Genomic DNA, 139,403 nt, shown 5'->3' with positions numbered 1-139,403 from the left:
TTGCTGTCGAATTTGCTTCTATCTGGAAAGGGTTGGGTGCTGAAGTTGACTTGTTTTATAGAAAAGAACTTCCTCCAAGGTATGTAGTTTAAGCTCTTGTCAGCATGTACAGTGCAAATATTTCTAGCCCCTAACCCAAATTGTAGATAATCCAGATTCATAAGAACTTCCATGTAGTTTGTGCAGTTGAAGATTTTGTGCCACACTACCATGTGCCTCTGAAGTTGCTACCATCATTTTTTTTATTATTTTGCACCACTAGCTTTCTTGCAGTGCTCAGTTAATTTTGGTTGGCATCATCATGTTACGCTTGCACATGAAAAATAATCTGCAGCAATTTATTTGTGTGGTTTGCACTTTGCTCTACATGAAATTTGGTGTCCTTACCTTGTCTTTGATTATTATAAGTTTATGACACGTCTGCATAAAACAGAATTGTTGTCATTGCTATTTCTTCTAAAATTCCTATTTATTTCAAGTTGTGAAATTCTCATAACAATAGTATGGACAGAAAGGTGAATTTACAAAGCTAGGATGAAAATGTATAGTAGCTTATTTGTATACAAAGCTTTAGTAGCTTATTTGTATATAAAATGCTTGGATGAAAATGTATAGTAGCTTTAGTACCTTATTTGTATACAAAGCTTTAGTAGCTTTAGCTTATTTGTATAAATTGTATAGTAGCTTATTTGTATACAAAATGCTTGGATGAAAATGTGCATGCATGCATGCTTGTATGCTTATAAAATGTTCATGCTCATGCATGTATGCTTATAAAATGTATGCTTCTTTGCGAATGTGCATGCATGTATGCTTATATGCTTATAAAATGTTCATGCTCATGTAGGTGACCTCGACCTCGACCTCAACCTCGACCTCGTCTACTTCGTCTACGGTGTAGCTTGGTGAGCATCTCCCTCTATCTCGCCTTCACCTTTTGCTCTGTCCCGGCCATCGAGCCGATCACACTTGTAGTTCAAATGTCAAAGTGGCGTAACCCTTTGCGTCTCCCGTCCGAAAGGGTTACGTATATAGATATGCAAGTCTTTGCATATCTATAAGCGTAACTCTTTCGGATTGTCCACGTTTTTTGGACAGCCCGAGGGTGTGTAGATTGGGTTCGTCGGTGGATGTACAGTGGCTGCCGTAGTCGGACAAACCGGGATGATGATTGGATGAAAAACACGGCAGATTACTTGGAGGTTGCATTTGCTACAGGAGAAGAGCGTGCTTGGTGCCCTTGCAGTCGTTGCAATAACAAGACACGACACACAAAGGATGAGATGGGCAATCACTTGGTGTTGTACGGGTACATGCCAAACTATACCCGATGGGGCTACCATGGTGAGCAAGAGGATAGAGGAAGAGAGGAGGTCGTGCGAAGGCGCACGGACGACTATGATACGGGCGGGTTCCAGGACATGCTAGATGACTTGGAGGAAGCATGCGTTCCAACGAAGGAAGAACCGGAGGCAACCTCTAAGGCCTATCTTGATATGCTGGCGAAGGCAAGCACAGATCTGCATGCTCACACAAAAGTCAATAAGCTGGATGCCGTTGCTAGAATAATGACTGTGAAGACCCAATTCAACTTGAGCAGAGAATGGTTTGATGTGATGATGGCAGTTATCGGTAGTCTCCTCCCGGATGGCCACCTTTTGCCTAAAAGCATGTACGAGGCGAACAAAATGCTAAGTGTACTTAAGTTGCCGGCTCACTGCCTACATTCATGTAAAAATGGATGCATGTTGTTTGACAGAGAATACGCGGATGCCAAGCATTGTCCCAAGTGCAATTTCTCTAGGTATGTCGACGTAGACCACGGGAAGGGTCTGGTGCAGTCAAAAATACCCCATAAAGTTCTTAGGATGCTTCCATTCTCAGAAAGAATTGGCCAGATGATGCTATTCGATGTGCCTGGCAAAGCTGTGACGCATCACAAACTGGGGAAGAAATACAAATACGACAAGAATCATAGGCCAATGTTGACACATCGTCGGATGGCGAAGCATGGAAGGATTTTGATCGGAAGTATCCGGAGAAACCGCGGAGCCTCGGAATGTTCGAGTTGCCATCGCAACTGATGGGTTCAATCCATTTGGCATGACGAGTGCCCCATACAGCTGCTGGCCAGTGTTTGTAATTCCGCTCAATCTTCCTCGCGAAATGATAATGCAACGGAAGTACATGTTCTTGGTGTTGATAATTCCAGGACCTGAATATCCAGGGAAGAACATTAATGTGTATATGCGGCCCTTGATGGAGGAGTTGAAAAGAGGTTGGGAGGAAGGGATCATGGTGTACGACAAAGCTACCAAGACAAACTTTAGGATGCATATCTGGTTACAGTTCTCCATTCATGACCACCCGGGGGGATCTATACTCTCCGGCAAAGGCTTGCAGGGAAAGTTCATGTGCCCACACTGCGGGACTGATCTGGAGTTCTATCGGCTCGCTCATGGTCGCAAGTATTGTTGCTTCGATCTGCACAGGCGATTCCTCCCGCCTAACCATCCGTTCAGACAAGACAAGAAGAACTTCAGGAAAGGTGTGGTCGTCGAAGAGGGGCCACCCCGTTATCGCACCGGTTCTGAGCTTCTTGCTGAGCTGGATGCTCTTGTGCCCGACCCGACACAACCTGACAAGTTCCTGGGGTATGGTGATACACACAACTGGACTCACAAGTCATGCTTCTGGGAGCTCCCCTACTTCAAAGACATTATTCTTCCACATTGTATTGATGTGATGCACACCGAAAAGAATGTCGCCGAAGCCCTTTTCAACACAATTCTCAACATTATTGACAAGACGAAAGATAATCTGAAGGCTAGAAAAGACCAAGAAAAACTTTGCAATAGACCACAACTAAGCATTAAAAAGGTGCCAGGCAGGTCAGACATCAGGCCAAAGGCCCCGTTCGCTCTCGACAGAGACCAAAAGATGGAAGTAATCCTGTGGTTCATAGAGTTGAAGTTTCCTGATGGGTATGCAGCTAATCTAAAGAGTGGAGTTAATCTTGGCACCATGCGAATCAACGGCCTCAAGAGTCATGACTATCACATATGGCTTGAGCATTTGCTGCTGGTGATGGTTCGAGGCTATGTGTCGGAGGATATTTGGCGGGTGTTGGCAGAGTTGAGCAATTTCTTCCGCCGGCTTTGTGCTAAAGAACTATCCCCCACCTTGCTAGAAGAAATGGAAAAACAAGCCCCCATGTTGCTATGCAAGCCAGAGAGGATCTTTCCGCCGGGCATGTTCGTGACAATGCAACATCTAATTATCCACCTCCCATACGAGGCACGGATGTGGGACCTTGTGCAGCATCGTTGGATATATGCCGTCGAGAGACTTATGAAGACCCTTCGAGCTAAATTAAAAAACAAAGCTAAAGTTGAAGCATGCATATGGGAGGCAAGCCGTCTCGAGGAAGTGTCAAACGCAATGATGAGTTACTATAGCTTCGATATTGCCATGCTGCATAATCCAGTCTCGTGCTACAATCTTGGCAACCCTGAAGATGAGTCCAAGCTGAGCCTATTCAGAGGGCAACTTGGAACTTCTAAAGCCGAGAAAACAGTCACCCTGTCCTACCAAGAGTGGTGATCCCTTACGTTATATATCTTGAACAACCTCGACGAAGTCCAGCTGTACATCAAGTAAGTGCCCAGTAAATAATTCCTCTTTGCAATTGATCACAAGTTTGTCTCTAACTCATCTTATTCTCATTGTCTCAGCACATTCACTCAACTCAACTGGAAGCGAACAAGAAAACCCGATCCTCTAGAACATGATGCCCTTCTTAGAGATGATCCAAATGGCCCCGGATCCGGTTTCATTGAGTGGTTCCAAAATCAAGTACTTTCTTTCTTAGCTCCTAGTTGTTTCAACACCTAGAGGCCTTGCGTGCGACTAATACATGATGCTTTTCTGCTTAAACCTGTAGGCTAACAAAGATGCGTCTATGAGCTCCCAATTGAGACAAATTGCCAATGGTTTTGATTCAAGGTCGGTTCATTCAAATCCTACGACGTCAATGGATATTGATTCCATACAACAAGGTACGAGCTCAGTCGGCCCAATCGAACCTTAACAAATTCTGGGGTGTTCGTAGAATGCGGTGGAGATGACTTCTACGGAAGGGTTGAGGAGATATACAAACTACAATACCGCGGCCCCAAACCTCCAAAGGTCGTTGTATTCAAATGCCGTTGGATCGATCCAAAACATGTTAACAAGGATGACACAATTGGCCTAGTCGAAGTAAAACGAGACAGTGTCTTTGAATGCGAGGATGTATATATTGTGGCTCAACAAGCCACACAAGTTTATTTCCTCCCGTACCCGTACACTAAAGTGGCTTGCCTTCAAGGTTTGGATGTCTTGTACCACGTGCAGCCACATGGTAAACTACCAGAACCAAACGACCAAGATTATCTGCCGCAACGAGAGCCTGGCGACGAGTTTTTCCAAAAAGCTGGCGGGGACACAAGTGATTTCGTGGTACGGTATACCGATTCTCTGGGCACGGAAGTAGACAATGACGGTGACGGTGATGGTGACGACGACGATGATGAACAGGCCAATGTTGATAGTGATGTTGAGAGTGATCTTGATGCGGCTCTTCTAGTTGATCCCGATGACGAAGACTACAATCCACATGCCCATACTTAGTTGTTTCTTTTGTTTACATCAAGTTGTAATCCGTCCTACTTAATTAGTTAGTTCGTTGAATCCCAACTTTACTGTATTGTACATCAAGTTGTTTCATTTGTTTACATTTAGTTGGTGTTTCTTCTATTTACATCAAGATGTTGTTTCATTTGTTTACATCTACTTGTTTAATCCGTCCTACTTAATTAGTTAGTTCGTTGAATCTCGATTTTACTTGTATTGTACATCTAGTTGTTTCATTTGTTTACATCAAGTTGTTGTTTCATTTATTTACATCTACTTCTATAATCCGTACTACTTGTTCACTTTTTCTCATGGCAGGTGATTGAACCATGGTGGGCGGGCGTAGTACCTCTCAGAGGCGTGTCGAAGAGCTATACCCTCCGCCTAAAGTGAAGGCAAAAACCCCGAAGAAGACCGTTGCACGTAAAGCAAAGGGCAAAGCCAGGAGGGAGCCCTCTCCCTCGCCGCCGCCACTCGATCCACTGTACGATCCTAAGGATGACAGGGAGGAGGAGATTCAGGAGGAGGTGAGGGAGATGGAGATGGAGGCGGGGGACTTTGGTGAGGACGAGCTGCAGGATCACTCTGTTGGTACTTCCGCGGGAGCCTCGGCGGGGGCTGCCTCCAGCTCTGGTACAGACAAAGTGTACCTGCGTGGTCCTACTCGTCTCCCCACCAAGCGGCCCTCTTGTGAAGCTGAGAAGCCGGTCATTCGTCCAACAGCCAAGATGTACCTTTCTTGATCCTAGAATTCAGTTTACATCAAATTGTTGTTTCGTTTATTAACTGCAATTGACTTGTCTTATCCTTGTGCAGGGGCTGGGTGGTTGTTGCACCCGGGTGTTTTACGATGCAACCCAAGGCTGTGCTTTCGGTCCTCCTCAAGGACCACTTCCCTGGCATGGTTCTTCTTGAAGGAAAGGAGGAGCCAGAGGTAGCCCGGACATGGGCACACTACGTGGCCCAACCAAACTTCCAAGATAGAGAGAATGTGGTGTATGCGAACAAAGCCGAGCGGGTGAAGGGCGAATTTTGGGTAAGTCGCCTTCGCACAATGCATACATTAGTCAAAACAATTGTAATGCAAAATTTATAACTCATGAATGGATTCGTTTTGTCTAATTGCAGCGGTTCTTCAAGCTGGCGGAAGGCATTGATGATGCAACAATTGCACGGCACTTCGAGGCAAGTGTGAAGAAGGCATTGTCTGAGATGTTCTATCACGCGCGTGTCTACGCCGTGAGGAAGTACTATGCTGAAGTGAAGAAAGAGAAATTGGACAAGGCACAATGTATCGTGACGCATCTCGAGCACGAACAGTACATGCAGGTAAAGTTAAATAAAGTGCATTTCCTTGCTTAATAAGGGCTAACGCTTAACTTCTTCGTGTTTGGGCTTGTACTTGTTCATTTAGTTCCTCCGCACTGGTGCTTCTCGCACTTAAATGCCTGGAAGGCGCTGGTGGACTCGGGGTGCAGCCCGGAGTACGGGGAGACTCACGGGCTCCTTAGGGAGAGGAGGTTAGCGAACCCAAGCGGAATGCACCATCAAGGGAGCGTGAACCTGCAGGGCTACATCAACAACTATGTATGTGTTTTTCTCCCAAAAAGATCTTCATGTGCGAGCCTCACCCCTAACTATCTTGTTGTTGCTTGTTGTTTCAGGCGAAGGCTCATCGGGATAAAGTACGCCTCACCAGCTTCACGGCCGTTGACTGTGCCCTCAAGGGAAAGGCGAGCACCGTGTCGGAGTACAGTGCAAACGCCCCACCCGAAGCCTATGCCACCCCGGCTGACCATGCCAAGGTCACAGGCTACGCGGAAGTGTTTGAGGAGGTGCATGGCCCCGGGGCTGATCCTAGCCAACACGACCTGGACGTGGAAGTGGTCGTGAGGGCGGGAGGAGGCATGAAGCACGGTAGGCTATGCTTTGGGAAAAGAACCATTGATCCGAGCACCATTCCCAGCCTACCTCACCTGAAGGCTACTTCCACGAGCTCGAGTGCTAGTATACGCAGTCGTCCAGGTGCACGGCAGTTCTCACAACAGGTTAGTTGTTCTTCATTCACCAGCTCGTGTCTTTTCGCATTTCATTGTAACGACAATGAACTTGTAATGGCATTGCAAGAGGTGGAGAGTATGGTGGTGGCTCAGGTGCAGGCTCAGATGGAGGCTCAAAGGCAGGCTCAGGAGGCTCATATGGCTCAGGTCCAGGCTCAGATGCAGGCTCAGATGCAGGCCGCACTGAGGGCTCAGTACGACCACCTTAGGGTATGTTTACTGCACATAATAGCCAAGAAAGCGTGGTATTAGTTCCGTAAATGCAACTCTTTGTCTTTTCAATATGCAGCCGTACCTCGTCGCCACCTCTCAAGAGCCGCCTACATCATCACCGCCGTTCGACTTGGCGTTTGTCAATCTCCAGATTGAGCATGCTCCACAGCTTTCTCCACAGACTCCGGTGAATTTACTCGAAACATTTCAATCTCCATTCATGACTTTTCTTGCTTTCGTTGAGGGTTGGGGTCAATGACTAATCATCTATGCAACAGCAGCAATCTGGCCGTGGCTCGAACGACCCTTCTTCACACGCAAGCCTTGCTGGAGCCAACCCTCCTGACCAGTCACCTGCTCCTAGGCACTAACTCGGATAAGTTGCCACAAACTTGTCACATCTCGAGGTCCGTTGTTTTGAAAACTTACTTTCTTGTCTCCACACGTAGAACTGCGTAACCTAACATCACATAGTGACATAGATCCCCTTTTAGAACCAAGAGGGCTCACTTGGTTCTAAAATGGTGCCTTGGTGGCATTTTTGGGCATTTGGCTCATTTATGCCACCAGGGCACCAATTTGGAGCCAAATGAGCCATCTTGGCTCCAAAATGGTCCCTTGGTGGCACATTTGGGCATTTGGCTCAATTTTGCCACCAGGGCCCAATTTTGGAGCCAATATGGCTCATTTGACTTCAAAATTGTGCCTTGGTGGCATTTTGGAGCCAAATGGCCCAAAAATGGCACCAAGACACCATTTTGGAGCCAAATGAGTCATATTGGCTCCAACAGGGTGACTTGGTGCCACTTTTTGGCCATATTGGCTCCAAAATGCCACCAGGGCACCATGTTGGAGCCAATATTGCTCGTTTGGCTCCAAAATGATTCCATTGGTGCCATTTTTGGCCATTTGGCTCCAAAATGCCACCAAGGCACCATTTTGGAGCCAAATGAGCCATGGTGGCATAATGGAGCGAAATGGCTCGTTTTGTAGCCAAAATGGTGCCTTGGTGGCATTTTTGTGCCATTTGGCACATTTATGCGACCAAGGCACCATCTTGGAGCCAAATAAACCATATTCGCTCCAAAATGGTGCCATCGTGCCATTCTAGAGCATTTAGGGGTCATTTGGCTCCAAAATTGTGCCTTGGTGGCATTTTTGGAGTCAAATGAGCCATATTTGCTCAAAAATGGTTCCATTGCACCATTTTTGAGCCAAATGGCTAAGTTTCGTTTCAAATACTACAATTGTCACTTCAATTCCTTTCTTTATATCTAATTATGTTATTCTAACTCCATTTCATAGGTTTCTAATATATATGTTGCTACCATGCATGTGATGAACACTTGTAATACTTCTGTTGTGAGATATGTGATGTTTTCGGACTTTCATGAGATGTTTATATATATGCTTGTGGTGTGAATGCGTCGATGATTTTTTGTGGATGTATTGTTGTGATGTGGATGAATATATATCTGCATATATATATATCTGTGTGCGCGCGCGCCGTGAAAATATTTCAAATTGCTGTGATAAAAAAAACAAAAAAAAATACACTATGCCGGCAGCCAAAGGCCTGGCCGCCGGCAAAAGCTGAGCACGGGCACGCACCAGATCGTGCCACGTGCCCACCCTTTGCCGGCGGCTTTTTCTCTTGCCGCCGGCAAGAGAAAAAGCCGCCCGCAAAGGCCCGACAGGTGGACCCAGCCGTGGCACGCGTGGCCGGCTCGCGGCGTACCACGTGCCGACCCTTTGCCGGCGGCTTTTTCCCTGGCCGCCGGCAAAGCCCCGACAGGTGGGCCCAGCCGTTAACGGCACCGCATGCCGTGATCTCCTTTTCTTTGCGGGAGGCCGTCGTTTCGGCCACCGGCAAAGATTTTGCCGACGGGCCCGTGAAAAATCCGCCGGCAAAGATTTCTTTGTGGGTGATCCTCCGTGCGACGGCCTTTGCCGGCGTCTCCGAAAAAAGGCCGCCGGCAAAGCCTTTGCCGGAGACAAATGTGTCTTTGTCGGCGGCCCCTGACCCCCGGCAAAGGCACTTTCTCCCGCAGTGGTTACACAAATTGAGGAACACTCAAGAGTTGCGGAATCGTTCTAGATTGGAGGTGCGTGCTTGTGCTCTCGAATACGTAGCTTGTTTCTGATCTCCACTTTTGCACAGTAGTGGAATGTCAGGTGCTTTTCATGTTCAAGCTTTGTGATGTTGCTGTCAAATGCCAATGTGAGGATTCTTCAGGCGTACAGTGCAGTAGTGCGGTACGCCCCTCAGAGCCAGCTAGGCTTGCAGGCTTGAGTTGTAGTTCCGCTCATAATACTCGATCAACTTGGAGTTAACGCCAATATGAGGATTCTTCTGCTACAGATACTCTTACTACGGCAAGCCAAAATCTGCTGGTCAACTGCAATGTGCTACTCCCTACTCTTCTCCATGCACTACCTGCTAAATCCACGCCTCCGACTAATTAAATCACATGCTAATTAGACCAGTTCATACTCCTTTGCGTAACCAAAACGCATCTGTTTTGTTTGTTCTGTGACTATTCTTTGGCAGTTACTATGTAGCTAGTTTGGTCTACTAACAATCTAAGCCAGATCAGCCGTCGTTGGTTGACTACGGTAGCTAGCTAGCTAGACTGCTACTAGAGTAGTATATTCAGCGGTTCAGCCAAGGAAATCACGTGTATCCCGCGTCATTTGACTTGCCTACTATTGATAAACTTTTACAGACCGTAATACATCGCGCAGATCACTTGATTCTCGTCTACTTCAGCTGTTTCTAAATATAAGATTATAGTTTTGCCTTAAGTCAAACTTCTTCAAATTTGATCAAAGTTATAGAAAAATCTACTACCATCTAAAACTGTACATTAGTTTTATTAACTTATTTGATATTGTAAATATTAGTATTTTTTATAAATTTGATTAAACTTTAAAGAAATTTGAGTTGGAGCAAAAATATGGCGTCTTATATTTAGGCGGAAGCATTATTAACCAGTGTAGAACTTGCAGTTGGGAAATTTCATGACAGAATTTGGATCATCATTTCTAGTGTTTTTTCACATTGTAACGACCCATTACAAGCAAAAATTAGTACAGATTAAGAGAGGTCCTATTTAGAATCCACCGCACCGAGTTTCCTAGTTTCTTTTGTATCCAGTAAATTGCAGATAAATCCTACTGGATGAATGTTTTTTACTACGCTCCCGAGTGGGGCCAAAGTGATACTTGGGGATCCACCTCGTGGCCCATCTACCATCCATTACGCAAGAAAGAATCACACAATCGTCGGTCCAGTAATTAGTTATAGAACATATTGTCTATTGATCCAGTAGTATATTGCTTTTTAAAGATAAGTCTTTGACCAGTAATATTACTCTACAGGACATGGGGTATGTAATTTAAAATCATAACCTTAACTGAGTACTTCTAAATACGAGTCAAATGACATTAATTTTCTGCCGTGTAAATTACGTGTTGGTAGTGTAATATGGTAAAACTCTTGACTTGTTGAATAAAAATGTCTTATATCTTGTAATGCGACGATTGGTAGCTAGCTTGACCGATTTGCACAATCATGAGTTGCATTGTGCATCGGGCCGACATGGTCTTTCGTTTTACCGGCTTAATTTCAATTCCATGACGATTATGATTTTAGCCTTAATTTTTTATGTGTTCCCTAATTTAAGTTGTTATTGGTTCTTTTGATTTAACTTCATAAAAATAAGAATTATTCTAAAAACAGGACATATGTAAGTTAATAAAAACTAAAAGATTATAACTTCTAAAATTTTAAATTCATAAAAATACTAAACTTTAAAATAACAATTACTCTCAGTATATGACATATGTAAGTTAATAAACAAGTAGTGAACATTCATGAAAAATCAACAAGTGTGTCATATGAGGTTAACAATTGAAAGTGACATGTTTAGCCCTAATTCCACTATATATGCCTATATGTCTTGACACTAATTTATTATACCGATTTTATATTTTCATGTGCAGCCACATGCATACCTCTAGTAGTATACACATGCAAATGCTTTCGTATGTCTAAAAGCCTAAATAACAATATTACCTATTTTCACCGGTGTTTATAAAATAATATTTGTGAGCTTCAGATCTTAAACTTTGTACTCCCTATGATCCTAAATTCTTGACTCAAATTTGCCCAAATATGAATATATCTATTTTTAAAAAGCGTCTAGATACATGTAATATTTCGACAACAATTTAGGATCGGAGGGAGTAGTTTTTAAAAATAGTTATGATTCCTTTTACTATTGTGAGAGAATTATCTTTAACTTACATTAAAAAATAACTTTGTAACTCTAACTTTAATTGGTTTGTCAGAAAATTCCCACCTCATTCCTTATTTTGTTTTTTCATTTTTTCTGAAGCTACCACGTGTGCGGAACAGACACCTATTAACACTGCTTTGGAATGTTTTGAGATACTACTAAATATGTATCATTCTGATAGTTAAGAGTCGAACTAATAATTCTGAAATACATTGATCAAATCTAGACTCAGGGCAATAGTTGAGTATTTATGTACAATATTCATTTAATTTGTACTTCCTCCGTCCGAAAATAAATGTCATAATTTCTTTACAAAATACGAGAATCTACACAATCTACAAAATAATTGTCCCGAAATTGTGACTATTTTATGACGGTGATAGTACTATTGTAGTCTTTATGAATTTTACCTATAGGCTCCTTAAGCTCCTGGGACGAAATGTGGTCAGTCACTTATTTTCAAATTTTCATCGATCCACACATGCTCAAAGGAGAACGGTGAGCACAAAGATTACACAGTACACAGGATGAACTTGGTTGCCGTCATCCCGGTCCAAATAAAAAAACTTGGTCGCCACCGTTCATCCGCCCAGCCGATCGTAAAGGAGACGGATGAGGGTGCTGGTTGGGCGCCGCTCCTCTCGCCACCGCCGGCAGCAACTTTTCGCCGGAGAGCACCCTGAGGCACTAGTTTCACCCCGTTGTTCGCACCCCAAGTCGGTCACTAGCCCATCCACCACGTACGACTGGTATCGTCAGCTCATGGCACGACTCGACATTTTTAGAGCATGTCTAGCAGAGCCTCCAAACAGGACCCCTATCCTGCTTGGGGGCTTGAGGCCAAAAAACTTGGTCCAACAGGGACCCTAAACAAGCCCCAAAATTTTGGGAGTCCCCCAAATTAGCCCCAGAGCCCCCATCCTCACGGAGCAAGTAGGAGCCTCCCCATCCTCCTCCCGCGCCCTCCCGCCTAGGTCGATTCCAGCCGCCGCCTGCCTCGCCGCCGGCCCTGTCGCCTCCTCGCACACCCCCCTCCCCTCGTGCAGCCACGGGGACGAATCGACCGCCCCGCAACTCCCCATCCCGGCGCCGCCCCTTCCTCCACCCTGTCCCTCCGCCGCCGCCGCTCATCTCCTCCCAGCCGCCGCCTGCCTCGCCGCCCGCCATGTCACATCTCCCTCCTCCTCCCACACCCCCTTCCGCCCCTCGTGCAGCCACGGCGGCAAATCGAGCCGCCTAGCTCCTCCCCATCCCGCCGCCCGGGTCCAGCACCCCACGGCCGTGTGCTCCCTTCTCTACTCACTGCCACTATAAGTCTTTGTTTTTTTGTCCAATTTGATGTGAGACGGAATTTGTATGATGTGTGTGTGGGAAAGTGAAGTGGCTGGAAGATTAATTTGATATGAATTGATCTGAATCGAAGTTGTATGATGTAGATGGGTGTATTTTTGTGAAATTGAGATAGATGGAAGATGAACTTGGTTGTTGGTTTATTTTTCAGAAAAATGGTGTTGTTCGATGATGATGATGATCTTGAGCGAGAAGAAGAGGAGGATTCTGATCACTACATGATTGTTGCTGCCCTCCTTTCGGACATTGCGGACATGGAGGAGAATGAGAGGACGAAGAAGGAGAAGCGTCGAGAATCAGTTCCAGGACACATAGTTGTTCCAAGGGACATCTATGGTACCAATTTGCGGATCATTGCCCAGTACTTTGCAGATCCTCCGATATACAATGCAAAATTCTTTAGGAGGAGATATAGGATGTTGAGGGAGTTGTTCTTGCGCATAGTGGCAGAAGTGGAAGCTCATGATGACTATTTCAGGCAGAAAAGAAATGCTTGCGGCGTTCCTGGTGCCACCGCTTTGCAGAAGGTAGTTGGTTCATTTCGCATGCTTGCCTATGGTGTTCCTGTTGACTCTGTAGATGAGATAGTAAGCCTTGCTCAAAGCACAATGATAGATATTTTCAAGAAATTTGTGAGGGCTGTGGTTGAGATATATGGGGATCAGTATTTGAGGGCACCAAATGTTGAAGACACCAAAAGGCTCATTGCTATGAATAGCGCAAGAGGGTTCCATGGCATGCTTGGTTCCATTGATTGTATGCATTGGAGATGGAAGAACTGCCCAACAGCATGGAAAGGGCAGTACACAGGGCATGTGGATGGTCCGACGATGATTCTTGAAGCTGTTGCCTCTCAATATTTGTGGATATGGCATTCTTTTTTCGGGCTTCCAGGTTCTTTGAATGGCATAAATGTGTTGCAGAGATCACCATTGTTTCAGAAGCTCACTTCAGGGACAGCTCCAGAGTTGGAGTACGTGGTGAATGGGAACAAGTACACCATGGGATACTACCTTGCTGATGGTATCTACCCATCTTGGTCAACATTTGTGAAGACCATCAGCAATCCAGAAGGGAACAAGAAGAAGCATTTTTCAACTATGCAAGAAGCGGTGAGGAAGGATGTTGAAAGAGCATTTGGTGTGCTACAAGCTCGGTTTGCAATGGTGAGAGGGCCAGCAAGATGGTGGGACAAGGAGACTATTTGGTACATCATGACAGCTTGTGTGATCCTACACAACATGATCATTGATGATGAGCGCGGTGAGGACGTGGACTTCGAATATGATCAAGATGATACCGAAGTGTTGACAAAGGCGGACTACGAGCGTCGTGATCCACTTCTGCTACGGAAGTTCTTGGCGATACACAGACGTATTCAGAGTAGGCATACTCATGATCAGCTAAGAGATGATCTTGTTGAGCACTTGTGGGCGCGACATGATGCTCAGTAGTTTGTTTATTTGCTTGTTGCCATTATGGAACTATTTGATATGAACTTGTTTAATTATTTGTGTTGTTGTGTACATTTAAATTGTTCGTAAAAATTGAATGTCGATTTGAATGTGGTTAAACCATATGTGTAGGAAATATTTAATTGCACAAACTATATGCATTGGAAATATGAACTACATGATCTATGTGTTGACATAATATAAAGAAAGTGATTTGGGGGCTGTGATATAGGGGCTCCTATTGAGCAAACACCAGTTTTTGGGCCTCTACTTATGGGGGCTGGCCCCTATTTGCAAATTTAGGGGCCCTGTTTAGGGGCTATTGCTGGGACATGGCCACTCCCAATGCATCGTCCCTTAAGGTGCGTCTCTTAGCTCACAATAAATGCTAAAAAACAACATCACCAATGCAATGTCTCTTAGGTGTTGTCTCTTGTGAGTATGCAATTAATTAGATTTGGGATTAGTACTTGCACTTCAACATTGTGACCTGTTTATGGCATATACCAACATATAAAATATTACATACAGATAAATCATGCTATTAATTCCTCCAATTTGTGGCATGAACCGGCGTAGGCATGGGAACAGTTTAGAACCACGGTACATTTTAACTCATTTCTGAAACCACTTCAGTATAATAGCCAGTTTTCTAACAGTGGGATAGTATTACAGTAGCAGCACATAAAAAATGTAGAATCTTTTGACTTCAGTGTTGCTTGCAACTGTTTTTGCAGTCTGAGAGCATGAACTGCTTCATTGTCATCAAGCCGCAAGGGGATCCAATGACAAAGAGCTCTTGCAGCTCACCAAAACATTAATGGCCTGCAAGTAAGCTTGTCCAACAAAATACATAAGCTTGTCCAACAAAACATTCAGGGGTTTGTGGATTCTGTAAGAAACTTAGCAAATCATCAGGAGGATGGGTATACATTGGCCTGAAATATATAACAAAGTAGCGAGGCAACTAAAAAATTATGATTCAAATGAGGTAAATTAAGACTATCTGCACTTTGCACAAACAGAATTGATGGCAATGTTCTGAATTCTGGCACATAAACAATCCCTAGAGAGCAATATACAAAGGAAATCACCTCAAAAGTATACTGTACACTCACTTATAAATATATTGTTTTCTTAATTCTGAAAGTGTACTGCCATCAGTTTATTCAAGTAAGGTACATTAAGCCAACAGTAAACTTATAAGCAATTTGATTGTGTAAGAAATTCACTGGATTAGAAACTTGTAAACTGAAATTATAAACTGAACGCAAAATTGAATTCACTTTTGGGTTCAGTTTGGGCAACAAACAAAGAGAACAAATATCAATTGAAAGATTGCATTATTTTTGTTATGTAGCTGCTTCCTCTAGACCACACAAACAATACAAAAACATAATATATTTACTATGATCCCCCCTAATTAGAGGCTCGCATGGTTTTGGTCAGTCACTTATTTTCAAATTTTCATCGATACAGACACGCTCAAAGGAGAACAGTGAGCACAAAGATTACACTGTACACAGCATGAACTCGGTTGCCGTCGTCCCGGTCAAAAAAAAAAAACTTGGTCGCCGCCGTTCATCCGCCCAGCAGATCCGTAAAGGAGAAGGATGCGGGTGCTGGTTGGGCGCCGCTCCTCTCGCCACCGCCGGCAGCAACTTTTCGCCGGAGAGCACCCTAAGGCACTAGTTTCACCCCGTTGTTTGCGCCCCAGGTCGGTCGCTAGCCCATCCACTGCGTACGACTGGTATCATCAGCTCATGGCACAACCCGACGGTTTTAGCCAATCCAACGCCTCGCATCGTTTTGGGAAGGAGGGGCCTCTACGTTTCTCATCTCCACCTCAGCGATGCCCCGCCCAGGCCGCCGCTTCTCCACCACCACCACCATCTCCTCCTCCAGCTCCGCATACCTACAGCAGCCGGCTCCACAGTTTCACCCCCTGCACGGCCAGACAATGCTTCCCTCCATCCTTTCAAAATCAAGAAACGAGCCGTTACTATCCCGAGATTGCCACCGTCTCCGTCGCCTTCTCTGCTCTTCCCTCCGCACAGCTACAGCTCTCCGACCCGCCGCCACTGTCGTTGCATCATCATCACCTCCAAGTTCCAACTCCCACCTGTCTTCTTCCCCTAATTCCTACCACCACTACACCACTGTCCTCCAATCCTGCGTCGCGTCGCGTTCCCTGGGCACTGGCAGGCAGCTTGTGAAATCATAGGTGATGTGTAACATTGGCAAGTGTTTTAGATAAAACATTGATGTGGATATTTTGGATAATATGGATATTTATGTGATGACATGTATCATGTTTTGGACTTAGTGATTTGCTATTGGTGTGTTGATCCATTAGTTTTTTATGTGAAAAACATGACGTGAGTTGTGTGGAACTTATTCTAAGTCAAATCATGGACTTGTTTGACCTGCCTGCCGAGGAGTGCAACCGGTGCTTGGCGTCGCATATGGCCTGGCTCACCGGATGCTGCGCAGACATGGATGGCGTCCGCCTCAACGGTCCGAGCTGCTACCTGCGCTACGAGTTCATGGGCTTCGTCCCCAGCATGTCGCCGTCAATGGTGCGGCTCCTACCTCCAGCTCCGGCGTCTGTGCCAGGGATTACTCCCCCGGAGCGGAAGAAGAAGGCTAGGATTTACATACTAGCTGACACCCTGAGTGCATTGGCGCTGCTGTGCGTCATTCTTCTCATTGCATTCCTTTGCTGCAAGAATGAGCGCCATGGCTCACTTCCTCCCATGCCCTGGAAGAACTGGAAGTGGAAGAGAGACACGCCAACGATCGAATCCTTCCTGCGGCGGCAACATCCGAGGAGGTACAGCTACTCGCAAGTGAAACGGATGACAAAATCTTTGGCGCACAAGCTCGGCCAAGGCGGCAACGGAGTGGTCTACAAAGGCACCCTCCCAGAGCCAGACAGCCGCAAGATCGCTGTGAAGATGCTCAAGGACGCCAAGGACATCGACGGCGAGGACTTCATGAACGAGGTCGCCAGCATCAGCAGAACCTCCCATGTCAACGTCGTCACGCTGCTGGGGTTCTGCTTGCAGGGGAGATCAAAACGGGGCCTCATCTACGAGTTCATGCCCAATGGCTCGCTGGAAAGACACACTTTTGGGCAAGCCATGGACCATTCACTCCGCTGGGAGATGCTGTTTGACATCGCCCTCGGCATCGCGCGAGGTCTGGAGTACCTGCACCAGGGCTGCAATGCGCACATTGTGCATTTCGATATCAAGCCTCACAACATCCTCCTGGACCAGGACCTCCGGCCTAAGATCTCCGATTTTGGACTAGCCAAGCTGTGCCCCCAGAAAGAGAGCTCTATCAATGTGTCCATCACCGGAGCCCGGGGCACGATTGGGTACATCGCGCCTGAGGTATTTGTCAGGGGAGTAGGAGCAGTCAACAGCAAGCCAGACGTCTACAGCTATGGCATGATGCTTCTTGCGATGTCTGGTGCAAGGAGAAGCATCGACGAAGTTGCTGGTTCAGAGACAAGTAGCAGCAGCAAGTATTTCCCCAGTGTTTATATCAAGACTTGGATCAGTTCTGCGCAAGTGCTTGTGAGATCGATCGTGAGGCCACCGGTCTGGTAAGGAAGATGGTGTTGGTCGGGCTTTGGTGCGTGCAAGTCTCTGCTCCGGATCAACCTTCCATGACCAGAGTGGTGGAGATGCTGGAAAAGAGCACCGCAGAGCTTCAGCTGCCACCACAGTCAGGCTAATGAATTCTTTGAAACTGAAGATGGTGTTGTGTCCTTCCTCTGAATTCACACCTTAGATTCTGAATTGCATGTAAGAGTGCCTTTGATGTATACGGAGTATTTCTCTACTTATTCTTTGTATATGTAGACTAGATCAGGATGGTGGGCGTTGCCGCACCCGTCAATTTCGACAATAGAATTGTTGGAAGGATACAAATATTTGGAGACACGAAGGATAAAAGTTAAACTTGGATGGAGTAAAGAAAACTAGTAATGTATGTATGCCAAGTTATACGAGTAGTTTTGTCTAACTGGAATTAATAGTTTAATGCTAAAGCATGCACACAATTGCATCAAGCCAAAATTGAAAGCCAACAATTCCTTGATGCTACTGCAGCTAGAAGACATTCATGATCCAACGGTCCCGAATGTTGGAGGGGTGAGAAGGCTGCAAGGGGCTCAGTTTACTGTCCTACATAAGAGCAAATAAATCATCCGAATTATGTTATTGCCAGCTGCATGACCAAAATTCCCATGCTTATTTATGTCAAAGAGAGCAATGAGGGTTTAATCATTATAAGATTTTTCCTGTCTGAATAATAAGCACAAGAAGAAGCCACCAAAGAGAGGTGAAACAGAGCATTCCTAGAAAGGAAAAAATGAAGCATGAATTAATGAGAGAAGAATGGAGGAACCAAGCTTCCCCTTCCCGGATGAAAAGAGATTGAATGAGAAGTGAACCATTTTCCCGATAGATCGAGTTTGAAGTATCCGGTATCGCAGGTTGGAATTTAAGCTTTCCCTACTGAAATATGATGGATATCATAAGATAAGATCACCGAGACTGGTATCTCCATGGCGAAATATGTTCAGACCTAGAGTGACTTTGTGTCAATAGTATAGAAAGTAGATGCTCTCAGTTTAGTTCAATACTTATAGAAAGCAGCAAGAACTGATGAAATGAAATTACATCAAGGAAATAAGTTACAGTAACCTTAACAGAGTCCATAGAAAGAATCTTGTTGTGGACTTGCTTTGACCCCGAGTGACCATTGATCAGTAGTATAGAAAAAAAGTTCCTCAGTTCAATTCAATCAACAAGACTCGTGAAAATTCCATCTAGGAAATAAGTTACAGTAAGCTTACCAGAATTTCGCAGAATCCTGTTGTTGCCTTGCTCTTCCCACCTTCCCGCTGGCACTTCTGGTCCAAAAATCAGCAAATGGAGGCACCTTGATACTATCCTTAATTTGTAAAATTGTAGTGTTATAGACAAATAGCAACATGAACAAAAGCAATAAAATCACTATTTTTCATCCAGTTCACATAGGCCCACGAAATAACTAATGGTCATAAATTGACAAAATATCAATCACCATCATGGATCTAACAAACTTAGTCTAGCTCTAGTTCCTAAACCAACAAATCCTCTTTGCATCTACCTTTGTAGAGTCTTAACTCTAACCCAATAGTTTATATTGAATTACAAATCTTACTTGTTCCTCGGGGCCTTTTGAAGAGCGCAAAATAGATGTAGCTTGATAATATGCATGAAAGCAATGTAGACCAGCAACTGCTTGCCCGATTACTGGCAAGGTACAAACTCTGTTTCTTTCCTATAACCCTGAAACTACCAATCATCAGAACACAATCACTTCTAAAATGAGAAAAGAAATGAGTTGAAAGAGAATAGCCTGTCAATTTTGATATAATAAGAGTAATTTGAGGTGAATCTTCCTATTTGGCAATGTTATTTACCTGTCTAACATGAGGGTCAATATGCCAAAGAAGATAGCCACAGCATTATCAGGCACCTGCAAACAGTAGTAAAACAACATTAGCACATTAGGTAGTAATTGTAATTATCATTAACTTGATTAAAAAGGACTTTCCGTCATGGGTAGGCATGTCAAAGGTTAGCGAGTAACTCAGTTGTTAATATATGATTAAATACAATGTGCTTCCTCCGATCCATAATAGGTGTCTCAGATTTAGTACAAAGTTAGTACAAAGTTGTACTAAATCTGAGATACTTATAAATGGATCTAAGGGAGTACTTTCATATAACCTGACCGAAATAATATGAATCGATGTGACACGAGAGCCAAGGCTTCGACCTGCAATCGAAAGCGGGTCCTTTAATTTTAGATAGAAGAAATGTTTGAAGAAATGTTTTTCTATCTAAAATAAAAGAATTTTGCTGACAAATGTTTTCCTCATTCTTCTGATCCCATCTGGCTCTTCATGTGTCCAATCTTGAATATAGCCAGGAAAAGGTAAAATATCCATTCCATATCGCGAATGAAAGAACAAAGAAGGGGCCATTTTTGCAGAGCATACCAATCGCTCACCCAGTCAACCCTTCGATTTGGGATGTAAATTTCAGTAAAGAATAAAACTCCCGAGTATTTAGTGGCAGAACTCATTATTTGGAAGCCTAGCATAAGTTCCAGTCAGATGGAGAACCATGAACTTCCAAATAAAAGGAATTATCTCGAAAAGTGAATTTAACAGTTGATGTTTTCAGAGGTAATTAACAAAAACACATATCTCCTATTGTCCTTTATAACACAAATGGGCCGAGTGGTCTTCTGATAGAGCTTGTAATAAAGTGAGCCAACCAATTGGATGTGGGTAGCTGCCAATGATAAGTGCCAAGAATGGTAAATTGGTAACCCCCAAAGAAACAACAACAAGAAAAGAAACACAACAATGCATCTGAAAGTCAGTACCACTGTAAATGCAACATTAGCTATTGAAATGGTTGTTCTTGCACGAAGTTCATGGAATATCTTATCGAGCAAATAGGTAAAGAGCTCACATGCATGTGAACAAGCACCTTCATGTACACATTCTGCACAAGTAATCATATTATGCAGGCTGTGTCCATATAGTTTCAATAAGTAGTACAGCACATACATACACAAATTTCAAAAATTTGGTTGAGAAAAATTTCTGCAGACTAAGGGTGAAACATGATTGCAGTTATAGCAGTATATAGAAACTGGAGAAAGGAGAAAAAAATTCTGCTAGAAATGATCCACATCGGAGAGAGAGAGGCTCTTCATGATTCCATGTTTGGGCCCCTAACTGAGAGAGCATTGAAGATAGAAGATCCAAGGTAAAGGTGAGGAATCTATCCATACCAGCCCTGGATGAACTCGGTGCACAGGTCATCGACACAGGTCTTGAGGCTGAGGCGCTGAGCTTCTTGCGGCCGAATATGCGGAAGATGATGACCTTGCCGGGTCGCCGCCGCCCAATCCCTACATCCAACGCCTTGTTCTCACCAGAGCCTGAGCCAGTGCAGAGAGTGGAGGCGGGGCGGGTGCAGCGAGCGAGGCGGAGCCATGGTGTGGCAACGAAAACATCGGCGAGGGGGGTTGCAAGCGGGAGGGACGAGAGACACGTCCATGGAGAAACGGAAGCGGCGGCTCTGCGGACTGCGGAGCGAGGAGCGGACGCGAGAACAATTGTCCAGGTTGGTTCACACGGCCCACTCGGCCCGATTAACCAGAAGCCTTCCATTTTTCTCTGGGAGCAGCTGCTCTATAGAACAGAGGCCCATGAATGGACGGCCGGATTTCGCCTAGGCGCCTGATCGGACGGCCGAAAAGCCTGATGGCGTGAGAGGCCTCACAGGGTGCCCAGTTTTACTGTCTAAATATCTAACTACGGCTATGCTATTATCCGCACACAAGTCGCAACAGTGACTTCCCAATTCCCATGTATGTTTGTAAGCTCGTTTTCATGAAATAGATGTCGCTGTATACATGTAAAATGAGTTCAGCGTAGTTACCAGGACATGTAGTTGTGGTTATTAACGCATAATAATGTAAATGTCTTAATTCTCATATTTAATCTTATGCATTCCGGCCACAAGATTGAATATGAGAGTTAAGCAACTCATCGCCATGTACTCAAAGCACAGCGGAGCAGTGTTAACCATGCCCGATCGATGTCTAACAACCTGATAACTTGTTACTCCCCTCCGAGATCAATATTACTTGTCGCAAATTTTTCCAAATATGGATGTATCTACGACTAAAATGTGTCTAGATACATGTAATATTTCGTCAATTAGTTAGGATCGGAGGGAGTAGTAATATTGTGATTATTTAATACGATACCATATACTTCCTCTGTCCCATATTAAGTGACTTTGTATTACATGTATCTAAACGTTTTTTAGGCATAGATACATCCGTATTTAGGCAAAAAAAGTTGACGAAATGACACAGCGTGCCATTCATATATCAAAGAGAGTCGAGAAGAACTCAACCCGGCGGATAACAATTACAAACAAAACAACAAAAAGAAGAGCAAGCTATAAGGCGGGCGCTAGAATCAGGAGACATCATCGCTACCAGAAACCAGGGCACCTAAACCAGAAGGTCTGGTGGTCATATATTTAGACAATTTGAGTCACTTAATATGGATGGAGGGAGTACTATAGTAACTAACCAGTCTAGTCGGTGATGAGTTTATTGGTCTGGTGGTCGTATAGAGGGCGTATCGTAGGTCACGTGTAACAGCTCTGTGTCTCCTCGAAAAAAAGTTATACTCCCTCCGTCCAACAAAGTGACTAAATTTGAATGCATCTATACACTAAGTGGTATCTAGATACATTCAAATTTTGACAAACTTGAGACATCTTTTGTTGGACGGGGGGAGTATGTCTCGCGTTGTGCTATTAAAGAGAATGTCAGAGGCAGAAGAATTAGATTGGACCTACCGATCTTCGTCTTATGTGATGTGAATAGGTGGGGAGGGATCTCTCTGCATCCTTCATACCTAGGCAATTTTTTCTTCATATTGTCTTTGTGTAGGATAAGTCGAGCGCTAGAATACAGGAGATGAGTGCCAATTAAATTTCCAAAAGCTATAATAGACATCGATAAAAGGAGAAGGAAAAAGAAAATGAATGCTGAGTTTATGTTGAATATGTGTGTAGGTTACAATTGGACGTGTCGGAGTTGAACACTTGTAATTCGGACATAATATATAAAGTCACTGCGGGTAAGCAAATAGACTACAATTGATAGGCATAGACACATAACGGCGGTCCACCGTGAGGCACGGCCAAGAGACGTCGCAATCCTCGATAGGTTTGTCGCTATGCTTGAATTATGTCGATTTAGTACGACAGGAAGGAGCACCCAAGCAGAGGCTAGCGGAGATGTATGCGTCGACTGAACTCCATTATAAAACATCGTCTCACCGTTTCTACTTTCTGCAATGTTCTCGGAGTATCATATGCCTAATTTCATAACAAGTAGAGAAAAGTTCATGGCGTGGATCACGAGGAGATGATCTAGAGGCGAGGGCGACGACATGCATCTACAACTAGTCAATCCGCACTTCCGCAGGACATGATGTTCTGCAAGGGCGGATCAGATTCAAGGTGGAGCATCACTACTACAAAACAGTGCATATGTGACGAGTCATCAGTGACGGGCTTTTCGTGCCCGTCACAGATGACCATCATCAGTCACGGGTCTACCACACCCGTCATTGATGATGTCATCAGTGACGGTCGCGTGCTAGCCCGTCATTGATGACCACTCATCTGTCACGGTCTTGGGAGGCCCGTCACTAATGGTTCAATGTGAAAAATATCAAAATTCACAAAAACACACATCAGTGGCGGTCCTTTAATCTAGGCCCGCTACTAATGACTCATGAAGACCTTTAAAGATTGAAATAATCATAACTAATTCATAAAAAATCAGAAAAATGTGATTCTTTTTGCTGAAGTTTTAATTTTTTTCTTACTTAACACGATGGAACAATAATATCATATGTTAGTATTTGAAAAATGAACTATATAGTGCAAACTTGTTATTTTTCACACTTGAAGTTTATGGTTTTATGCAAAATGATAGAAGTTTTGTCCATTTCTATGCCATAGTTCATGATAATGTATCCAATTTTTGCATAAATATGTATCTTGTCATGAAAAATAATATTTCCAAAGAGTTCTACAAATTTTTGGTTATAAAAAATGATTTTCAATTTTCAAATGCAAAAATGGGGTATTTTAAACCAATGAACAAAGTGACGGCCATTTCTCTTTCATAGTTGATGATGATGTTTTTAATTTTCCACAAAAGTGCATATTACATGCCAAACAATATTGACAAAGATTTTTTTAATTAAAGAATATATACGACACATATATATTATACTGAGAATGAAAATACAACAATTTATAAGCATTAGTGGCGGGCATTTTGTAAGACCCGCTACTAGTGGGTTTGGCCCAGTCCAACTTAGTCTAGGGTTTGGGGGCACGTATAAAACTCCGCACTGGCCCCTCTCCACCCAACGGACGCCGCCACCCACCAACTCCCACTCTCTCATTGTCCTCCTCCCTCCCAAATCTTTTCATTCTTCTCCTCCCTCACAATCAAAGTACTCCCTCTTCTCCCTCCCAAATCTCCTCCCGAACTGCCTCTCACTGGACCCGGCCCCGGCCCGGCCCGGAACGCTGCCGGCGGCGCCTCCTGCTCGGCCGCGCCGCCTGCTCGACCCGCCGCCGGCCGCGCCCCTCACGGTTCCGGATAGGGAGCCGCCGGATCCGGACCGGGAGCGCGGGTCCATGCCGCCGCCGCCATGGAGCCTCTAGGCCTCTCCCCCTCCCTCTTATTTTCTCTCTTTTGCAGCGTGGGTCGCCGTGGAGAGGAGCAGCCATGGAGACGAGGAGGTCGACGCCGACGGCCAGTGGGTGCCGCCATGGGATGTGTCCCCCCGGATCCTGGTAAGCCTGTTCCTCTCTATGTTCTTTCGAGCTCTCTCTTCTCTTGGTTCTCTCTCACGATTCTTTCTCCCTCTCTCTCTCTCCCCCTACTGCCGCCGCCGAGGACACGAAGCCCGCGGGTTCCCGTTGCCGCCGTGGACTTGTGGAGATAGCTGCCAACGCCTTCCAGTGATTTGTTGTGATTTGTGGATTTAGATTGTACTGTGATTTGTTGATTTAGACTATACGCATCCGGATTTGTTGTTTCATTGGATTAATTTGTTTGATTTGTAGAAGATGCGGGCCTGTGGCCTGTTTTCTTTATTTGGGCAAAACTACTATCACTGTCGGTTCCTCACCTGCTGCCCGCCACTGATGTGGTACGCCGACGCATCGCTGACAAGAAGCCAAGTTAGTGGACTGATAACCCATTCCGTAAAAGTGCATGGTGACGATACATCGGGAAGGTAGACTTTTGTCGGAGTGGAGGCAGATAGGCCGAAGCAGAGCGGAACGAGGCCGGAGTGGACGACTCAGGTGCGGGGGTGCCCCCCCGGAAATGGTACGAGTTGTTCACGGCACGGAGTATCATTGACAAGCAACGGCAGCGATCGCTGGTGTGATGACGTTGAAGCGGTCAACAATTTCATTTTTGCAAAGACGAGCTTCAGCTGTTCCTTAGTTTTTTCACAATTGCTATGGACGCATGCAAGATGCAAAAGATGGAGCTAGTGTCGACTTCAAAGATCCTTGAGTTAACTTTTAATTTTGTTATGTGTGTTTGATCAAATGTACTTCAGTTAATTAAACAAATAATGCCAGGCCGTTTACTTAATCCTTCGTTTTAGCGGCAGTGAAAACTTGTTTTTTGCTTAGTCGTCTTCTTGTCCCCTTTGGTTTTTCCTACGAAAATCAAAATAATCCATCAAATTCAAGTTTCTAGAGCTTTGTGCAAAACCTGCCGCCGGCCCCTCTACTGCAAGAAAAAGGAAAATAATATGAACAGGAGAACACCGTAGCATCACGATTTTTCTGAGAGTGTTTCTAGAAAACTGTGTTGTATTCAGGGATGGGCATATTAACCGAGCACCGATGTATCAAAACCGGAAAATTCAGTCTTAACCGGTTAGCAATATTTAAAAAAGGAATTTATCTCGGTTAGGCCCTGTTTGGTATTGGAGTTTTTGAGATGTTTTTAGGTATAGACCCCTCAAATTGAAAAACATTACAAATCTCAAATGGTTGTTTGGTAGGAAGAGTTTGGAGAGGATTATTCCTAACTTCACCAACAAACACTCTATTTTTTTAACCAAATTAAAACACTTCTCAAACTAGTGTTTTTTAGAAAAACCGAGTGCTTTTAGATTTTTTTCGAGGGACTAACCGAGTATTTTTAGTTTTTTTCGGCGGGACTAACCTAGTATTTTTATATTTATTTTTGAGAGGACCTAGTTTTTTTGGCCCAGTTTTCTTTGCTACGTCCAAAAGTACCCCTCCCCTGAGTCCAACTACCAGGCACGTCGATCTCGATAGTCTGATACGTCTTCTCCCGTAGACAGATCGCCACTATGCCTGGCTATCGGGCCGGCCCCGGCCCCAGATAAACGGCCTGTTGATCCCGATAGTTTGATTCTTGGGCATTTAGGACATCGGCGTATGTGGGATCTTTGTAGTTTAGGCCGTAATCTGTGAGTGGGAACTCATAAGAATTGGGGTTGTTTGGATCATATGGTGGATTTGGCGTAATGCGTATGAAGCCAAACATGTTTGAGAGGGGAGGAGTGGTTTGAGTGTGAAAATTCTGCAAATGAAATGCCCTATTTATAGGTAAAATTCGGCCAAAAGAAGGCCTAAATTTGAGAAAAAAAGCACAAATGGGCCTCCAAAGCCCCCATAAGCCCGGGAGTCGACCGTTCACCCCGCACAACCAACCAGCGAACAGCACGTGCCCCCCGCCCCCCCCCCCCTATCCCAACCGTTGTTTCCCTGTTCCCGCACGCTCTCACCGAGCAACCTTAAGCTCTGATACCACGTGATAGCCTCGAGGGTGTCCCGATCTTTCGATGAGATACCTAATTATCGATTTGGTAGGAGGTGACGTTGACGATCCGACTACAACCTAGGAGGCAGCGCCTTAGCAATCGATACACCAACTCCAAAAGGTTATTGATCTCGCGGGGGCACGATCAACCTGACCACGAAGGTCTTTGTTCCTGCAAGCAATCGAAGAACAAGCAAGAACAAGATGAAAAGCAATCTGAAATTGCGAATAGGAGATATGAAGGTTCACGAATCTGAATACTCAATATAGTTGGAGTCTTGATGACGGTAAAACAGGTGGTCTAACCGACACACGCGATTACACGAAAGTAGCAAAGGCTAAACTTTATCTAATAAAACCCAAGGCTCCATAGGGAGGCTCATGGGGTATAAATAGGAGGGGAACTAGGTGGTTTTCAGCCAGGCCCTTGTGGGACTCCGAAACGGCCTAGGAATCCTCCTAAAACACAACGAAAACATCTAAAAATTGGCTGGACCCTATTGCATGGCCTTAGGCCCAATAAAACAAGATTATAACACTCATCTTTGGCCCATAGATACCCTTTGGAGGGGGAATCCTCCACTTGGCCGAAATTCCATTGATGAAGAGGATGCGGCCTTCTTCTCATCTCTTTATGGCGGTTTCAATGTTCTGAATTCAACACTTGAGCTAACTCCCGCCACCTTGCTGCCACCTCCATGGTTTGCTGTCCAACGCTGATCCTTGAGGTCCAAGCTAGGTCCTTCATTCCTAAAACACATAAAAGAACCCATCTTAGGCAGCAGCATATTCTCATTAATATTAAATGAAGTACCGAGGAACGAAAGTACCTGATAATTTAGTTGTCGTGCACGAGCCCTAGTAATTGGTCCATGTATCTCCGGTACTTGAGGTGTAGGTGCTGTAGGGGCTGTGGTTGTATCATTAGTTGGGATGTCCTCATCATATATATAGCAGGAGCATTAGGGAAACTCAGATCTGTAACGGTCACACCGGAAGTTCCGGTTGGAGGCCGGAAGTTCCGCATATTCTTGAATATCCGGAAGTTCCGCAGCAAGTTCCGCAATTTCCTGAAAAGTAACAGAGAGCATCTAGAGGTTCGGCCGGAAGTTGGGCCGGAAGTTCCGGTGCCTGGAATGGCCGGAAGTTCCGCCGAACTTCCGGCACCTAGGAATTTGGAACAGAAACCAACAAACTCCACCTTGGGACAAACTCTTTATAACAAATTCCTCCTTGTAGCATGAACAGCAACAACTCCTGAAACAACAAAGAAAACACTTTCGGCGCCAACAGCCACTAGGGGCTAAACAGTTATACCAACTAAACTTGAGCATAGCTCAAACTTAGCAATAGGAACAGGCTTTGTCATCATATCAGCAGGATTATCATGAATGTTGATCTTGCATACCTTTAATTTACCTTGTGCAACAATGTCGCGAACAAAATGGTACTTGACATCAATGTACTTGGTTCTCTCATGGAGCATCTGATCCTTAGTAAGGTAAATAGCACTTTGACTGCCACAAAAAAGATTAATGCAAGAAACCTCTTGACAAAGCTCAGCATATAAACCGTTCAACCAAACAGATTTTTTGCAAGCTTCAGCAATAGCCATATTTTCTGCTTCGGTTGTAGATTGAGCAACAACTGGTTGCAGTGTTGCCTTCCAACTCACCGCACATCCACCTACCGTGAACACATAACCTGTGAGGGATCTCCTCTTATCCAAGTCGGCAGTAAAATCTGAATCCACATAGCCAGCGAGTACCTCATCAGTCTTGCCAAACTTCAAGCAAGCATTGGATGTGCCACGGAAGTACCTGAAAATACACTGAACAGCTTTCCAATGTTCTTTACTGGGATTAGCCATGTAACGACTGACCAAACTCATAGCATATGATAAATCAGGACGTGAACAAACCATGGCATACATTAAGGAACCAACATCACTAGAATAGGGAACTCGTGACATATACTCAATATCTTCATCAGAAGTAGGACATTGCAACGCTGACAACTTGAAATGGGAAGCAATAGGAGTAGTAACACACTTTGCATCATGCATATTAAAACGGTGAAGTACTTTCTCAATGTAACCTTGCTGACTAAGAAATAGCAACCTAGATTTCTGTCCCTTTTAATTTCCATACCTAGTATTTTCTTAGCAGCACCAAGATTCTTCATCTAAAATTCACTACTTAGTTGTGCCTTCAAAGTAGTGATTACTTTCTTGCTCTAGGTAGCAATTAACATATCATCAACATATAACAGCAAGTATATAGATGATCCATCAACAAATTTAATGTAGACACAACTGTCATACTGAGATCTACTAAAGCCACGTGAGATCATAAATGAATCAAACCTTTTATACCACTGTCTAGGAGATTGCTTCAAACCATAAAGGGACTTCTTCAACTTACACACAAACTCCTCTTTACCAGGAACTATGAACCCTTGAGGTTGGTCCATGTATATTTCCTTCTCAAGCTCTCCATGCAAAAATGCACTCTTCACGTCTAACTGTTCAAGCTCAAGATCATGCATAGCAATAATACCAAAGAAAGTACGGATGGAACTATGCTTTACCACTGGAGAGAACACATCATTGTAATCAATACCTGATATTTGACTGAAACATTTTGCCACCAACCTTGCCTTAAACCTCATAGGCTCATTAGGAGACAAACCCTCCTTTCTCTTGAAGATCCATTTGCAGCGAACGGCCTTCTTTTGTTTAGGCAAGGGTACAACATCCCATGTGCCATTCTTCTCAAGAGATTGCATCTCCTCTTGCATGGCAGACAACCATTTCACACGGTCGTCGGAAATAACAGTTTTATTATATGTGTCCGGTTCACTATCATGCTCCACCTGTTCTGCACAAGTCAAAGCATAATAAACAAGATCACACTCTTCAATTAAACGTGGGTGAGGACCTTTATTCCTCTTTGGACGGTCAGCTGCAATAGACCGTGTGGGTTGCTGCAAAACAGGTGGTGATGGTGGAACAATATCATCATTATTGTTATCATTGTTCCCATCATCATTACCATGATCAACCTGAGCATTATCGTTGTCAACAATTTCATCAACGTGCTCCACCTTCACTTTAAGTCTCTCCTCTTCAATGCGAGAGGCATCAGTGGACAAACTATCATGATACATAACTTTTTCATTAAAGACAACATTCCTGCTCAGCAAAATCTTTTTAGCTTCAGGATTCCACAACCTGAAAGCTTTAACTCTAGAACCATAGCCAAGAAAAAGGCACTTAACAGCTCTAGGCTCTAGCTTTCCATTATCAACGTGAGCATAAGCGGTGCAACCGAAAACTCTCAACTGTGAATAATCAGCAGGTTTACCAGACCATACCTCAATGAGAGTTTTCTTATCAAGTGGAATAGAAGGTGACCTGTTTATGAGGTAGCATGCGGTGGAAGCTGCCTCAGCCCAAAAACGCCTGCCCAAACCTGCATTGGACAACATGCAATGGGCCCTCGATATGATGGTTCTGTTCATGCGCTCAGCCACACCATTTTGCTGTGGAGTACGGGCAACCGTGTAGTGCCTAACCATACTATCATTGCTGCAAATCTTCTGAAACTCATCAGAAATAAATTCACCACCATTATAGTACGCAAATTTTTTTACTTTCCTTTCAGTTTGCTTTTCTACCATAGCTTTCCACTTCCTAAAAGCACCAAAAACATCAAACTTGTGTTTCAGAAAATAAGGCCAAACTTTTCTTGAGTAATCATCAATAATGGTAAGCATCTAATTAGCACCACCAATAGAAGTCTTACGGGAGGGTCCCCAAACATCAGCATGCACATAATCTAATATGCCTTTGGTGGTATGAACAGAAGAAACGAATTTAACCCTTTTGTGCTTACCATAAACACAGTGCTCACAGAACTCAAGCTTACTCAAGTTGTAGCCATCAATGAGCTCTCTCATGACCAACTCTGCCATCCCATGTTCACTCATATGCCCAAGACGCATATGCCACAGATTCGTTTTTGCACAATCATTAGAATCATTAGGTGTAATGGCAGCAGCAAAACCAGGCAAAGTGCTACCTCTAAGAACATATAATTTGGCAGAATTCATATCACCTATCATGTGAATAAGAGAACCTCTAGATATCTTCAAGAGTCTACGCCCACCGGCGTACTTGTACCCGTCACAGTCCATGGTACTAAGTGAGATCAAATTTCTTGCCATGCTTGGTATGTGCTTCACCTCTTTCAACGTGCGTGTCATGCCATCATGGGTCTTGATCTGAACGGACCCAACACCAACAATATGACAAGGATTGTCATTGCCCACACGCACAAAATCTCCAGTCTGCACAGACTCATAAGAACTGAACCAATCCTTGTTACAAGAAATATGAAAGGAACATGCTGTATCAAGAATCCATTCGTCATCACGGGAAATACAAGCAGCAAGAACTGCGAGGCATTCACCCTCAGAGCTGTCGGTGGAAACGACAACGGCCTTACCAGTACCATCGGACTTATCTTTGGTTTGTAGGTACCGTTCCTTTTCTCCTTGTTCTGCAGTTTATAACTGTAACATCCCAAAAATTTCAAACCTTTTCATGTGCATTGCATCCTTGAGCATCATGCCACAATTGCATATTTGAATTCAAATTTGAATCTCAAAAGGCTTTAAAAGTTTTTATTTCATTTTAAACCCTAGGGTTTTCACCCATTTGAGCTTTGGATCTTCAAACCAATAGGGTTTATCTATAAAAGGGGTTTATTGCATAAATAAGCAATCCCATAATTTTTGAATAATTATTTGGAGTTGAAAAACTATTTTATTTTAATAGATATATAGCCCTAAAGGCATTATAGGGAAAATGTATTTTTATATATTTTATTTTGAGGGGAAATTAGTCCCAAAAGTTGAATCATGATAAAACATGATTTTACAAATTTTCTGGAATTTATTTGGATCAATTTGGAGTTCAAAATCAAAAGATATCAAAGAAAAATAAGAAAAAGGGAAAAAGAAAAGGCTAAAAGAAAAAAAAAGAAAGAAACCGGACCGGTCCGGCCGAATGGGCCGAACCGGCCCCGTCCCGACCGCGCTTCCCCGAGCCGGCCCAGCCGCATGCGTGCGCGGCCGCAGCCGCTGACAGGTGGGGCCCACTTGTCAGGCTTCGTCCCCGAAGGAAAGCGCCCACGCCGCCCGTCATGTCCGCGCCGGATTCCCGCCGCTGCCATCTCCGGAATCCCGTTGATCCCGGCCTTCCCGAAGCAACCCTAGCGCGTCCCTATTAAGCTCCGCCCCTCCGCTTTCTTTCCCCTCTGCTCGCCCCCTCTCTTACGCGCCCACGCCGCCGCGATTGCTCACCGAAACCCTAGCGCCGCCCGCCGCCATTTTCCTTCGTCGCCAGCGAACCAAGAGGTTCGAGCCCCCATCTTCTGCCCCCTCCTCTTCTACTTCTCCATGCGCTTCTTTTGACACGCACCGTCTTCGTTTTCGTGAACCGCAGCCCGTCGCCGTCGTCACCGGAGCTCCACCTCCGCCCGCCGTCGCCATTATCGTCCTAGGCGTGGCGTCAGACCACCCCAAGCCGCGCCGACCCCGCCCCCGACTCGGACCTCGTCTCGCCTCACCTCCCGCGCGCTTCCCCGGGCCGCCCGCATCGCCGGAACCACCCGTGCCGTCGCCTCCCGTGCCGCGCCGCTGTCTTCCCTGTCTCCGACGAGCGCCGCCGCCGCCAGGTAAACCCTAGCGCATCTCGGCCGTCCGTTTCATCCCCACGGTCGAGATTAGATCGAGATTATTTCATTTAAACGAACCGGTATCGTCCAATTAGGAAGCGCCACGTGTCCCTGTCAAAATGAAAATATATAAATGCCCGGTTTAATTAAATGGCACTTTTGCAGAAAATCCCCTGTAACTTCAAATGCTTATAACTTTTAAACCCTTTGGAAAAATTTGACAAACTTTACCTTTTTGGAAAGCTCTCAACCTGTAGAAACTTTTGGCACTGTCGAATTTTAAATTTGAATATTTGAATCACAGTCAATTTACAGAATAGGGTTTAATGCCATTTAATTCATAACTAATTATTTATAAATCCTTTTTAATTGAAACCAGTGCCCAAAAATTTGTTTTATTATCCTCTGTCCATTGGGATAGAGAAATAAATATTTTGAATTAAATTATTTGGCTGATGCCAATAAAACTATAATTTAGGGTTTTAATCAATTGTTTTTGCCTTTTGTTTAAAACCCTAATGCTTGTGTTTTAATTACCAATGCTTAGGATCAGTTGATCACCCGAATAAAATAAACCCAATCATGTCACATGTTTGCATTGCATCATAGCATACATTCTGTTGTCGTGATTTGAATTGTGTGTTTATGTGTGTGTATATTTGTTTGTATTTGAATAGTTTTCTCGGAGAGCGAACCTTGTGATTGTGACGAGTGTTTGAACTCCAACTGCTACCAAGGCAAGTTCACTTTGATCATATCCTATTTCTGTTTGTTTTTAAAACACTTATGCATTAGAGTTGTTTGTAGAATGCATTGATAGGACTATTACTCATACTTATGCTAGCTATGATTGACCTACTAGCTATAGGGTTACCTTTGCCATGAATCCTCCACCAATAGCCATCGTGATTAGTATTGCTTAGCCATGCTATGTTAGTAAACGTGGGAGGGAATCTCAATCACTGTGAAATGATGATGTGGAGTGATTTTGGAAACTTGGCAAAACAACCCTAATGAACCATCCTGGGTGGACTGCTTTGAGATTTTGAGATGTTATGCGACGTTAGGTCCATTTCTATGGGTCCCTCTGAGTCGAGTCTCCATGGATTCGGAGACGGATCATCCATGGACGTCTCTTCCATGGATTCGGGGAGCGCTTGCGTCGCAAATGTGGAATGCCACCTTGGGGTATCAGAGACTGGACTAGTTTCCTGTTTAGTAGCTTCCAGTGCAACCACAAGCTAAATGGGCTCTGGCTGGATGGAGTAAGAAATATGAACCCAGATCCGAGGGATTGTACTGAGGTAGTTGTGTAGGTGGGAGCGCGGGTCCCTCAGGTGGTCTGGGTGAATATGTTCTAAAAATTCTTGAAGTCGGTGCTGTTGCTACTCCACTCGGAGGACAGCAAGGGATTAACACGTCGATTTCTTGTGGGGAATGTGTACAACCTTTCGAGTGTGTCAAACTAAGTACTTAGCCGTGTCCCCAGTTACGGACAATCATGAGCAACTAGATTTGGGGGCTGTAAGGAAAGTCTCACTCATTCCAACTTCTTAAATAAAATGAATGGTTTGAACTTGGGTCTAGGAGCATTGATGTTTCTACTCAATGTCCATAGATTAATAGGAGCATCGGTGTTTCTACCCGTTGTCCATTAGTTAACATTATTGTAACATTTATTTGTACTAGGGTAAATTATGTTCTGCTTCCACGCAAACAGCCTGAACTCCACCTTGCTAAATACTGCATATACTTGTTAGGTCTGTTATAACCTTTTGGTGAACTTGCCAATACATTCAATTGTATTGACCACGTAGTGGCTGCAATTAATATTGCAGGTGAATCTGACGAAGAGTGAGGTTCGTTGATGTTCTTTGGGTCATGTGCTTACATTCCAACATGCTCTCTCCTCTGGGAGTAGTTGAGGCCCATTTGCTCTACCTTTCCGCTGCAAGTTTTTGAAACAATATTTTTTGTTATCTTGAAACTCTATTTGTTATGCTGACCCAAGGGGTTATGCAAATTTGTAAGTACAATTAAGTTCTGGATGATACGATGTAATAAAGTACATTTTGACCTTTGTATCTTGGTATTACATTTTGAAACTGTGTATGCTAGTGAGTCGATCCTGGGACTAGCACAAATAAACACAGAGATCGAACCCTGTAAGGGGGGGATCGTTTCAATAACAATCTTCAATGACATGATTATTTTTCTTACAATACCTGCAGAACTTATCTTTTCCATGGGATTTTGAACGAGCTTTTCCGTCCCAGCTCTTATCTCGGTTGCCGTAGTTCTTATTCCTCTGCTCGGTCCTGCCGCGAACCTACAGAGCTTCTGCCTTTGACAACGACCCATCGGTCTGCACCATAGACTTCATATTTTCTTTCTGTCTATGTGCTTCTAAAACCTCATAGCTTGTAAGTCAGAAACTATCTCTTGAAAAACAGTTATATGAGATATTACCGATCCATCTTCTTGCAGCTTATGGGTGAACAACTTCATCTTTACATGCATCTTACTGGTTAGATCTTTAGACATGCAGATCGATTCCAGTTTCGGCCACAGGGCGGATTTCTCCTCCAACACTTCCTGCAAAATATTATTGGACAGATGAAGTTGAATCAAAGACAGAGCCTTACGATCTTTGCGTTTCTCTTTGGCAGTCCACTCCTTTTCATCCTTCTTGCCGAAGGAATCAAGCGCTTCATCCAGATCTGAAGTTTGGACGAGAATCGTGTGCTGTAGTCCAGCTGCGGCAGATCGAACTTCAAGGTAGACATGTCGCAAACCCTAGGCGGAACCTGGGGCTCTGATACCACTTGTTATGAACGCGACAAGCAAGAATGAAGAACGAAGAAGAAATCACAGCACAAGGACACACGGATTTAACGTGGAAAACCCTCTCAAACAACGCGAGGGAAAAACCACGGGCGCCAGCCAGCGAAATTTCACTATATGGGGAGTGTTTACAACGCCAGGGAGATTTCATGAACTCAACTCATCCCAAAACGGCGGCATACAAGAGGTATATATAGTAGGAGCATTAGGGCAACTCAGATCCGTAACGGTCACACCGGAAGTTCCGGTTGGAGGTCGGAAGTTCCGCATATTCTTGAATATCCGGAAGTTCCGCAGCAAGTTCCGCACCCCGAAATGTAACAGAGAGCATCAAGAGGTTCGGCCGAAAGTTGGGCCGGAAGTTCCGGTGCCTGGAATGGCCGGAAGTTCCGCCGAACTTCCGGCCCCTAGGAATTTGGAACAGAAACCAACAAACTCCACCTTGAGACAAACTCCTTATAACAAATTCCTCCTTGTAGCATGAACAGCAAAAACTCCTGAAACAACAAAGAAAACACTTTCGGCGCCAACAGCCACTAGGGGCTAAACAGTTATACCAACTAAGCTTGAGCATAGCTCAAACTTAGCAATAGGAACAGGCTTTGTCATCATATCAGCAGGATTATCATGAGTGCTGATCTTGCATACCTTTAATTTACCTTGTGCAACAATGTCGCGAACAAAATGGTACTTGACATCAATGTACTTGGTTCTCTCATGGAGCATCTGATCCTTAGTAAGGTAAATAGCCCTTTGACCGTCACAAAACAGATTAATGCAAGAAACCTCTTGACAAAGCTCAGCATATAAACTATTCAACCAAACAGACTCTTTATTGGTACTTCACTACTACAGAAAGGTCTATCAGTAACGGTCGAAAAACAACATCAGTAACGGTCGGGGCCGCCGTTGCTAACTTCGTGTTACTGATGATATATACATCAGTAACTACTGATGTACCATCTGCAGTAACGGTCGCAGTGATGGACGACCGTTACTGATGTATACATACATCAGTGGCGGGCAGGCTGACACGACCGTTACTGATGTATATATCATCAATAACGGTCGCATTGCCACATCAGTGTCGGTCGAGCGACCGACACTGATACATTTTCGGTATTTAAATAAAAATTAAAACCACGGAAAATACACAGGAAATACACATAAGTGTATATACATCACAGCACAGATTGTATATACAACACAGCACATAAAAATACATATAAAGCCGCATCACATCATAGTAGATCACATCACATCATTTAAACCATACAAATGTATATAAAGCCGTATCATTTAAAGCATATAAAGAATACAAAAGTATCTCACTTCACGACATTGATTACAAAGTGTCAAAATTTCATAGAATCATAATTACAAAGTGTCAAAATTTCATAGAAGCAAATAAAGAATACAAATTGTCGCAGCAGTGGCACCCAGGGTACCACCGCTGCATGAGGGCCACCTCGTTTGCTCCCCGGAACGATCGCACCCCGGGCAGCTCCGCACAAACTGCCCGGCAAATCACCAGCCCGGCAGGGCTAGCCGGGCTGCGGGGGTTGCCTAGGAGGGCAGCAGGAGAAATCCCGCCTGGGCGCTTCCTGGGAAGTTTACTTGCTGGGAAGGGTGTTTCGGGGCGCAAGTGTCCGTTACCAGGGCAGGGGCGAGCGGGAGCAACGACGGCCCCACGTGGCCGCTCGGCGGGCACCCTGTGCGCAGGGTTCGCCAGGACAAGGAGTGAAGCACACGCTAGCATTAAATGCTCCGACCAAAAGGGGATTCCCCGTCCTTTCAGCCCACAGTGACTGGCCTGGGGTAAATCCTAGGCACCTAGGCCCCTAGTTTCAAGGCTACTCAATCTGCATGCAAGCCATCACACCGAGGAGGAGTTACCCTAGCTCTTTGCTCGCCATTTGTCACCCATGCACCGTGGCACCTGTGGTATCCCCTTCGGTATATAAGTAGGACCCCCGCCAATGGTCAAAGCGTTCGGTTCGTTCAGATCCACACTAACTCAGGCCAAAAATAGCAAGTAGCACTTAGCGAAAAGAAGAGAGCACCCGGGGACTCCCCCCGGCAACATGTAAACCTTTGTTCACCGGTTAATAGCAAACACAGAAGCAGGACGTAGGGTTTTACACCTCAGGGTGGCCCGAACCTGGGTAAACGATCTCACGTTCATTGTGCTCCAACGCTTGGCATTGGCCTCACCGGCAATCGCCGGAGCGATCCTCGTCGCCCGCTGCCGAACCTAAAAGGGGTGCCCACGCATCCCCGGTCTCAAGGCCTCGTGCTATGACATCTGGCACGCCAGGTAGGGGGGCACGCGAGGAGAGGTCGCTGGTGACCGCCAGCACCGTTGTCTACGGTAGCTTTGGCCTCGTCTCCCTCGACGACAGAGCCGTCGCTATGCCTCCTAAGCGGGCTGGTGACTCTCGGATCGACCTGCATGAGGCCCCAGCGGCACACACGCGATCGCACGACACGCCACCCGCGTTGCGGGCTCAGGAGAACCCTGAGCCCTCTCGGGCGCAGCAGTCGCAGCTGCCACCCCCAACTCCTTGGCCATCGGCAAACAACCGGCTGAGGGGGCCAGCGGCTCCCAGCGCCGGAGCCGGTCGCGCGAGTGGCCGCGATGCCACCCGCGCTGGCCAGCGAGTTGAATCGCGGGCCGTAGACGCGCAGCGGCAGCTGCGCCATGAGCACACCGCGTCGCGAGCGATGCCGACGGGTTCACACCCTACTCACCCGGGTGCGTCGGGGGATAGGGCGGAGGGCAGCCGGTCGGAGAATCGACTGCCCCCAGCCCAAACCCCGGCAGGGCATGCCGGCGCACGAAGCGAGGGCGCCCCGACTGGCTCAGGCCGCCGGCAGAACCCGGGACGCGGAGACGCGCCCCGCGCCTCGGGGCAGGGAGAAAACCCTCCCACGCAGGGAGGGCAAGGAGGCGGGGATCCCGAGGGGTCCTCGGATTCGTCACCAACCATCACTCGGGGTGACGCGCGCGGCGTCCTGAACGCCCGCCAATAGAAGGATCTCCACCAGCGCTGGGAGGAGGAGGAGGATGCCCCCATGGGCGCCGAGGACGGCTGCACCGCGTTCACCCGCGAGCTGCGCCGGGTGACATGGCCCTGCAAGTTCCGAGCGCCGGCGCTGGGGACGTACAACGGGACCATGAACCCGAAGGATTTCCTCCTGACCTACACGTTGGGGATGCACGCCATCGGTGCCGACGACAAGGTTAGGGATAACTGGTTCCCGATGGTCCTTAAGGGATCAGCGAGAACGTGGCTGCTCAACCTGCCTACCGGGTCCATAGCCACTTGGGCGGACCTGCGCGAGCAGTTCTCGAGTGCGTTCTAGGTTGACTACAAGCGCCCAGGAACCATGGCGGAGCTGCACACCGTGGTGCAGAAGCCGGGAGAGACGTTACGAGCTTCGTCAACCGCTTCTCCAGCCTCTCCTACTCCATCCCGGAGACGGAGGCTACCGCCATCGTCAACACCTTCGCCATCAACGTCCGTGACCCCAAGATGTGGGAGAAGTTGAGCACGCATCGGGTCCGGACGACGCAGGATCTCTACGCCCTGGCGCACAAGTGGGCCATGGCCGAGGAAGGGCGCTTGGCGCCCGAGCTTGCAGCCAAGGCTGCCACGAGCCCAGCTGAGGGCTCGCAGAAGAAGGGCTCCTGGAAACGCAACGGGAAGCAGGTCCTGGCCGCGGAGTCGAGGGCTACCGCGAGGCCTGCGAAAAAGGCCTCGCCCGGTGGCGGGTCGGGCGGCAAGCCGGGCGACGCACCCCGTTGCCCCATCCACGCCAACGCCACCCATGACAATTAGGATTGCCGCATCCTGCAGGGTATCAAGTAGAGGCCCGAGCAGCGCCACGAGGAACGCCGAGCGGCCGGCGCCTGCTTCAACTGCGGCGACATCGGGCACCTCTCCCGGGATTGCCCGAACGACCCCAGAGCGGGGCCGAAGCCTGCCCGTGGGGGCACCGGCAGGGAGGAAGCCCAGGGGGGATGCGGCCAGGCCCATGCCGACAGGGAGCGCCCTCCCCGGGGACGAGACAAGGCTTGCGTTGAGGAGCAGCGTAAGTCTGATTGCAGCGCGGGGGACGAGCCTGGCTTCCTGGAGCCCCGTGGCATCGCATGCATCCATGGGGGAGCTTACGCTCTCTCATCCCACTCCGCGGTGAAGCGCCTCATCCGAGAGGTGTGTGCGCTGTTGCCGGACGCGGAGGCGCAACAGCCGCTAAAGTGGTCGCATGTGCCGGTCACCTTCAGCGCCGATGATCACCCAACCCGGCAGCCGGGTTCAAGAGTTCTACCCTTTGTGGTCTCACCGATCATCAAAAATGTGACGGTGACCAAGGTGCTGGTGGACAACGGAGTGGGGCTAAACCTCCTGTCCGCCAGGTTAATGGAGAAACTTTAGCTGCCGCTGGAACAGCTGAAGCCCACTGACCCGTTCCGGGGAGTGAACCCCGGGATCGTGCGCCCCCCGGGGCCCATCACACTGCTGGTTACCTTCGGGTCCTGGGATGCGTTCAGGACCGAGCACCTGGTGTTCGGCGTGGCGCACACCCCGTTGCCCTACAATGGGATCCTTGGTCGGCCGGCGCTGATCAAGTTCATGGCGGTGACTCATGGCGCCTACGACGTGATGAAGATGCCGTCCACGTATGGAGTCCTCTTCATCAGGTGCGATCTCAAGGACGCAGCCTGGTGTGTTAGCGAGGTCGTCAAGGCCGCCGCCGCAGCCAATTCCGGTGACGAGGACGTCGTCGGAAGCGAAGGCTCGTTCCCAGGCGATCGCCCCGCAGCGAAGAAGGCCCGCGCTACCCCGCAAGAGCTTGCCGAGGGCGGCGCAGGCTCGAGCTCGTGCCCGGCAAGGGCCAGAAGCTCAAGGAGGGGGCCGCCAGGGTGAAGAAGCTGCCCCTCCAAGCTGGCAACGATGAGCACACCGTCACCATCGGTGCGAACCTCACTGCCGAATAGGAAAGCGCCCTCGTCACATTCCTCCGGGAGAACGCCGACGTGTTCGCTTGGGAACCGTCGGACCTTCCCGGAGTTCTTAGGGAGGTGATCGAGCATCGACTCGCGGTGCGTCCAGACGCCCGCCCCATCAAGCAGAAGATCCGCCGGCAAGCAGAGGAGCACAAAGATTTCATCAAGCAAGAAGTGGACAAGCTCAAAGCTGTGGGGGCTATCAGGAAAGTACTGTACCCCACTTGGTTAGCTAATCCTGTAGTAGTACCCAAGGGGAAGAATAAACTTCGCATGTGTGTGGATTTTACTGATCTTAACCGTGCGTGTCCTAAAGATCATTTCCCTGTACCTCGCATTGACCAAATAGTAGATTCCACTGCCGGTTGCGATTTGCTATGTTTTTTGGATGCTTTTGCCGGCTACCATCAAATTAAGATGGCAGTCGAAGACGAGGAGAAAACAGCGTGCATCACCCTAGTTGGCTGCTACTGTTACACGGGCTGAAGAACGCGGGTTCAACATTCCAGCATGCATTGCGTGAGTGTTTGGGACCCCAGCTAGGCCGAAACGTAGAGGCCTACATGGACGACATCGTCATCAAGTCAAAGCATGGGGACTCGCTGGTTGATGACCTACAGGAGACGTTTGATAACCTCCGAAGGATCAAGCTCAAGTTGAACCCTGAGAAATGCACCTTTGGTGTGGACTCGGGTCAGCTTCTGGGTTTCTTGGTTTCGCACAGGGGGATTCAAGCCAATCCAAAGAACATAGAGGCTATCGAGAAAATGGAGGCTCCCTACAAGTTGAAGGACGTCCAGCGCCTCAACGGCTGCGTTGCCACGTTGGGGCGCTTCATCTCGAGGCTGGGCGAACGCGCCCTGCCCTTCTTCAAGGTGATGAAGAAGAAGGGCCCGATCGATTGAACCCCCAAGGCTGAGGTGGCGTTCTAGGATCTCAAGCAGTATCTGAAGTCGCTGCCCATCCTCGTCGCCCCCAAGCCGGGCGAGCCGCTGTTACTCTACCTAGTGGCGACTGACCAAGTGGTCAGCTCAGTGCTGGTTGCCAAGAGGGAAGAAGACCACCCGGTGGCTGAGGTTGCGGGGCAGGGGGCTGAGCGGCCCCCGGCAACCGCCTCGAACCCAGGGATCGCCGACGAACCAATGGCATCAACACCGCGCAAACGGCTCGTGCAGCACCCTGTATACTTTGTCAGCACGGTGCTGCGCGACGCCCGCACACGGTACCCGCAAGTGCAGAAGCTCTTGCTGGGGATTCTGCTTGCATCACGCAAGCTGCGCCATTCCTTACAGGCGCACCGCATCACGGTGGTGTCAGGGTTCTGCCTCGAGTGGGCCCTCACCAACCATGAAGCCACCGGGAGGGTGGCCGAGTGGAGTATGGAATTGTCAGAGTTCGATTTGCACTTCACCAACACTAGGAGCATCAAGAGTGCGGCAATGGCCGATTTCGTTGCGGAGTGGATTTCGACGGGCATAGAAGAAGAGGAGCCAGAGACCAGCCTGCCCGACAAGCTGGACGAGGGCCACTGGGTCATGTACTTTGACTGCCCGTTCAGCCTGCAGGGGGCTGGCGCCGGAGTCGTCATCGAGTCGCCCACTGGCGATCAGCTGAAGGTCGCCATCCAGCTTGACTTCCCCAACTCCACCAACAACACGGCTGAGTATGAAGGGTTGCTCGCTGGGTTGCGGGCGGCGACCGTCCTTGATATCAAGCGCCTGGTTGTTCGCGGGGACTCCCAACTCGTGATCAACCAGGTTAATAAGGACTATGACTGCCCGCAGATGGCAGCGTACGTGGATGAAGTCCGCAAGCTGGAACGCAAGTTCAAGGTTTTGCGATTTGAGCACGTCAAGCGCAAGGATAACTTCGCGGCTGACAAGCTGTCCAAGTTGGCAGCGGAGCGCCGGAAGGTCCTGGCGGGGGTGTTCTGGCACAGGCAGACCCTGCCTTCGGTCGACCCCAAGCCGGCTGCCGGGGAAGCCCCCCCGACAACCGAAGGAAACCTCGCGGCATCAGAGGTCCATGCCACTGGCATAGTGACATGCATGAGTAGGGAAACCACGCCTTGGGCAGTGGATATTGGCCGCTACCTGAAGGGAGGAGCCCTCCTGGAAGATAACGTTGCCGCGGAGCGTTTAGCCCGGCAAGCCAAGATGTACGCCCCAGTGGACGGGAACCTCTACCGGCGGCGTGCAAACGGGGAGAAGCTCCTCTGCGTGCCCCAAGATGAAGGGCGCGCGCTGCTGGAGGAGATACATCGAGGCGCATGCTCACACCATGTGGCCTCCTGGGCTCTGCCCGGCAAGGCGTTCCGGCACGGCTTCTACTAGCCTACGGCACTGGCTGACGTCGGGCAACTGGTCAGGACGTGTGAGGCGTGTCAATTCCACGCAAAGAAGAACAACCAGCCGGCACATGCCCTTCAAGTGATCCCATCTTCCTGGACGTTCGCGGTCTGGGGGCTGGACATCGTCGGCAAGTTGCTAAGGGCGGTTGGCGGCTACGAGTACTTGCTCGTGGCCATCGACAAGTTCTCCAAGTGGGTGGAAGTGGAGACAATGCGGAAGGTGACCGCTCAGGCCGCCATCAAGTTCTTCAAAGGCATCTTGTGCCGGTTTGGTGTGCCTAACGGCATCATCACCGACAACGACCCACAGTTCACGAGCGTCGTGTTCCAAGCCTACTGCGAGGACATGGGCACCAAGATCCACTTCGCTTCTGTTGCTCACCCGAGGAGCAACGGACAGGCGGAGCGAGCCAACGCCGAGGTGCTGCGGGGGCTCAGGACAAGAACCTTTGACAAGCTCAAAGGCCACGGGAAGCACTGGGTCGAAGAACTTTAGCCCGTGCTGTCGTCAATCAGGACCACACCTAGCCGGGCAACGGGTGAAACTCCTTTCGCCCTTGTCTACGGAGCAGAAGTGGTGCTGCCCCTCGAGCTCAAGCATGGATCCCCTTGGGTACGCGCGTACGGCAACCATAGCCAACACGAGCAGAGGGTTGACAATCTAAACTTCATCGAAGAACTTTGATGCCGGGCTGCTGTGCGAGTTGCATGCTACCAGCAGGGACTCCGTTGTTACCATGACAGGCGGGTCCATCCCCGGGAGCTCGAGATCGAAGACCTTGTCCTACGCGGGATACAAGCAACGAAGGCCGCGAACAAGCTAGCTCCGAAATGGGAGGGCCCCTTCCAGGTAGTACATGTGACCAGGCCGGGGCTGTCCGGCTGGAAACCGAAGAAGGCTCGCCGGTGCAAAACAGTTGGAACCTTGAGCACTTGCGCAAGTTCTACCTGTGAAGCGGCGGAGCCTGACCCACAGGTGATGCTCCGGTAGCATACCTCTCGAACTAGTGTAGCAGGGCAACCCCTGATTGTAAACCGCTAGTTTCTATGAATAAAGATAAGTACCTTCCTCTGAATTTCAAGCTGCCTCGATTATTGGCATGTTTTTTCTCCTTCTGTCTCCTGCTTTAGGTGCACAGAAGTATCTTTCCATCCTTGGTTGTGAGCAGGGGGCTGCCGGAGCCTCGAAAACGAAAAACCCGTTGCCGGATTACTCCGACACGGGGCCATGCCGTTGCCTGGCTCCCCGCAACGCGCATCACGCAGGAGCTGCGTCCTGGGATAGTAGGGTGCTTGCACCCAAGTTTGATACTGACCATTCTGTGCCCGGGGGCTGGGAGGCAGGAGGGTTACCTGTGTTTTATCCGTGTCACGAGTCTTTTTTCGTGTGTTTCGAAATTTTTTGCAGCATCTTGGGCTCGGTAAGAATCTGACATGCAGGGCAGGGACGGAGTTGTGCGCACTGTAATGCTCGTGGGTCGCTCACGGGTTGTGTCATGTAGTGGTGCCCGATTGGGCGTAGCAACCGCACTTTGAGGTTCTCACCGCACTCCGAGGTTCCTGCAGCAGGAGGGAGCCGCCACGGGTGCTGCGGCGACTTGGCGCGCACGATGGCAAGGCCCTTACCGCACTGCAAGGAGTGTGACCCCACGTGTGCCACGGTGACTAGGCGCGCATGGTGGCAAGATTCTTCACCGCGCCTATAAAAGGGCGCGGTGGCCATGGAGCGGCTCAGAGCGAAGTCAGGAAGGTGGCTGCAAAGGCGAGGGACGCCGCAGAGACGCGATGGGGGTGCATGCCATCAGCGCTCAGTGCCGATGGGTGCACGGCCATCGCGTCCTTGTCGCACCCCTCCACCAGGCAATCCCGAGGAGAGGGTTGCTACGGAGACGCGGTGGTGGCCCCGCCACAGCGTTCCTGCCGCACCCCTTCGGAGGGTGTCTCCAGGGCGAGGGTTGCGCAGAGACGCTGTGGTGGCACCGCCACCGGTGCTTGGCGCCGGCGGCGGCCCCGCCACAGTGTCCGTGCCGTCCACCTGCGCGGTCTGCAGCTCGAATCGCGGTAGCAGGTAGCGCACTACCTTGGCGATCTCGAGCAGCTTCAAGGTCTCCCTCCGGTGCTGCTCCACCAGCGTGGCATGGTTGCTGCATGCCAGCGCCACGGCGTGCTTGGAATTGCGGAGGAGGTCCGCCTGCGCGCGATCTCCTTGGCCTTGGCCACGTTGTCCTCGCCTGCCTTGACGAGCTCCTCTCGGGCGGCGGCCACCTCGAACTCGAGCTGGGCGCTCTTCTCCTTTGTGGAGTTGAGCTACTTCTCCCGCCGTACCGACGTCGCTGCCGCGTCCTCCGCAGCCTTAGCCTGCTCCTCAAGCTTGGTGCGCAGCCCCTGGAGTTGGGAGAGGTAGCTGCAGACCAGCTCGCTCTTCTCGTTGAGACGAGCCTAGGCCGTAGCATGCACCTCCTCGTGCTCTTTCCTGGCCTTCGCTTGCACCGCGGCGAGCGAGTATAGAGCTTGCCGGTGCTCGGCGCGCGTGGCCTCCAGCTGCCGGGGGAGCTCCGCTTCTGGGACGACCGGCGCCGCGGCTTCGTCCCTGGCCTGCCGGGCCAGGCGTGCCTCCTCCCGCAGCCGGGAGAGCTCCTGCCGCTCCCTCTCAACGGCCTGCCGCACCTCGCCAAGCTGGCCCTTCGCGAGCTCGTGGCGTTCCCTCACTTGATTGAAGGAGGTGACGAACGCCAGCTGTTGTTCCTTGATCGCGTCAAGGAACTAGTGCCCCTGGTCGTAGATGCTTGGGTCCCAGGTGATTGGGTCTGAAGTCGGCCCGGCGAGAATACTGAAGTCCGGGCCGAAGGCAGCAGCAGATGATGACGAGGCCCCCACCACCACTGTTTGGCCGGGAGGGGCGTCGTCTGCTTGCGGCAGAGCCTCCTGTTGCTCCCCTGCCGCAGCCTCCTCCACGCCCGCGCCCATGGGTTGCGGGGGTGGCAGAGTTGCCACTTCCCCGGCAGGAGGCGCCTCCTACTGGGCGATCGCGGGATCCGCGTCCCTGGCCTGCGCGGCCCGGGAAGCGCCGCCGAGCTTCCCCTCGGTAGTAACGGCGGGCGCCGCCACTGTCATGTCTGCCGTGGAGGAGCTGGGCGCAGGAGCCTCTCCTGGCTCCTCCCTTGTCTCCACGTCCTCGGCGTAAGAGCCGAGGTCAACCACCACGGCCCCCGCTCCTGTTGTGAGCACAGTCGGGACTGCGATAAAGAGTGAGGTTAGAATTCAGAAATAAGGTGGATTGCCAGCGGTGAGCTCAAGGGAGCTCTGAATGAGTACCTTGCGGGGCCGCCAAACTTGCGGGGAGAACCTCCTCCTCTCCCGTTCCGGCCCCTGTTGCCGGGCCGCCTGCCGCGGGCTGGACTTCGCCTGCGAGTCGTGAAGGCGGAGCGGTTGCAGCTCAGCAGGCGGGATTAGAATGTGCAATGGGATCAAGGAGGGGATCGGTACCTGTTGCCGGCTCCTCCTTTACTGGAGTTGGGTCAGTAGTGGGCGCAATGGCGGTGCCGCCGGCCCCCATGCCGGCCCAGATGCGTGTCTTCTTGCTCGGCGCGGCGGGTGGCGAGTCGGCTCTCCCCCTCTTCCCGGCTCCCGACGAGGTGCCGTCCTTCGGGGGGTTGAGCTTGAACTCGAAGCCCCGGAAGAGCCCCCGATTAGGCGGGGCTGTGGGCGCCCGAGGAGTTGCCGGGCTCCTGGTCACCGTTGAAGTCGCCGCGGCGTCGGCGGCCGCCGCGGGCGCCCTTGATCTTCGCATGATGAGGGGCGCGTCGTCTTCCTCCTCCTCCTCCTCCTCCGCGAGGAGGGCCGCTCGGACCCCGGCAACCTGGCCCGCCTCGTCGCCGGAGGACTCTAGGTCGGGCCAGCTGAGCTCCGATTCGACCCCACTCTCCACGAGCGCCCGCTTCCCACGGGTTGCGGGTGGAGGGGGACACAGGCGCCCGTTACAGGAGCGGGACCGAGCGGGCAGGACAGCGGCGCCACGTGGCCGCTCGGCGGACTCCCTGTGTGCAGGGTTCGTCAGGACGAAGAGTGAAGCACACGCGAGCATTTAATGCACCCACAGAAAGGGGATTCCCCGTCCAGTCAGCCTACAGTGACTGGCCGGGTGTAATTTTTAGGCGCTTAGGCCCCTAGTTGCAGGGCTACTCTTTGTGCATGTAAGCCAGCACACCGAGGGGGAGCTGGACTAGCTCCCTGGTCGCCATTTGTCACCCATGCACCGTGGCACCTGTGGTATCCCCTTCGGTATAAAAGGAGGACCCCCGCAACGGTCAAAGCGTTCGGTTCGTTCAGATCCACACTAACTCAGGCCAAAAATAGCAAGTAGCACTTAGCTAAAAGAAGAGAGCACCCGGGGACTCCCCCCGTCAACCTGTAAACTTTTGTTCACCGGTTAATAGCAAACACAGAAGCAGGACGTAGGGTTTTACACCTCAGGGTGGCCCGAACCTAGGTAAACGATCTCGCGTTCATTGTGCTCGAACACTTGGCATTGGCCTCGCCGGTGATCGCTGGAGCGATCCTCGTCGCCTGCTGCCGAACCTAAAAGGGGGTGCCCACGCATCCCCGGTGTCAAGGCCCCGTGCTATGACTCAAATGTATCTCATTTCAAGCTAGGTCCTAATGTTGTGGGTGAACCCTAGACACCACTTGTTCCACGCGTTCGTAGAAGTCCCCACTAGGCTTGATGAACTCATTTTTAATGAGATGGGCGAACTCCCTTTGAATGTTATACACAACCCCTTTAGGTCGGTGTCCCATTGTCATTCGGGACCGCCAATACTCTTCCATCGCCGCGACTGACCCCTTCTACTTAGGCTTGAACATGCTGGCATTCTCCATAAGGATGTGACAGCAGTAGTAGCCACAGAAGACACTGCCGGGCGGCTGTTGCTGCCAAGGGAACCTGTGGTTGTGGTGAGGCTCGTCTTTATAGCCTTTACCAGCTAGTTTTCCCTTGGTCGCCACTTTGAACACCCTTCTTCGAAGTAGTGAATCGGAGTAGTACACCACGGACCAAGGCAAACAAATGAGTAGTGTGACCCAATGGTCTCTGTTTTCAAAAGAAACAAACTTTAGTATCTAAGGGTGTATAAGAAAGACTGAATTAGAAAAAACAAACGGTTCCATATATAAAATTGAACTTACTCCAAATTAAGGAAGAAGAGGATAAAGTCGTGGTCCGCGTATTTCTCGAGACATGCCACCAAGTATTTAGATGCAAGGGTTCTTGAGGCATTCTTTTCTGGCTCAAGACCGATGTCACTGTAGTTGAACATCGCAGGGTCTAGAATGGCTACATTTTTTACCTCGATTCGCCGCAGTTCTCTTATTTGGTAGGCAGATCACAGCCTTAAGAGGTTGATATCAAGCTTTTGGCGGTTGAAGAGGTGGAACAGTTCGTTGAACTCCACACCAAAGGTGATAGGACGTTCCTGAATGTTCCCGGTTTCTTGGTCAAAGAAGCCATAGTCTCGTGGGATTCTAACATTGATCAGGACATGAGTTTATATGGATCAGGAGTGTCATAATTCACGCCGAAAACAAATAAATGCATGTGAACCCTTACCGTAAAATTTTTAACAGGCGGCTGCATTGGCTCAATGCCCGCCCACTCCTCGGGTGTCATGTGCTGATGTGCATATTCTCTAGCACGTTGGTCCTCCAGCATGTCATGCACTGGAGGCACCCTGCCTGCCGCCTTGAGAATTCGGTCCTGCTTGCGCCAGACCTTCTTCTTTCCCTCTTTCCCTGCACTCCCTAGCCTGTGGTTCAAGGGCTTCCTCGCGCGCAACGCCCGCATACGTTCACTCTTCGCAATGAAGGCAGGGTCAGACGATTCCTTCTTGAATTTTTCCCATTCGGCCTCATCAGTTACCGACGGCCATTTCTTCTTGATGATCTCGTAGGGTTTGTCCATCCACTTTCTAGCGGTGGTTTTCCAATTAGCAAGTCCATTGTGCACTGCTATGTTGACGGCCGCTAGGAATCGCTCGCGCCACTCGTCAGTGACTTGGAACCTCCTTGCAACATCCGCGATGCACGTGTTTCTAACGACTTCGGAGATGTCACTCCACTCGTTGGTGATCTTGCAGTACTTACGTGCAACGGCTCCACAGGTCGTTGCGAAGGCCTTCTGTGCCCTCTCAGGCGACTCCGGGCGGCCTCTCTTAGAGTGCCGGGTGACCACGTAACAAAACTCCTTCAAGTTGTGGCTCCCCCTCAGCGTCTTCTTCCTTGGCTTCTTAGCGGGAGTTTCAGAAGGCTACGGGTTACTCTCTTCCACCCATCGCTCGTTGTCGCGCTCTTCTGAACGAGAGCTACCTGAGCCAGAGCTGGCAATTTGCTCTCCCGATGAAGACTCTTCATCGACACGGTCTACCTCCTCCCGATCAAGAACTGGTTTATGGCTACTCTTGCCCATTTCATACCTATGCCATCAAAATCATCAAATATATATCGGCCGAAAATTTCGGCATGACCTATGCTAAAAAACTAGCAAATTTTCTCTACTAGGAGCTCGAAGCCTGCATAAAAACCCACCCGCATATGTACCCCCTCGGCACGATGGCCGGCCACTTCTCCAATGACCCGACACGATGGTCGGGCCCACAATTCATTACTCAATTCTCCAAAATAGCATATAAAACCGCTATATAAAAAACTACATGTATAGCATATAAAAAACTACATGCATAGCATATAAAACAACATGTATATAGCATATAAAACATCATGTATATAGCATATAAAAAACTACAATGCATACTCATGTGTGCTATATATTACAATGCATAAAACATCATGTAAAATGTGCTCACTACAATACTCTGTAACTCAATACTATATCAAATTCACAATGGTAAATAAAATGTATCCATGTTACAAATTAGCTATTACAATATGTGTGCCCATCTAACTCAATACTATATCAAATTCACAATGTATACATGCCCTGGTGTGTGGTGGGAAATGTACATCTAATTTGATATAAATTATCTACTACTACAAACTACAATGCTAATTGTAAATTAACAGCAACAAATCCTAAATCCTAACCCTAAATTAACAGCAACAAATCCTAACCCTAACCCTAAATTAACAGGAACAAATCCTAACCCTAAATCAAGCTAAATCAGAGGAGAGGGAGGGAGGCAGAGGAGAAGGAGGCAGAGGCGCGCACCTGTGGCTCGGGGAGGAGGGAGACGGCGCGGGCTCGGTGAGGAGGGAGACGGCGGCGTGGGGTGGCGGCGCTCCGGCGAGGACGACAGCGGGGTGGCGGCGCTCGGGCTCGGGGACGAGGACGACGAGGCCGTCAGTGGCGGGCTCCGGGCGAGGACGGGGAGGCGCGGGCTCGGGGCGGAGGAGGAAGACGGCGCGGAGGCGAGGACGAGGAGGCCGTCGGCGGGCTCGGGGCAGCGCGGGGTCGATGGCGGCGGCGGCGTAAAAATCCGGCAGCGCTTCGCTAGGGTTAGGGAAGCACCCACTGCCGGTCTCTCGGGTTAGGGGAGGACGCGCAGGTGAGAATGAGACTAAGTGTTTCGGCGTGTTCCCTTATATACCCTATGTACATCAGTAACGGGCGGGTAAGGAACGTGACCATTACTGATGTTCCTTCAATCATCATTAACGGGCGCCGAACAAAACGCCCGCAACTGATGTGCTCAAGTGAGCAATGCTCAACAGAACATCAGTAACGGTCGCCTTGTTACCCGACCGTTACTGATGTATGCATATACTCATCAGTTGAAGCGATCCTCCCCCTTACTAGGGTTCGATCTCTGTGTTTACCGTGCTAGTCCCTGGATCGACTCACTAGTACACACAGTTTCATGATGAAATATACAGAAACAAAGGTCTAAGTACTTTATTACATCGCATCATTCAGAATTTAAATAGTACTTACAACCTCGCATGACCTCTTGGGCCAGCATAAAACAAATACTATTTCATCATCATAAAACAATGTTTCAAAACTGCAGCGGAAAAGGGTAGAACAAAAGGGCCTCAACTACTCCAAGGTGAGAGCATGTTGGAATGTAAGCACATGACCCATGACAGAACGATGAACCTCACTCATCGTTGGATCCACCTGCATTGTTAATTGCAGCCACTATGTGGTCAATACATTTGAATGTATTGGCAAGTTTACCAGAGTTATAAAGGACCTACCCAGTACATGCACAAATTTGGCTAGGTGGAGTTTGGCTGTTTGCATAAAAGTAATCATAGTTCAATCCTATCATTTTTAATCAAGTAGTTTTTAATTCTATTGGACACGGGGTAGAAACACCCATGTTCCTATTAACCTAGGCATATTGAGTAGAAACATCAATGCTCCTATCCAGTTCAAACCATTCATTTTATTAAGAAATTGGAATGAGTGAGACCTTCTTTACAGCCCCAATATCTAGTTGCTCATAATTGTCCGTAACCGGGGACACGGCTAAGTACTTAGTTTGACACTCTCGAGAGGTGGTACACTTTACCCACAAGAAATCGACGTGTTAATCCCTTACTGTCCTCAGGATAGAGTAGCAACGGCATCGACTACAGGAATTTTCAGAACATAATCTCCCAGACCACCTGAGGGACGCGTCCCCACCTACACTGCTACATACCGATGTCACCTCGGATCCGGGTTCATATTTCTTACATCCATCCTGGCAGAGCCCATAATACCATGTGGTTGTACTGGAAGCTACTAAACAGGAAACTAGTCCAGTCTCTGGTTACCCCGGGTGGCATCCCACATTGTGACGCAGGCGCTCCCCGAATCGCACGGGGAGACAACCATGGACGCCCCCGAATCACACGGAGAGACGACTCAGCGGGCCTCATAGAAATGGACCTAACGTCATGACATCCGAATACTCAAAGCAGCCCACCCAGGACGGTTCATTGAATTACTTGTTTTGCCATACACTAGGAAAATCATATTGTAATTCAATAGTATCACATTGTAATAATACCGCCCTCGTATATTATCATAGCATAGCATTTTACTATCACGATGGCAATTGGTGGTAAGGTCATGACAAAGGGTATCCTATACTACTAGGACAGATCATCGCTAGCATAGATACGGTAATAATCCTAACAATGCAACTAATAAAATCTAGTGCATAATAAAATAATGGGATGATGGTCAAAGTGAACTTGCCTTAATAGTAGTTGGTATTCAAACACTCTTCGCAATCACACAGTTCGCTCTCCGAGAAAACTAAACAATACAAACAATGCATACATAAACACACCATACAGGCAAAAGAATATGTATGCCATGATGCAATGCAAAACATGTGACATGAGTTTGGTTATTTTATTTGGGTGATCTACAGATCCAAAGCCTTGAGAATTAAGCACATGCAATTAGGGTTTTTAAGCAAAAGCAAAGGCTAGGGTTTAAACCCTAAAATGAGGTTTTATTTGCATCTGCAAAGCAATTTAATTCAAAATATTTATTTATCTGTCCCATTGGACAGAGGACAATAAAACAAAATTTTGGTCACTGCTTCCATTCAAAAAGGACTTCCAGATAATTAATTAGTTATGATTTAAATGGCATAAAACCCTAATCTGTAATTTGAATGTGACACAAATATTCAAATTTTAAATTGGACCGAGCCAAAAGATTCTACATATCCTAAGGGTTCCAAAAAGGTGTGGATAAGTAAATTTGGCCAAACAGATTTAAAGTTATGATCATTTGAAAAGACAGGGGATTTTCTGCAAAAAGGCCACTTAATTATTCCGGGGGATTAAAAATTAGATTTTCATTTTATAAAATAGGTGCCACGTGGCGCGTTCTCATTGGTGCGTACCGGTTCGGTTATGTGAATTAAAATGTTCTAATCTACACCATTGATCAAAGATCGGACGGACGAGGGGAGGTCGGGCTCACCTAGGGTTCCGGCGAGCTTCTCCGGCAGCGGCACGGCACGGGCGGCGGCGGCGCGGGGTGCTCCGGCGACGCGGGCGGCTCGGGGAAGGCACGGGCGCGCGCGGTTCGTCGAGGCGAAGGCGGGGGCGCGGTCGGCGCGGGGTCGGGCTGTCGGGGGCCTCGACTAGATCGAAGACGAGCGGGCGGGGCGGGCGGCGGACGGCGGTGCGGCCTCGGGCGTTCATCGGCGGGGAGCTTCAGCGCACAAAAATGGAGAAGAACCGCGTCACGGCGTGCGCGAGAGGGAGAGGAGAAGAATGGGGCGAACGGCGACGAAGATGGCTCACCGAGCTCGTCGGCATGACGCGAAGACGGCGACGGCGCGGGTGGGGCTCCGGCGAGCGATTCCGGCGGCCTGGCGGCGTAATCGAGGGGGAGGCCAGAGGGGAAAAGAAGAGGGGGTCGCGGGGTTTAAATGAACGCGCTTGGGGCTACGAGATATGGACGGAGCGCGGAGTTTCCGGCGGTGACGGCGCGCGGCGGCGAAGAAGGAAGGCGGCGCGTGTCGCGGGCGCCTTCCAAATGAGGAAGAAGCCCCTGACAGGTGGGTCCCACCTGTCAGCGGGTGCGGGCGTGGCGAGGGCGACAGCCGGGTGGCGGCGCGCGCGAGGGGTTGGGCCGGTTCGGCCCAAAGTGGCCGGGCCGGTCCGTTTCTCCCTTTTTTTTTCTTTTAGCCTTTTCTTTTTCTGCTTTTCTCATTTCTTTGATATCTTTTGAGTTTGAACTCCAAATTGGTCCGAATAAAAACCATAAAATTTGTAAAATCATCTTCTACCATGATACCACTTTTGGAAGTAGTTTCTCTTCAAAATAAAATATATAAAAATACATTTGCTCTATAAATGCCTTTAGGGCCATATATCTATTTAAATAAAATACTTTTTCAACTCCAAATAATTATCCAAAAATTATGGGATAGCTTATATATGCATTAAACCCCGTTTATACATAAAACCTATTGGTTTGAAGATCCAAAGTTCAAATGGGTGTAAACCCTAAGGTTTAAATTGAAATAAAAACTTTTAAAGCCTTTTGAGATTCAAACATGCAATTGTGGCATGATGCTTATAGATGCAATGCATATGTAAAACTTTGAAATTTTTGGGATGTTACATCAGTAACGGGCGGGTAACCAGGCAACCGTTGATATGTTCCCATACTTGTTGAGATAGATGAAATCAAAAAGTTGAAGTTTGATGAATAAATTCATGCATTTTGTCTAGTTTTTTTTTGGAGTGACAAAGCCATGTACTAACATGCATACACAAAAGTACATCGATCACACATAATTTCACTTAGTACAAAGGTTGCATTAAGATTCAGTACGGGTACATTTTACAATGTGACTACTAGTGCTTCTCCTTCCTTCGGTAAGTTATAACTTGACTCCTCGCAGAACTGCTTCTGAGTTAGGGTTTTTGTGGTATTTTCTCGCTCTCGCTCCCATCACTTCTTCTTTTCCCTCTCCTTTTCCTCATTAATATCGTGCGTTCCACTTCTTCGTCATCTGCGGCGGTCGTCGGATCATGGAAACATTCGTAGTCTTCTTGTGAAGTTACTCCGTCCACTCCAACAATGCTTCTTTTCCCTCTTCTTACTACGACGCGGCCTTTATTTGCCGGGTCATCTATGTAGAATACCTGCTTGCATTGTTCAGCAAAGACCCATGGTTCCTCTCTTGCCGGGATTTTTCTCACGTCAACTTGTTCACGAGGGATCTCAGGAGGTAGCACCATCGTCGTGAACCTGTGACTTTCTTCTTTGTCAGCTTTAGTCCATCTTACACGGAACATTGGGATCTTTGTGATCGAGTACTCCAATTCCCAGATCTCCTCAATAACACCGAAGAACGCTTTGGTTTTGCTATTGTCGTCGGTCGCGGTCTCAGAAGTCATGACTACACCACTATTTTGATACGTGTTTTTACGGTCCTGAGACGCAGTTTAGAAGTTATAGAGACATGGTAAGCAGGTTCCCGTGACAAACATGCAACCGTCTCTTCTGATACATTGGTCGTCTCCCTGCCGTACCAATAATTCTTCAGCCACGCTGCGAATGTTTTATTGTGCTCCCAGTGGATCCAGACTTCTCCTCTTTTAGGATTTTCATTCGCAGTTGTTCCATGTGCATTTTCTGATAAGGCCGGCAGCAATCGACAGTTTGCAACACAACCCAATGTGCTCTTTCAAAGTCAGCTTCCCTTCCTCTTCCATAGACATTAAGGTATGTATGTCCAAGGCCACCTTCGCCATCGAGCTTGCCCTTGTGCCGTGATTCGGGAACACCTATTAAGTTCTGATCGGCCAACCAATCCGTGCAGAACTCGATGCACTCTTCTGCCCTAAAGCCTTCCACGATGCTACCTTCCAGACGCGATCTGTTACGAACGTAGCGCTTCAGAACCCCGTTGTATCGTTCAGGGCCATACATATTATGTAGGAACGAGGGCCCTAGGGACAAGATCTCATCGCATATGTGGATCATTAGATGGACCATGATATCAAAGAATGATGGAGGGAAGAACATCTCCAGCTCGCACAGAATCTGTATCATACTATCCTTCAGTATCTGGCATCGTCTAACGGTGATTGACTTCTGCGAGATGCTGCCAAAGAAGTCAAAAAGTTTCATGATTGTCTCCCTTACGTGCGGCTCCATGATACCTCTGATTGCGACTGGAAGTAACTGAGTGAGTATGACATGGTTGTCGTGAGACTTCATGCCAGATAGCCTGTGACTCTTCATGTCAACTACATGCTTGATGCTCGACGAGTAGTTCGATGGGACTTTAATGCCCTGCAGGCACTGGCACATCCTATGCAAATCGTCTTTGTACAGGTTGTAACATGCAAGACGACACCGCGTGGTCACCGTCACGAAACCATTCTTGTCGGCTGCCGACACTTGATCTTTGCCCCACAACTCTTTTCTGATAGACATGAGTTCCAGGTCCTTCCGTGCATTGGGTCCATCTTTCGTCTTCTCTGGAATGTTCATCAGCAACCCCAGCACGCTGTCGCATACATTTTTCTCCATGTGCATGACATCTATGGTGTGGCGGCATTCCAAATGTGCCCAGTACTCCAGGTCCCAGAATACGGACCTCCTTTTCCGCACGACGCCTTCAGGTTCCTTATATTTCTTCACAGCAATCTTTCCAGGGACAATTTCAAGATCGTTGACAATTTCGAGAATTTGCATACCAGACTTCTCCTTCGGCGCTGTCCCGTGCTCCGTCTTCCCATTGAACCTTTCCTTGTCATCCCTCCAAGGGTCTTTAGCATCCAACCACTTTCGGTGGCCCATGTAAACAATTTTGGATGAAGCAGGCAACTTCTCCGATGTCGTGTTTTCCCCGCACTTTGTACATGCCTTGTAGCCATGTGTCACCTGGCATGAAGTATTTCCATTCGCCGGGTAGTCATGCACGCAGGTCAGAAGCGCTGCTCTCATCGTGAAGTACTCCCTCCTGTTTGCGTCCCAAACCACTCTGTCAGGGTTCCAAAGCTGCTTCAGCTCATCCTTCACTAGCTGCAGATACACATTTAGGTCAGCTCCCGGCTGCTTTGGACCCTGTATGAGCATGCACATGTGGATGTACTTTCTCTTCATGATTAACCATGGAGGAAGGTTGTAGACAAACAAGATCACTGGCCATGTGCTGTGCTTGTTGTTCATGTTTCCGAAAGGATTTATCCCGTCAGTGCTAAGACCGAGCCCCAGGTTTCTAGGCTCTGCCCGAAATTAGGAAATGTCGTGTCCAAGTTCCTCCACTGAGTCCCATCGGCAGGGTGTCTTAGGACCCCAGCTTCTTCCACACGGTAGTGCCCGACAAGATCGAATGCAGCCTGCGCCGGATCGTGATAGACAAGATACCTCGCGTCCTTAACGTTCTACATCCAACGCTCAACTCAGCCACCTGCCGTAAGATAACAGACAGTCTTTGCCCCTGCCCTTCATCACTTCTTCCCCATCGTCTTTGCCAGCTCTGGCATTTTTCTTCTTGTATCTCGATGCACCGCATATGTGGCAGCTCTCATGGTTCTCGTACTCTCCAATGTATACCATGCAGTCGTTTGGACATGAATGATGTTTCACGCAATCTAATCCAAGCGGGCATGTAATCTTATTCGCCTCGTATGTGCTCTTTGGCAACTTATTTGGCTGTGGAAAAACCGAAGCAAGGTAACTCAACAAGTCCGTGAAGCCCTTGTGTTGCACCCGTGGCACCCGGGGTACCACCGTTGCATGATGCGTGGGCCACCTCACTTGCTCCCTGGAAGGATCGCACCCCGGGCAGCTCCGCACAAGCTGCCCGGCAAGTCACCAGCCCGGCAGGGCTAGGCGGGCTGCGGGGGTCGCCCTGGAGGGCAGCAAGGGAATTCCCGCCTGAACGCTCCCCGGGGGTGTTCCTGGGCGCAGGCGCCCGTTACAGGAGCGGGACTGAGCGGGCAGAACAGCGGCGCCACGTGGCCGCTCGGCGGACTCCCTGTGTGCAGGGTTCGTCAGGACGAAGAGTGAAGCACACGCAACCATTTAATGCACCGACAGAAAGGGGATTCCCCATCTAGTCAGTCTAAAGTGACTGGCCGGGTGTAATTTTTAGGCGCTTAGGCCCCTAGTTGCAGGGCTACTCTGTGCATGTAAGCCAGCACACCGAGGGGGAGCTAGACTAGCTCCCTGCTTGACATTTGTCACCCATTTAATGTGGCACCTGTGGTATCCCCTTCAGTATAAAAGGAGGACCCCCTCCCATGGTCAAAGGGTTCGGTTCGGGTTGGTTGGCTCGGATCCACACTAGCCCTAGCCGAGAATAGCAAATAGCACTTAGCTAAAGAGAGAGAGGGCACCCGGGGACTCCCACCCCGGCAACTTGTAAACCCCTTGTTCACCGGCTAATAACAAACTCAGAGGCAGGACGTAGGGTTTTACACCTCAGGGTGGCCCGAACCTGGGTAAAAAGTGTTCTCGTGTTCTTTGTGTTTTCACGCCTCGCATTGGCCTCGCCGGCGATCACCGGAGCGATCCCCGTCGCCCACTGCCGAACCAAAAAGGGGGGTGCCAGCGCATCCCCGGTGTCTGAGCCCCGTGCTACGACATCTGTCGTGCCAAGTAGGGGGTGCATGAGGAGAGCTTGCCGGTGACCGCCGACGCCGTCGACTACAACTGCATCGGCTCCATCTTCCCCGACAGTCGAACCAGCCATCATGCCCCCCAAGCGGGCCGGTGACTCGAGGATTTACCCGCGTGACGCCCCGGCGGCACGCACGCGGTCGCATGACGTGCAACGCATGTCGCAGGATCAGAGCGATCCTGAGCCTGCCCGGGTGCCGCAGCCGCAGTCGCAGCTGCCCCCACCACCCCCTCGGCGGTCGGCAGACAACCGGCTGAGGGGGCCGGCGGCTCCTAGCGCCGGAGCCAGTCGCGCGAGCAGCCACAATGCCACACGTGCCGGACAGCGAGCACTCTCGCGGGCCGACGACCCGCAGCCACAGCTGCACCAGGAACACGGCGCATCACGGGCGACGCCGACCGATTCACGCCCTACTGACCCGAGGGCGCCGGGGGACAAGGTGGAGGGCAGCCGCTCCGAGCATCGGCAGCCTCCCGCCCAGACCCCGACGGAGGCTATCATCGCCGCGCGTGTCATGATGCGCTACGAGCCGCCGCAGGGCACGCCGGCGCACGAGGCATGGAGTGCGGAGCTGGAGGAGCTCCTTGGGCTCGCTGCCCCGACGCCGCAAGGCGAGGGCGCCCCGGCTGGCTCAGGCTGCGGGCAGAACCCGAGGCACGGAGACGTACCCCGCGTGTCGGGGCACGGGGAAAACCCACCTCCGCAGGGAGGGCAAGGAGGCGGGGATCCTGAGGGGTCCTCAGATTCGTCACCAAGCATCACACAGGGTGACGCGCGCGGCGTCCTGAACACCTGCCAACAGGAGGATCTCCGCCAGCGCTTGGAGCGCCTGCGCCCGAAGGAGCAGGAGGATGCTCCCGTGGGTGCCGAGGATGGCTGCACCGCTTTCACTCGCGAGCTGCGCCGGGTGACATGGCCCCGCAAGTTCCGAGCGCCGGCGCTTGGGACGTACGACGGGACCGTGAACCCGAAGGATTTCCTCCTGACCTACACGTTGGGGATGCATGCCATCGGCGCCGATGACAAGGTCAGGGCTAACTGATTCCCGATGGTCCTCAAGGGATCAGCGAGAATGTGGCTGCTCAACCTACCTGCTGGGTCCAAAGCCACTTGGGCGGACCTTCGCGAGCAGTTCGTGAGCGTGTTCCAGGGCGGCTACAAGCACCCGGGAACCATGGCGGAGCTGCACACCGTGGTGCAGAAGCTGGGAGAGAAGCTGCGGAGCTTCGTCAACCGCTTCTCCAGCCTCTCCTACTCCATCCCGGAGGAGGAGGCTGCCGCCATCGTCAACAACTTCGCCATCAACGTCCGCGACCCCAAGATGTGGGAGAAGTTGAGCATGCATCGGATCCAGACGACGCAGGATCTCTACGCCCTGGCTCACAAGTGTGCCATGGCCGAGGAAGGGTGCTTGGCGCCCGAGATTGCAGCTAAGGGTGCCGCGAGCCCAGCTGAGGGCTCGTAGAAGAAGGGCTCCCGGAAGCGTAATGGGAAGCAAGTCCTCGCCATGGAGTCGGGGGCTACCGCGAGGCCTGCAAAAAAGGCCTCGCCCGGTGGCGGGTCTGGCGGCAAGCCCGGCGACGCGCCCCGTTGCCCCATCCACGCCAACGCCACCCAAGACGCGCAGGATTGCGGTATCCTGCAGGGTATCAAGCAGAGGCGCGAGCAGCGCCACGAGGAGCGTCGAGCGGTCGGCGCCTGCTTCAACTGCGGCGACATCGGACACCTCTCCCGGGATTGCCCGAATGACCCCAGAGCGGGGCCGAAGCCTGCTGGTGGGGGCGCCGGTAGGGAGGAAGCCCCGGGGGGACGCGGCCAGGACCGTGCCGGCAGGGAGCGCCCTCCCCGGGAACGAGACGAAGCTCGCGCTGAGGAGCAGCGTGAGTCCGATTGCAGTGCGGGCGACGAGGCCGGCTTCCAGGAGCCCCGCGGCGTCGCCTGCATCCATGGGGGAGCTTACACTCTCTCATCCCACGCCGCGGTGAAGTGCCTCACCCGGAAGGTGTGTGCGCTGCTGCCGGACGAGAAGGCGCAGCAGCCGCGGAAGTGGTCGCACGTGCCGATCACCTTCAGCGCCGATGATCACCCAGCCCGGCAGCTAGGTTCAGGGGTTCTACCTTTTGTGGTCTCACCGATCATCAACAACATGACGGTGGCCAAGGTGCTGGTGGACAATAGAGCGGGGCTGAACCTCCTATCCGCCAGGTTAATGGAGAAACTTTAGCTGCCGTTGGAGCAGCTGAAGCCCACTGACCCGTTCCGGAGAGTGAATCCCGGGATTGTGTGCCTCCTGGGGCGCATCACGCTACCGGTTACCTTCGGGTCCCGGGAATCGTTCAGGACCGAGCACCTGGTGTTCGACGTGTCGCACACCCTGTTGCCCTACAACGGGATCCTTGGTCGGCCGGCGCTAAACAAGTTCATTGCCCTATGGCGTGATGAAGATGCCGTCCACGTATGGCGTCCTCTCCGTCAGGTGCGACCTCAAGGACGCAGCCTGGTTGAAGCGACCGCCCCCGTATACGGGTTCGATCTCTGTGCTTTAGTGCTAGTCCCTGGATCGACTCACTAGCACACACAGTTTCAAGATGTAATATCATAGAACAAAGGTCTCAATATTACAACGTATCATCCAGATTTTAAAAGATACTTACAACTCGCATAACCTCACGGGTTAGCTGGAAATAAAACAACTGTTTAGCAGCGGAAAGTGAAAGATACAAGGACACATCAACACCACGGTGAGAGTGTGTTGGAATGTAAGCCCGTAACCCAAACATGCAGAACGTACATCTTACTCGTCGTCGGAGCTTCTTGCAGCATTAAACGATGCAACCACTAGGGTCAATACATTGAATGTATTGGCAAGATTCACCAGAAGTTATACCAGAACCTACCAAGTATATGCATAATGTGGCAAAGTGGGGTACAAGGCTATTTGCATAAAAGCTTAGTTATTTAATCCTATCTTTTAATCAAATAGAATTTTATCACTATTGGACACGGGGTAGACACACCCATGCTCCTATTATCCTAGAACACATTGAAGTGGATTCATCAAGTGCTCCTACCCTGTTCAACCATTCATTTTATTTAAGAAATTGGAATGAGTGAGACTTTCCTTACAGCTCCACATCTAGTTGATCAAATTGTCCGTTGCCGGGGACACGGCTAAGTACTTAGTTTTGACGCTCTCGAGAGTTTGTACACATTCCCCACAAGAAACCGACGTGTTAATCCCTTACTGTCCTCAGGGTAGAGTAGCAACGGCATCGACTACGAGATTTTCAGAGGTAATTCCCTAAACCACGAGAGAATCACGCTCCCCCTACACGGCAACCTCAGTACAATTCCTCGGGTCTAGGTTCATACAACTTACTCTTGTCTCGCCAGAGCCCATATAGCATTGTGGTTGTACTAGAAGCTTCTAAATAGGAAACTAGTCCAGTCTCGGTTACCCCAGGTGGCTCAAAACTATTTTGAAACAATTCATTTGAAATTTAAACCATAAACCACCATTCTGTAAATAGCTACTGTCTAAGTTATTCAAAACTGAATTTAAACAGTGCCAAAATATTCTACACGTTATGACGATTCCAGAAAGGTGCGGATCACAATTTTTGGACAAACAGTTTGAAAGATATGATGCTTTGAAGTTGTAGGGTCTTTTCTGCAAAAGTGCAATATCTAATTCGGCCGAAATAAAATAAAACAAAAACTTTGCCACGTGGCAGCGCGGGATAGGCCGGGATAAGGGTTCCGGCTGGCAGGGATAGCTCGCCGGACGGCGGCGGCGGCGGGTGGCGCGGGGCGCGGGACGCGGCGGTGCGGGCGCGGGCGGCGGCGCGCGGCACGCGGCACAGGCGGGCAACGCGGGGAGGCGCAAAATTGGGCGAACGGTTTGGGGGAAGTGGTAGAGGAGTCCGGGGTCTTCGATATGATGCGCGGGGTTTCGGATTTGCTGGTTCGTGCGCTAAGAAATCGGAACGGAATCGTGGGCGTCTCGGAGTCGTGCGTGGCATGGAATCCGGAGGCAGTTGGAGCTTGAAGATGACACGTGGGTCCCACCGGTCAGTGAGAGCGGGCGGCTCGGGCCAGGCGCGCCTCCTCCTGCAGTTGGGAGAGCTCCTGCCTCTCCCTCTCAACGGCCTGCCGCACCTTGCCAAGCTGGCCCTTCGCGAGCTCGTGGCGCTCCCTCACCTGGTTGAAGGAGGTGACGAACGCCAGCTGCTGCTCCTTGATCGCATCAAGGAACTGGTGCCCCTGGTCGTAGATGCTTGGGTCCTAGGTGATTGGGTCCCAAGTCGGCCCGACGAGGATGCCGAAGTCCGAGCCGGAGGCAGCAGCAGACGACGACGAGGCCCCTGCCGCCACTGTTTGGCCGGGAGGGGCGTCGTCCACTTGCGGCGGAGCCTCTTGCTGCTCCCCTGCCGCAGCCTCCTCCACGCTCGCGCCCATGGGTTGCGGGGGTGGCGGAGTTGCCGATCCCTCGGCAAGAGGCCCTCCTGCCGGGTGACCGCGGGATCCGCGTCCCCGGCCTGCGCGGCCCGAGACAGGCCGCCGAGCTCCGCCTCGGTAGCGATGGTGGGCGCCGCCACCGTTGAGTCCGCCGCAGAGGAGCTGGGGGCAGGAGCCTCTTCCGGCTCCTCCCTCGTCTCCGCGTCCTCGGCGTTGGGGCCGAGGTCAACCACGACGCTGCGCGCTCCCGTTGTGACCACGGTTGGGACTGCGACAGAGAATGAAATTAGAATCTAGAAATAAGACGAGTTGCCCGGCGATGAACGCAAGGAGGCTTTGAATGAGTACCTTGCAGGGCCGCTGAGCTTGCGGGAGGAGCTTCCTCCTCTCCCGTCCCGGCCGCTGTTGCCGGGCCGCCTACCGCGGGCTGGACTTCGCCTGCGAGTCAAGAAGGCGGCACGGTTGCAGGTCAGCAGGTGGGATTAACATGTGCAATGGGGTCAAGGAAGGGGTCAGTACCTGTTGCCAGCTCCTCCTCCATTGGAATTGGAGCGGCGGCGGGCGCCGTGGCAGCGCCGCCAGTCCCCGCGCAGGCCGGGTTGGTGCTGGTGCTGGCCCAGATGCGCGTCCTCTTGCTCGGCGCGGCGGGCGGCGAATCGGCTCTCCCCCTCTTGCCGGCTCCCGACGGGGCGCCGTCCCTCGGGGGGTTGAGCTTGAACTCGAAGCCCTGGAAGAGCCCCCGCTTAGCCGGGACCGGGGGCACCCGAGTGGTTGCCGCGCCCCCGGGCGCCGTGGAAGTCGCCGCGGCGCCGGCGGCCGCCGCAGGCGCCCTTGATCTTCACACGATCAGGGGCGTGTCGTCTTCGTCCTCCTCCTCCTCCACCGCCTCGAGAAGGACCGCTCGGACCCCGGCAACCTGGCCCGCCTCGTCGCTAGAGGACTCTAGGTCGGGCCAGCTGAGCTTCGATTCTGCCCCACTCTCCACGAGTGCCCGCTTCCCCCAGGTTGCGGGTGGAGGGGGACGCGGGGCCCGGGCAGAGGAGTCGGACATCAGCCCCCACTCGTCGCAGGGACGGGTAGGAGCTGATGATGTTGTGCAGCCCCAAGACGCCGACATTGATTTTTTTTTTGGCGTACATCCAAGAACGGTCTTTGGATCTACAACACAATACACAAGAAAACAAACAAAGCAAAATAGTTAGCCTAATCATTGACAAGGGGATTAAGGTGTTAATTAATCGGAGCTAACTAAAAATTTGAAATTAGAGATATTCGGAGAGAAATTGGAGACTGGCGAGAAAGATCGGGAGGGAGAGAGAGCTCGCAAGAGAGAGGGAAGCTCCAGGCGACGACGAGGAGGCCACATTTTGGCTGGCGGCCGCCGGAGCTCAAAAATTTGGAATTGGGGAACTTCAGAGAGAAATTGGAGGCCGGCGAGATAGATCGAGAGGGAGAGGGAAGCTTCGGGGTCGAGAATCAGAGCTCGCCGGCCTTCGGAGCTCCAAAAATGGAGCTCGGAGGCCATGGCCGCCCGCCGGCCATGGAAATATATGATTTTAATTGTGTTATATATGATTTTAATTGCTGGGATAAACAGAAAATAAATTAAAAAAAGGGTTAACCCTCTTTGCCGGCGGCCTCCCTTCGGCAAACCCGCCACGTGGCGGCTGCCTGTGCTGCCTGCGGGGATCCTTTGCCGGCGGCCTAAGTGGATGGCCGCCGGCAAAGAGAGTAATCTTTGCCGGCGGCTTTTCCTCGTGGCCGCCGGCAAAAACCTCGCCCTTCTTTGCCGGCGGCTTTTCCTCGGGGCCGCCGGCAAAGGCCTGACGAGCGGGCCCGGCATGGGTGACGCGCGGCACGGCGCGCTCACGCCACGTCACCCTTCTTTGCCAGCGGCTTTTCCTCGGGGCCGCCGGCAAAGGCTTGACGAGCGGGGCCCACGCGGCGAGACGGCGTCGCCGTTAACAAGTCAAAACCGTGAAGTTACTTTACTTCGCCGACGGCCGTTGTTTTGGCCGCCGGCAAAGACTTTGCTGGCGGCCCGACAAAAAGCCGCCGGCAAAGAGGAGCTTTGCTGGTGATACTCCTAGTGTATAGGTACATGCATATTTAGACAAAGTTGTAACACTTAATATGGGACAGAGGAAGTATTACATAGTCCCTTCCTCATAATACATAGAAAGGAGTGTAACTAACAATTTCATTTTCAGGAGCTAAAGTAGACGCACCACCTTCTGGAGAGAAAAAAAATTACCGCTTTAAATCAGATGTGCCTTCCCCACCTTCTCATACTGCTGTTGGAGGGCCAGCTTCACAGCTTCCCAAACGCAAACCACTCTCTGAGGAAGAGATTGAGGCTATCATGGTACGTTCTTTGTTTTTACAGATGCTGAAATACAACGCAAATGTTTAAGGTCTTTGGTAGTAGTATCCAACAAGCAACTTTGTCCAACTCTTATGCGTAATGTGGACCCTTGGTAAATTATACATCAATTTTCAGAATGGCTATGCCATTGTTGCTTAACACGTATGTGCTTGTTGGTTCATGTCTAAAGATAATAGCGAAAAGCTAGTTATTTTACCCTTGGATAATCAATCATTATGGTTGTTCCTAATTAGTTATCGGTCTTTGTAAAGTGGTAAATGTTGTACGTTTTGCACTTGCCACTTGGTAATCAGAAGTCACGGGACTAGGCAGTATTCAGTTCCTCACAGATGATCCCTATATGGACTGCAGAAAATTGTTGCTTTCTCACTTCATTTCTATTTAGTTATACAACTTGCTGACCACTTTAGCTATGCAACTTGCTAATCACTTACATGTAAAAATAGAGTGATACAGCTTGCTAACAACTCGCATGTAAAAATAAACAAAATCATCAGTCCCCATCTGTATTTTTTTTTAAAACTAAGAGCCATATGAATTTTCCCCGCAAAAATCCCCATCATAAATCCATGGCATTTGGAATTTCCTTCGAATCTGTTACTCATTGACATGGACTCGTATCAAGAACTAAAAAAAAGGACCTTCTCAGATTGCCACGTAACCCTTTCCAACACTGCGGTTCCTTGCCACTTCTAGGATTACCCTCAATTGTGTTTTCCGTCTTTCTTCAATCTAGCTACCTCCATAGGCCATAGTGCATGTGCGTTCTGTTACACTTATCTACAATGTTTACTCAAAATTTTCTGTCCCAACAATACTTAAATGCCCTGCCATATTTTCTGTTATATTAAGAAACTCCTGAATGTGTGTGTTCATTGACAATTTTTTTGTTTTGTTCTACATCATTATGAAGAATGTTCCTTTCTCTAACATGAAAATACACAATTATTTTGAGCAGATGGGTGGTGTCTTCTGATATTGCTTCTCCTCATCATTGTTACATTTTCCTCAATAAGATTCCCTACACCCTGTGTTCTTGATCTTCACCTGCGAAGTGTGTTACTAGAGCCATGTTTATATGGAACTGTTACCTTTTAGTCGATCTTGGTCCCCAGAAGTCACCAGCTGCCAGACTCGTTTTCTGAATATTCTCCACCTGTGACTAACCAAAATGGTGAACATGAACATGCGAAGTATGGGTGCATTGACAAACATGTTGATCAGGGAATTATTTATGAACCTCTATGTTTTCCTTGTATTTCTGTCTGCAAGGTTTCTATTAGTGCCTGTTTTTGTTTTCTTTTTGGTCTGCCGTTTTTGGTGCTGTTTTCTGCAGTCTAGGCTTGCAGAGATATTCTTCTGTTCTTGATTTGCTAATATGTTAAGATGTCTGCATGCAAAGTACCTTTACTAGCAAAGAAAGATACAAGCTTCTCCTTCATCTTCTTCTGAATATGCCAGCTGCAAAAACGATGGGTTGAGTTTGGTAGCATGTCAGCAATAGTGCACTTCATTGCAGTATCCTGGTCCGTTATCACCGTTTCTGGTTGCTGCCCACCCATGGCTTCCAGGAATTCTTTGAACAACCACCTGAATGTGTCTGCTGTCTCGTTCTTCAGGAGCGCTGCACCAAACAGCACTGTCTTTCCATGGTTATCAACCCCAATCAGTGGTGCAAAGGGCATATTGTATATGTTGTGAATGAGAGAAACTGCCCAAACATCTTGTAATCTGCTCTGCCCATGACATCTGTCCAGAATACACTCCTAACATTGTTATCCTCATCAATTTGCAGCGTGTAGTAAAAGCTTTTTGTTTTCTTCTGCACATCTTTGAATTTCTGTAGCAGCTCCTTGATATCTCTGTTCTTATGCTTCAATCTTTCCTGGTACATCATGTTGGAAACATACTTAGCATCAAACGGAATGTTTCTGAAGCTTCCTCTCATTGACCTGAAAATAGACATTACTTTCCTTGGGGGGACCCTGCTTTCCTGAAGTATCTCAACCAAATGCTTGTCCGCAGGGGACATTTTTTTGTGGCAGCTCATAAACCTGACAAGCCACTGACTCGGTGCAAGATCATGATTATGCTGAAGATTAACACTATATACCACCCACTTACAGTCATCCTTCTTTAATCTCATCAGTACCTTGCATTCTGTTCTTTCAATCTTGTTGCTTCTTCTCTGCCTCGTTGCTGAGTCTGTGTTTATATGGCCCCTGTGCTTATTACATGTGAACTCAATCCGCTGAACTTGCCCAGTTTTCCTTGATCTATAACTGCTGTCCTTCTTCACCGCAAAGCCAACACGCCTTTCATACACTGTGAAAAAACGGAAAGCTTCTTCCAGCGAATCAAACACCATTCCATCTTGTGGGGCACGAGCTTGAATAATTTCATGGATGGCAGGGTAGTTATCAGCTTCAAACATCCGGTCCATCTCCTTTTCTTCATTTGTGACTGGGTCAGGAAATAGCCCTTCCTCAATCCCCTGGTCATCCCTTGCTTGATCAGCAAATTGCACATGATTAGTTGCTTCATCTGTCATTTCAGCATGCTCATACGACTGCTCCGGGAATTGCACCTCACTATTCTGTTCAACATCGTCATGTGAACGCTCTAGATATTCTTCCTCTTCATTTCCGTTCTCAAATAAATTAGCATTCAAGTCAAATGGCATTGGCGCACAATCTGGTTTCCTTCTATTAACAGCTGCATCGGGGGCACCCATGTTCTCCTGTCTTTGCTCATTTTCTTGCCTCCCCATGATAGTCTGCATCATTATATTTTAATCACGAAACAAATAGCTACTGTTATACAGTCTGCACTTGTACAAAACCTGTACTCAATTGGAATTTAAATCTTTTTAAATCACAAAACAAATAGCTACTGTTATACAGTCTGCACTTGTACAAAACCTGTACTCAATTGGAATTTAAATCACAAAAGAAATAGGAATTTCTTATTTCACATACCTTGTCCTGTTCTTGTGATGCTGAATCGACACCACCATGCTGTACGTGGGTGTCTGTCCCATCTAGCATTGACTGCACCATCTCTAACTCTTGAATTGACTGAGTTTCTTCCCTTATCCTTCGTCTCATAACGAATGACTACATTTTATTTTACAGTTTTGTTTGGGAGAGAGACATGTTAGTTTTATGTGTTCCTTCCTGTCTTTTTAAATGGTAGATATGACATTTATATAAAAGAAATTTTACCTCAACAAACAATTCTAGGGTACGCGGCTTTGTGAATTGCTTCGTTCTGAAGGAAACTCGATCCATCACTTGACTGTTTTGCCCAATCACTCCATCCACTAGGTGGCTGCCCATTATGTCCATCTGGTACAAAATAAAAAATGAAATACTGAAAATCATGTTATTATATCTGTTTATTTTTTGTCAAGAATTATGCCTTTTTTAATTGTTTAGTTTTCTTTCATGGTTATTTATCTGTTATATGTTGTTTTTGTGCAGAATAAAGCCGAAAAAAGCAGTGGTGCAGAACGAGAAGATCTTTAAAGCAAAATGAAGCCGAAGACATTGTTTTACTATTTCGTTTTGGGGAGACCTTTGATGCCCAAGCTTTTTTTCTTTTGTGTTTTTCTTGATATGCAATTGAGTATAAACACACGGGCTAAACACACTCGTTCTGTATGATATAAATCTGGATGGGAATTCATGAATGCTTATCAGATCAGTTGTTTCGCAGTTGTTCTTCAAAGTACCAATCCTATTGATTGCCATGTACACACGGGCTAATGTTTTTGCATGCTCTGTTTGCAGTATCAGATCAGTTTGGGATCGTACCTTTTTTGTTCACTGCAATTCGGAGGGGAGGAAACAGCTGAGGGGGGCGGGGTTGTCAAAATTTGCCAAACTAGATCGGTGGAGATCCCCCTGACTCCTCCCTTTCTAGATCCGTGTATTCATCGGACGGATTGATCGCCGGATATGGCGGCAGATGCGTGGAGACAGCATCGGGCCACGCCTGTGTCTGGAGGTAGGGGAAGGGGGTAAGTAAAAAAATAATCCCTTTTTGCATTTTCGCCCTTCCACTCGACGAAAACCCTTTTATGTGGGAGTCTAAGGACACAGCCCGGCCCATTTACAATTAAACCCTTTGCCTTACCACTCCCATCCCTAGTTTTGAAAACCGTACCGGACCGGCGGTCCGATCGGAAAAAACCGGAACCGCAGCTCCCAACGGTCTATTTAGCCCACAGGACCGGACCAAGCAGACCGAAAAAACCAGGCGAACCGGGCGATTTGGCTCGAACCGCCCGGTTCACCTGCCGTTCCCCGTTTCGCCGTCTCCCTCCCTCATCCCGCCGCCACCATCGCCGGCCGCTCCGGCCGCCGCGCGCCTCGCCGCCCTCCGTGCCGGCTGCCCACGCCTCGCCGTCCCTTGCACCGGCCGCCTTCGGTCCCGCGAGCCTCCCCGCCCCCGCGCCGGCCACCGGCCGGGATTTTTATCTTGTTTTTGCATTATTTACTTAAAATAGATTATTTTATATCTTAAAAACCATCGACCGAAAAAACCCGAACCGAGAGCCTCGCCGGTTCGATTAACCGTCCGGTTTTCAAAACTAGGCTCCCATCCCGAGAGCCCCTATCTCCGCTCTTCTGCCCCCCTTTCGTTGCAGCCGTGACCAGCAGGAGGAGCGGCGAGATCTCCATTTCCGCAGGCACCACTGCAGCGTCGCGCGCCCTCCCCCCTGCAGATCTTGGTCAGTCCCCCTTTCCCAGTCTCCCTCAACTGCTTAGGGCAGCAGCCCTCTCCTAATCTGCGCCTCCTCTTCCTCCTCCTCCCCCTCCCTCCTCCTCCTTGGTTTCCATAAGAGAATCATGGCAACCTGTTCTACTCCAACTCCAAGTCAAATTAAGAGGGGTATGTACCAACACCAGGGCCCCGTTGTGGTATCATGTAACTATTTTAGAGAAACTTCGATCTGGGGGGAGGAATTGCTTAATGGAAATGAAATTTTTGTGGAGAAATTGGGGGGAAGCTACTGTTGTGTTGGAAGACGAAAGCTAAAATTTAATCTCCTAATTGTAATTTGCTATGTTGTATAACAATAGAAGTTGTCAAGTACATAAGTAGACCCTACTGTTTCGGTTTGTGTGTGCTACCTTTGCTATGTGTTTTTGCGCTTGCATGCATTGCTGAACTTGAACTTCATTTCATCATGACAAAATTACTCAAACATATCCATGTATCGTTATTTTTTTTTCAAAATTACGCATCCGTGTGTCCGTATCTGTCTAATAGATGTATCCGTGTAGGCGCCGGCGAGCTGGTGCCAACATTGGCAGTTTTTGGTATACTGTTGTATAACTCTTTCTTTTTTCTTCACAGATTTTTAAGGATGGTGTGGTAGCCAGGATTTGTTTTCCACAGTGGCTGCAATACTTCTAACATGGCTGACAGACAGCATGATAAGACAGTACGTGCACATCTCGTATTGTTTAAAATAAAATCTGTTACCATTGAGATTTTCCATTTTTGGCGAGGAGGTGCTTTTTATTAATGCATGTTGTGTTTTTCTTTTTCTGAATTTTTTGCAGACTTTTGCGACTAAACTCACACTGCCAAAATTTATGGCTGTTGCTGTTCGTTTAACACTTGAACAGCAAAAGCTTGTTCGGAGCATGGATTTTGAGAATGTTTTGGATATCGCATGTGACACGCTGCCACGCGGTGTTGCTCTGTGGATGGCCGGTTATTTCAATGTACACACTAGGACTTTTGAACTGCCTAATGGGCTAAAAATCCATGTGACACCATTCTGTATGCACCAAATATTAGGTATCCCATTGGGAGGAAGAAAAGTTGAGAAGTGCACTGCTCAGATGCGAACTTTAATTGCCGAGCAAACCAACTGCAAAGGAAACTTTCCCACCATAGCAGAGCTAGAGAAGATGATTACCCCAGGCCTAGGTGGTGATTTGTTCAAAAGAGTGTTCCTTATGTTCGTGCTTGCTACATTTATCTGCCCTTCAAGTCATGGAGCAGCTAGTCCCGAGTACTATCACGCCCTTGAAGATCCAGATAATATAGCTTCATTCGATTGGTGTACAGCAGCACTAGACAAGCTTGTGCTATCAATTGAAAATTGGCAGAAAGCCGGCACATCGGTACTAGGCGGAAATCTGCTATCAATTGTGGTATGTGATTCTTCAGCTCTTGTAAATTACAGTTTTGTACGCACCTCCCACCTTCACTCTTTTTTGAGACCATAATTCTTCTTATGTTTTCAGTTGTACAGATCTTGTATTTCGAGTTTATAGACATCAATATAATGAAAGCGACAACTACCTTGCCACGCCTCTCTCTATGGACAACTCAGATGATATCTGAATATGAAAGGATGGACTGTATGAGCTTCCCTCTGCAAATTTATGGAAAGCTACCGGTACTGTATTTACATATATCTTCAGCATGTCTTTTTTGCCCTGTCTTTTGTGTACTTCTTCTCAAAAGATTTAATAAACCTCTTGTTTTTGTAATACAACTTCATATTTTTTGCGCCTCAGCTGTAACCAAACAAGTGCTTACATTTTTTTTGTTTTTCCTCTGTGCCATAATATGAAAAAAAAGGTGAAGGATGTGTCTCAAACACCATTCAGCATGGACATCTTGAATAGGAACATTCTGCTTCAAGGCAATTCCTACCGTGAGTTCCAACAATTCATCATGTCAGCTGTGCCACAGCAGAACCAGAAGATGGTATGACATCAATCGCATCTCTTTGGATCATTTTCTCATTTTTTTTGGGCTGAATATGCTTATTATGTGTTTGTTACATGTAGTACTTTCATTTTTTCCAATTTTTTTACATTGTAAGCCTCAAGGAATGCATATGCATGTCTCGGTAGAGTGATAATGAATCAAAACAAAAAGCTTGTCAATCTAATATTTTGGTCAGAGAATTTCACCATTTGTTTAAAAATAAAAAAAATCATCGTTTCTTTTGTGCAGCAGTACATGTCCGCATGCAAGCGTGTCTCACAATGAGATCCATTGAGCTTTTAACTTTCAGGTTTATATTTTTATTTTTTTAAGAATCTCATCATGAGAGTTTTAGCGATGTCATCATGAGCTTTTAATTTGTCCTAAAAACCATTTTGAGCTTTTTAGCGATCTTATGATGAGCCTTTAGGATTCTAACGATCAGCTATTAAGTGTCCCTTGATTAGCTTTTAACGAACGCAGCATGAGTTTTTTAATTTTCCTAAAACCAATGAGCTTTTTAGCGATCTTATGATGAAGTTCGAGCATTCAAACAAACAGCTTTTAAGTGTCCTTGATTAGCTTTCAAGTAACGCACCATGAACTTTTAATTTTTCCAAAAAGCCATTAAGCTTTTTAGCGATCTTATGGTGAAGTTTTAGCATCCTAACGATCGGCTATTAAGTGTCCCTTGATTAGCTTTTTAACGAGCGTACCATGAACTTTTTAATTTTTCCCCAAACCATTAATCTTTTTAGCGATCTTATGGTGAAGTTTTAGCATCCTAACATTCACCCTTTTTTAAGTGTCCTTGATTAGCTTTTAACGAACGCACCATGAACTTTTTAATTTTTCCCAAAACCATTGTGCTTTTTAGCGATCTTATGATGAAGTTTGAGCATTCAAACAATCAGCTTTGAAGTGTCCTTGATTAGCTTTTAACGAACGCATAATGAACCTTTAATTTTTCCAAAAACCATTAAGGCTTTTAGCGATCTTACGGTGAAGTTTTAGCATCCTAACAATCAGCTTTTTAAGTGTCCTTGATTAGCTTTTTAACGAACGCACCATGAACTTTTAATTTTTTCAAAAACCAATTAGCATTTTAACTTATATATAATGAGCCTCTTAACGAACGCAACATGTCCTTTTAATGTTATAATAACGAGCTTTTTTAATGATGCATGATGAATTTTTTATTAAACAATTCTTGTACATTTCTTTTCATTTTTAAAAATCCTTAAGCTTTTAGCACTCTAGCGATCAGCTTTTCAAGCATCCCATGATGAGCTTTTTAACGAACACATCGTGCACTTTTGATTTTCAAACATCCTTAAGACATGCTTTCCTATTATTTTTTCTAAGCTCAAGACGAGCTTTCGATGATCTCACCACGAACTTTTTAGCGATCTTAAGTGTCGTTGATTAGCTTTTAACAACTAGCGTTTTCTAACGATCAGCTATTTTTAAGCGTCCCTTGATTAGCTTTTTAACGAACGCATCATGAGCTTTTTTTTGTCCTAAAACCATTGAGCTTTTTAGCGATCTTATGATGAAGTTTTAGCATTCAAATAATCAGCTTTTAAGTGTCCTTGATTAGCTTTCAATGACCGCACCATGAACTTTTAATTTTTTGGAAAGCCAATAAGCTTTTTAGCGATCTTATGGTGAAGTTTTAGCATCCTACCAATCAGCTTTTAACGAACGCACAATGAGCTTTTAATTTTTCCTAAAAAGCATCGAGCTTTTTGGCGATCTTATGATGAGCTTTTAGGATTCTAACGATCAGCTATTAAGTGTCCCTTGATTAGCTTTTTTAACGAAGGCGTCATGAGCTTTTTAATTTTTCCTAAAACCATTGAGCTTTTTAGCGATCTTATGATGAAGTTTTAGCATTCAAACAATCAGCTTTTAAGTGTCCTTGATTAGCTTTCAACGAACGCACCATGAACTTTTAATTTTACAAAAACCATTGAGCTTTTTATCTTTTCTATAATGAGATTCTTAACGAACGCATCATGTCCTTTTAATGTTCTAATAGCGAGCTTTTTTTTATGATGCCATGATGAATTTTTTATTAAACAATTCTTGTACATTTCTTTTCATTTTTGAAAATCCTTAAGCTTTTAGCACTCTAGCGATCAGCTTTTTTCAAGCATCCCATGATGAGCTTTTAACGAACACATCGTGTGCTTTTGATTTTCAAGCATCCTTAAGACATGCTTTCCTATTATTTCTTCTAAGTTCATGACGAGCTTTCGATGATCTCACTATCCTTAAGACATACTTGTTCGAACTCTCCTTTTCCTTCTGGCAGGAAAAGGCAAAGGCATCACGGGAAATGCTAACATATTACCTGATTGTGCATCCATGTAATGAGTGTTTGATGCCAGAAACAAAGGAAATCCTGTCTAGGCATGTAAGTCTCACATGCCTCCTTTTTTTTGTGTATTTTATTTAGCAATTCATTTTCAAAGGTTTTCCTTTACAAAATTGGCTAACTCTTCGTTCTTTTTTGTTCTCTTGATTACACCCCTGCAGAATGTTCCATCGCAGATTCTCTCCACAGGTCTTCCAAATCCTCGGCGCTGTGGACGGAGGCTGCCTTCTTCCATCCGTGAGGTTTTATCGGTGGCACTGGTGGGAGGCGGCGTTGGGGATTTTTTCAATCGTTCAGGCGAGTCGCCAGCGTGGGTGGCTGCTGACTCCGTGATTCCAAGAGCGGACCGAGTCCTCATCGTCGCGTCGGGGGGTTTCTAGGTTTCTGGATTCGCGGAGCTTCTCCTCGCCGGATTTTCTCGGGCCCGGTCATTCCAAGGTCAAGTACTGGGAACCTTCCCTTTTTCAATAGCTGCTGCGTCGCTGGTGTTTTACATACACTCGGTTGTACACTCCTTTCACCTCTGACATGACTGACATCTGAATAAATCCAGGATGATACAACATGAGTGTTTTTTTGGGTAGAATGCGAAACTCCAGTAGAATGAGTGCGAAAGTTCCAACACAAATTACAATGGTTTTCAGTCACGATACATGACTCCGGATGTTTGGTGTAGAATGATACAAATTTCTTACCCTGTGTGTTTTTGTTGTGATTCTTGTGTGTGTTTTTCCTGTGGCGTCATTGAACTCTGAATAAATTGTCTATTCTAAGTTTACTGCTGTTGCAAGTGCTCATGTTTCAGTTCAGGCTCTGTTGTTTACCTGGAATCAAGCTGCAAGTGACTTCTCTGTTGTTTTCAGATAACTAACTTTTTTGCATGCTGGGACTAGCAAGTTCATGACGAGCTTTCGATGATCTCACCATGAGCTTTTTTTAGCGATCTTATGATGAAGTTTTAGCATTGTAACAATCAGCTATTAACTCCCAGACCCACTGAGCTTTTATAAAAAATAACTCACTGCATAGTGCATTTGGTATTCAGCCTTTAACATCAACCGTTCACACTTTGGTTTGTTTACTAGGTTATAAATGAGATTCCGAGGATAATGGACAATCTCTATACAGAGATTTTAGCATCAATTCAACCAGTTGTAACCAAGAATATAATTCAGATGGTGAAACTGTTTTCATCTGCTGCAGCCGCACTCCCAGCTGAAGACCCAGCTCAACATGCTGAAACTATGGCCAACCTAAACGAAATCAAGACACCTATGAAGCCTTGGTGCTCTCATTCGTCAGCTTTTGAAACACCAGGCGTCTCAAGTGCAGAAAATGCCATCATCCAATCAAATTCTCAGCCCAGGGTGGAAAGTGCAAAACAGGAAGCAATGCATCTTAATACACAGCCTGGGGTGGAAGCAATGGAACATGAATTAGTGCAGCTACCAAAATCAACAAGTCTTAAAGACACATCAGTCGGTTCGTTAGACAAAAAGGATACAAGCCTGACAACAAACATTTTGGATGATTTGATGAAAGAGTCTGTCCAATTGCCAGAAATAAGAAGCGAAGAACTGTGTAAGTTAGATAATGAATATTCCATCATTCCAGACCTGGGGAACCTTATTCATTTCTGTGATGAAATACCAGTTCCTGTTTGTTTGGATCTGCCTCCACCAAACCGTGAGATTATTGATTCAATGCTACCAGAGAGAATTGACATCACGATGAGTCATACTGAAAGTTCAGAATCATTTAATCTAGCTTCTTATGTGTCTCTGGATACACAGTGCTATTGGGAATCTCATTGGGAAAGGAGAAATGCAGAAGGAATAGGAGCATCAAGGATAGACAAGACTGAGCTTTTCCCAGGATGCAAAGAAGCAAGCTGTGATTTAGACAGTTCGTTTGATGGCCAAAAAGAATCACTGCAGCATGGCAGTACAAGCACCAAGGCATGTACTGTAAAGGACAGAAAAAGGTCAACATGTGTCTCTCTCAACGAGATGAGCGCTTCATGCATTGCACCAAAGAAGAGGATAAAAATGTTCGAGGGAAACGATGCAACACCCACTGAACTTGTCTCAAACAAAGCATCAACACCTTTTGGTCATAATGTGGTTGATGACTCCTGGAATGATGAAGAGACGATGAGTGAAATCTTGAAATCCTCAGACTTGCTTGCGAAAGAGTACTATGCACAAAAACAATTAGCACGCCAGCCAGCCAAGGAATTCAAATATCTGAAATAAGTCCAAGCAATATACACTGCAACTTCAGCTCTAATGCTGTGGAAAAGGATGTCTATAATGATATTATTGAACGGATACCATATCGCAACAGGAGGTCTGTATACTACACATCATCGTGCATTTCTTACCTTGATTTTTGTTTATTTTAAACCTGTTTAACTATGGCTTCAAATGCATAGGTCAGTAGCTTACGATGCTTTTCTAATCACCTGTTGCCCCCCTGTTTTTTCAGCCCAAAAATAATAAAAATTGGTTCAACTTGGGTAGACCACAAAACCTTCGGGCTAAACATGAATGTCTATGGTAGAATCAATAAGCATATCATGAATATGATGGGGACAGCAGTAATAGTTGAACAGCAAGAGAGGGAAAAGTGTGACTTGTTGCCTCAAGCATATTGGACAAGATACTAATGGCAGCTGCATTTTTTTCTCAAACACTATCCTACACAGTTCTTAACAAATTTCTCAATCTTTTTCTTCAATATCAATACTCAGGCTTTGTTCCAGAAGGCTTTTGAAATCCAGCTGCATTGTCCATACATCTGACTGAACAGATACTACTTGACGGGTTGTCGACTTGGCGGCATTGATATGGTACATATTATCAAAAATATGCGCAGCTTTGTTATAGTTTTACATTGTTGGCTGCGTCATTAAAGCATGTTTTGTTCTTTTATTATGACTTGTTCCGAAACAGATACTACTACCACTGTCCACATATGGCTTTTGGTATCTCATGGTTGCAAACTTCAGGAAAAAGGTCTTTGAGATTTTGCACCCAAATAACAAGATTGATCTCATTTGTGATGAAGCAAACACGGTTGTTAGGAACTTCAAGAACGCTTTTAGGATAGCCAACCCAAGAGCTCAAGTCAATGTTTTTGACATGGACACAAAGTTCCGCAGTGTTTCATACTCAATAAAAGAGTAATTATCCATTCGTTTCGGTGTTCAGTTTTTTTTAATCCGGTCATTTCTCTGTGTATAAAAATCTTCTAACTTTTGTTATTATTTTTTATCCTTTTATTTTGTTTACAGGGCTGATAGCGGTATTTTTGTCATGAAACTTATCCAAAGCCATGATGGAGATACTATTTTATGTTTTGAGCCAGTAAGTTCAATTTTTTCTTCTTAATTGCTTACAACATATTCGATTAAACAAATAGTATAGGGCAGCTGGGATAGACTCGGTTTTCTTCCGCAAACTACGGTGGAACTGCAGCAAGTTCAAATACTTGTTCGAACTCTCCTTTTCCTTCTGGCAGGAAAAGGCAAAGGCATTACAGGAAATGCTAACATATTACCTGATTGCGCATCCATGTAATGAGTGTTTGATGCCAGAAACAAAGGAAATCCTGTCTAAGCATGTAAGTCTCACATGCCTCCTTTTTTTTGTGTATTTTATTTAGCAATTCATTTTCAAAGGTTTTCCTTTACAAAATTGGCTAACTCTTCATTCTTTTTTGTTCTCTTGATTACACCCCTGCAGAATGTTCCTTTTGATTACAAGGTATTTTTTTTGTAAATGGGAACTTCGATGTTTACATACACTTATTTCAATTCATTTTTTCCATACTGTTTTTTATGACAATTATTTTACTGAACAGATGTTTCTCCTCTTCATTTTTTTTTGTAGACACCAGGCTATTCCCCATGGACATAGGGGGGGGGGGGGGGACATTTTTTATGAAGTCAAACTTTTTGAGAAACTGAAGGGTCGGAGATAGCACATTCAGTTCCTAGACATTGCAAAATTTTATTACTGATATGGGTTAACATAGCTTATGATTCATGGCAAAACACATGCGGATCCCTTTTTCATATGTCAGATTTTTATTTCTTTTCGGTAGAAACCATCAAATACTTTGCGATGTGTCTGTTTGTTTGTCTCTCAAAACAGCAGGGTTTGCCCTTATAAATCTGGAAGTTCTATGTCAGTTTTCAAAAAAGTTTGAATATCTGTCAGGGAAGACATAAAAATTTGGCAAATAAACCTTTCCGATGTGATTTTGTAAAATACCATTATGATTAAAAGCGCCTAGTCTTTTTGATTGAAAGCGTCTATTCTTCTTGATTGAAAGCGCCTAGTCTTTTTGATTGAAAGTGCTTTTCCCCACCCGTTTAATTTCCTAAAAACCACTCTCCCAGAAAGGGAAAAGGTGAGAAAAAAAGCCCAGCAGCAGCACTTTTCTGAAATAGAAAAAAGAAAAACGGGAAAAGAGAAAAGGCTGAACTGTCACAGTGCAGGGTCTGTTACTCTGACTAATCTGGCAAAGGACTCAGGTGTGAGTGGGCCGTAGGTGCTGTGCACCATGGAGGCTGGGCTTGGCCCATGTAAGGCTGTGAGTGAGTCTCTCGTAAGTAGAAAGGAGTTAGAGACAGAAAGGGTATCGAGTTGTAACAAACTATATGCCCTAATTCAATCTAGCCTCCCTCTGCTCTCCCCTCCTGTTCGTTTCCCTTTCTTCCTCCTCACGCTGATCCGCCTGTGGTGATCCATCTCGGACATCACATGAACCTGCTTGTGGTCGTTGGGCTCTAGCAGAAGGCCCATCACGCGGCCGAGCACGAGCATGGAAGAAAGCAGTGAGGAAAGGACGCGGGACCACCCGCGGGAAGCTGGTCTGAACTCGTCCGCCGGTACGGGATCTGGCGGAGCTCCGCTGATTAGCCACCCCCATCTTCAACAACAAACCCTTACTAATTTTTATTTTATGATTTCTCTCTTCTTCTTTTTTATTCACTTCCTATTCTTAATGGACCCACATGTCATCCTTCTTTTGTTCTTGGTTCCTGTGTAGAGGCTGTTACTTCTGCAAGTAACAGGTATTATTCTTTTCTATCTATTTTTCCGCCACATCAGACTAGTACCTGCTTAGTATCAACCATTGGAAATGCCCTTACAATTTCGTGGACATTTGCTAACACATTACATCAACTGAAATTGAGAATTTGACATTTTTACTTGGGCGACGATCATCATAAATCCGATTTTGAACACTTTTTTCCTTTGTACGAATCGATATTTGACATGTATTAGGGTTCGTTGTTGATTGAGGTGGGCATTCGTCCCCTTTCTTGCTGCACTCTGCAAGAGAGGAAAATGCTTCTGACAAAGAGTTTGCAAAATTCCAGACACATTTGCTAAAGGTAGAATGATAATTCAATGTGAAAAAAAGTCAAACTTTCTGTTTTGGACCATACAATGTGTCGTGGCAAATGTCCACGAAATTATAATGATACTGGACAAAGACACATTTCGACGGTGTGTTTCGGCAAAAGCCACAAAATAACGGTGTTCTCCAGCCAATTTCCCCTTGGGTTTATCACGCGGGTGAAAATTCGGTTGTGGCTCTGCTTCGTCTCCTCAACCAAACACTACCCAAATCAATTTTATGCGCTTACTCTTAAAACCTCCAATTGATTTCAGCAAACCCCGGTTAGAAAACCAAATACTCCCTCCATCTCAAAATAAAGTTATTTGGTTTTGTATAAACTTATTTTGAGACGGAGGGAGTATTTTGAATTTGGACTGAGTCAGTCAGGTCGTCAGGGATTTGTTGTTGATGTGTGCAAAGTGGAGGAGAGCAAGAAACAAGGGGCTATGAGCCTATGACTAGGACATGTGGAGATGCATGCACGGCGCACCAACAAACAAAAGTGATTATGCCTTTGTGAATTTGGAATTCAAACATATTTTAACTCGTAAGTCATGTACTCGATTTATGAGACGTCTTTTACTATTTTTTTACGGGAAAATCCATCTTTGCTATTTTCTTTGTTTCGATGGGAACCTTCAAAATTAACTATGCCGGTATGTTTTTCGGCCTTAAAAGCTACTATCTGAAAGTATACGGAGTTACCGATGTTTCAATGACGACAATGTACCACATGAAAATTTAATTGGCAAGTTTGAAAGGGTAATGGTGTGTATTTCTGTTGTAGATGTGTTAAACCATGAAGTATTTAGCACTTGTTTATATATCTAAACACTAATATATGAAAGATGGGATAACACGACATTGCTGACTAGTGTTACTTGTTTTATAAAGAAGTTGTCACGATTATTTTACACGAAGGTGTCACCGTACTGGTGATGCATTTACCATTCTATTTGGTAAAAAATTTCAATCACGATGATGATATAGGTACCACATGATTGTGTAAGTTACAATCATGGTATTGAATTAGTATCAAGTTCTCACATGTTATTTTTCTTGTTCGTCTAAGAGATAATGGTTTGTGTGTTGGTTTCAGACAGCTTTCAAAAAAGCGTGGGTTAAGCGCGCTAAAGCGTTATCGATGGGAAAACGCCTTGCTTAGGCTCTAAGTGGCTACTTAAGCACTGATAAGCCCATTAGCACAATTCTCTCATGCATGGGCGGCTTCTCTCTCTCCCGCATTATTTCCTCCATGGATCCATCCATTTTCTTCAATTCACCTTGATTTCTTCCAAGGATCCCGCCAATTTCTCAATTTTCTCCTGATTCCCTCCAAGAATCCTGCCAATTCATCTAAGGCGGGCAACATAACGGCACCAGGCAAAACTCATATGAAACGCTTAAACTTCAATTCCTCTGAGCGGTGCCTCACTGCTCGCTTAGCGCTTTTTTGAACCTTGGTTTCAGACACTTCAAAAAGTGATTCGACTTGCTTGGCGAGATTTATCATTGAGTTCACTTCCGTGCGATAACACTTAACATCACCTTTTGTTGAGACACCAAAATTTACGTCCACCATAGTCGAGGAAGAGTTGCATGTGGTCCTAACAAATATAGAAACTATGTTATATGCGATAACAGTCGAAGAGGAGGACACAACCATGTTCTGCCGATGGATCCGTCATCCTAGGAGAAGATCCTCCAATTTAGAGTAGCACATCATCATACCTCTCGGAGGCCATCAACTATCGAGGTATGACCAACAAAATAGTTGGTTACTATATCCCACCGCTTAAGGTCGACCCTTGCATCTTCTCGAGGTTTGCATACTTTTCTCTTCTCTTGTTACATTCATAACCATAATTCTTCCATGCCCTTTTGCTCACCAAGTGTGGGAAAAGGTACTTGACTACTACAACTTCAACATCGTTCAACAGATCAAGCCGTCCGACTATAGGGACACTTGTGCTTGGTGGATTCAACCCTCCAAGACGATTGACAAGGAAAGAAGACAATATTTCGGTGGGTGGTCATTTACATCACGTGGAACATTTGGAAGGGGCGTAAAGGTCATATCTTTCAAACCATGGCAGCTCCTGCCCATAGGCTTGCTTTCCACCACGGGACCGTGCCGTGAGGTTTCTTGGTGTTTTCTTGGTGTTCTTTGGTTTTTTAGTCCCCCCTATCGCTCAGCTGCGTTTGATCCATTGGGACGGTATTTCTCTCTTTCGGCTTTGACTTTTTCTCTTGATTTGACCGTGGTCGCTTGTAAATATATTTGGTTTTTCCATTCTAATATTGCATCGCAAAGCTCCGGCTTTCACGGCATAAAAACTATAATTCTTATATCCACGATAACGATATAACATGTTCTAACTTTCTCTTATTGACAAATTTATAGAACAGCTTTAACTCTAAATATATTTATTTTCTTCAATTGGTTAGCTTTTCTTTTGATTAAACTTAAAAAAGTTTAATTTTAGGCCAAATTAGAATATTTAAAAACGGAGAGTAGTTGACAGGTGACAGTTACCAGTTTTTCCGTAAAGAACAAACGCACACACGGAACCGAGCGCGATACACTTCGCCGCCGCTTACCCGCCACACAGAGCAACCCCGTGATGGCCACTCCGGTGGCTTCCTCTTCCTTCCCGCCGCACGGCCGCGCGGTTCCCTTCGGCCGGAGGGCACCGTTGCCTTCGCCGCGGCGCAGCCGCGCCCTCCCCGTCTCGGCGCTCGGCAGCGGCGAGGGAAACGAGAGGAGGATACTGGACCCGCTCGCCACGCCCTTCCAGATCCTCGGCCTCAACGCCTCGGCCGCCTACTCTGCGTCGCAGCTCAAGGCCGCCTTCCGCGCCCGGGTAAGGAACCGCTCGTTTTTATGGTGCCTCAGCAGCTTTAGCTGTTTGGTACTTGCACGCTACAAGAAATTACAGAACTAAATGTTCGTTATACCTGAAGGAATTAGCTCACATCCGTCTACCATTTAAGCATACTAAAGTAGTCTCCTTGAATTATTATGTTGGGTGAGGATTGGGAGATCCCCAAATTACCACTTTGGAACTATGCAGTGCATGACAAAAGATTGTTATATCGACTAATAAAATAGTTATTTCTCAGTCGCCTAAGAAATAACAAAACCGATAACTTATACTCCCTCCGTTCCGAAATAAGTGACGTGGATTTGTATAGATTCTTATACAAATCCACGTTATTTATTTCTGGACGGAGGGAGTAGAAGAATACACACAAACTATCCAACCCCCTAATATTATGGCGGTGAAGTTAGTTTAACAGTCCAACTCCCAAATATTTGGTCTGTGTCAAGTCGTTTCGCACAGAAAATGTAAAACTTGACTCTACTGTAGGCATGATACATTTCCATACCCTAAGCCACAAGTCCCATACTGTGTTTTTGTCCTAGCTCATCACCCCAACCTTTGTTCCAAGTGACATAACACTGAGCTCTTGTGACAGGTTAAGGAGTTCCATCCTGATGTCTGCAAGGACAAAGAGAGCGCAAATTTGATAATGAGACGAGTACTTGAGGCCTATGAGGTAACTATGCTTGCTAGATGCCTGTGTTTCGTAGAAGTTGCTTTGGGCGCTCAGTTTCAGTGCTGCTATAGCAATAACAGTAAGTAATAATCGAATCGGACCATCACAACCCACAGCCCCTAGTGTGGTCTTAAGGGTTTCTGAAAATCTTCTGTTTGATTTGTTAGCATACACTGTTAATTTGTAATTCCTATCATGTTCTTGTAACTACAACGGTTCCTATAAACAATGCCCACAATTTTAGACACAATTTATCTTGGCAAAAAAATATTCAGTACCCCTGATGTAGAGGAGGGGAACATAGTTACTGACAAAAATAGAATATATATGTAGAATTGCATGTATTCAGTTCTGTTTGTCTCTTCTTTTTCACTCTTCTTCATCTGAAATCCAAGTTATATTATCATGTTTGCATTTTGCTACTAGTCACACTGCTTCGTTTCACACAGATGTTATCTGGTAACAATGGAATGATGGTTGCAAGGTAGTGGATACTCTCTCCATCCATTTTAATAGTCGTATTAGATTTTTGTTTTTCCCATATTAGTTGTCTTATTAGGAGGTAACCTAACACTGCATCGAATTAATGCTTCGGTTTCCACTAGACTGGATGTTTAGTCGCTGCATGCACTGGACAGAATGGATGGGACGCGGCTTTGCATGCCGTGCGCTGTGGCCGGAAAGTTAGTGCATGCATGCTATTAAATTAATAACAGGGATTTGCCCCAAAGCGTTTTGAGCCCAGCAATAAATAAAGGATTGCCCATTTTTCAAGCGATTCAAGCCTTCCTTCGTGTCGTACCAGTGGCCCGCGGGGTCCCACTGATACGGGACGCGTGGATTGTCAGTGACGAAGCCCTGTTAGGAAGGCCACCCAGGAACCGGTGAATCCGGGAAGTCTGCCTCGAGGAGACGGCCTTTGGCGAAGTTAAAGCCGAGGGCCGAGTACAAGGTGCTCCTGGGACCGGGGTTCCCGGGAGGCTGAAGGAACGCCTCCCGGCAACTAGCAGGTGCGCTAGCCTGGAGGGTGCACCCTAGCAACCCGCGCTCGGACATGCAGGCGGGACCCGCAGAACAGTGTAGACAGGACAAGACGGCGGGCGCAGTGCATTTAATGCACCAACATGAGTCTTATCGGCAGGCTAGTCTTGCTGAGCAAAGCTAGGGCGACTACTCTACGAACCATTTCTTTTCTACCGTGTACAGTGGACTGGGCGCTGCATGGCGTCCAGCATGGATGAGTAAAACTGTATTCCATGCGGTCGTGACACGCATCTAGGAAACGTGTCACCCTGCATGCATAGGCACATTTGGTATCCTCTTGTATATAAAAGGAGTACCAATGCCACCGGTCAAAGGGTTCAGCTCGGTTCCAACCCAAGTGCTTAGAACATAGCACAGCGTTCACCTAAGTAGCCAGCCTGGGAACTCCCCGGGTGACTTGTACGCACTCAAACTTGTGAATACAGCTAAAAGCAGGACGTAGGGTATTATACCTCCGGGTGGTCCGAACTTGGGTAAAACTCGTGTGTCTACACCTCGTGTCTATCGCCACACCAGCGATCGCCGGAGCGATCACCTCGCCCTCCGCCAAACCGAAAAGGGGGTGCTCGGCATCCCCGGTGCCGGAGACCATGCTCCGACATCTAGCGCGCCAGGTAGGGGGCGTGCGGAAAGCTTCAGTTGAACGCCGGCGTCATCGTCGTCAACACCGGCTTCTTCGCCTACGACATCTTCAACGACTAGCTCGCCATGCCGCCCAAGAAGGCAGACGAGCCCCGGGTCGACTTGCACGACACTCTCGCCATGCGCACTCAGTCCCATGACGCTGCGCGCGCGTCACAAGCACCCTACCTGGCGCAGAAGCAGTCGCAGATGCCGCCACCACCCCCTCGGCCGTCGGCGGACAACCGGCTGAGGGGGCCTGCGGTTCCCAGCGCCGGCCCGCGATGCGCAGCGGCAACTGCGCCATGAGCACAGCGCGTCGCGTGCGACACCGACGGAGTCCCGCCCCACTCACTCGAGGGAACCGGGTAACAGGGCGGAGGGCAGCCGGTTAGAGAATCGGCAGCCTCCCGCCCAAACCCCGGCGGAAGCCATCATAGCTGCGCGTGTCATGGTACGCTACGAGCCACCGCAAGGCACGCCAGCGTACGAAGCATGGAACGCGGAACTAGACACGCTCCTTGCACTCGCCGCCTAGCAGCCGCAAGGCGAGGGCGCCCCGGCTGCTTCAGGCCGGGGGCAGAACCCGGGACGCGGAGACACGCCCCGCATCTCAAGACACGGAGAACACCCTCCCCCGGTGGGAGGGCAAGGAGGTGAGGATCCCATGGGGGGCTCGGATTCATCACCGACCATTACACGGGGTGACGCGCGAGGCGTCCTGAACGCCGTCCAGCAGGAAGACCTCCGCCAGCGCTTGGAGCGCAGGCGTCGGCGTGAAGCAGAACGCCAGCGCCCAAAGGAGCTGGAAGATGCTCCCATGGGCGCCGAGGACGGCTACCCCGCGTTCACTCGCGAGCTGCGCCGGGTGATGTGGCCCCGCAAGTTCCGAGCGCCGACGCTCGGGACGTACGACGGGACCGTGAATCCCAAGGATTTCCTCCTGACCTACACGTTGGGCATGCACGTCATTGGCGCCGACGCTAAGGTTAGGGCCAACTGGTTCCCGATGGTCCTCAAAGGATCAGCGAGGACTTGGTTGCTCAACCTGCCCGCCGGGTCCATAGCCTCTTGGGCTGACCTGCACGAGCAGTTCGTGAACGTATTCCAGGGTAGCTGCAAGTGCCCGGGAACCATGGCGAAACTGCACACGGTCGTGCAGAAACCGGGGGAGATGTTGCTGGACTTCACCAATAGGTTCTCCAACCTCTCCTACTCCATCCCTAAGGTGGAAGCGGCCGCCATCATCAACACATACGCTATCAACGTCCGAGACCCGAAGATGCGTGAGAAGCTCAACACGCACCGGATCCGGACCACAAGAGATCTCTACGCTCTCGCGCACAAGTGCGCGATGGCCGAGGAAGGACGCTTGGCGCCCGAACTTGCCGCCAAAGCAGCGGAAAACCTACCGGAGGGCTCCGGGAAGAAGAGCTCCCAGAAATGCGGCGGGAAGCAAGTGCTTGCCGCGGAGCCAGGGGCTCCCCAGAGGCCCGCCAAGAAGGCGGCGTCGGCGAGAGCATCGGGCAGCAAGCCGCCAACGGCCGCGCGCTGCCCCATCCACACATACGCCACCCATGACGCGCAGGACTGCCGCACTCTCCAGACCATCAAGGAGAAGCGCGAGTAGCGCCACGAGGAGCGCCGTGCTGTCGGGGCTTGCTTCAACTGCGGGGACATCGGGCACCTCTCTCGGGACTGCCCGAACAACCCTCGCGGCGGAGCAGGCCGGGGCGCAGCCGGCGGCGACAAAGGAGAGCCCGCGGGGGGTCGCGGTCAAGCCCGCGGCAGCAAGGACCGGCCTCCCCGGGGACGTGACAAGCCTCGCGCTAAGCAGCGCGAGGATGTCTACAGTGACGTCGACGCCGACGAGCCCGGATTCCAGGAGCCTCGCGACGTCGCCTGCATCCACGGGTGAGCATATGCTCTCACGTCTCACGCTACCGTGAAGCGGCTCACGCGTGAGGTCTGCGCCCTCCTCCCCAGCGTGGTGGCGCAGCAGCCGTTGAGGTGGTCGCATGTGCCGATCACATTCAACTCGGACGATCACCTGATCCGTCCCTTGGGTTCAGGGGTGCTACCCCTCTTGGTGTCACCGATCATAAACAATGTGACGGTGACCAAGGTTCTGGTGGACAGCGGGGCAAGCCTCAACCTGCTGTCCGCCAAGCTGGTGGAAAAGCTTCAGCTGCCCCTGGAGCAGATGAAGCCCACCGACCCGTTCCGGGGGATCAACCCCGGAGTGGTGCAGCCCATGGGGCGAATCATGCTCCCGATGACCTTTGGTTCTCGGGAAGCGTTCCGGACTGAGCACATCATTTTCGATGTGGCTCACACCCCGTTGCCGTACAACGGGATCATTGATCGGCCAGCGCTGATCAAGTTCATGGCGGCAACGCATGGCGCCTACGACGTGATGAAGATGTCGTCAACACACGGCGTTCTCTCCATCAAGTGCGACCTGAAGGACGCTGCTTGGTGCGTGGGCGAGGTCATGAAGCCCTCCGCAGTGGCGGATCCTGGCGATTACGACGTTGCCGGGAGAGAGGATCCACTTGCGGGTGAACAACCCGCACAAAAGAAGGCGCGAGCCGCTCCCGGGCAGGATGCCGGGGGCAGCTCCAGCTCCAGCCCGCGCGTAAGCAAGGGCACGAAGCTGAAGGAGGAGGGCACCAAGGTCAAGAAGGTACCCCTGCATGATGGCAACGAGGCACGCACCGTCTCCATCGGTGCGAGCCTCGACGACAAATAGGAAAGCGCCCTCGTCGCCTTCCTCCGGGAGAACGCTGACGTGTTCGCTTGGGAGCCGTCAGATCTTCCCGGAGTCCCTAGGGAGGTGATCGAGCATCGGCTGGCGGTGCGGCCGGGCGCGCGGCCCGTCAAGCAGAAGGTTCGCTGGCAAGCACATGAACGCAAGGACTTCATCCAGCAGGAAGTGGAGAAGCTCAAGAACGCCGGGGCAATCAGGGAAGTGTTGTACCCCACTTGGTTAGCAAACCCTGTTGTAGTCCCTAAAGCTGGAAATAAATTGCGCATGTGTGTAGATTTTACTGATCTTAACCGTGCATGTCCAAAGGACCCCTTCCCAGTACCCCGTATCGATCAAATAGTAGATTCTACGGCATGTTGTGAGTCTTTGTGCTTTCTAGACGCCTTCTCCGGCTACCATCAGATTAAGATGGCAGTCGAAGATGAGGAGAAAACAACGTTCATCACCCCGGTTGGCTGCTACTGTTACACATGGATGCCTTTCGGGTTGAAGAACGCGGGCTCGACATTTCAGCGCGCATTGCACGAGTGTCTGGGACCCCAGCTAGGCCGGAACATCGAGGTCTACATGGACGATATCGTCGTCAAGTCGCGGCGTAGGGACTCGCTCGTCGACGACCTGCAGGAGACGTTCAACAACCTCCACAGGATCAAGCTCAAGCTTAACCTTGAGAAGTGCACGTTCGGTGTGGACTCGGGACACTTGCTGGGCTTTTTGGTCTCTCACAGGGGAATCGAAGCCAACCCACAGAAGATCGAGGCGATCGAGAAGATGGAGGCACCTCGCAAGGTTAGAGATGTCCAGCGCCTCAACAGGTGCATTGCGGCGCTTGGGCGTTTCATCTCAAGGCTGGGCGAGCGAGCCCTACCTTTCTTCAAGGTGATGAAGAAGAAGGGTCCAATCAGTTGGACCCCCGAGGCGGAAGCGGCGTTCCAGGACTTGAAGAGGTACCTGAAGTCGCCGCCGGTTCTCGTCGCCCCCAAGCCGGGCGAGCCATTGCTGCTGTACCTAGCAGCGACAGACCAGGTAGGTAGCTCCGTGCTCGTTGCCGAGAGGGAAGAGCAAGTCCCGGGGGCTGAGGCGGAAGGGCCGGGGAGCCCCAGGTGAGCCTAAGGAACCCCCGGCTACCTCCTCTGCCCCTGGATCTGAGGGACAGCCCACGCAGGCTGCCCCCCGCAAGCGGCTAGTGCAGCATCCCGTGTACTTCATTAGCACGGTGCTGCGCGATGCCCGGGTGCGGTACCCGCAGGTCCAGAAGTTTCTGCTTGGGATCCTGCTCGCTTCAAGGAAGTTGCGCCATTACTTTTAGGCGCACATCATCACGGTGGTGTCGGGGTTCTGCTTAGAGAGGGCCCTCACCAACCGTGAAGCCATCGGGAGAGTGGCCGAGTGGAGGATGGAGCTGGCAGAGTTCGGGCTGCGTTTCGCCAACACCAAGAGCATCCAGAGCACCGCTCTCGCTGATTTTGTCGCAGAGTGGACGTCAACAGGCATAGAGGGAGAAGAGCCGGAGGCGAGCCTTCCCGGCAGATTGGACGAAGGGTACCGGGTCATGTACTTCAACGGCGCCTTCTGCTTGCAGGGCGCCGGTGCCGGAGTGGTGATCGAGTCGCCCACTGGAGACCAGCTCAAGTTCGTGATACAGCTCGACTTCACCAACTCCACGGCAGAGTACGCGGGACTGCTTGCCGGGCTACGCGTGGCAATCGCCCTAGACATCAAGCGCTTGGTTGTTCGCGGAGACTCCCAACGCGTGATCAACCAGGTAAACAAGGACTATGACTGCCGTCAGATGGCAGCGTACGTGGAGGAAGTGCGAAAATTGGAGTCCAAGTTCAAAGCACTTCGATTTGAGCACATAAAGCACAAGGACAACTCTGTTGCGGATGAACTGTCGCAGCAAGGTGCCTCCTGTGGTGTTCGTGCAGAGGCAGTCGAAGCCCTCTGTCGACCCCAAGACGGTTGCCGGGGAAGCCCCTCCGGCAACACAGGGTGACCCTGCAGCTGCAGGGGACTGTGCCGCCAAGTTGGTGGCATATACTAGCCGGGAGTCACCACCCTGGGGGACGAATATTATTCGCTACCTCAGGGACGGGACCCTCCCAGAAGAAGACATTGCCGCGGAGCGAGTAGCCTGACAAGCTAAGATGTACGTCCTGGTGGACGGAGAACTCTACCGGAGGCGTCCTAACGGAGTCATGCTCCTCTACATGCCCCAGGAGGAAGGGCGCGCGTTGCTGGAAGATATACATCGAGGCACATGCTCACACCATGTGGCCTCCAGGGCACTAGATGGGAAAGCATTCCGGCACGGCTTCTATTGGCTGACAACACTAGCCGATGCCGAACAATTAGTCAAGACATGTGAAGCATGCCAGTTTCACGCCAAGAAGAGCAACCAATAGCGCAAGCCCTGCAAGTCATCCCATCCTCGTGGCCGTTCGCGGTCTGGGGGCTGGACATCGTCGGCAAGCTACCGAGAGCAGTTGGTGGCTACGAGTACCTGCTTGTGGCCATCGACAAGTTCTCGAAGTGGGTCGAGGTGGAGCCTGTCCGAGCCGTCACGGCACAGGCAGCCGTCAAGTTCTTCAAAGGCATTGTGTGCCGGTTTGGTGTGCCTAACGGCATCATCACCGACAACGTCACGCAATTCACTAGTGCGGTGTTCCAAGCTTACTGCGAGGACATGGGCACTAAGATTCACTTTGCCTCTGTTGCTCATCCGAGGAGCAATGGGCAAGTTGAGCGAGCCAACGCAGAAGTGCTGCGGGGGCTCAAGAAGAGAACCTTTGACAAGCTCAAGGGCCACGGGAAACATTGGGTTGAAGAACTCCAACCCGTGCTGTGGTCACTACGGACCACACCGAGTCGGGCGACGGGTCAAACTCCGTTTACCCTCGTCTACGGGGCAGAAGGTGTTCTGCCCCTCGAGCTCAAGTATGGGTCACCTTGCGTACGGCGACAAGAGCCAACACACGCAGAGGATTGATGACCTTACCTTCATCAAGGAGATTCGATGCCGGGCTACTGTACGAGCTGCAAGCTACCAGCAGGGACTCCGTCGTTATCACGGCAGGAGAGTCCGTCCCCGGGGGCTCAAGGTTGGAGACCTCGTCCTGCGCCGGATACAAGGAACAAAGGCCGAGAACAAGTTGACTCCAATCTGGGAAGGCCCTTTCCGGGTAGTCCAGGTGACCAGACCGGGGGCTGTCCGGCTGGAAACCGAAGAAGGCTTGCCGGTGCCCAATTGTTGGAACATTGAGCACCTACGCAAGTTCTACCCGTGAAACGGTGGCGCCTTACCCACGGGTGACATTGCGGCAGCATGCCTCTTTAAGCTAGTGAAGCTGGGCAAGGCCTGATTATAATCCGCTAGCACAAAGTTGAATAAAGATAAGTGTTGCATTGGTAAATATTGTGCTTTGTTGATTGTGAATGCTTCTGTCTCCTGCTCTGGGTGCACAGAATTGTCTCCTCATCCTTGGCTGTGAGCAGGGGGCTGCCGGAACCCTGAAAACCAAGCTCGTTGCCGGGACGCCCCGGAACGAGGTCTAGCAGTTGCCGGACCCGTACGCAACGTGCTACGTGCAAGCGAGGCACAGTGGAAATGTAAAGATGCTCACAACCAGGTTTGAGGTCGACTCTTCTGTGCCCGGGGCCTGGGAAGCTGGAGGTTATCCAGTTTATACTGTTTTTCGTACATTTCAAAATTTTCTTTTGCTATGTACCTTGGGCACTGCAAGAATCTGACATGCAGGATAGAGATAAGGCAAAGGCACACTGTGATGCTCGTGGGGTGGTCACGGGTGTCGTCGTCTTGCGAGTAAGTTGTACATATATAGCAATTACTTCGAGGCTTGGTGCAGGAAACTGAGACAAGGCCAGGGCCTCCACGTGGCGACGGGTGGTCCCGGGCGTGTGGAGACAAGAGCAGCGCTATGGCTATTTAAGGAAACCAGAGCAAGTGCAACACGAGCAACGGGCAAGAAGGCAAGGGATGTCGCAGAGAGGCGATGGTGGTCCATCCCTCTGCGCTTGTCGCTGAGGGTGTTCTCACCATCGCGGCCCTGCCACATCTTTTACGAAACGACACCAGAAATGGTGATGAGACAAGCGAGAGGCGTCGTAAAGACGCGGTGGTGGTGCATGCCTCCGCGGCCCCAAGGGTGCTGCCGGAGGGTGCACGGCCACCGCGTCCTTGCCATGGCTCTCAACAAGGTGCAGCGAGTCCAAAAAGAATGGGAAGCTAAGTATCTCATTTGGGTCCTTGGTTTTTCCTTTAGTAACGCGGCTTGCTGAGGTAAGGTCGGTCCCCGTGTTGCTGGAGCGTGGGAAGGACGCTTGCGGGGTGAGGACGCCCCCCACACGTGGCTCGCGGGTCCGTCCCGGAGGCGTGCGCGCTGGGGTAGTTAACCCGCAGATGGAGTGACCAGCCGCTGATGTTTGGTCCTAGGTCGGCATCACGGGTCCGTCCCGGGTCCCTAGTCTGGCTACGCATGTAGTTGGCGAGTCCCCGAATACGCAAGGCTAAAGCACGAGAAGGACAAAGCCCCTCCCCGGCAAGCTAGTCTTAGGCAAAGAAGCAAGAGAAAGTAGCATTGGATATATATTGAAGCTTGAGCAAAACGAGTTAACGAGTAACACTGATAATGACAAGGGAAAGATAACATAAAAAAGCTCTAAGGCGCCATGCGCCGCTTGCAGGAAAATAAAAAGGAAGGAAACAAACTATGTGGGAGGTGCTCCCGGGGCAGCTACGTCGGTGTCAGGGGCATCCTCGGCATCGGCGGCTTCCTCTTCGTCGACCTTTGCCCTGCATCTGCGCCACCATCTCATCCACGACACCCTGCACCGCCTCCCGGTGGGTCTTGACCTCTTCCTCGTCAGACCAGGCGTCGAAGACCAACTCGAACGGGAAGTCAGGGTGCCCGGCGACCTGCTCGGCCGCAAGGCCGACTTGCCGGTCCCCGAAGGCCGTGACACAGCTCTGCAGGCCGCTCAGCCGGCCGACGAAATCCGCGAAGAACGAAGTGAAGCTCGCGATGTCTGTCCCGTCGAAGGAAGCCACAGGGATGTCGAACCCCTGCAGCGCCTCCACCGCCAAGTCGGCCAGCTTCTTCAGCCTGGCCACCTCCCCTGTCCTGCGGGCCCGCAGCTCGGTGCACGCACCGCAAGCTTCCTGGGCCTGTAGCTTGTGCTCGCGGCACTCGGAGTTCAGCCTACCGATCTCCGACGCCTTCCTGGTGTTGTCGTCATCGACCAGCCGGAGTTCCTGCCGCACCGTGTCTAGCTCGCCTTGAAGGGACGAGCTGGCATCTTGGGCGGCCTTAAGCGGCCCCGCAAGCTCGCGCTCCCGGGAGCGGGCCTGGTCATGCAGCTCCTTCTCCCGACACGCGGAGGCTTTGGCTGCTGTTGCAGCCGCCGTCTCCAGCTCTCCGACCTCGCGGCGGAGACGTTGGATCTCTAGGATGTAGCCGGACAGTAAGTCCGTCTTCTCTCGGAGACGCCCTTGGAACGAGTCCAGGGCCGCCTGGTGCTCCTCCTCGCTCTTGGTGTGTGTGGGCTTTTCCAGCTCGAGCTCCCGCTGGTGCTCTTGCTGGAAATCGCACAGCTGCTGGAGGACCTGCGCCTCTGGCACCCCTGGCACGATAGGCGCTGCTCCGGCTTGCCGCGCTTGCTGGAGCTCCTCCCGGAGCCGCTGCAGCTCGGTGCGCTGCTCCTCCGCCTCGCGTCGCGCTGCGCCCAGTTCCGCCACTACGCGGGCATGGTGCTGCTGCGCGTCGTTGAAGAAATCGACGAACATCCCCTGCTGCTGCTGGATGTTGTCAATCACTTGGTGTCCCTGCTGGAACACGCTGGGGTCGAAGGTGATCCGACCCCAAGTCCGCCTGGCGAGCTCCCCTGCTCCCGGGCTGAAGGCGGCTCCGGCGGAGGAGGAGGACCTTGCCGCGACCGTCTGCGACCCCGAGGGCGCGTCGGGATTTGATGGCGCGCCCCCGGCCTGGCCAGGCCCCGCTGCTCCTTGCTCGTCCGAAGGGGCAAGTTGGGGGCTCGGGGGCTTCTCCAGATCACCACCACCCGCCCCAGCTGGTGGAGGCTGCTTTGTGTCGCCCGCCTCAGACAGCGCCCCCTGCGTGGCGTTGCCTATGGTAGCAATCACGGCCCTGGCAGGCGCCGTGACTGATTGCTGAAGAGCTCCGACGGAGGCAACCTCCGCCGGACCTTTGTCGTCGTCCTCGCCAGTGAGGTCGATCACCCGCACCTCTGTAGGCGCGGGCGCAGCCGGAACCCCTCCGGCGGCCGCACGAACGGCACCTGCGTCAGGCGCGCGCGAATAGGTAAAGGAAGTGTTCGAACTTGCACGTACTTGCCGCCGGGCCGGTGCCCTGCGAGCTCGAATCAGGGATCCTTGGGTCCCCAGCGGCCGCTGCCGCCGTCATAGCCGCTGCGTCAGCAACGCTTGGTCGCCGCCGCCCGATGCCGGGCGAGGCTTCTTGGTTGGGGCTACCGGCGACGCACTGGTCTGCCCCCTCTTCCTCGACGAACTGGAAAACGCAAAAAAAATAGGTTTGTCAGGCACAAAATAATCTCGCGAAGTCAAAGCCGTTCTGAACAACCTTGGACTTACCCCGCAGGCTTGAGCTTGAGCACCCTGTCCGCCAGGATGTTCCTCGCCGGAGGGCCGCTTCGCACGGGGGGAGCTGTTGGAGTCACCGGGGTGGTCGGGGCGGCTGCTCCAGCCGCGTCGCCGTGAGGCTCCTGAGGCTACGGGCTGGCCTCCTGCCTGCTCGCCCGCTCTGCCGCGGACCGCCTCACCAGGGGGACGTCGTCTTCCTCGTCGTCCTCCTTTGACGCGACCCCGCTGGCTGCCGGGGGAGCATCGTCGTCGCTGAGGTCTCCTCCGACGCCCAACGAGGAGTCGTCGGAGTCCAAGCCCTCTGCCCTGGCGGAGGTCTGGCCTTGGCCCCCTTTCCCCAAGCCGGCAGCCGGCTCCTTGCCCCTCTAGGGCTTGGGCTGCGGGGGGGAGGGTTGCGCCGAGGGGTCCTCCACGATCCCCCACTCGTCGCAGAGTGGGAGATCCCGGGCTCCCGGGTTCAGGATCCCGGCGTGGAGCAGGGGCGCTCCAAGCGGGGGCAGCCGGTAACGTTCGTCCTCGCCGGTGATACCCTTCACCCAGAACTGCACTTCCTCCGAGAGGAGGTCCGTGCGTTGCAGCCAGGTCCGGTCGCCGGCCCCGGTGTACATCCACGCCGGATGCGAGCGCCGCTGCAGGGGGGCCATGCGCCTCCCGATGAAGGGGCGCGCCACATCCGTGTCCGTGAGCCCAGCCTCGCGGAGCACCTTGATCTTCGCATAGATTGGGGCCAGCTCCTCGTCTTTCTGGTCGCGAAGCGTCCAGTCCTCAGAGCCCTTTGAAGGCTCGAGGGGCTCCTCGTGGAACTCCTGGAGCTCATCAGTGCGCACCCAGCACCAGTCGCAGCGCCATTCATGCTCGATTTTTTTCTTCCCCAGCTCGATGAACTCCGACTTGATCCTGTCACGGAATCGGAACACTACCCCCGAGGACAGGGGAGCCTTCTTCTCCCCCCTCGGGTAGTAGTAGTGGCGGAATAGCGCCACCGACGCCATCACCCCCACGAACGCGATACAGAGGTGTTGGAAAACAACCAATGTGAAGAACGACGTGGGGTGAAGCTGCGCCATGATGAGCCCGTAGGTCTCCATGATGGCTGAAAGGAAGTAGGAGTGCGGCGGCACGAACCCGGCAAGGATGAACCTCCCGAAGATCCGGAAGTAGTGCCCGTCGTGCTTCGCACCGACAGGGAGGACCCGCGTCGGCCCGTGCTCGTTGTGCTTGGTGGCGAGCGCCAAGACTAGCTTGTCGACTCCCTCGCTGTTGTACCCGGGGGAGAAGAAAGCGAATTTAGCCCGCATTTCGTCATCCTTCCGGGCTCTGTCCGACAGCTCCTTCTTGCCGGCCTTTTGCGCTATTCCCCTTTGCTGGTGCTCCCCTTGGGACGGTTTTGGCCCTTGGAAGACATCGGCGGAGGTGGAGAGGTGATTTGGTCGGAGTTGGGGCGCGGGGAGCTTGGGAGGAGGCAATGGCAGGAGCGAGAGACAATGGGGAGTGCCCGCCGCCGGCCTTGGATTTGTCGGGGCTGGCAGACTGCAACGGACACCCCCACGATCGACAGTAAAGAGCCCTAAAGAATCAGAGATTAAGAGGGGGGTGTGCGACGTGGCCTTAACTCTCTGGTGATTAAGGGAGATAAGGCATGAAATCGTGCGCCCGACCGTTTCGTTTGCAGAAGTGGAACTATAAATGCGGCCCGCGAGGCCGGGTGCCAGGGAGTTTTCCCTTTGGGACCCACGCGTCGGATAGGGCGTAGCCCGGCAACCGACCGAGGATAGCACTTGCAGGGAGCTTCAAGGCTGCCGGCACACGCCCGGGGGCTACTGTCGTACCAGTGGCCCGCGGGGTCCCACTGATACGGGACGCGTGTGTCGCCAGTGACGATGCCCCATTAGGAAGGCTACCCGGGTAGCGGTGAATCCGGGAAGCCTGCCTCGAGGAGACGGCCTTTGGCAAAGTTAAAACCGAGGGCCGAGTACAAGGTGCTCCCGGGAACCCCGGTCCCGGGAGGCCGAAGGAACGCCTCCCAGCAACTAGCAGGTGCGCTAGCCGGGAGGGTGCACCCCAGCAACCCGCGCTCGGGCATGCAGGCGGGACCCGCGGAACAGTGAAGACGGGACAAGACGGCGGGCGCAGTGCATTTAATGCACCGACAGGAGTCTTATCGGCAGGCCTAGTCTTGCTGAGCAAGGCTAGGGCGACTATCCTACGAACCATTTCTTTTCTACCGTGTACAGTGGACTGGGCGCTGCATGGCGTCCAGCATGGATGAGTAAAAATGTATTCCATGTGTCCGTGACACGCGTCTAGGAAACGTGTCACCCTGCATGCATATGCACATGTGGTATCCCCTTGTCTATAAAAGGAGGACCAATGCCACCGGTCAAAGGGTACAGCTCAGATCCAACCCAAGTGCTTAAAACATAGCACAACGTTCACCTAAGTAGCCAGCCCGGGAACTCCCCGGGTGACTTGTACGCACTCAAACTTGTGAATACAGCTAAAAGCAGGACGTAGGTTATTACACCTCCGGGTGGCCCGAACCTGGGTAAAACTCGTGTGTCTACACCTCGTGTCTATCGCCACGCCGGTGATCGCCGGAGCGATCACCTCGCCCTCCGCCGAACCAAAAAGGGGGTGCTCGGCATCCCCGGTGCCGGAGACCGTGCTCCGACACTTGGTATCTATGTTAACTCTAATACGACTTATAAAATGGGAAGGACGGAGTACTTCATACTTCCATCAGCTTGTATTTTTAACAAATGATGCAATGCTGGTTTTAGCATCTCTAGCTTTGTAACTTGAAATAAAGGAACCTTGTTGCAAATCATTGGCATTCCATAAGAATCATGTTTGATTCCGAGGAAAACAAATTGGCGGGAATTAAAAACTCATCTTTAACTTGCAAAACACACTTAAATTGCAAAGAAAAGATAAATATCCTTCAATAATCATGAAATATTTATGGAAGCTTCACTAATGTTACAGGAGACTCTCCCTAAATTTTCATGAAGTTTGAATGATTTAAATCTTGCCCAATTTGTAACTGTAATACTCCCTCCGTCCCAAAATAAGTAACTTGGATTTGTATGGATTTTGCCAATTAAATTAATCGGCAGATCTGAGATCTATAAAAATTGCCTTACTTCACTCTGTTGAAATCTACTGAAAATGGTTTGCTAGTCTTCCAATAATAGTAGGAAGCTACCGAAAATTCTCATAATTTTATAAATCACATACTTGTAGTTCAACTCAAAATTTAATAAAATGGGGTTTGCATTTTTTTGGGTGACATTAAGCATATGCATCAATGCTACGCTCCTAAATCAACAAGTCTATGGTGACACCAACCCCCAAAAGATGTTAATCCACTGATCATTTGGCCGCAGAAAGGGGCAGATACTGACCTTGCACCTGTACTGTTTCTGCTGAAAGTCACGGTATTCCTTGTACCTGGTATATTCCGGGTACCAATGCTACCAGTTACCGGCACAGGCGTGAACAAGAAGATTGGGAAACCCCAATACATCAATGCACCACATAAGTCGCATGACCTGGCTAGGCATCTGGAAAAGAAGAGAAATGTAAAGCATTAGAAACGTCTGAGATAGTGATGCAACCTCACATGAAGTACTGTAAGACCTACCAAAGCCTGAAATATTCTACTAGTTGAAAACTGCCTGAAATTTTTCGATAGAAACTTCATGAAAGCTTTTGCATTTTCTCAAAAATAAATTATTGGAAGATATTTTCAATAGATTTTAACCGAGTGAAGTCCCTCAACTTAATAGCTCTCGGTTCTGCTATTTAATTGATTAGAGTTTGACAAATTGGTTGGAAAGATTTACATCATTCAAACTTCATGAAAATTTGTTCTTAGCACAGTGAATGAAACAACTCTGAATCTCTGATGATTCCTGGGAATATTTACAATTGCGAACTACATATATAGTAGAATTCTGAATTATAGTGGACAATAGTATAATATGCTACAGTGTAATGGGGTTGCCTGAGAATATTTATGAGAAACAGGAAGGGGCACCTCTAGATCTTAGGGACTTCGCGAATGGTACATAACGAAAGGCTGATTACGTAAGTTGTTTGTAGTAGACATGTGCTTATTAACATTTCCTAGAATTAGAGGTCAATAGAAAACATGTGTATTATGCTATGCACATTTGCTTGTATGTGCCAGAAATCTATTCTGCTTGTTATGACCAGTAAACTCATTCAATATAACCTGGTAGTGTTTTGTGGACTTAGATGCTTATCTTATCTCTTGATCCATGGTCCAAAGTCCAAACCAAATGCTGCATCTACATTTGTCCCCTTTTATAAAAAAATTAGTAAGAAAAAAAATGATTTCCACAATTACGCACAAATTTAACTACGTTTTAACAAAATCCAACTTCTCTGTATATGTTTAAATGTTGTGCAGGAACAATATTGACCCATTTGATGAACCTGAGTGTGAAGCTTGCGACATATTTGTCAACGAACTACTATGTATTGGCGCTGGTACTTGACAAAATCATATTGTTTCTCCGTCTTGTTACCAAATTTTTTTTTATTCTGCAATTGGCGTGAAGGATGATGTTTGGTGCTAATACTAAGTGTTTGTATTGGCACTGAGAAACTATTTTTAACGGAAGCACATCATTTCTCTAATAATGCTTGCTTTCAAGGGACTGATACCCATACCCTGCTAATTGATCTACTTGTATAAGATACACTTTTTATTTGAACAACACAGTGTTGTTTTCTTTAGAATTTGCACATATTAGCCGTTAGGTATGGTATTGCATTTATTTGTTCAAGCAACTGAGTTTAGTCGGTTTCCTTGTTTATCGAGTTGTACACTTCCTTGCGGAGTAAATACAAATCACATGTATGACTTGACATGTTTTATCAACTTGATCTAATAATTGGTGATTGTTGATATTTTCTCCAGGATGCCCATATTCTTGTGTTAAAAGGGCACCTCATGCATTTGCATATGCCGAGGACATAGGTACAGCTCGTGCAATATCTCAAGGTAGGTTAAACTGCCATTTGGCTTAACTGGGAACCATGTAGCTTCACACTTGCAATATTTGCTAGTGCCCTTGTAAATTTATTTAAGCTCTCAATCATTTTTTTTTCTATGATATAATGTAACCTTTTATTTTTAAGGTATTGGTGACAGTTACCTTGTTGAACTTGCTGTTGGGCAGTGTCCAAGAAAGTGCATATACTATGTGACACCTTGCCAACGTACTATTTTGGAGGATGTTCTTGCTAGGTAAGTGTTACCCTCTGTGAACTGAGATAGCTTTACAGGTTACCAAGGGGAATATCTAACTACTTCTTCTCTCTTTCATGGGTTTCCTATAATTCCAAATTTCGTTTTATCTATGTTTTGTCACTTAGCATGTGAAACAGAGGTTATATTCCGTTGATCACACTTTTCACGAGAAAAGTATTAGTCGGATGTAGTCCCTACCCACAAAAAATATTAATCAGATGCATTATACTTTTTTTTTTTTTTTTTTTGCTTTAGAGTCACTGTGGTTAATCGTTTCCCCTCTTGCCCCCATGCGGCTGTATGTCCACAGCGTGTTGATGACGCCACACGACCTCTCTGAAGCAGCAGTTCTGGACTCACTCACATCTAAAGCGATGTTCGAGAATAACAGGTACAAGCCCAAAAGGGAAACAAAATCATCTTCTGACTATGTTGATTGGCTGTGATCAGCTCCAGAACAACCACCAATCTCCGTCAGTCTCACCAGATTGTTCAGTCATGTACTGTGATGAACATGTCGTTATTGTGCTGTATATATGTACATAACTGTAGTATGCAGGGCAAAGTATTTTCCTTTCTGAAATTTGGTAGAGCAAACTGTTTGTGTTAAGAAGCCCAATTAACCCTTCTACATATCAGCCACCCATAGTGGCGTTGGAATGGTCAATTATGAACAGACTATTGTACACAAAAACTATGAACAAGTTCAATTTTGAACGGTCAGGCTTCGGGGAGTGACAGAAAGAAAGACAGAGAACGGAACATAGTTTTTCTTCTTAATTAACTCACTGAGTCGACAAATAAACCCTTTTCTTATGGGAAAAAGTGAAGCCTACTCACATCCATGCAAAAAAAGAAAAGAAAAAGAAAACTACTGCCTCAGGTTCATAGAAAGAAGACAGTCATTCTCTCCAAAACATGATTTTGACAATTAGTTTATGTTATTTATGCATTTGTAATATTCAATAAAATAATTTGCACCTATAGTTAACAAGTAGTATTAAATATGAATATTCAAAAGGATTTAAATGGTTTGACCATGACGGAAAAGGTCATGTTTGAGATGGAGTCTGGGATTCAAAGTTGAAGTTGGTTCGATAGTGACTCCATATCAGTCAGGTCCAAAAGAGTGAAATGCACTAATGGTGAGTGAACTTAGCATGGGGAACAATTTTAGGCTGTTTGGTTGCTACCCTGAGCATCGTGACTGACAAAATCGGGTGCCCGAAGTGAGCCTGAGATGTTGAGTCTTCTTTTTGCCTGGTCAGGCAGCCTTACAAGATAAACGTTTGGTTCGTGCCTGACCTGCTAGAAAGTGTTTAACATATTAAATAGTAATAAATGGAGCTGCATTCTGACATGGCAGAGCTTTGAAAGCTGCTGCTGCCCACCCCCGTCTTAAATTAAATGGGATTTGCATCTCAGGCTGCTGCCGGCTGTGTCCAGGCCTTCGAATTCTTGGGCCTGAACCAGGCTAACGACGCTGCCTGTTGTCAGGCCAGGTTGTCAGGCCAGGCAAGCATTTGATCCTCCAGGACGGCAACCAAACACAGCTCAGGCATGTCTCAGGGAGCTATTCTTGAGGGCACCAACCAAACAGGTCCTTAGTACACGAAGTTGCAAATCTTATATTTGACACCATGCAAAACTTGACATGGGGGAAATTTAAGTCCAAATCTCCTCTTGTGGGCCAAAAATCGCCATCCTAGCAAGTGATTTGGTCCCAAGCCAGCCTAGGCCTTGGCCCCTCCTAAGATTTGCAATTTCTAGTTAAACCCCTTTATAATCATTGCAATTTAATCATGTAAGCTTCATATTTTTATGTTTTGGCCGTCCTAATAAATTACTCCTTCTATTCTGGCCCTCCCTATATTTTTTTCCTGCCTCCGCCCCTATTTGGCGGGAGGAGATGACCAAGGAGTATGTACGATTTCATCATCGACTGTGTCCATGGCTCACCTCTTAGCCATGTAGTGGGTGGAGCTAGCGTTGAGATATGGATGAATTGAGACGATGAACAAAAAAATATGAAGTGGAGTTCGATTTCGTTGAAGGAGGACAACACCTTCGCGGTTGCAACTAGAGACCTATGACTTATTTGGTTTACATGATTTTAAAATCACACGAGTAGAAAACGTAGATGATCGGTTTGTCATGCACACTTCACTACTTAGAAATGAATCCTTAAGGATTAGGTTAATCTGTGTTAATCCTTAGACATCTAGCATCTCTATTCCCGTGAAACAAATGCTAGACAGAAATAATTCTCTAAAGTTTAAAATCCTCTAAAAATCATACAAACTGAATAAGCCACTGTAGGAGGGGTGAGAGACGCCGCCACCATAGGAGCTAGAGATTCCATGGGGCCAATTCTTTCTTGAATCTTAAGTGTGCCAATTTTGTCCATGATTGTTGATATATAAAATCCTCTGTGCCAAGTTCATGATGCGAAATCCAAGATTTTCAGCTTGGTGTAAAAGTCTGTCAATTTTCAGCTTGGAGTATTTCACTTTTCCAAAAACTAAGCACAATGTCTGTATCTCCATTTGCATCATAAAATGGACAACGGGCACATCATCTACCGTGAACCTAGAGACGACAGCAGACAAATGGGATCCATCCAAGCCGTCGATCACCGAGTCGAAGGCCACGCCTAAACGGCAAGAAGAAAAATCCTCAATAAATGGCCGCCGCTCTTCCTGCAACGGTCGTCTCCCAAAAACCAAAAGCCCCCAACAGGTTCAAAAATCAAATCCGCTCCTCACATCTCACATTTCTCCCTTCTTCGACTGTTCCCCATCCCGTCTCCTCCCTCCGCTCTCCGCTCCCAATTCCCCAACTCGAAGCCGAGCGAAATCCCCGCCCCTCCCTTCCCCAGATCCGCGGCGATGGAAGCGTATCCGGGCACCTCCTCCCCCTCGCCGCAGTCTCCGACGGCGGCGGCGTCCCCACCGCCGCAGCCACAAGGTACGCGACACGCGGGTTCTGGGTTCCGTGGCGAGGGACCGAGCTGTTGGGTTTCTTCGTTGTCTCATGGCGAGGTTTTTCTTTCTTTCTTTTCGGTCAGGTGAAGTAGAGTGCGGCGCTGTGGAGTTCTCAGACCACCTGAGCCCGAGTCGCCACGCGGGGCCCGCCGATTCGAACACTGCGCCGCCGCCATCTCCCGCGTCTGTGGCGCCGATGCCTCAGAATCTCGAAGGTACGATTCCTTGTTCTGTATTTAAAGTAACTGAGCGGTAGGGTTTGCTGGTATCCGTTTGACGGTGGGGGATTCGTCACTGTGTCAGGCGAGGAAACAGTGCCGACCAGCGAGGAGGTGGTCGACGAAGAGGCGGCGGTTGAAGAGCTGGCGAAGGAGGGCGATGAGGCGGTTGCAGGAGGAGAAGGCGAGGCTCTACGCATCTTCTTGGAGGTGTGAAATTTTGGCTTCTTGCACATGGATCTCTTGGATTTCCTTGATCCAGTTTATTAGCTCTCGAATGCTCTCTTTTATCTCTGACCGATTGTTTCCATTTATCAACATGCTCTTATGTTTCTTTTATTTGCTAATAATTCTCACTGTCCTCATTCTTGCAGGAATTGGGGGATCAAGCAGATGATTGCCTTATCCCATCGCCACGGCTGAAAGAGATCGCAAGCCCTGACCGCCTTGCAGCCCTCCAGGTCCTAGGTGCGTGGACAAGCATAAAGGCCTTGCTTAAGAATGGATGTAGAATCTTTAGCTTTTGCAGAATTTTTGACGTCTGGTCCTGTTTGCTGTACTGCAGGGGGGAGGTATAACAGCCTGGTGGAGAAGTTCAAGCTGCAGGTGGCTAAGTGTGTCGAGGAGTGTGCACCAAGGTTTGATGGCTTGAAGAAAAAGTACACGGTAGAGTGTGCAGAGCGGCGTCGATTGTACAATGAGCTCATCGAGCTGAGGGGAAACATCAGGGTTTTCTGCAGGTGTAGGCCTCTGAGTGCTGATGAGGTCTCCCGTGGGTGCTCATCAGTGATTGATGTCGATCCGTCCCAGGAGACTGAACTTCAGTATGTTCCGTCAGAGAAAGAGAGGAAGAATTTTAAGTTTGATCATGTTTTTGGGCCAGCTGATGATCAAGGTATTAACTGTTCCAACTCTGTTTGGCATAGGCTCCCTAAGTTCTGTTTCAAGTAGACTGAGCTTTAGTTTGTCCCCTATGTTATGTTTCAAATTCATTGTTGTGTAAATGAAATGGAGGTTATAGCATGCCCAGGCCGAAGCGATATTTTGTAGTAACAGCTCAATTGAGCTAATGGCATGTGCATTTCAGAATTTGTTTTAGATATGATTATATTCCAGTGTTCAAGGACGTCGTTTGATTTAGCTAATGGCATGTGTATTTATTTTCAGAATTTGTTTTCGATATGATTATATTCCAATGTTGAAGGACGTCGAATTTGATGGGTCACTTTCAATTGTTTCCTGCAGAGGCTGTATTTGCTGAGAGCCTGCCAGTAGTGAGGTCAGTAATGGATGGTTTCAACGTATGCATCTTTGCATATGGGCAGACAGGAACAGGGAAAACCTTCACTATGGAAGGTGTTCCAGAGAATAGAGGTGTTAACTATAGGGCTCTGGAAGAACTATTCAGGATGTCAAATGAGAGAAGCTCGTCTGTTGCGTACACATTTTATGTGAGCATCTTGGAAGTCTATAACGAAAAAATCAGGGACCTTCTTGATGACAACTGTGAACAAGCATCAAAAAGGTATTATTTCCTTTCTTTCTCATTTATCCTGACTTCATAGTGAACAATGAGGCATTCATTATATCTTGTTGCATCTAAAGGTTGGACATAAAGCAAAGTGCTGATGGAGCACAAGAGGTGCCTGGTTTAGTTGAAGCTCCAATTTATACAATAGATGGTGTGTGGGATAAACTGAAAGCTGGCGCTAAAAATAGATCTGTTGGATCAACCAGTGTCAATGAGCTGAGCAGCCGCTCCCATAGGTATTATTCCAACACTTGTATGGCTTTCTTCTAATTAACTGAGCTCATATATTGTAATAAGTTGCCGCATTTCAATATCTATTAGAATTAAGTTAGTCTACTTGACATATGTGTTATTTATTAAGCATTGCAATAATGGTATTTGGACGTCTGCTGTATCTGCTGTATTTGCAACAAGTATCATTCTGTGGTACTTGTATGCCATTCCTTCTAACTCACTGAGCTCATATATTGTAATAGACTGAACATTTTAATATCCACAGTTGATCATTAGTAATTAGAGTTAAGTTAAAGGTATCTACTTGACAAATTAATGTCATTTATAGCTTTGAGATAATGGTATCTGAGACTTCCTACTTGCAGCTTGGTTAGGGTCACTGTTAGGAGCGAGCATTTGGTGACCGGCGAAATGAGCAGAAGTCACATGTGGTTGGTTGACCTTGCTGGTAGTGAGCGTTTGGCTAAAACGGAAGTAGAAGGAGAGAGATTGAAGGAGTCCAAGTTCATCAACAAATCGCTCTCTGCATTGGGTGATGTTATTGCTGCCCTTGCCTCCAAAAATTCTCACATCCCATATAGGTCAGTCTAATTTAGTATTTACATTCTTCAACATCTACCTTGCTCAGCTACTTAAAGAAGCATAACTTCAGCTCGGCCACCTCATTCAGTTTATATTTTGCTGCCAAATAGGAACTCCAAGCTAACTCACCTGCTTCAAAGCTCGTTAGGTAAGTGAAAATTATATGGAATTACGAGAAGCGCAGAACGAAGAGATAGTGTTCACACCATGAATTAACTGTTGCAGGTGGAGATTGCAAGACGCTTATGTTTGTGCAGATAAGTCCAAGCTCTACAGATTCAGGGGAAACTCTCTGCTCCCTTAATTTTGCTAGTAGAGTTCGAGCTATTGAACACGGCCCTGCTCGTAAACAAGCAGATCCGGCTGAAAACTTCAAGCTCAAGCAAATGGTAATTTAGGTTTCAACCACACTGGAAAACTAGAACATGGTTTAGCTGTTATATTAACTGAAAACTTGATTACAGACTGAGAAGCTCTGTCACGAGGAAAAGGAAAATGTGAAGTTGAACGAAAGCTTGCAATTGATGCAGCTCAAGTATGCTTCTCGAGAGAATGTCTTCAGAACACTTCAAGATAAGGTATGTTGTGTCGACTGCCACTGTTATTTAACAGCCAAAACTATTTCATATATGGAACTAAATTTTGACCATAAATGAATGCTGTGCAACAGATAAGGGAAACTGAGCAAGCTTGCAGAACTCATCAGCAGCGGGTAAGTAAGAGATTCAGTTCTCTTGAATTAATTGTCTATTCTAGTATGTATTTATCACATTTTATTTTGCACAGGTTAGAGAGCTGGAAAATGAATTAGCCAATGAGAAGAAGGCTGCTAGGGATACGGTTAGACCCACAAAGCCATCACTAGCTGCTCCTGTAAGGCAGAGACCACCACTTGCTCCTATGAGGCAGAGGCCACCATTGGTCAGGATAAGCAACCAGGCGCCGCCACCTTCAGGCCCTTCCAGACAGAGGCTCGGTAGTAAGGGACCTTCTGTTCAGAACAAAGAGAACATTCCTGTTCTAGACAAGGCTGCTGGCAAAGCACGGCGTGTATCTTTGGTTCCCATGATGCGACAAATCCCTCTCCAACCAAAGAGGCGATCATCGATTGCGATACTACCAAGCGAGAGAGAGAGGATGTCTGTACTTCCCGAGAAGAGAGCAATGTCTCGACTGTCCCATATGCAAATGCCAAAAACAACAAGACCACTTGCCAATTTTAATCCAATTCCAGGAACACCAGTAGCAGCTTCAAAAGCACCAGTTGATGCAACTCCAGATGTCAGAGGAAGGTTCAAAAGAATCGAGCTCGGCAGCAGCAGCAAGTTCTCAAGCCCCCCGATGCAGTCCATGTGGAAGTCAAGGAACAATGTCTCGTCACCACAGCAGAGGCTACGGCTGCAATCTGGTTCTGGAAATGCCAGCAAGCTATGCTTCAGTATCCATAAGAAAGTTGGCCTTGGTTCACCTGCGCGACCACGAAATTCCCTTATGTCTGGTACTGGCATCTTTGATCCAGCTCTGCGTGAGCAAATGATGGCAGGGAAATTTGGCAATGCGCAGCGGGTGTTCAGCAAGAGGAGAATGTCTGTCCTCTAAGCACATGTTTGGGTATGACTTTCCCGCCGCCTAGTATTAGCTGCAATATTTGATTTTGCAATACACATGGCTAGTTGCAAGATGCAAAGTATATTCTCATTATTCTGTAGTCAGAAATAATGTTTTACATTACAATTAGACATCATTTGTTGCGGAACATGTCCCAGAACATTCACTTAAGGCATAAGCTAGAATACAGTACCTCTGGACTGTCTAAATAACTAAAAATCACTCAGGAGTGAGGAACCAAGTGATACAGCTCTTCAAGTTTATAAATACAGCATGTCAAATTAAAAGTCTAGTACTCTCCTTGATTATAGAGTACAGTGGTCAAAGCTGATTTTCCGAAGCTTCAACCCCAAGTGGTCTCTTCTCGGTCCAGATAGAATTTGGTTACGGATTTACTACTTTGTTTTGCTGATTATGTGGAGTGTGCTATCCACCAATAGTTCTTTTGATGTCTATATTTTCTCTATTGTTTTGGGACGTTTGATTGTTGAATGGATGTTAAGGTTCAGTCAGACAGAACTTGAACATGAAGTAGTATAGTCCCATTGATCTGTTCACCTAGCTTAGAATTTCTAGCTGTATTTTATATCAAAAGAAACCAAACTTACTGCATTTCATTCACTTCACTGATTCAGTAAATGTTTGGAATGTTTAAACAGGTCTGCGGACCCAGGAGGCCAGGACACTGGCGGTTTGGTACTTTAGCTTCCTTAAAGAAGGCCAGCCATTGCTTGGAAAATTTGTGTTGATAAAGATGGCGACTATTCTGCTTTTAGAGTCGTGTATAATTATACCCTGACGGGTTAGTTGGATTAGCTTTTGGCATCTGTCTGGATGCTTTCGTTCCCCTCCTAGAAGCAGCTTGCTTATGCTACTGATAAGAAAACTAGAGCGAACATAGTCCTTTCAAATCAATTGCTATGCTAGTGAAACGATATGCTACATCACTCAATTATTCTGACTTCAATACTCTTAATGGTGTCCTGTTGCATGTTGTTTGGGTTTCCATACTGTTGTTTCTTACTTAAATATGCGCTTAAAGCATTCATTAATTATTCACTCCAACCGAATCGCTGGATACCTCATATAGTGCCTTTGGCTAAGTTGCTCTGCAAGTCCATAAAAGGTGCAACGCCTTTGTGGCAGAGATCCCATAGTACACAGCTTTCAGTTGCTGATCCTTGTCAGGTTCCCAGAGAGCTCTTCAGTTAGTTTCTTAACTGAACTACACCTGAGAAGGCTGTATCTCTAACAGCTTCCTTCCTAGTATGATAAGATGGCCCATCATTGCTGCACAAGCTTGCACCTGAGGAAACTATGTCCAGCGTCCCCATTCAAACGCATGCTGACATAGAAAAACACAGGTAGGAAAGAACCACCATGAAACCCCAAAACGGGTTGTGGTGACGAAATGGTATTGGAAAACGGTAGGAGAGTTTCCAGGAGTAGTGTTAGGCAGGGCAGGCTGGCTGGGTCACAACAACGGATTAAGGAAGATGGAAAACGAGGAGGGAAAAACAAACCATCGTCACCAAGACATGTGGACCTCGTGATTGTCTTTACCCACAACCTTAGTGTTGTGAAATGAATGAATGTGTGTGTTTTTTATTGATCGAGTTCATATATATAAAAGGGGAAGAGACACCAATACATACATTGGTGTCCCAAATATTCGCGTCCTAGTTTTGGGAATTTTGGGACGTGAGCAGTTACAAGCTAATTGCCATATTAACTATTAATTAACTAATAATTAATCCTAATTGATCATAAACTAATTAATCTTAACACTCTCCCTTGATCAATTTGCTCCGTTGATACATATATACTTGAAATTTCCTCTAAAAACCTGTGGGAAAAATATTGAGGAAATAATACTAATATTGATATGTTATGAAAACTCCCTTTAAAAACCCAAAGGGAAAATGAGGAGAAAATGGTATAATATATACTGGATATTGTTTCTTGATAATCCTTATAGAATTATGTGAACAATAAATATGCCTACTATATTATCCAAAAAAAACCCGGTGGGGAAAATAGAAAATGTAACATATAATCTTATGTTAATTATTGTCTCATTAAAAAACTTTTATGAGAAACCAGTGAGTAAAACTCATAATAGGAAAAGAGTGCAATATGATGTTATGTCGTAGCACGGGGCTCAGACACCGGGAATGCGCGGGCACCCCCTTTCAGGTTCGGCAGTGGGCGGCGGGAATCGTTCCGGCGATCGCCGGCGAGGCCAATGCAACGCGTAAGAACACAATGGACACGAGATCATTTTTAACCAGGTTCACCCTGAGGTGTAAAAACCCTACGTCCTGCATTTGAGTTTGTTATTAACCGATGAGAAAAGGTTTACAGGTCTCCGAGGGGAGTCCCGGGTGCTCTCACTTTTTTGGCTAAGTGCTACTTGCTACTTCTGGCTAGAACTAGTAGTGAACTGAGCGAGAACAGCCCACGAACACTTTGACCGTTGTCGGGGGTCCTCCTTTTATACTGAAGGGGATGCCACGGGTGCCACGGTGCACGGGTGAAAAATGGCGAGCAGAGAGCTAGGGCAGCTCCTCCTCGGTGCGCTGGCTTGCATGCAGACTAGGTAGCCCTGCAACTAGGGGTCTAGGCGCCTGAAATTTACCCCAGGCGGGTCACTGTTGGTTGAAAGGACGGGGAATCCCCTTTTGGTCAGAGCATTGAATGCTGGCGTGTGCTTCACTCCTCGTCCTGACGAATCCTGCGCGCGGCGTGCCCGCTGAGCGGCCACGTGGCGCCGCTGTTGCTCCCGCTCGCTCCTGCTCTTGTAACGGTCGCTTGCGCCCGGGAACGCCCTCTCGGCCAGTAAACTTCCCGAGAAGCGCCTAGGTGGGATTTCTCCTGCTGCCCAGCAAGGCAACCCCCGCAGCCCGGCTAGTCCTGCCGGGCTGGCGACTTGCCGGGCAGCTTGCACGAAGCTGCCCGGGGTGCGATCCTTCCGGGAACCAAGCGAGGTGGCCCACGCGTCATGTAGCGGTGGTGCCCTGGGTGCCTATGGTGCGACAGTAGCCCCCGGACGTGGGCTGGCAACGCCTGTTCCCGGGTAGTGCCTTCCCTGGTCAGTTGCCGGGCTACGCCCTTAACCGACGCGTGGGTCCCGAGCCGTCTCGGGGCCCTGCTTATGCACCGCTTCAAGGGCTCTGCCGTTATGTGCAGAGTAGTGGGTGCGAGATTTCCGCCTTAACCTCCCCATTAAACTCGGGTGGTTAAGGCCACGTCCTACGTTATCCCCTCTTAGGGCGTAATTATCCCAGCGCACCCGTAGGGTGCGGATGCGACCGTTGCTCGGCGCCGGGGCGCTATAAGACCCCGCCGCTGCGCTAGGGAGCAAACACTTAGCTCCCCAGCTTTTCCCCTTCGTCTCTAATCTTCCTCGCATGCCTGCCTCCGGCCAGCTTTCGCCCACACTTCTCATGGCGCCCCCCGCTCCCAAGAAAGGGAAAGGCTCCAAGGGGCCTGCAACCGGCAGGAGCGAGCCGGCTTCCCATATGTTGGGAATATGCCCTAGAGGCAATCATGTATGATGTAATTCCCAATGTATTCATAAATATTATTAAGTTGTCCTTGTCTGAACATCTGATATGTATCATTGAATATGTGATTTGATTGTGGAACTATGTATTCATGTTGTTCATACTAAATTGTCCTTAGTCATTGAGGTTGTGCTGGACACATAACCTAGACTAATGTAAAAGTTGGCTGATGACTCGGTTCCACTTGTCATGGGCATGGTGATGTCATTCCAGCTTACACGGACTCGGCTAAAGAGTTTAGCGAGCCAGACTGACCCATATTGAGATGCAACGAGTAGGTCGTCATTTGCATGTCTCAATCAATGTAATCGTTAGACCTGAGGTTATCGCACAATCCGAGTTGTGGATCACCAACTTAGGTTCTGTCAAACGTTGTTCCGTAACAGGGCAGTTATAAAGGCAGAGTTCGGGTTGACTGAGAATCAAGCTGTGTGATGTGGTTAACCAAGATGGGATTTTGCCCCTCCGACTGGAGAGATATTCTCTGGGCCCTCTCGAGTGATATGATTCGGAAAGCATGGCCATGCGCGACTCGGTTAACTGTTAACCGGGTCGATCGACTAAGAGTTAGTCGGATGAGTCGTATATCACAGATCGAGAAGAGAGTTGAACTATTAAAGGGATGACGATTAATCGCCTATAGTTTGACAAGGTATATCGTGAGGCAAAAGGGACTAAGACGTATGTCACATTGGAAGGTACGTCGTCATGACTCGGTGGTACTTGGGAGTCGGCACGTTCTGCTAGGAGCCGCTACCGATTGATCGATTGAGAGTCGGACTCCAATCGTGTCCAAGTCGCCATGAGCCTGCGGGGTCACACACTTAAGAGCGGGAGCAACTATTTGGTCAGGTTGGACCCGAACTTGAATTGGGCTGACAATGTGAGTTGGACTCGCAGAGTGGATGGGCCACAAGTGCTGGAGCCCACTTCCACTCGGTATATAAGCAGGGGCGTGGGATGCCTAAGGGGCAACGGTTTTTCCACTCTCATGCGTTGAGAACCCTAGCCCCATTTAGTCCAACCGTCGCACCGGACCTAGCAGTCCGCCGCCGGAGCTCCTCCTCGCATGTGTGGATACCGGCAGAGGTGCTGTACGTTCAGCACTTCGACGATCGCGGGATTGGATCGGCTGGATCGGATCGAGGGACTGTACTGCATCAAGGCGCCGCATCGATAATCCGCAACTGCGCGTCTAGTGGTAATCCTCGTGGCCTTCTACCTCGGCTAGATCTTGGGAGTTCGCGTAGGAAAAGTTTTTTGTTTATCTCTACGCGCCCCTTCACCAGAAGCCCGTCTCGGATAAGGATCAAAAGAGGAGGGAGCTGAGGCCCTCGTGCGCCTTCTTCCGGCCTGGCTACGACGGCGAGTCGGACCTTCAGGCCTGGCTACAACGGCGAGGCGCTGGAGAAGGTCCGACTCGCCGTCGCCTCACGCTTCAATGAGTACGCGGAGACCCTCATTTTCCCCGCCGGCGCTGACCACCAGGAAAACGATTTCCGGGTGTTCAGGCGCTTCATCCTTGCCGGGTTGGTGCCTCCGTACTCCCTGTTCCTCCATGCGCTCATGGAGGCGTACCAGCTCCGGGTGGCGCCGCTCCACCCCACCTCCCTCTTTCTCCTCACCGTCTTCCAGTTTCTCCGCGAGGTGTTCGTCGGAGTAATGCCGCCAGTGGCATTATTTCGGCACTACTTCTACCCCCGCATCGAGCAAGCGGGGGCGATGTCATCGGGGGTGGTGTTCCGCGCCCGCGCCCGGATGAAATCAGAGTTCATCGTCCGGTCGGAGAAGAAGATAGAGAAGGAGTGGCGGGCGGACTGGTGCTGGGTCCGCGTGGAGGAACCCGAAGAGTTCATCTTCACGCCCACCGAGTTGCCGGTGCCCAACGACACCTGGCAGAACCGCTACCACCGCGACACCGAGCTCCTCCCCATCGTCGCGAAGATCAAGGCTCTACGGCTAGCAGGGCTCACTGATCTCGACGTGGTGCGCGCCTACATCAGCCGGCGCATAGCGCCGCTACAGCTTCGCTCCCGCCCCGCGTGGATGTACACGGGGTTCGGGGACAGGACACGCCTTCATCACGAAGGCGTGGACCCAGAGGCCATCCGGGCGTGTGTGAAGGGGATCACCGGCGAGGACGTCCCTGTCACGGAGTTGCACAATATCATGCCGGCGTTATGGAGCTGCACGATACCATCGCCGCCTACCCGCCCTGCAACGAGTGGGGGCTAATGGTCGACTCCCCTGCTCAGACCCCGCGTCCCCCTTCGCCTGCACCCCGCGGGAAGCGGGTGCTCGAGGAGAGCGGGGAAGAGTCGGAGGTCAGCTGGCCCGACGTCCCATCCTCCGACGAGGAGGCGGGCCAGGTCACCGTGACCCAGGTGGTCATCCCCGTGGCGGATGAGGGGGATGATGATGATGATGACGCGCGCCTGATCTAAATTCTAACCTCACTCTTTGTCGCAGTCCCGACTGTGCCTGCAGCGGGGGCGGGCGCCGTGGTGGTTGACCTCGGCTCTGACGCTGAGGATGCAGGGACGAGGGAGGAGCCGGAAGGGGCTCCTGCGCCCAGCTCCCTCGCGGGTGTGGAGGAGGCTGCGGCAGGGGAGCAACAGGCTCCGCCGCAAGCAAATGACACCCTCCCTGGCCAACCAATGGCGGCGGGGGCCTCATCGTCATCCGTCCTTCGGCCCGGATTCTAGCATACTCGCCGGGCCAACTTGGGACCCAATCACGTGGGACCCGAGCATCTATGATCAGGGGCACTAGTTCCTTGACGCGATCAAGGAGCAGCAGCTGGCATTCGTCACCTCCTTCAACCAGGTGAGGAAGCGCCACAAGCTCGCGAAGGGCCAGCTTGGCGAGGTGCAGCAGGCCATTGAGAGGGAGCGGCAGGAATTCTCCCGGCTGCGGGAGGAAGTGCGCCTGGCTCGGCAGGCCAAGGACGAAGCCACAGCACCCGTCATCCCGGAGGCGGAGCTCCACCGACAACTGGAGGCCCAGCGCGCCGAGCACTGGCAAGCTCTAGACTCGCTGGCCGAGGCGCACGCGAAGGCCGGGAAGGAGCATGAGGAGGTGCTCGCTACGGCCCAGGCTCACCTCAATGAGAAGATCGAGCTGGTCTGCACCTACCTCTCCCAACTCCAGGGGCTGCGCACCAAGGTGGAGGAGCAGGCCAAGGCGGGAGGAGAAGGAGAAGGAGAAGGAGCTCAACTTCACCAAGGAGAGGAGCGCCCAGCTCGAATCCGCGCTGTCTGCCGCCCGGGAGGAGCTCGTCAAGGCAGGCGAGGACAACGTGGCCAAGGCCAAGGAGATCGCGCGGCAGGCGGACCTCCTCCGCAAGTCCAAGCACGCCGTAGCGCTGGCGTGCAGCAACCATGTCACGCTGGTGGAGTAGCGCCGGAGGGAGACCCTGAAGCTGCTCGAGATCGCCAAGGCGGTGCGCGACCAGCTGCCGCAATTCGAGCTGGAGGCCGCGCAGGTGGACGGCACGGACGTCAGCACGCCGATCCCGTTCTTCTCCGACATGGTGGGGAAGCTCGGGGCGCTCGACGTGTGGATCTCCAAGTTCTGTGACCAGGAGATCGCCACGTGCGTGAGGGACATTGCCGGAACGATCCTCCCTCGGGTACACCTCCACCACTCGGACTTCCCCTTCGAAACGCTGCTGGACGCCTGGTCCGATAGCGAGAACGGCCCTACCCACTGCCAGGCAGTGAGCAGGTTCGTCGATGAGGTGGTAGACCGGATGCAGAGGAAGCCGGAGCCAGAGCCCCCAGCGGGAGACGCCGGCCGCTAGTCGCCACAGCTCCCTGCCAGTCCTCGTTTTACCTTCATGTTTTTGCCCTTAATTCCTGTCAGTGTGGTGCTCGGCGACGTTCAAACAGTCAAAGTTTTATTAGTTCATGTAATCGCTTGCTGCTTGTAAGAATTTCGTTCTCTGGTTCTACTTAGTGTTTATTTCTCGTTCCCGGGGTTGGCTCGCGGGGTGGATCTCTCGGCCTTCGTGTGTTATGCCTTGTGTTGCCGGGGACTCGCGCGCCACACACTTGGCCGGACCAGGGACCCGGGACGGACCCGCAGTGCCGACCTGGGGCAAAGAGGTAGCGTTGAGCCACTCCGTTTGCGGGATAGCCACCCCCAAGCGTGCGCTCATTGGACGGACCCGCAAGCCGCACGAGGAGCGCACTCACCCTGCAAGCGTCCTTCTAACACCCAAGCCACACGGGGGGCACGCAGAGGAGCTTCACTCCGTTAGCACGCCTCCGGTAGAGGTTCCCGTTCACCAGGGCATACATTTTGGCTTGCCGGGCTAGCCGCTCCGGACAACGTCATCTTCCGGGAGGGCTTCTCCCTTCAGGTAGCGGGCAATACCCACCGCCCAAGGCGGGGTTTCCCTTCTCATGCATGCCACTACGCTAGCGGCATGGACCTCCGCCGCCGCGGGGTTTCCTTCAATTGCCGGGGGGGCTTCCCCTACAGCCGGCTTGGGGATGACCGAAAGCGTGGTCTGCCTGTGTCAGAACACCCCCGCCGGAACCTTCCGGCGCTCTGCTGCCAATTTGGACAGCTCGTCAGACGCGAAGTTATCCTTGCGCTTGACGTGCTCAAATCACAAACCTTTGAACTTGCATTCCAGCTTTCGGACTTCGTCCACGTACGCTGCCATCTGCGGACAGTCGTAGTCCATGTTAACCTGATTGATCACGAGTTGGGAGTCCCCACGAACAACCAGGCGCTTGATGTCCAGGGTGATCGCAGCCTGCAACCCGGCGAGCAACCCTTCATACTCAGGCGTGTTGTTGGTGGAGTTGGGGAAGTCGAGCTGGATGGCGAACTTCAGCTGATCACTGGTGGGCAACTCGATGACGACTCCGGCGCCAGCCCCCTGCAGGCTGAACACACCGTCGAAGTACAAGACCAGTGGCCTTTGTCCATCTTGCCGGGCAGGCTGGTCTCTGGCTCCTCTTCTTCCACGCCGGTTGAGGTCCACTCCGCAACGAAATCCGTCAGAGCTGCGCTCTTGATAGTTTTGGTGTTGGTGAAGTGCAGATCGAACTCCGACAACTCCATCCTCCACTCGGCCACCCTTCCGATGGCTTCACGATTGGTCAGGGCTCGCTCGAGACAAAACCCCGACACAATCGTGACACGGTGCGCCTGGAAATAGAGGTGCAGCTTGCGCGACGCAAGCAGGATCCACAGCAAGAGCTTCTGCACTTGCGGGTACCGCGTACGGGCATCGTGCAGCACCGTGCTGACAAAGTACACCGGGTGCTGCCCGAGCCGCTTGCACGGTGCTAGCGTTGCGGGCTTGACGATGACCCATGGGTCCGAGGTGGTTGCCGGGGCCGCTCAGCCCCCGGGTGGTCTTCCTCCCTTTCGGCAACCAGTACCGAGCTGACCACCTATTCGGTCGCCGCTAGGTAGAGTAGCAGCGGCTCGCCCGGCTTGGGGGTTACGAGGATGGGCGGCGACTTCAGGTACTACTTGAGAACCTGGAGTGCCACCTCAGCCTCGGGGGTCCACTTGATCGGGCCCATTTTCTTCATCACCTTGAAGAAGGGCAGGGCGCGTTCGACTAGCCTCGAGATGAAGCGCCCCAGCGCGGCAACGCAGCCGTTGAGGCACTGAACGTCCGTCACCTTGCGGGGAGCCTCCATTTTCTCAATAGCCTCTATCTTCTTTGGATTGGCTTGAATCCCCCTGTGCGAAACCAAGAAACTCAAAAGCTGACCCGAGTCCACACCAAAGGTGCATTTCTCAGGGTTCAACTTGAGCTTGATCCTACGGAGGTTGTCAAACGTCTCCCGCAGGTCATCAATCAGCGAGTCCCCACGCTTTGACTTGATGACGATGTCGTCCATCGAGGCCTCTACGTTTCGGCCTAGCTGGGGTCCCAAACACTCGCGCAATGCACGCTGGAATGTTGAGCCCGCGTTCTTCAACCCGAAAGGCATGCACGTGTAACAGTAGCAGCCAACCGGGGTGATAAACGCGGTTTTCTCCTCGTCTTCGACTGCCATCTTAATTTGATGGTAGCCGGAAAAGGCATCCAAAAAACACAGCAAATCGCAACCGGTAGTGGAATCTACTATTTGATCAATGCGAGGTACGGGGAAAGGATCTTTTGGACACGCACGGTTTAGATCAGTAAAATCTACACACATGCGAAGTTTATTCTCCCCCTTGGGTACTACAATAGGATTAGCTAACCAAGTGGGGTACAGTACTTCCCTGACAGCCCCCGCAGCTTTGAGCTTGTCCACGTCTTACTTGATTTAATCTTTGCGCTTCTGTGCTTGCCGGCGGATCTTCTACTTGATGGGGCGGGCGTCAGGGCGCACCGCGAGTCGATGCTCGATCACCTCCCTAGGGACTCCGGGGAGATCCGACGGTTCCCAAGCGAACACGTCGGCGTTCTCCCGGAAGAAAGTGACGAGGGCGCTTTCCTATTCGGCAGTGAGGTTCGCACCGATGGTGACGGTGCGCTCCTCGTTGCCGGGTTGGAGGGGCAGCTTCTTCACCTTGGCAGCCTCCTCCTTGAGCTTCTGGCCCTTGCCGGGGCGTGAGCTCGAGCCTGCGCCTCCCCCGACAAGTCCTTGCGGGGTAGCACGGGCCTTCTTCACTGTGGGGGCATCGTCCGGCATCAAGCCTTCACTCCCGGCAGCGTCTTCGGCGCCGGAGTCGGCCGCGGCAGCGGCCCTGACAACCTCGCCAACGCACCAGGCTGCGTCCTTGAGGTCGCACCCGATGGTAAGTATGCCGTACGTGGACGGCATCTTCATCACGCCGTAGGGGCAATGGGTCGCCACCATAAACTTGATCAGTGCCAGCTGACCAAGGATCCCGTTGTAAGGCAACGGGGTGTGCGTCACGTCGAACACCAGGTGCTCAGTCCTGAACGCTTCCCGGGACCCGAAGGTAACCGGCAGCGTGATGCGCCCCGGGGGCGCACGATCCCGGGGTTCACTCCCTGGAACAGGTCAGTGGGCTTCAGCCGTTCCAGCGGCAGCTGAAGTTTCTCCATTAACCTGGCGGACAGGAGGTTCAGCCCCGCTCCGTTTTCCACTAGCACCTTGGTCACCGTCACGTTATTGATGATCGGTGAGACCACAAAGGGTAGAACCCCTGAACCCAGCTGCCGGGCTGGGTGATCGTCGGCGCTGAAGGTGATCGGCACGTGCGACCACTTCAGCGGCTGTTGTGCCTCCGCGTCCGGCAACAGCGCACACACCTCTCGGGTGAGGCGCTTCACCGCGGCGTGAGATGGGAGAGAGTAAGCTCCCCCATGGATGCAGGCGACACCGCGAGGCTCCTGGAAGCCGGGCTCGTCGCCCGCGCTGCAATCAGACTCACGCTGCTCCTCAGCGTGAGCCTTGTCTCGTCCTCGGGGAGGGCGCTCCCTGCCGGCACGGGCCTGGCCGCGTCCTCCCTGTGCTTCCTCCCTGCCGACTCCCCCACCAGCAGGCTTCGGCCCCGCGCTGGGGTCGTTCGGGCAGTCCCGGGAGAGGTGCCCGATGTCGCCGCAGTTGAAGCAGGCGCCGGCCGCTCGGCGCTCCTCGTGGCGCTGCTCGCGCTTCTGCTTGATACCCTGCAGGATGCAGCAATCCTGCGCATCGTGGGTGGCGTTGGTGTGGATGGGGCAACGGGGCATGTCGCCCGGCTTGCCGCCGGACCCGCCACCGGATGAGGCCTTTTTCGCAAGCCTCGCAGTAGCCACTGACTCCGCGGCGAGGACTTGCTTCCCGCTACGCTTCCGGGAGCCCTTCTTCTGCGAACCCTCAACTGGGCTCGCGGCAGCCTTAGCTGAAAGTTCGGGTTCCAGGCGCCCTTCCTCGGCCATGGCACACTTGTGCGCCAGGGCGTAAAGATCCTGTGTCGTCCGGATCCGATGCGTGCTCAGCTTCTCCCGCATCTTTGGGTCATGGACATTGATGGCGAAGGTGTTGACGATGGCAGCAGCCTCCGCCTCTGGGATGGAGTAGGAGAGGCTAGAGAAGCGGTTGACGAAGCTCCGCAGTGTCTCTCCCGGCTTTTGCACCACAGTGTGCAACTCTGCCATGGTTCCCGGGCGTTTGTAGCCGCCCTGGAACGCGCTCACGAACTGCTCGCACAGGTCCGTCCAAGTGGCTATGGACCCGGCAGGCAGGTTGAGCAGTCAGGTTCTCGCCGACCCCTTGAGAACCATCGGGAACAAGTTGGCCCTGACCTTGTCGTCGGCGCCGATGGCGTGCATTCCGAACGTGTATGTCCAAAGGAAATCCTTCGGGTTCACGGTCCCGTCGTACGTCCCAAGCGTCGGCGCTCGGAACTTGCAGGGCCATGTCACCCGACGCAGCTCGCGGGTGACCGCAGTGCAGCCATCCTCGGCACCCATGGGAGCATCCTCCTACTCCTCCTTGCGCTGGTACTCTACCTTGCGCCGGCGCCGGCGCTCCAGGCGCTGGCAGAGATCCTCCTATTGGCGGGTGTTCAGTACGCCGCGGGCGTCACCCCGTGTGACGGTTGGTGATGAATCCGAAGACCCCTCAGGATCCCCGCCTCCTTGCCCTCCCTGCGGGGGAGGTTTTTCTCCCTGCCGCGAGCCTTGGGGCGCGTCTCCGCGCCCCGGATTCTGCCCGTGGCTTGAGCCTACCGGCGCGCCCTCGCCTTGTGGTTCTAGGAGGCGAGTGCGAGGAGTGCATCTAGCTCCGCGCTCCATGCCTCGTGCCCCGGCATGCCCTGCTGCGGCTCATACCGCACCATGACTCGCGCGGCAATGATGGCTTCTGCTGGGGTTTGGGCTGGGGCCAGTCGATTCTCTGACCGGCTACCCTCCGTCCTATCCCTCGGCGCACCCGAGTGAGTGGGGTGCGACCCCGTCGGCGTCGCTCGCGACGCGGTGTGCTCGTGGCGCAGCTGCCGCGGCGCGTCTCTGGCCTGCGATTCAACTCGCTGGCCGGCGCGGCCGGCACCGTGGCTGCTCGCGCGACTGGCTCCGACGCTAGGAGCCGCCGGCCCCCTCAGCCAGTTGTCCGCCGACAGCCGAGGAGGCGGCGGTGGCAGCAGCGACTGCTGCGCCCTAGAGGGCTCAGGGTTCTCTTGAGCCCGCGACGCGGGCTGCGCGTCGTGCGATCTCGGGTGTGCCGCTGGGGCTTCACGCGGGGCGATCCAGGAGTCACCAGCCCGCTTAGGAGGCATGGCGGCTGGCTCCGCTGTTGGAGTAGACAACGTCGATGTTGCCGTACACGATGGCGCCGGCGGTCACCGGCGAGCTCTCCTCTCGTGCCCCCTACCTGGCGCGCCAGATGTCGTAGCACGGGGCTCAGACACCGGGGATGCGCGGGCACCCCCTTTCAGGTTCGGTAGTGGGCAACGGGAATCGCTCCGGCGATCGCCAGCGAGGCCAATGCAACACATAAGAACACAATGGACACGAGATCGTTTTTACCCAGGTTCGGGTCACCCTGAGGTGTAAAACCCTACGTCCTGTTTCTGAGTTTGTTATTAACCTATGAGAAAGGGTTTACAGGTCTCCGGGGGGAGTCCCCGGGTGCTCTCACTTTTTTGGCTAAGTGCTACTTGCTACTTCTGGCTAGAACTAGTAGTGAACTGAGCGAGAACAGCCCACGAACCCTTTGACCGTTGTCGGGGGTCCTCCTTTTATACTGAAAGGGATGCCACAGGTGCCACGGTGCACGGGTGACAAATGGCGAGCAGAGAGCTAGGGCAGCTCCTCCTCGGTGCGCTGGCTTGCATGCAGACTAGGTAGCCCTGCAGCTAGGGGTTTAGGCGCCTGAAATTTACCCCAGGAAGGTCACTGTTGGCTGAAAGGACGGGGAATCCCCTTTTGGTCGGAGCATTGAATGCTGGTGTGTGCTTCACTCCTCGTCCTGACGAATCCTGCGCGCGGCATGCCCTCTGAGCGGCCACGTGGCGCCGCTGTTGCTCCCGCTCGCTCCTGCTCTTGTAACGGTCGCTTGCGCCCAGGAACACCCTCCCGGCAAGTAAAGGCGCCCAGGCAGGATTTCTCATGCTGCCCTGCAAGGCAACCCCTGCAGCCCGGCGAGCCCTGCCGGGCTGGCGACTTGACGGGCAGCTTGCGCGGAGCTGCCTGGGGTGCGATCCTTCCGGGAACCAAGCGAGGTGGCCCACGTGTCATGCAGCGGTGGTGCCCTGGGTGCCACTGGTGCGACATGTTATGAACAGGTTAAATTCAGGTGAATACGACAGGTTCAGAAAATTATAAATTTGCAACATATTGCAAAAATTTTACCAGACGCATTTATTGATTACAAAGGTGTAACTAAGTCCTATAATCCTGCAAAGAATGTAGCCGAAAGAGTAGAGGTACCTATAAAAACTACTCAACCTCCTGTACCTACCGCTCAAAGGAAGAGGGGGAGAGGTACGACAACTAAAATGACCTAGCTTCCAGCAAGCAACAAAAGGAACAAACGAAGGAGCCGCGGCAAAGAAAACAAAAGAATAAAACTTCTGAACCTCCTTCTACAACAACAAATGTGATTCAACATTTGATTGACTGAGATCAATTGGGTAATATACACCCAGTGGATAACCAACATCCACAACTCAGCTCAATAGTGCACTCAATTACTGATGCTGGGACATCGGAAAACCTGGACTTAACTGCAACGGGAAATCGCGAACAGTCACCAAGGGTAAACGAAATTTCCACAAATTACTTAGACACTGGAGAAATGTACAATAGAAAGACTACGTTTGTCGACACTTATTTCTCGACTAAGAGTGGAAACAACCTTCAAAATGATCATGATCCAAAGACCATAGCCGAGTGTGAAAAACGCTCCGACTGGCCTAAATGAAAGGATGCAATTCAAGCAGAAATAGCCTCGCTTAATAAAAGGAAGGTTTTTACAGAAGTAATACCTACACATCCAAATGTTTTCCTAGTAGGATTCAAATGGGTTTTTGTCCAGAAAAGGAACGAAAACAATGAGGTGGTGAGATACAAAGCGAGACTAGTAGCACAAGGGTTTATGCAGAGACCAGGCATTGATTTCAATGAAACATATTTTCCGGTTATGAGTGAAATTGCATTCCGATATTTAATCTCATTGTCTGTCCAAAATCGTCTATCTATGCAGTTGATGGACGTCATGATTGCATATCTTTATGGGTCATTAGATTCGGACATTTACATGAAGGTTCCTGATGGAATCCAAATTCCGAATACTAACGCAAGACGCAACATGTACTGTGTAAAGTTGAATATATCTTTATACTATTTAAAACAGTTGGGTAGAATGTGGTACAACCGACTAAGTGAGTTTCTCATTAAAAATGGTTACTCTAACAACGATGACTGCCCATGTGTATTCATCAAGAAATCCAAAACAGGATTTTGCATTATCTCTGTATATGTTGATGATTTAAACATCATTGGCAACAAACAGATATAGATGAAGCTCGTAATCATCTAATGATGGAATTTGAGATGAAAGATTTGGGTAAAACCAAGTTCTGCTTAGGTTTACAACTTGAGCACCTTCCTTCGGGAATATTGATTCACCAAGCTACATATATCCAGAAAATCTTGAAAAAATTTAACATGGACAAATTCTATCCATGCAAAACACCTATGGTAGTTCGATCTCTAGACGTAGAGAAAGATCCATTCAGACCAAAAGGTGATGGAGAGGAAATTTTGGGACCTGAATGTCCATATCTTAGTGCTATTGGGGCATTAATGTGCTTAGCAAATTGCACCTGGCCGGATATTGCATTTGCGGTAAATTTACTAGCTAGACGCAGCGCAGCTCCAACAAAACGCCATTGGGTGAGAGTTAAGCAAGTTTTCCGCTACCTACAAGACACTAGAGATCTAGGTCTATATTCCCAAAAGGAAAACCAAAACTCTGAATTAATCGGATACACTGATGTTGGCTATTTATTTGATCCCCACAATGCTAGATCCTGGACCGGTTTCGTGTTCCTACACGATGGAACAGCCATATCGTGGAAGTCTTCTACACAGACACTAGTGGCTACATCCACAAATCATTCTGAAATAATAGCTTTATACGAATCATCTCGTGAAAGTGTATGACTACGCAGAATGATTAACCATATACAACAATCATGTGGTATTGGTTCGATAGAATCACCAACAATTATCTATGAGGATAATTCTGCTTGTGTTGCACAGATGCAAACAGGTTATATAAAAATCAATATAAGTAAACATATTGCACCTAAACTATTCTATCCTCATGAATTACAACAAAATGGGGAGATAAATATCTTGCAAACCAAATCATGTGATAACCTCACAGATTTGTTCACTAGGTCCTTACCCAACTCCACATTTCAAAAATGTGTCTATGGGATTGGTATGCGATGACTTAAAATTTTGCAAGCATCAGGGGGAGTATTCACCTGAATTTAACCTGTTCATAACATCATATTGCACTCTTTTCCTATTATGAGTTTTACTCACTAGTTTCTCATAAAAGGTTTTTAATGAGACAATAATTAACATAAGATTATATGTCATATTTTTTATTTCCTCACCGGAGTTTTTGTGGATAATATACAAGGCATATTTATTGTTCACATAATTCTATAAGGATTATCAAGAAACAATATCCAGTATATGTTATACCATTTTCTCCTCATTTTCTCATTGGGTTTTTAAAAGGAGTTTTCATAACATATCAATATTAGTATTATTTTCTCAATATTTTTTCCACAGGGTTTTTGGAGGACATTACAAGATTCCACGATGTTTCAAGTATATACCTATCAACGGAGCAAATTGATGAAGGGGGAGTGTTAAGATTAATTAGTTTATGATCAATTAGGATTAATTATTAGTTAATTAATAGTTAATATGGCAATTAGCTTGTAACTGCTCGCGTCCGAAAATTTCAGAAAAACTAGGACGCGAATGCCAAATATTTGGGACACCAATGCATGTATTGGTGTCTCTTCCCCTTGTATATATATGAACTCAATCAATGGAAAACACACACATTCATTCATTTCACAACACTTAGCATCGCACTGCCACATCAGCGCCAACTCAGCACAGAACGGTGACAGACTGTGAATGAGGAAATGGCTTGCAAGTTTATGGGGCCCAGTGACATTCAAAATGGAGTAATTAGGAGACCAGAAAAGTAAAATGCAAGTTTCTGTGCGAAAATGCTGCAAGCTTAGGGTGATGCGATGCAATTCTCTCTACAAAGTCCATGGTGGCTACAAAATTCCAGTAACCAACTAGGTAGGAGAGTTTGCTATCATCTACAAGCATGTCTCTGAATTATGTTGGCTTGGTCAAAATTGATTGTCGGATGATGTCATGTGACTAACAAAATCAGATGCGCAGAGAAAGAACACAGCATGAGCCATTAACAAATCATGGAAAATGCACATTTATCTAACCACAAAATACTTGGCAACAGCTCCAATTAAAGATATCATAGAACTGAATAATGTTCGGACTTACTGTTTTCCAACTTGACCGCAAAATAAAATAAAATACTGGAACAAAATGGTTTGCAAGGATTACAGCTTAGTTCAGGTAAAATAGAATTGAAGCCCTACTAACCGAACACTTTGGAACAACATGACTTAATCTGAATGGAAAAATATCAGATCTAAAAGAATTATCAGTAATCAGGTCCTGTGTTTTGCAGAACTGTAGTCCGTAAATAATGGTCAGCTACATCTTTGGAGAGCTTGACTGTTGTACCTTTGGCGCACTAGCTCGCTCTGGCAGAAGTCATCAGCGCTACCGTTGTAGCTCAAATCTTTAGATCCATTGACACGATAAATCTGAACCGGCAGCTGCTCTGGTGCAAAAGTCGCTGCTTGTTTTTCCAGCTGCAAGCAGTAGCTCCCAAATGTCTCTAGATTCACTTTCAGCCTGAAGTCCAGATTGAACAACAAATCCAGCTCAAGCCGATTCATCTCGATTGTGCTGATTCCTCCTACTCTAGCATAGAATGCATTGTTGAAAAACCTGCAAGATATGCATTGAGAAACCTGTGCACATGCTTGTCTTTGTTCTGGGAGACACAAAACTAACATTATAAAAAAAAATGGAGCAGCTTCGGTGATTGGTAAGCAAATATCTGAAGATGCCTATGCAACAATTATGCATGCCTTTGTTTACAATCAGAGTGAGATTAGTTGACTAATGTGGTGCACACACACCTCTCTCACATCCTTTCCTAAAACTCTCATTTTTGTAGCTAACCAGTGCTCCGTGTAAAATAGAAAAACACAGCAGCAACTAAAACCAGTTTGTTTGTCCTATGGAAAACATGCCATTTGGCTATTTGCAGGTAAAAGACAGTTAGGCTGGCAAGCATCTTTGCTTAGTAGGTAGCAGTTGTAAAATATAATAGCTAACCATGTAAGTGGTTTTGCTTAGTAGGTAGCACAATACCCAGAGAGCATATCTAGACATAACCTAGTGAAGCTGGTTTATCATTTAATCCATCTAAAGTTGGGGTACTTACGCATCATCTGTGAATTTGGCAGCAACAACCACACTCGTAATTAGCAAGCGGTGAACACTAAATGACGTCATGTATACATGTGGCTGTTGTAGGTATCTCTCAATGTAGACAAGTGCCAATACAAAGCAGGATGGACTGCAATCTGCATACTTGAAAATACGTTCTGCATACAGCTGTATGCTAAGATCTGGTACCCTCTGGCCATGAAAAATAGTGGGAGACTCCTTTCTTTTATTAGAATCTAGTAATTCTTCAGTCTTCTGAACTGCTCTGCCAAGATATGCTGCAAGAAGCGACAAGACCTTTGGAAATTTAGTATCTCCTCTCTTTGACTGTGATACTGTCAAACCCAATGTCAGGTAGCTCTCCAAATGCTTATCACTGGCATCAGTTGTAGAATCCATTGGCTGACATAAGTACTGTAAAAGATAAAGGAAATGTTAACCAAAAAATGTTCATTTGAGCAAATAGTATGGATACTTGAAGGGGGCAAAAAAAAGTTTGCCCTAGTTTGTATAGAACCAAAAAGAAATCTAAAAGAAGGATATGAACAGTATAATCAGGAATACACTTTCCAAGTGTTGGCATTCTATTATGAAATGTGCCAAATTACACAATAATATAACATCGAACTGCTCTGTTAGTTTATATAGTAGCACACAGACATCTAAAGAAGAGTACTAGAATATAAGTTAGCTCTTTTATGCACAATATAATCAGGAATACAGTTTCCAAGTATTGGCATTATATTATGAAATGTGCCGAATTACACAATAACATATCAACATCAACAGGAATCTACTTCTTTTGTTCTTCTTTTGTTCTTCTTTTGCGAGGATGAAGCAGATTCGGAAGATAAGCACTACCTATAGATTGGGCGTTACTCCCATTTTGGCAACTTATCATCCCCTCTACCATCCAAAGGATTTTTTTTTTCCTTCTATTTTTGGCACATTTCGCCTCCTTTTAACCATCCAAAAGATAAGGGGGATAATGAGTTGGCAAGAAATACTCCAAACTCCATAATACAGATGTGCCCAAATCTACACCACTATCCCCAAGAACCCGGCCCATTACCACATAACGCGAGCAAGTAAAATTTTGGTTCCCTTTACACTTCCAAATTTGGTCGGAATCCACTCCAAGCGTGGCTAGCTTCACAGGAAAGAATAGATCAGCAGAAGAAAGGCACACTAGACTGGGAGCTAAAAGAGGCCAGATTCGGAAGCTCATCTGAGCCCCAAAATGCCGCGTGATTTGGGCGACAAGCTACTGAGAGTTGGGCGGATGGGGAACAGATTTCTTACGGCTTTGCTCTAGCTTCAGTTCGGGGAGAAGGCTTTCAGCCTCCAGCCTCGCACCTTACCGCTCCCCTCTTCGTTCTCCTACTCTCCTTGCTCTTGGATGAGCTGCTCCTTGGAGGCTTGGATGCTGAAACCGAGAGAGAGAGAGCGTGAGCGAGAGAGAGAGAGACTATGGGCTCCGTCAGGGTGGCTCCGGCTGACAATGATAAGTGTACTGCCTCTGGTTTGTCTCCAAAGGTCAATGTAACCTCGACCTTAGCACGTAATTAAACGGTTGAGTAATGAGAACGTGTGAGTGCTTATTTGCTTGGAAACAAAATTTACTGCTACTCCGATTCATATTACTTGTCGAAATATTACATGTATCTATACGTTTTTTAAACATAAATACATTCATATTTGGACAAATTCAATACAAATAATATGAATCGGAGAGAGTAAATCAGTAGGGGACGGTTTGTGGCAAACCATAGGAGAAAAAAAATCACCGCCGTGGGCCACCGTATCTTCGTTGTTCGGTCGCCGCCGTCCTCCCCGCTGGTTTTCGGATTTGGAGCATCTTCGGACCTTAGAAGGCTCAAGTTTTTCCGTCTTTACCCTTGTTCCGAATATGAAGGATGTGCTGCGTTGGGAGTGGTCGACCTCCGAGGTTTCCTCCATTTCTTCCAAAAATGCCATATGACCTTGGCTTGCGCACATATTTAACATTGTCAGGCTCCGTTGAAGTGCAGAATTTGCATCTGGCTCACTTGTGCAAACCAATGCTAGACGGATTACATTCTTGAGCACCTGCATCTCTCTTTTAACTCGTGCTGCCTCCTTTGAGAACAGGAGTCGAAGACTACGGTCCACCTCCTCGTGGATTGTGCTTACACAAGGTCGGTTCTCTTTGAGGTTACCTCTGAAGGCCTCGCCGCTTGGTTGGACATGGCGGCAGACTGGCTTTCAAAACGTTTTCAACACGTAGGCACACATGCTCTGAGCCAGCTCCCCCTCCATGCACATTCCTCTGATGTCGGCTTTCCTCTGATGTCGGCTTTAGTTTCCCTATTACGGTTTTTGCTTTGGCTATGGCTTTGCTTCTTCCTTTTGCTTCCCTCCTCACCCATTTTTTGGGTTTTCTGTTTTATTATATGTACTTGTGTTTTCTTTTTAATGAAATGACGTAAATATTTAAAAAAAATATCACATAGCATAATAAAAAATAACGGTACTGATATGTATCATCTAACATTGCTCTATATTCACGATAGCATTGTCCTATTCATCCCTTTCACCTTGAAATCAATCACAACCATCATATCTATTTTTTTTCTCCCACCTGCATCTTGCATTTTCTTGCTTTCATCATTTTATCTCCCCTCACACGTTTGGTTGTGTCGTCTTCTTTCCCTTCTTTTCATTCTATGCTCCTCTTGGTTCACTATTGTGCCGGCCTATTTCCTCTTTCCCACACCTCACGAGATTGGATGGTTTGTGAGCGGCGGTGCTAAGACCGGTGTGACGGCACTCCAGTCTGGCATCCCTCTTAGACCAAGGCACATCCACTCTTTTTTTTTTACTTTATCTCTCATTTTTTTGTCTTTCCACAGGAAAACCAAGGCAATCCACTCCTTTTTTTTTTTGCTTTCTCTCTCATTTTTTGTCTTTCCATAGGAAATTCCAATGTTCAATTAGATTTTCCGTGGGAAAAGAGGGGCCACAGAATGTTAAAGCTAAAAAGGATCTAATTCCTAGCCAATCAACACTCCTTTACCACCTTTAAAAAAACACTCCTTTACTGACACAACTGTTTCTTGAAGGGTTCATGAGAGAGCACATGAGCACTATTCTTACGAGTTACGAGACACAAAAAGGATTCGAAGAAGAAAATACTTCCTTCGTTCCATAAAAATTTCGCTCAATCAGTACAAAATGGCGATAAATTTTATGGAAGTAATCAACGTAGTATAATCAGGTGCTCCGCGCCTTCGGCTCTTGCGTTTTCTCTTCGCAGTCTTGACCTGTCGGTGCTGATGGATAAGTAGAGGAAGGAGGTTCCTGGAATCCGGTACTTGTATTTGTGGGGAGGAAGACATGGGTGATGATGATCAGAGAAATAGGAAACCGATGGGTTCTCCACTTCGCAACAAAGCTTATTCTACAACTCGGCCTAGTCACAACGATTATCCAAAAGCTTTTCCCCATACAACAAGACTACCCGAGTTGATGCGGATAGGTGTGGTGGGGCCCACTCTGACAGGGCAGCGCAGCGCAGTCACGCTTTTGATCCGGACAGGATAAGGGAACCGCAATGCAGGTGCACAGAATACCTCCAGTTTTCCTTGGCACTCTTCGTCGTTCAGAGGTGTACCAAAACTGTGACACCAATAGTTGGATTTTCCGACAGAAGCCCAGCTTTTCTTAACAAACATCTGCACGGTTAGTAAACATGAAGAACACAGATTGCTGCTACAGCATTACACCGCTCCAGCTTATCCTCTCCACACCTCGTACAGGGACATAATCGGAACTCTGAACTGGAAGTGACCCTAGAAACTCGTTAAGCTATGCCAAGACCGACAAACACGGTCAAGGCCAACCAACTAAACCTATCTGGAATTTGTCTCTCTCTATAGCCACACTTACTCTTACCATGATGGCCACTGTTCAATCAAATAAAATGATATTACATTGCTGCTGGTGTTAATTGAGGACCCCCGCCGTCATGCCACCGCAATAGACTGAATAGTTGCCACCCAGTAGAAATGCCCAGAACAACAAACTTTAGCTGTACAAGATTTCCAGCAGCATCTGTCAGATGGTGGCTGTGGTATCAGCGGATGTGGGCAGGGGCTCATGGCTGCGCAGTCCTGTGGCTTGGCCTCAGTGCCTTAACAAAGAAGTTGCGGAGCTCCGGGATGACACGCTGGATTAGCTGAGAGAAACTGCATTGCGAAACGGGTAAGTTAGAGTTTTGCTGCATGAATTGCACTACAATATGTATCAATGTGCTGGCCCCAAGTTGAGATACCCAGGTCTGATGCAGATCTTATCAAACTGCTCCAAAATAAACAAGACGCATGTATGTCTCAGTGACATGGCATGAAAGGCTTCAGATAAGTCATACATATCAGAGACATTGTCTAAATTAACATCCTGCAAGATACAAAATATGACAAGTCAGATCCAATCAACAGTTCAAACTTATAACTTAGGAGTAACGTTCTTAATCACCTGAGCAATTGTGTATTCACAGAGGCGTTTGAGGCCTTCTAATAGATACTGATCAGCAGCTCTAAGAAGATCCTGGGCAAGCTCGTTGGTTACTTCCACTGACCCTGTATAGATAAACCTGCATAAAACAAATAAGATGTTTTCATAGTTCAATTTAGCAGGCCTTCAGCCGTAAGAGAAAAGGAACCAACAACAATGCAGATTCACCCATGGCCAAGGAACAAGATAGCTCAATGATTTACTGACCTCATCATCAGTTCGAACACGTCCCACCTGATATTTGGAATTTCTATGTCTCTTGCATCCTTTTCCTGGTAAAGTAAATAGTGAAAAATTGCTCAACTAGGAAACAAGATCTATATCTTCAAACCAAAGAAGCACTATTATGTTATGTTGAGACTAACCCTATATCCGCCATCAAACATTGCACGAAATGCATCTGAAGAAGCAAGCAAAGCAATTCTATGTGCATAAAAGCGCTTTCCTGCGAATCACAGGGAACATGATTATCTATAGTGACTTCTGTTAAAGCAGGGTTCAGAAACATGCCACTAACCTTCCACCAAGAAGGTGACATCTGAAAGTGTCGAACTGTTCACATATTGCTCGCCAAGATAAATCTGCAATTGAAAGTAAATTTGCAACAGCCAGAATTACGGATGAACCAATCCCTCGGTATTATAGCCCTTTTTATCTAGGACTACACAAATGATGATTTGTTCCCAAATCTTAATAAAAATATCCAGGATAGGAAGATAACGCCTGCCAACAACTAAGAATAGACTGCCAAGCAGTATAAAATCAGATGACAGAATATCTGTATCCCGACAGGTTGCCATGCCACAACAGACTATTTGAAGGGATTAATAATTTTATAATTCAGAGAAGTTTACGCACGGGCACTCTTGATTTAATTCAAATCTTGCTAATAACTGTTACTCCCTCCGTTCCATATTAATTGGCGCGGATTTAGTACTCGTGCCAATTAATATGGAACCGAGGGAGTACAAATCATGGGAAACTATTGTTTTCAAAACAAATTCGTAAGACATCCCTTTTTGTAGTGCTAAGATATAGATAGATTATAATTCGACTCTAATGTGGTGTCCACTTAGACAAACCTGATTATCAGTCAACATTTGGCTGGGTTTTTTTTTGTTGGGAAACTCTCGCAAAAACCAAGCTTCACCATCATCGATCTGAGGAAAGCGCATTCCACCCTATCATGCGCTTTACTCATGTCTAGCTTGATCGCCATATACCCCTCCTTTCCCTTCCTTCTCCTCAGCCAGTGGGGCATCTCATAGGCAATAAGCACGTTGTCGGCAATGAGTCTCCCCAGAACGAAAGCACTTTGCAACTCCGAGATGATCTCCGGGAAAATTTCCTACAACCTTTTGGCAATCATCTTTGAAATGATTTTGTAGATCACGCTACATAGGTTGATGGGCCTGAGATCCTTTATGTTGCTTGGCCTTGAACCTTCGGAATCAGGGCAATAATAGTGGCGTTCCAACCCTCTGGGATCTGGCCGCCCCTCATCACCAACAGCACCTCCCTTGTCACTTTCTCCCCCACAATCTCCCAAAATTTCTTATAGAAGATGGCTCCCATACCGTCAGGCCCCGGGGCCTTTAGATCACCAATAGTGCTAAGATATAGATATACTACAATTTGACTATAACATTTGGCTGGTTTTGGTTGCATTAGAAGTCGTTCCGTGGGCCGACCAAAAATTCTTCAGTCCAACCACCGGTTCGATAAAATAATAAAACAATTGTTGCTACTATTATGATATAGAATTGACCAGCCCGGAAAGTTTCTTGGTGAAGTAGATTTATTCCCCAATGGAAAACAACAAAACTGATAGATCAAGTTGGTCATGCATGTACAACCCCAAGACAGGTGTTACCAATCCTTGCAGACGCGTATTGTTTTTAGAACGGTCGAGAGAGCACCACCTGGCTCAGTAGTGGTTCAACTGATTCTAGGAGGTCTAACTCCAGAAACGGTCTTCCTGGCAAACCAGACCAGCCTTGAACCACTTGTCTGGTCCAGTCTGGTTATAATAACTACTACTCCCTCCGTCCAACAAAACATGTCTCAAGTTTGTCAAAATTTGGATGTATGTAGACATGACTTAGTGTATAGATGCATTCAAATTTAGTCAAAGTTGAGACATCCTTTGTTGGACGGAGGGAGTACTTTTTTTTTACCAAGGTTATAATGACTACTCGTCTACTCCCTCTGTTTCTTTTTATCTGTACATGTAGCATAGTCGAGTTTTCTCAAAATATCTGTACATTTGGATTCCCAAATCCTAATTAATCATTGTATAATTAACTATGTTTACTTTCCCTAAGAAAACAATTTTAATGTTGTCATCCTATTAGGTGAGACAAAGTGGAGACAAGGAGAGATTGGAGGATTGAATGGATGATAAAATTAATTGTATGGGGAATGTGAGTGAAGACCAAACACAAATTTGTTCCTCTAGCTTATTTGGTCTGAAAAGGCTGCTTGTACGGATATTTACAAAAGGAGGGAGTATGATTCAAACCAGGCAAGGGTAAAAATATATTCTATTCTGGACCCTATTTTTGGCCAATAACCCCGAACTGTTGAAATCCAACTGCACCTGAGCTAATACGCATTGTGTTCCTTATTGTGAAGACCTTTTGCATAATACACCACATTCAGATCATAAACCCACATTATTCACTTCAATACCATAACAAAGATAAATCATTCCTTTTCGCTAACCTGTGGTGTTGGAGATGGAGGTGCAGCATCCATTGTAGAGAGCATTGCCGCTTTGTTGGCCAATTTGTATAGTGCTACTGAACCATCCTGTTGATGTTTCAGGCTCACCGAAACCAGAAGATCAAGAAGCAAGTCGAGACCTGAATTGGCCCAGAATTAACCCAGGGAGAACAAAACACAATTGAAATAAAGAGACACTTCTGGCGGATGTCAAATTGTTCATACCGTTATTATCAATAAAAATAGTTCTTTGATCTTCAGGGGCACAGAGGTGTGCGAGTGCCAGAGCAACACGCCTCTGGACAGATTTTTCTCCTACTCTCATGAGATAAACCAAGTGTTTTAACACCTGCAGAAGACCACATGGGAATCAGCTACTCAGCTATTCTAGATGCCATAGTGTGCCAAATAAAAGAAAAATGGTAGTGAGCAGAGCTTACTCGTCCATTTATCTTCTCCTCTAGCCTCTTCAATGTCTTAGCTACACAGTCCTTTGTAGCCTGAAATTACAAATGACTTGACTAAACTCAGTTATAAACTTATGATGAAAGCAAATCTATGCCATGATGGTTGACGTACCTGGACAATAAATTCTCCATCCTGCAACTTCTGGACACCTCCTACTTTGACGAAGTCAGAAATATAGTCCTATGAAAAGAATGTTATTATGGATATATTAAAGTAAGATGCTTACGTGAAACAGAAATGGATCATGACTACATTAATTCATTCCCTTTTCCGAAGGAAAATCAACTAGTAGAAAACAATCTTTTCAGAACTGGTTGGAACAATCGTTAATTACCTCATTGTCCGCAACTCCGTAAAGAGCAAAGGCAGCATTGTGTTGCAGAGACCCATTTTTTGAGTCGAGAAGCTTTAGCAAAGGCGCCAAACCACCATTGTATGCAATACCTGCTTGGTTATGTGTGTCCTGAAAGACAAATGAATTTTCTCTCAAACTGGCTGTACATGCTAAATAAAAAAGCTCAAGTATGCTCTAAACCAAGAGTAAAACGCAAACTAATTGACAGCTGTTTACTTTCCAAACCCATAATTGAAACGTTTACAGCATAAGAGGACATCGAAATGGAAATAGCTTCCTATATGTCTGAAATAAATATGACATATCTAGATTCGCTCACTAATGGTCACACATAATCTGGCACCCACTGTATAGAGTCTAGATGACACTTGGTAGGCAAAAAATAATATAGGCAACATGATATGTCATATGACAACGACCATTGGGCTTATTGTTTCAGCTGGTGCATTGCACATGCAGTGACACAGGGGTACATATTCCTTTGGCTTATGTAGTCGAAACTCAAAAGATGTTAGTATCACCATTCTAAGATGTTGGGTTTTGGTTTATGCACAAATCTGTAAAACTGTTTGCTTTAATCTGTGTAGTACTGCTGTTTAATTTGATTTGATTGTATTTCTGTGGGGTTTATCTCTGATGTTAAACTAGTAGAAAGATTGCAGGGGGGTCGGTTTCTTGTATTCAATTCCATTAATGCTAATAGGTGATGTTTTGTGCACGGGTGACTCCACATGGATGTCAACGTATTTTTCCTCAGGAGTCCTGGATACTCAGTAATGCACAGGTTTAAGAGCTTTGGTAAATTATGCTGGATTACAGTTACTCGTCACGATACAGTGGATACAGTGGAGAAGCATATGCAAACAAAAGGCACCAATCTACACAACAACCGTCTGAGAGGCTCTATGGTTAGTCTGGAAAGGACAATGAGCTGCATAGCTTCAAATTCAATGGTAAATTAAACCTGGCATGTGGTCAATTGCATGTCAACCCCTCACAAGGGTGGACACTATTACAATTTTGTATTCCAACATTATTTTTGCATCCTAACGTAAACTCGAAACAGAAAACAAGGCAAGCAGCAAATTTGACAAAAATCTAGGTCAGGTGATTTTATTAAGTGGGGTTTGCATTTTCATCTACCAGACTACCAGTGTTGTTTCTCTTTCACTGCTACAATAACAGTAAAACCTGCTGACAAATATAACAATCCAGCTAGTATAGTACAACAGCAGAATGAGAAATATAACCTGGGCAAGCCTCCCAAGGGCAAAGGCAGACATCTCCCTGAGCTGGAAATCAGCTGACTGTAGCATTTCAATTAGTGGTCGGACTGCACCCCTTTGCACAATATGGACCTGTGAAACCATATATATGCATATTTTTAAAAGGATATCTGACAACACCATTATGTATTCTTTTGATTCACCGTCTCCAACTATGGTGTGAAACTACATACTCCCTCATTTTCACAAAGGTTGCCATATTTGGTTTCGTTAAGACAAGGCTTTGACCAAGAATTACTCTATTAATATATTATTTATATGATACGAAACCATGATTATTAGCAAGAACTTTTAAAGACGAATATATTGATATACATTTCATGTATGAAAAAACACATTAATATAGTTATCATTGGTCAGACCCTTGTCTTAACAAAAAAGAAATACGCCAAGCTTTGTGAAAAGGAGTATCTAGTAAGTACAACTCACATAACCATGTCAAATTTTTGTAGCACATAGTAGATCGATGGTAATCTCGAAGGAGTATTATATTAGGAAAAATAATTCAACTTTTTTTCTTGCTCTTCTGCTTTCATCACTCGTCGTAGAAGAATTAAAACAAGGAGCAAACAATAGGTGAAGCATTGTAAAGCACCTTGCACTCAGAGTCAGCCGAAGCAAATTGCCCTAGCAACAAAGCAGCTTCTCTTTGGCTTTCCGTACAACGGGAACTGCAAGAGAAAGAATATCAAGCTCAGGTTTTTGAATGAGCTGGAGCACAGATTCAGGGCAGTGGTGAATATAGGATTTCAAGTTTTCAACCCAGGGTGGTCCAATTGCATAATTTTTTTATACCAAATGTAACATGCCAACACACTAATACGAGTCTAGAATTTACAAATGCACGATAAAAATAGATCAATGATGTCTCAAAAGCATATTAAAATTTGCATAAAAGAAGCCAGCAAACCTACAGAAGGTCAAATAAGAATATTTATCAAAATAACTCTTTCTCGTGGTCATGAAAGTGTAAATTATATCAACTCATTCACTTTCAAGAAAGCATCCAGCTACTCGTAGGAAGGGTGGGGATCAGGCATTGGGTCAGGGAATCGGTGGTAGGAATTGATTGATTTATGTTGATTTTCCACCTCCTGCCTCTGCCTGCTTCGTCTGATTGTTTTTGCGTCCGTGTCTTTCTGAGTTGGGTGGCAGGGGCGGAGGTGCCCAGACGCCAAGTTGATTTTTTCTACAAGGGAGTCAGGGAGAGGCTATCTGCTGATCAATATTGCTACTGCTACCGATTCACCCAAGGATGAGGCCAGGACCCAGGGACGGATCAACCTGTTGGCTACTGGGCTGGGGCTCTAATGTTCCTCTTTGTTACTTGGGGTGTAGTATATCTGTATATGTGGGCCAGTATAAAATCTCAGGGCGGGCCCTGTGCACCCTGTGGCTCCGCACTGATTCAGCGTAAATCATGCCTTCATATACTTTCATGAGACAGGGACTGTAATAATAAAAAAAATCATTGTCATGTAATCTTTTTCCTCGATAACAAACCTAAATGTGTGTCATCTTGTATTAGAAGAGAGCATCATGATGATGCAAACTGTACACCAAAAGAAAACAAGAACCCAAAGAATGTACAGGAAAGCTAGCCTACAAGGAACATAAAACAATGAGAAAAAACAAAGGCCTTCTCATGTTATCATATAAAACGAATATTAATCTGGATTAGAAGATAACTTGCTATGCCAAGCTTACACTCAAAAACGTTATTGGGATTATGCCACTATAATCAACATATTTTTCCACTTTCAAAAAAAATCAACATATTCTTCTCACCTTAAGCAAGTTAATCAGAATCCAGAAACAGATATACAATGGTGTCTTCACAGTAAATCAGTAATCAAGTGTGTGTTCTCATGCATAACTAATACTCCCAAGTATATATGGTTTGCATTTTTGGTAGTATTTGAGCAGAATTCAACAAACATACTTAATAAGTTAACGCATTCAAGTATCGACGGACATAGCTTAAAACTATCCTAAGCTGCATATGACGATCATCATACCTTAAGAGCCCAATAACAGGCTGCAGGGCCCCTGCATTCAGAACCTCTTTCTTGATATTTGGGGATGAATGAACCAAATTTCCAATGACACCAACCTAGCATGCAAAAAAGAGTGTACTTAGTATCTACTGGCATGCACTGCAGTTAAGATATCATACAAATGGCTAGTTCCAAGATTAGGGTGATTTCATACAAGATTATCACAATATATGTTGGATCCTGAAAATAACTTTATAAGGAAAGGTCGTCCCCTGCACTGGGCAAAACCACAAAAGTACGAATCTGTATAGAACTGATAGAAGTACTTGTTGGAAATATGCAGGCAAACGGTGAGTATTTTCATGCAATTCACTTGCTCTATATAAACTCAACAGGATCAACTAACTCCATTGTTACATAAAGATGTTCAAGTTCCAAAAATTCCCATTGGCTGCTGCAGAATAGCATTTGTTTTGTAATACTTCAAAAACTAAGTAGTACATATATAATATATCTCGACACAAAGAACACTTTACTGTTTGCAAAATGAATCTGGAATAAATTTCAGCTGATTTTTCATAAAAAGTTAACCACCCAGTATTCGTTAACAGACTGAAATACATATGTATTGTTTAGCGAGTAATAACTCATTCAAACACATATATAAAACTGCAATTAAGGTACTCAAACTTGCTTACTTGCCATTAGGGTTATTAACTTCAATTTTAACCTGCTAGGCTCGCTCAAGGCCTCATCTTGCTTAATCGTACCACTCAGGCTCATCTTTCAGTCATGTGCCAGAAAATGGCATAGCAAACCTTGATATGGACCTTAAGGGTATGTTTGGATGGTGGCCAAAGTATGCCTTAACAAAATTTTGTTTCGATGAAAGCCAATTTTTTGGCAAGCCAATGCCTCACTACCAACTCTAGTTCATTTTTCTTGCCAACTTTAGCCAGCTCAGTGGCAAGAAAAACCTTCACCAAAATTTTAGCTAGCCAAATATTTAGCATGGCAATCTTGGACCTAAAACCAAACATACCCTTAGGCATCTTCTATGTCAAATTAATTTCTTTATCTAACCTATGGATGGACCTAACTAGCTTAATTAACAAGTTCATGATAGGCTAATGTTTCACCCAAATACAAAACCAGGAAGCCTCACAACCTCTGACGCAATTCACTCTTCCGATAACTAGCATAGTTTGACAAATATACTTTGTGCCTTATCGCTTGTTCTGCACTTCATGAAATATGAGTTGATATCATAATGATCCACACACCATATGCCAGAAATGCTGAATAGTTTATGCATTCCTCCTTATGTAAATGACGTTATAACAACAAACACGCTAGAAGGTAACTGCCGCTGTGCCAACCAAGTTCCATTCCAACTTAAACAAAAACATCCACCTGATTCCCTAGCAATATATAGTACTATGGTTCAACACTAAGTTCATTAGACTTGTGCTCTTTGAGGTATACATTGATACATTCCACAAGGATTTAGGGTAACTATTCGTTCAGGATAAAGAAAACTGGAGAAATAGCATGGTTCAAAATTATAATACTATTTTTTCTGTAATAAAAACTGTGATGGATACATAAAAGCAGCATTTTAAAAGTAAATAGGCTTCTGACAGAGATATGTGATAACGAAAATTTGAATACTCTTTGTCTTACTGCTTCATAGTGAATCGCAGCATCCTCTGATCGCAGCATCAAGATCAAAGTTGGCAGTGCATTGCAATCAACAATCTGCATTAAGAATTTAAGGGTGAAATTTACCATTGACAAGTAAGAAAATAATATATGTGGGCAAGTCTGATGTTAAATCTAACATAATGTTGGTTCCCTTTATTTACAAATTTATAAATTCTCACCTGGGTTTTGTTTTCATCATTTTTAAAGGCCAAGGTCCTCAAGGCCCCTGCAGCTGCCCTCTGCACCTTAACATCCTGTGATTCTAGCAACTCAACAAGAGGTGGGATTCCGCCTTCAATTCTGCAGCAAATCAAAATCATCAGCAAGCATAGATTACTCCCAAGGAAAAGCAGCATAAATATTCAGCAGTGTGCAGAACTAAACCTGATACAAGTTTTGATGTTGCTATTTTCATGAGCTAGATTGGTAATTGCATCAGCTGCTCTCCTGATAACGCTGTTAACTGCCCTTGAATTTGTAGCATTTTTATGCCTTTTTAGAAGATTCACCAGAAGGGGTAGGGCACCAGCATCAACTATAAGTTGCTGATGTTCAGGCTGTTAAACAAACACGCCAAGTAATTAAATGACTAAAATCCTGAGAGCAACACAGCGAAAACATAATAATGAAGTAGTCATGCTGAAGAACATTGATAACAATATTCATGGATTGCTTAAGGGGACGAGGGAGGATTGCATATTGCATTTTTTACAGGTTGTACAGACAGATGAAGGATAAGAGGAGTGGAGAGAGTCGTGATGCATTTGCTCTTGCACTTTGCTATGGAAATGGGATATTTGAGACGGTCGTAACACATAATATGTAGATTATACGAATAATTCAACCAAGTGCAACGAGATAAAAGCTCAACTACAGTGCAAACAGGAAATTAATCGATTGAACCTTTACGGCTAAGAGCCCGAGAGCCAAGGCAGCGCCCTTCTCAACATCGTACTCGAACGGCCGGGGCTGTTGCTCCTCCTGTACCGCTGCCACCGCGGGGGGCACCTTCAGGTGGCACACCAACGCCGGCACGGCGCCACCCTCTACGATTACGTTCACAACCTCCTCTGTTTCAAAAGCAGCAGCCAGATCCGCCTTAGTAACGGCACCGGAACGGGTGCGGAAGAGCACGGATCGGTACGGTTGGCGCGGGATTGGGTGCGTGCGGAGGGGGGAGAGGGTACCGTTTTTCGCGAGCTCTGCGAGGACGTGGGTGGCACGCTTGGCGGCTGCGCGGTCGGCGTGGCGCCACGAGAGGTTGAGGGCGTCGACCTGCGTGCGGACCTCGCGGGCAACCGCCGCCTGGGAGTGACGGCAGCAGATCTCTGGGCCCGCGGAGCCCTCGTCCTCCTCGTTGTCGTCCTCAGCGTCGGCGCTACCAAGGGGCGAAGAGGCGGCGGCGGAAGCGGCGGCGGCGGCGGCAGCGGCGGCGGCGGCGGAAGCGGCGGCGGCGGCGGAAGCGGCGGCCTCGTCGTCCAGCCTGCGCTTCTGTGCCTTGCGCCGCGGGCGCTGCGGCTTCTGCTGCTCCGCCTCCATCTGAGGGGATCGACGGCGAGGACGGGCGAGAGATTGTCGGAGGTCGAGGCGGAGGAGAGGGCGGAAGCAAAGAGTATGCGTCCCAGGCTCCAGTCCCAGCGCGATAGGGATTATTTCGTGTTCTGGTAAAATTGCGCACTTCATTTTATTTTAGCGACAAAAGAAATGCGCGTTTCTTACTCTAGTTACATGCACGACTCGACATGACGTTAGAAACAAGGACGCTGCTACAGCCTACAGGGTGCCCGAGCATTATTAAGATACCGAGGGTGCACACCCAAAAAATATTAACCATTGGTCACAGTTTCCTAAAATGGCATATTTTGGTCCGCCCGCATAAATTTCACTGACGTTTTTGCCACCCAGCAGCCGCGCAGGCCCCAGCCAGAGTAAAAGTTGCCGCTTAGGCGAGCAAAAAATGAAAAACAAGGCAATAAAAAGGCAAAGTTTGCCCGCTCATGTGCAAGGAAAAAATAAAAGAAATCGTCTCCTCCTTCCTCAGTGCAGATTCAATCTCCTTCATCTCCCGGCTTGCTTGCATCTGCCTTCTCAAACTCTGTTCCGACATATAAGCACATGCATAAGTAGCGCAGAGATTGTATTCATGATGCCTGATACAACATCAAACAAGAGAATAAAGCCAAAAT

At 48.3% G+C, this 139,403-nt stretch overlaps 11 protein-coding genes across 33 annotated transcripts; 6 read left to right on the top strand and 5 right to left on the bottom strand.

The window, feature by feature from the left end:
- The first annotated feature begins 12,153 nt into the window (after positions 1-12,153).
- LOC100825708 lies at positions 12,154-14,172 on the top strand. Its single transcript, XM_024460126.1, has one exon. It carries the CDS (start codon positions 12,721-12,723, stop codon positions 14,050-14,052), a length of 1,332 nt encoding a protein of 443 aa, XP_024315894.1. The 5' UTR covers positions 12,154-12,720; the 3' UTR covers positions 14,053-14,172.
- Positions 14,173-14,529: 357 nt separating this feature from the next.
- LOC112270580 lies at positions 14,530-21,244 on the bottom strand. 2 transcript variants are annotated; one of them, XM_024458305.1, is made up of 6 exons: positions 20,923-21,244; positions 19,850-19,893; positions 19,535-19,590; positions 19,273-19,400; positions 18,923-19,015; positions 18,030-18,248 (listed from the first exon to the last, which is right to left on the bottom strand). In XM_024458305.1, the coding sequence occupies exons 1-6, from the start codon at positions 20,951-20,953 to the stop codon at positions 18,241-18,243; spliced, it is 360 nt and encodes a 119-aa protein (XP_024314073.1). In that variant the 5' UTR covers positions 20,954-21,244; the 3' UTR covers positions 18,030-18,240. The 2 variants fall into 2 exon arrangements, 1 of the variants encoding a protein (XP_024314073.1); XR_002962844.1 differs by lacking the exons at positions 18,030-18,248; positions 19,850-19,893; positions 20,923-21,244 and adding an exon at positions 14,530-14,877 and having other exon boundaries at positions 18,923-19,020; positions 19,535-19,838.
- LOC104583166 (LEAF RUST 10 DISEASE-RESISTANCE LOCUS RECEPTOR-LIKE PROTEIN KINASE-like 2.4) lies at positions 16,440-17,871 on the top strand. The gene is given in 2 exon segments (XM_010234932.3): positions 16,440-17,595; positions 17,598-17,871. Coding segments are annotated over 2 exon segments (1,332 nt in total). The 5' UTR covers positions 16,440-16,463; the 3' UTR covers positions 17,798-17,871.
- A 40,213-nt stretch (positions 21,245-61,457) lies between the features above and the next one.
- On the bottom strand, positions 61,458-63,199 carry LOC112271061. Its single transcript, XM_024459967.1, has 3 exons — positions 62,593-63,199; positions 62,422-62,511; positions 61,458-62,341 (listed from the first exon to the last, which is right to left on the bottom strand). Exons 1-3 carry the CDS (start codon positions 62,612-62,614, stop codon positions 61,812-61,814), a joined length of 642 nt encoding a protein of 213 aa, XP_024315735.1. The 5' UTR covers positions 62,615-63,199; the 3' UTR covers positions 61,458-61,811.
- Positions 63,200-63,785: 586 nt separating this feature from the next.
- On the top strand, positions 63,786-64,486 carry LOC112270726. The gene is made up of 2 exons (XM_024458791.1): positions 63,786-63,804; positions 64,284-64,486. Exons 1-2 carry the CDS (start codon positions 63,786-63,788, stop codon positions 64,484-64,486), a joined length of 222 nt encoding a protein of 73 aa, XP_024314559.1.
- On the bottom strand, positions 64,168-68,501 carry LOC100825401 (protein FAR1-RELATED SEQUENCE 5). Of its 9 annotated transcripts, none has more exons than XR_002963748.1 (6): positions 68,275-68,501; positions 67,684-67,806; positions 67,438-67,575; positions 65,865-67,235; positions 65,551-65,621; positions 64,168-64,462 (listed from the first exon to the last, which is right to left on the bottom strand). XR_002963748.1 is itself a non-coding variant. In XM_003566222.4 (4 exons), the coding sequence occupies exons 2-4, from the start codon at positions 67,804-67,806 to the stop codon at positions 66,126-66,128; spliced, it is 1,371 nt and encodes a 456-aa protein (XP_003566270.1). In that variant the 5' UTR covers positions 68,275-68,501; the 3' UTR covers positions 65,259-66,125. The 9 variants fall into 9 exon arrangements, 1 of the variants encoding a protein (XP_003566270.1); XR_002963749.1 differs by having other exon boundaries at positions 64,168-64,412; XR_730543.3 differs by having other exon boundaries at positions 65,551-65,615.
- Positions 68,502-69,053: 552 nt separating this feature from the next.
- Positions 69,054-77,792, top strand: LOC100825094. Of its 12 annotated transcripts, none has more exons than XM_010233102.3 (12): positions 69,055-69,194; positions 69,824-69,911; positions 70,033-70,632; positions 70,734-70,880; positions 71,066-71,194; positions 74,663-75,926; positions 76,330-76,428; positions 76,532-76,761; positions 76,873-76,945; positions 77,100-77,201; positions 77,324-77,344; positions 77,471-77,792. In XM_010233102.3, the coding sequence occupies exons 2-6, from the start codon at positions 69,885-69,887 to the stop codon at positions 75,830-75,832; spliced, it is 2,073 nt and encodes a 690-aa protein (XP_010231404.1). In that variant the 5' UTR covers positions 69,055-69,194; positions 69,824-69,884; the 3' UTR covers positions 75,833-75,926; positions 76,330-76,428; positions 76,532-76,761; positions 76,873-76,945; positions 77,100-77,201; positions 77,324-77,344; positions 77,471-77,792. The 12 variants fall into 12 exon arrangements, with proteins under 12 accessions (XP_024314757.1, XP_024314756.1, XP_014754934.1 ...); XM_014899443.2 differs by lacking the exon at positions 69,055-69,194 and adding an exon at positions 69,321-69,355; XM_014899444.2 differs by lacking the exons at positions 69,055-69,194; positions 69,824-69,911 and having other exon boundaries at positions 70,056-70,197; positions 70,274-70,632.
- Positions 77,793-81,529: 3,737 nt separating this feature from the next.
- LOC100824792 lies at positions 81,530-99,629 on the top strand. The gene is made up of 7 exons (XM_003566220.3): positions 81,530-81,856; positions 82,473-82,553; positions 83,003-83,037; positions 98,061-98,140; positions 98,574-98,657; positions 98,795-98,903; positions 99,217-99,629. The coding sequence occupies exons 1-7, from the start codon at positions 81,617-81,619 to the stop codon at positions 99,350-99,352; spliced, it is 765 nt and encodes a 254-aa protein (XP_003566268.1). The 5' UTR covers positions 81,530-81,616; the 3' UTR covers positions 99,353-99,629.
- A 1,990-nt stretch (positions 99,630-101,619) lies between these two features.
- LOC100824176 (kinesin-like protein KIN-14J) lies at positions 101,620-107,069 on the top strand. Its single transcript, XM_010233100.3, has 14 exons — positions 101,620-101,873; positions 101,974-102,105; positions 102,194-102,318; positions 102,483-102,576; positions 102,674-103,003; positions 103,354-103,633; positions 103,714-103,875; positions 104,239-104,454; positions 104,566-104,603; positions 104,681-104,844; positions 104,920-105,033; positions 105,126-105,167; positions 105,242-106,066; positions 106,723-107,069. Exons 1-13 carry the CDS (start codon positions 101,795-101,797, stop codon positions 106,052-106,054), a joined length of 2,589 nt encoding a protein of 862 aa, XP_010231402.1. The 5' UTR covers positions 101,620-101,794; the 3' UTR covers positions 106,055-106,066; positions 106,723-107,069.
- A 15,969-nt stretch (positions 107,070-123,038) lies between these two features.
- On the bottom strand, positions 123,039-125,651 carry LOC100824073 (cyclin-P3-1). Of its 3 annotated transcripts, none has more exons than XM_024459903.1 (4): positions 125,432-125,651; positions 124,991-125,279; positions 124,125-124,543; positions 123,039-123,622 (listed from the first exon to the last, which is right to left on the bottom strand). In XM_024459903.1, the coding sequence occupies exons 3-4, from the start codon at positions 124,526-124,528 to the stop codon at positions 123,319-123,321; spliced, it is 708 nt and encodes a 235-aa protein (XP_024315671.1). In that variant the 5' UTR covers positions 124,529-124,543; positions 124,991-125,279; positions 125,432-125,651; the 3' UTR covers positions 123,039-123,318. The 3 variants fall into 3 exon arrangements, with proteins under 3 accessions (XP_024315671.1, XP_024315672.1, XP_003568501.1); XM_024459904.1 differs by having other exon boundaries at positions 124,991-125,275; XM_003568453.4 differs by lacking the exon at positions 124,991-125,279 and having other exon boundaries at positions 125,432-125,649.
- Positions 125,652-127,801: 2,150 nt separating this feature from the next.
- On the bottom strand, positions 127,802-138,878 carry LOC100841129 (ARM REPEAT PROTEIN INTERACTING WITH ABF2). Its single transcript, XM_010233098.3, has 19 exons — positions 138,405-138,878; positions 138,121-138,287; positions 137,602-137,774; positions 137,397-137,517; positions 137,197-137,271; positions 135,535-135,629; positions 134,112-134,187; positions 133,481-133,588; positions 132,210-132,338; positions 131,987-132,055; positions 131,848-131,907; positions 131,633-131,756; positions 131,408-131,547; positions 129,201-129,264; positions 129,049-129,128; positions 128,891-128,955; positions 128,645-128,762; positions 128,442-128,566; positions 127,802-128,355 (listed from the first exon to the last, which is right to left on the bottom strand). The coding sequence occupies exons 1-19, from the start codon at positions 138,754-138,756 to the stop codon at positions 128,265-128,267; spliced, it is 2,232 nt and encodes a 743-aa protein (XP_010231400.1). The 5' UTR covers positions 138,757-138,878; the 3' UTR covers positions 127,802-128,264.
- Positions 138,879-139,403: the final 525 nt, after the last annotated feature.

This window comes from Brachypodium distachyon, chromosome 2, assembly GCF_000005505.3.
Source record: "Brachypodium distachyon strain Bd21 chromosome 2, Brachypodium_distachyon_v3.0, whole genome shotgun sequence".
NCBI classification, from domain to species: Eukaryota; Viridiplantae; Streptophyta; class Magnoliopsida; order Poales; family Poaceae; genus Brachypodium; species Brachypodium distachyon.
The sequence above is the reverse complement of the archived record's forward strand: the minus strand, read 5'-3'. Positions and strand labels throughout refer to the sequence as shown.

Bases quoted from the DNA above. Each gene is read 5' to 3' on its own strand.
- LOC112270580 (XM_024458305.1), bottom strand. From the start codon at position 20,953: ATGACCTGTGCACCGAGTTCATCCAGGGCTG. The intron at 19,894-20,922 runs GTATGGATAGAT...TTTCGATTGCAG, and splicing joins ACCGAGTTCATCCAGGGCTG to GTCGAAGCCTTGGCTCTCGT. The intron at 19,591-19,849 runs GTCAGGTTATAT...TACTGTTTGCAG, and splicing joins CATCGATTCATATTATTTCG to GTGCCTGATAATGCTGTGGC.
- LOC100825401 (XM_003566222.4), bottom strand. From the start codon at position 67,806: ATGGACATAATGGGCAGCCACCTAGTGGATGGAGTGATTGGGCAAAAC. The intron at 67,576-67,683 runs GTAAAATTTCTT...AATAAAATGTAG, and splicing joins CCCTAGAATTGTTTGTTGAG to TCATTCGTTATGAGACGAAG. The intron at 67,236-67,437 runs GTATGTGAAATA...ATAATGATGCAG, and splicing joins CATCACAAGAACAGGACAAG to ACTATCATGGGGAGGCAAGA.
- LOC100841129 (XM_010233098.3), bottom strand. From the start codon at position 138,756: ATGGAGGCGGAGCAGCAGAAGCCGCAGCGCCCGCGGCGCAAGGCACAG. The intron at 137,775-138,120 runs GTTCAATCGATT...TTTGTTTAACAG, and splicing joins TCGGGCTCTTAGCCGTAAAG to CCTGAACATCAGCAACTTAT. The intron at 129,265-131,407 runs GTTAGCGAAAAG...TTTCAATTGCAG, and splicing joins CTCCATCTCCAACACCACAG to ATTTATCTTGGCGAGCAATA.
- LOC100824073 (XM_024459903.1), bottom strand. From the start codon at position 124,528: ATGGATTCTACAACTGATGCCAGTGATAAGCATTTGGAGAGCTACCTG. The intron at 123,623-124,124 runs GTAAGTACCCCA...CATATCTTGCAG, and splicing joins GCCAAATTCACAGATGATGC to GTTTTTCAACAATGCATTCT.
- LOC100824176 (XM_010233100.3), top strand. From the start codon at position 101,795: ATGGAAGCGTATCCGGGCACCTCCTCCCCCTCGCCGCAGTCTCCGACG. The intron at 101,874-101,973 runs GTACGCGACACG...CTTTTCGGTCAG, and splicing joins CCCACCGCCGCAGCCACAAG to GTGAAGTAGAGTGCGGCGCT. The intron at 103,004-103,353 runs GTATTAACTGTT...TGTTTCCTGCAG, and splicing joins TGGGCCAGCTGATGATCAAG to AGGCTGTATTTGCTGAGAGC.
- LOC100824792 (XM_003566220.3), top strand. From the start codon at position 81,617: ATGGCCACTCCGGTGGCTTCCTCTTCCTTCCCGCCGCACGGCCGCGCG. The intron at 81,857-82,472 runs GTAAGGAACCGC...CTCTTGTGACAG, and splicing joins AGGCCGCCTTCCGCGCCCGG to GTTAAGGAGTTCCATCCTGA. The intron at 83,038-98,060 runs GTAGTGGATACT...AATGTTGTGCAG, and splicing joins AATGGAATGATGGTTGCAAG to GAACAATATTGACCCATTTG.
- LOC112271061 (XM_024459967.1), bottom strand. From the start codon at position 62,614: ATGGAGGAGGAGCTGGCAACAG. The intron at 62,512-62,592 runs GTACTGACCCCT...CTTGACTCGCAG, and splicing joins GGAGGAGGAGCTGGCAACAG to GCGAAGTCCAGCCCGCGGTA. The intron at 62,342-62,421 runs GTACTCATTCAA...TCTCTGTCGCAG, and splicing joins AAGCTCAGCGGCCCTGCAAG to TCCCAACCGTGGTCACAACG.
- LOC100825094 (XM_010233102.3), top strand. From the start codon at position 69,885: ATGGCTGACAGACAGCATGATAAGACA. The intron at 70,633-70,733 runs GTATGTGATTCT...TCAGTTGTACAG, and splicing joins GAAATCTGCTATCAATTGTG to ATCTTGTATTTCGAGTTTAT. The intron at 70,881-71,065 runs GTACTGTATTTA...ATGAAAAAAAAG, and splicing joins AAATTTATGGAAAGCTACCG to GTGAAGGATGTGTCTCAAAC.
- LOC100825708 (XM_024460126.1), top strand. From the start codon at position 12,721: ATGAACTTGGTTGTTGGTTTATTTTTCAGAAAAATGGTGTTGTTCGAT.